We start from the raw sequence: 144,179 nt of genomic DNA, 5'->3' as shown, positions 1-144,179 counted from the left end.
AGAAACAGGTTCGATGACACCACTGTCTTGCAAATGATTAAGTTCAGAAGCTACGGCATCGCGCAGTGCGTGCGGTACCGGGCGTGTGCGCCGGAAAACAGGCATGACGTTGTCTGTAACTACGACATGCGGTGCAAAGTCTGTGGCGCAACCAAGGCCAAAAGAAAAAGAGTTCAGCAAAATCATAACGTAGTGCGGCAACACTGTCTGCATGGTCACTAGCGTTGATGCAAAGTACATTGTCCTCAATGGCGAGGCCAAAAAGTTCAAATACGTCCATGCCAAAAATGTTCGTAGCATCACATGGAAAGACACTGTACACGTCATTGCACCATACGTGGCTTGCAAAGTACACACGCCGAGCACTGGTATCTCCTGTCCAATAAATGCAGTCAGCGTGGAATGCGAACGACGAAGCGGGGGCGAACCAAGCAAGTCCTACGTAGATTTGTTCAGTAAAGAAACTGACGCACAAGTGTCCAGCTGTAAGTGAACTGAAGGTCCACTAATGTTCAAAGTCACAAAAAGTTTCGTCGCATCGCTCTGAATGAGAGAGGAAGTGCCTGGCAAAACTTGATTGACTCGACGAGCTGTTGCATCACGTAAAACGGAAGGTTTTGAATAAATGGCATTAACGTCCATCGGCAGATGTGAACTATGATCATGGTGGTTGCCTTTGCGGTGACGCCCACGCGAGTCCCACGAACGGGAGACAAGTTGTGAATCAGAGTTTCTCTTACTACACACAGCTTGCACATGTCCTTTCTTACTACAGAAATAACACGGTGCTTGACGGGATGATCAACTATCCCGTGGGTGGGCACGAAAGCAGTTCGGACATTATTTCAGTTTCTTAGAGGGTGCCTGGTTTGAACCATGTTTACGTGCACGCGGGCAGCGCGGCATGGCTGGCTTGGATGGCACGTGTTGTGCCATGCTAACAGTACACACTCCCGGGGTCACGTCTAACGCGGAAGTAGCCATGTCTAAAGTATGTTGTCTGTCTCACAAGTCCACGACTTCCTGCAAAGACGGAATTTTATGTGTGAGGATTTGTTCGCGGAAGATCCAACGGAGAGCAGCGCGCTTCGTTACAGCATCATTTAGTAATCGCGAAAGCGTTAAGGAGATGATAGATAAACTCCAGTGGAAAACTCTGCAGGAGAGACGCTCAGTAGCTCGGTACGAGCTTTTGTTGAAGTTTCGAGCACATACCTTCGCCGAAGAATTAAAAAAAAAAAAAAAAATGGTTCAAATGGCTCTGAGCACTATGAGACTCAACTGCTGTGGTCATAAGTCCCCTAGAACTTAGAACTACTTAAACCTAACTAACCTAAGGACATCACACACATCGATGCCCGAGGCAGGATTCGAACCTGCGACCGTAGTGGTCGTGCGGTTCCAGACTGTAGCGCCGTTAACCGCTCGGTCACTCCGGCCGGCTCGCCGAAGAATCAAGCAGTATATTGCTCCCTCCTACGTATATCTCGCGAAGAGACCATGAGGACAAAATCAGAGAGATTAGAGCCCACACAGAAGCATACCGACAATCCTTCTTTCCAAGAACAATACGAGACTGGAATAGAAGGGAGAACCGATAGAGGTACTCAATGTACCCTCCGCCACACACCGTTAGGTGGCTTGCGGAGTATGGATGTAGATGTAGATGCGGTGATCCGCCGCATTCTGCGCAATAGCGTCTCTAATCATGATATTCGCATATGAGCGTCCACATAAGCAATTAAAATCACAATCAGAAGTTAGTCCCTGAAGGTCCACTAACTAAGATTTATTGGACTGAGTAGGGCCACGCCAGAGACAATAGAATTTGTAACTTGCAGCTACCACATTTACACTGTCACAGAAATGGGAGTTCAAAGCATCAATCACTTCGTCGTAAATTTTAGTTCCTGGGCGGGTGGTGGGAAACAATTTCACGAGCACACGGTACAACGCAACGGGCAGCAACTCTTGGATTTCTGTGCCAGTATGGGCTTAGTAATCACAAACTCCTTTTTTAAACATAAGAACATTGACAGGTATACGTGGGAAAGCAGGGGAACCAGATCTGTCATTGACTATATAATAACAGATCAGGAATCCAGGAAGGCTGTGAGGGGGATTCTTTAATGACACTGATCTTTATTTAATCTGCAGTGAAATTGGGATTGCGATGCCGAAAGTGCAGGAGGTCAGGTCCATATGTAGGAGGATAAGAGTGGAGAAACTTCAGGATAAGGAAATCAGGCACAAGTACATAACAGCGATCTCAGAAAGGTACCAGTTAGTTGAATCTAGTCAATTACAGTCATTGGAAAAGGAATGGACAAGGTACAGGGACACAGTACTAGAAGTGGCTAAAGAATGTCTTGGAACAGTAGTGTGTAAAAGTAGGAGGAAGCAAACAGCTTGGTGGAATGACACAGTCAAGGCAGCCTGTAAAAGGAAAAAGAAGGCATATAAAAAATGGCTACATACTAGAACTCAGGTAGACAGAGAAAGATATGTTGAAGAAAGAAACAAAGCCAAACAGATAATTGCAGCATCCAAGAAGAAATCTTGGGAAGACTTTGGAAACAGGTTGGAGACATTGGGTCAAGCTGCTGGAAAACCATTCTGGAGTGTAATTAGCAATCTTCGAAAGGGAGGTAAGAAGGAAATGACAAGTATTTTGGACAGGTCAGGAAAACTGCTGGTGAATCCTGTGGATGCCTTGAGCAGATGGAGGGAATATTTTGAAGAGTTGCTCAATGTAGGTGAAAATACGATCAGTAATGTTTCAGATTTCGAGGTAAAATGGGATAGGAATGATGATGGAAATAGGATCACGTTTGAGGAAGTGGAGAAAATGGTCAATAGATTGCAGTGCAATAAAGCAGCTGGGGTGGATTAAGTCGGAACTCATCAAGTACAGTGGAATGTCAGGTCTTAAATGGCTACACAGGATAATTGAAATGGCCTGGGAGTCGGGACAGGTTCCTTCAGACTGGACAAAAGCAGTAATCACACCAATCTTTAAACATGGAAACAGAAAAGATTGTAACAACTACAGAGATATCTCTTTAATCAGCGTTGTGGGTAAAATCTTCTCAGGTATTGTTGAAAGGAAAGTGCGAGTATTAGTTGAGGAGCTATTGGATGAAAATCAGTGTGGGTTTAGGCCTCTTAGAGGTTGTCAGGACCAGATCTTTAGCTTACGACAAATAATGGAGAAGTGTTATGAGTGGAACAGGGAATAGTATCTAGGCTTTATACACTCCTGGAAATGGAAAAAAGAACACATTGACACCGGTGTGTCAGACCCACCATACTTGCTCCGAACACTGCGAGAGGGCTGTACAAACAATGATCAACGCACGGCACAGCGGACACACCAGGAACCGCGGTGTTGGCCGTCGAATGGCGCTAGCTGCGCAGCATTTGTGCACCGCCACCGTCAGTGTCAGCCAGTTTGCCGTGGCATGCGGAGCTCCATCGCAGTCTTTAACACTGGTAGCATGCCGCGACAGCGTGGACGTGAACCGTATGTGCAGTTGACGGACTTTGAGCGAGGGCGTATAGTGGGCATGCGGGAGGCCGGGTGGACGTACCGTCGAATTGCTCAACACGTGGGGCGTGAGGTCTCCACAGTACATCGATGTTGTCGCCAAGACCGTAGGATCCTACGCAGTGCCGTAGGGGACCGCACCGCCACTTCCCAGCAAATTAGGGACACTGTTGCTAATGGGGTATCGGCGACGACCATTCGCAACCGTCTCCATGAAGCTGGGCTACGGTCCCGCGCACCGTTAGGCCGTCTTCCGCTCACGCCCCAACATCGTGCAGCCCGCCTCCAGTGGTGTCGCGACAGGCGTGAATGGGGGGACGAATGGAGACGTGTCGTCTTCAGCGATGAGAGTCGCTTCTGCCTTGGTGCCAATGATGGTCGTATGCGTGTTTGGCGCCGTGCAGGTGAGTGCCACAATCAGGACTGCATACGACCGAGGCACACAGGGCCAACACCCGGCATCATGGTGCAGGGAGCGATCTCCTACACTGGCCGTACACCACTGGTGATCGTCGAGGGGACACTGAATAGTGCACGGTACATCCAAACCGTCATCGAACCTATCGTTCTACCATTCCTAGACCGGCAAGGGAACTTGCTGTTCCAACAGGACAATGCACGTCCGCATGTATCCCGTACCACCCAACGTGCTCTAGAAGGTGTAATTCAACTACCCTGGCCAGCAAGATCTCCGGATCTGTCCCCCATTGAGCATGTTTGGGACTGGATGAAGCGTCGTCTCACGCGGTCTGCACGTCCAGCACGAACGCTGGTCCAACTGAGGCGCCAGGTGGAAATGGCATGGCAAGCCGTTCCACAGGACTACATCCAGCATCTCTACGATCGTCTCCATGGGAGAATAGCAGCCTGCATTGCTGCGTAAGGTGGATATACACTGTACTAGTGCCGACATTGTGCATGCTCTGTTGCCTGTGTCTATGTACCTGTGGTTCTGTCAGTGTGATCATATGATGTATCTGACCTCAGGAATGTGTCAATAAAGTTTCCCCTTCCTGGGACAATGAATTCACGGTGTTCTTATTTCAATTTCCAGGAGTGTAGATCTAGAAAAGGCTTATGACCGGGTTCCTAGGAGGAAGTTATTGTCTGTTCTACGAGATTATGGAATAGGATGCAAACTTTTGCAAGCAATTAAAGGTCTTTACATGGATAGTCAGGCAGCAGTTAGAGTTGACGGTAAACTTTCATGGTTCAGAGTAGTTTCAGGGGTAAGACAAGGCTGCAACCTGTCTCCACTGTTGTTCGTATTATTTATGGATCATATGTTGAAAACAATAGACTGGCTGGGTGAGATTAAGATATGTGAACACAAAATAAGCAGTCTTGCATATGCGGATGACTTAGTTGTGATGGCAGATTCGATTGAAAGTTTGCAGAGTAATATTTCAGAGCTAGATCAGAAATGTAAGGACTATGGTATGAAGATTAGCATCTCCAAAACGAAAGTAATGTCAGTGGGAAAGAAATATAAACGGATTGAGTGCCAAATAGGAGGAACGAAGTCAGAACAGGTGGACGGTTTCAAGTACTTAGGATGCATATTCTCACAGGATGGCAACATAGTGAAAGAACTGGAAGCGAGGTGTAGCAAGGCTAATGCAGTGAGCGCTCAGCTACGATCTACTCTCTTCTGCAAGAAGGAAGTCAGTACCAAGACTAAGTTATCTGTGCACCGTTCAATCTTTCGACCAACTTTGTTGTATGGGAGCGAAAGCTGGGTGGATTCAGGTTACCTTATCAATAAGGTTGAGGTTACGGATATGAAAGTAGCTAGGATGATTGCAGGTACTAGTAGATGGGAACAATGGCAGGAGGGTGTCCACAATGAGGAAATCAAAGAAAAACTGGGAATGAACTCAATAGATGTAGCAGTCAGGGCGAACAGGCTTAGATGGTGGGGTCATGTTACACGCATGGGAGAAGCAAGGTTACCCAAGAGACTCATGGGTTCAGTAGTAGAGGGTAGGAGGAGTCGGGGCAGACCAAGGAGAAGGTACCTGGATTCGGTTAAGAATGATTTTGAAGTAATAGGTTTAACATCAGAAGAGGCACCAATGTTAGCACTGAATAGGGGATCATGGAGGAATTTTATAAGGGGGGCTATGCTCCAGACTGAACGCTGAAATGCATAATCAGTCTTAAATGATGATGATGATGATGACGATGACGGTACAACGCAAAACCCGCGTTGGCAATGAAAAAAGCAAGCCGCTCGGTACCTGGTAAGTTGTAAGCTGTGAAGTGTGCCTCGAGCTGGCCGATGTATTCTGACCAGCGTTCAACATCAGGATTGAAGGCACGAAGGAACTACGTTGTGGCATTGTAGCTATCGATACCACACGATTTCAGACGAGAAGCAGAGTACGTACGGCAGCGCGCCACCTGGTGTCTATCAGATAACGCTGTCACTGAGACCATTGGCAGCAGTTTTGACGTATGTTGAGAGGTACTTAAGATAGGTAAATTAATTAATGAAATCAATGTGAAGTGAAGTAGAAATTAGAAAATAAATGAAAAACGTAGTTTAGTTTAGAAGAGTTACACACTGGCGAACAGTGGGCAGAGCAGGAGAGGCAATGACCGTGAAGTCAACACGTTCAGGAGAAGCCATCGCCCTCCCCACATAAGCGGATGCTGTCGATTCAGCAGTCAGGGCACCGCCCGACCGGCTCACGTGTATCGCAATTGTCACATGTGATTAAAGGCCCTCGCCTACATTCCAAGACCCAATGACCGACGTTAAGAAGATTCTTCGAGAAGCTTTTCAACATGACAGAAGAGGCAATGACCGTGAAGTCGTTCACCTCCAGTGCACTGAAGTAAATAAATACGCGAGACCCAGTGGGCCCGACAGAGTAGTTTTCAGTTCAGTTTCGGTTCGAATTCAGTTCCAGTACAGTCGGTGCTGAAGACTGTCATGCAGGAAGAGACTACATCGTACACAGAAGCACCAAGTCCGCCGCTGTAATGGAACAGCAAGCAGCAGCCTCGCCGCCAGAAGAGAGAAGCTAGAAGGTATTTGAAGACTGATTTTACGTACCCGGGTGACTCGTGAGGACGGGAAGGAGACGGCCTCACATCAGCAGTCACCTGTGAGTTGGTGATGAAGATCTGTAAGCCGAACACTGGCAAGGTGGAGTCCATTGTTCGAGTCCAGGACACTGGCCTTCCCCCGCCGCGCCGCTCCACTGGCCGACACACAACACACACGGCCGCTTAGAGAAGAGAAACACTGGGACGCCACATCAAAGGTATCACCATCCGATTCACGACTTCGTTCTCAATAATTAATCGAGCCACCTCACGATGCGCGCCTCCAGTCAACTGGGCGAAACAGTGACACGAGATACACACCGCCACGCGTAATCAGACGCCGCCGCTCACGCAAGCAGAAGGCTTCGCAAACGACACGTCTGAGATTTAGCTCCCTTGCTCAAGCGCATCTCAGATCATGCATACCTACTAGATCATGTTCCTTGTAAATATGGAACACGAACTCAATGTCTCAAACGACGCCTGCCTCAGACATCTTGTTACTTGGAAATGTGGAAAAGAAAATTTGATCCTTCTATCCACAAGACAGGACTTGCTGAGTAGTGGTTGCTAATCGACCCCTTTTTGAACTATGGGAGTGGTTTTAACTTGTTGACTCACCATTTTTGGGTATTAAAAAAGCATATTGAAAGTATAATTGATAAGGTTGTTCTAAATTAATTATTCAGCAAACCTGCATCTGACTGCGTCTGTGAACTTGTTTCTTGCACTCCTCCATTTTGCAAGAGATGCAACATGTATTTCACTCAACAAAAAATTTAAGAGAATAATGCCATTTGTGCAATGACATTAAGACGGTACTGGAAAATTAACTTTTGGCCCTGATGTTTACTTGGTTCTTTCATTGTTGGGTAACTTTACTCTATTACTTATTTTCATATTCAATTTAAGCAAAAGGATTTGGATTATGATTCAGGCTGTTAGGTTTAATCACATTGTTGATCTCGATATATATAATGTTAAAATTTTAAGTCATACACAAAACCAACCATTTATAACATTTTTGTAGCACGAAACACTATTACAAAAAATTTTATCAAACGCTTACTGTGCCAAACCTTGGACATACGAATCCTAACTCTAAATATTATCTAAGAAAACCAATTTGAAATCATTATATATCTTCTCTCATTTATGTGCTAAAGTTTGCTCAGGGGCAGCGACCTACATTAACGCTGTCACCACACGTCTGCTTCCTCCGCGCACCTAGCTGCGACTCCTCCGTTAAAGCTGTCTGCACACGTCAGCTTCGTCCGGGCACCTACCTGCGACTTCCGGTTGTTTTACTGCACGCGTCCAGCTCTCTTAACCATCAAAGAGCCTCCTACTCAGAGATATTATACTCGTTCCACCTTGCGGTTAGCAACTACCGACTATATTCTGGAGCTACCCTGATCAGACCTTTGCACATACCTTTCAATTTGACCCAGTATGAGTAGCATGTCATTGTTGTTGCACTGTCAGTGGTGTCCCCATTGCCATAGTCACCATTGTTCAATGTGTTAAATGATTTCTACATTTCTGGGCACAAAATAGAAGTGTGACACACACTGCGTACTATTTTCAGTAGTAAAATTTATATTTTGCTGATGCATTACTTCTTGTAACACAAGAAAACCGCAGTGGTTCTGTTAGCATATTGCAGAATTTGAAGCATCTTGATGAGGGCAGGAACACAGCTTTCACTGAAGGGCTCTCGGCACTGGATAAGTGAGTGCGCCATGCAATACTGAGCACGAGATGTTTCCAAATTTTGAGAGGCAGTACTGCTTTATCTGAAGGGCGGCAAAATATCTGTGACATCAAGATTCTCGACTGTCATTGGTAGTGAACTTAACTTTCTGAGCAGCGGAATGTGTGCACAATGTATCATGGAACAGTAAACAACACGGATACTCAGTAAAATTTTTCAGTGTTTACGATCATGCTGTCAGCATATAGAATTTTCCAAATGTTCCAAATGTCCATTCTCAGTGTATTTTGCTGACTGTGACTGTGACAACGGCCACGGAAGCCTACATCCGAATGGAACATTGATAGATTTCATTTCGAATATATTAATTAGAGCTAATATCATTTCTTTTTCTTTACGTGTACAGAACTCTTTGGATAAAAATGTCAGTTCCTTTTCATAAGCGTCCTCAGTGGAACTATAAGAAATATTGACATTCAGTCTCTCAAATAAGGTAGTTGTGACTTCTTGTTTAATTTGGAATCGTGTTTAGTTTTCACATTCAAAGTGATTCGTGTTGATATTGATCTCAACTCATGTTCAGAAGTGAAGTTGAGAATAATAGAGTCACTTAAGAGGGATTTCCCTACAGATTCGGAATTCTTTTTATTTTTTCAAGTACGAATGTATTTATTACATAGAACTCTTTATGTTTCAGTATGATACAGAGTCTGCCTGTTACATTACGGATTTACTATTCATATTGTACGTAGCTTACTCACAAAACGCAGTTAAGTGTCATTTAGAATTTATTAAGAGAGAGGCAGCTGTTAAAACTCGGTTATCTAAAGGAGTTGTTTTAAATATATTTTGAAAATGGAACAACCTACTGTTTGCAGTAGATGCTACTGTTTAAGAAGTTGTTTATCTTAGAATATTTCCGTTGTGTATTATAATAAGGTGACAAACAATCTGTACTACTAATAAGTTTTAACTGTGATTTACTGTATGATAAGTACAATACTTTTTATAGCATATTTATTTGATTTTTCTCTACTTTAATCGCCTTTAATTATATTTTAATCTTTTCTACATTAAAATAAGTTATATATATATATATATATATATATATATATATATATATATATATATAGAGAGAGAGAGAGAGAGAGAGAGAGAGAGAGAGAGAGAGAAAGAGAGAGAGAGAGAGAGAGAGAGAGAGACAGAGACAGAGGAATTTTACTGTGGTGTAAACAGCAGAGGAATCAAATTAATTGATTATGATGCTGATCATGAGGCAGATGCAGAAAAGCTTATGTATTTTTTTGTTGTTGAGTTCACCTCTGTCAGATGACATTTACTGAATAGGAGGCGCAGTATCGCAGTATCTGCATCTACATCCAAACTCCGCAAGCCACCTGACGGTATGTGGCGGAGGGTACCTCGAATGCCTCTATCCGTTCTCCCTTCTATTCCAGTCTCGTATTGTTTGTGGAAAGAAGGATTGTCGGTATGTCTCTGTGTGGGCTCTAATCACTCTGATTTTATCCTCATGGTCTCTTCGCGAGATATACGTAAGAGGGAGCAATATACTGCTTGACTTCTCGGTGAAGGTATGTCCTCGAAACTTCAACAAAGCTCGTAGCGAGCTACTGAGCGTCTCGCTTGCAGAGTCTTCCACTGGAGTTTATCATTTCCGTAACGCTTTCGCAATTACTAAATAATCCTGTAACAAAGTGCGCTGCTCTCCGTTGGATCTTCTCTATCTTTTCTATAAACACTATCTGGTACAGATCCCACACCGGTGAGCAGTATTCAAGCAGTGGGCGAACAAGTGTACTGAAACCTACTTCCTTTGTTTTCGGACTGCATTTCCTTAGGAATCTTCCAACGAATCTCACCCTGGCATCTGCTTTACCGACGGTTAATTTTATATGGTCATTCCATTTTAAATCACTCCTAATGCCTACTCCCAGATAATTTATGGAATTGACTGCTTCCAGTTGCTGAAATGTGGTATTGTAGCTAATTGATAAAGGATCTTTCTTTGTATGTATTCGCAGCGCATTACACTTATCTACATTGAGATTCAGTTGCCATTCCCTGCACCATACGTAAATTCGTCGCAGATCCTCCTCCATTTCAGTAAAATTTTCTATTGTTACAGTCTCTCGATCTACTACAGCATCATCCGCAAAAAGCCTCAGTGTACTTCCGATGTTATCCACAAGGCCATTTATATAAATTGTGAAAAGCAACGGCGTATTAACAGAAAATGGTTCAAATGGCTCTGAGCACTCTGGGACTGCTGTGGTCATCAGTGCCATAAAACTTAGAACTACTTAAACCTAACGAACATAAGGACATCACACATACCCATGCCCTAGGCAGGATTCGAACCTGCGACCGTAGCGGTCACGCGGTTCCAGACTTTAGCGCCTAGAACCGAACGGCCACTCCGGCCGGCGTATTAACAGACCCAGAACGTTTTGCAGTGTATGTGTGTGTGTGAGTGTGTGTATGTGTGTGTGTGTGTGTGTGTGTGTGTGTGTGTGTGTGCGTTTGTGTGTGTGTGCATGTAAGTGGGTAGGTGGATGGTTGAGTGGGCGTTTGGATGACTGGGTGGATCTGTGCATGCAACGCCGCCAATGTATGGTTTTGGAAGAGACATATCTTCGAATATGAAATCATTTCTATACAGTTCAAAACAAGCTTACGTAATTTACTTCGATATACTTTATGTTTCAACTTCACACTATTTAGACGAAATTCATATGAGGCTTATATCACCTAAAAGTTGCATTGTAGTTAGCTGCCTCATTTTAATAGCCACTAAAATAATGTTCTGGCATTGGCTGTTTAATTTAACGCACACTATACTATACTGTAACTGGCTGCTTCATTTTAATCTACATTAAAATAGTACACTGAGATCAGCTGGAGAGAGGCAGAAGAAGATGAAGGGGGAAGTGGAAGTGGTGGGCCTGGCTTGTCATATGAGGAGCATGTCATTGACATGGGTGATACATCATACATAAGAAACTGATTTCATGTGCAATGAATGGAAGCATACACTGAACACTCTGTAACTGATTTTGATCCAGAGTCACCATAATATTCCTATTACGGAGTAAATTTGACGTAATTAAGTGCATAGAAGGTTGGTGAATACTGCTACTTCGGTTATTTCGAGACTGAACACGCCACTGTTGTCATAACTTGCTGTTCCAAAAAAAGGGCGAAGTGCATACGATCGTACCAATAAGACGGCTAAAATGGTAGCTATTGGTATCTGTGGAGATATCTCATACATGAGATTTTTCTCGAAATATCCTCGACTGAATGCTACATGTGTTGTTCTCTTTGAACCAACCATCAGCCTGAATGACTCCTTCCAGAATCTGGTAGCACTGGTAATAAGTGGAAGAACCTTGTGCAAGAAAAGGGACTGGGCAGATTCTAAAAATCTGGACATGACTCTGGGGCCAAATCAGCAGCGGGGATGTTCAGAAAATTAAAGTGTTTAATCTGAACATTACATCTGAAAATATTGAGAAAATAAACAGAATAGCCTTCACGGTTTCAGCTTTTAGATCATTTTGTAGAGATAATAAACGGCTTTTCTCTCATGTGCACAATCTGCACATCTCAAGACCATACGCTGAGCAACAGCAGAATGATGAATGGTGTTCGACGATTCAAAACCACCACGGAAAGTGTCAGTGTTGTAAGACGAAGTTGGACATACTATCGTTATTCTCGCCAAAATGTGAAAGCAATGCAATCAATATTTAGACAGTAAAGTATCATAGGCTCACATACACTGAGGTGACGAAAGTCATGGATCACCTCACAGTAGTGTTAAGAACATCCCTTTTCCCGATGTAACACCGCTACTCGACTTGGCTATGACTCAACAAGTCGTAGGCAGTCCTCTGCAGAAATATTGAGTCATACTGGCTGTACAGGTGTCCGTAATTGCGAAAATGCTTCCGGTGCAGGATGCTGTGCACAAACTGACCTCCCGATTATGATCCATACCAGAATGTTCTTGAAAATAATCGCAAGCAACTGAGGTCCGTTGACATGATATCGTTGGTTCGTTGATTGGGAACAGAGGCTCCGTGAATGGTTAAAACTGGTCTCCAAATAGCCGAAAATAATCATTTCCACTCAATGATCGGTCTTCTTGGATCAGAGGACCCACTACGTTCAATGTAAACACCACACCATAATGGAGCCACCATCAGCTAACAAAAACGGTTCAAACGGCTCTGAGCACTATGGGACTTAGCATCTGAGGTCATCAGTTCCCTAAAACTTCGAAGTACTTAAACCTAACTAACCTAAGGACATCACACACATCCATCCCCGAGGCAGGTTTCGAACCTGCGACCGTAGCGGTCCCGCTGTTCCGGACTGAAGCACCTACAACCACTCGGCCACAGCGGAGGGCCACACCAGCTACCACAGTGCATTGTTGCAAATTTTGGTCCATTACTTAGTGGGTTCTGCGCCACACTCCAACCCAGAAATCACCTCTTACCACCTGAAATCTGCACTCATATGACCAGGTTATGGTTTCCCAGTCGTCTACGGTCAAACCGATACTGTCGCCAGCCCAGGAGATGCGCTACAGGCGATGTCGTGCTGTTAGCAAGGGTATTCGCGTCGGTTCTCTGCTGCTATAACTCATTAGCGCCAAATTTCGCCACACTGTCGTAACGGATACGTTCGTCGTACGCTCCACATCGATTCATGCGGTTATTTCAAACAGTTTTGCTTATCTTTCAACATTGAGGACTCTACGCGGGCGTCGCTGCTCTCTGGCGTTAAATGAAAGCTGTCGGCCACTGCGCTGTCCATGGTGAGAGGTAATGCCTGAATTTTGGTATTCTCGGTACAGGGCACACTCCTGACACGGTGGATCTTTTAATATTGAAGTCCCTAACGATTACCGTAATGGAATGAGCCATGTGTCTAGCGCAAACTACCATTCTTGGTTCAAAGTCTGTTAATTTCTGTCCCGCGGCCACCTGTATACGTGCAAATCGCTATGCCACGGATTCTTTTTTCACCTCAGCGTATATCATTCCGAATATAAAGTACTTGTTCTTTGTGCTCCTGCACTCTAGTGTTTTGAAAACCTACAACCTGCCATGTACGCCGCTGTTCTTAAAGTGACGCTCTCTGGCCGCTGTTACCGCGACCTGAGGCGAGCAGCGGCCAGAAACAGGCTCTTGTCTTGGCTGACATGGCGTAGTGCGTAACTAGGTCGTAGTATGGGCCTCCTCTTTCGACTGCGGCTACAGCTTTTCTTCACTGTATCGGTGAGGCTTGAAGCCATGTATTTATTGTTGCGGTAGGCTCTCCAACGTGTCGTCATGGGTAGTACGTGTATTGGTTATTATACTACCGAGTAGCTGAAGTTCTTAGAGTATATTGTCCTGTTATTTCTTTATGATTACTCATTCGTCACATGTTGGAGGCATCGGATTGAATTCTCATTTTATACTGTCTGTAGTAGTTCAAATGGTTCAAATGGCTCTGAGCACTATGGGACTTAACGTCTGAGGTCGTTAGTCCCCTAGAACTTAGAACTACTTAAACCTAACTAACCTAAGGACATCACACACATCCATACCCAAGGCAGGATTCGAACCTCCGACCATAGCAGTCTCGCGGTTCCGGACTGAAGCGCCTAGAACCGCTCGGCCACCGCGGCCGGCGTCTGTTGTAGTAATTGTTCATTGTAAGGCGCAGAAAGCTGACGTCCCCGTGGTTTGCAATGAATGTAATTCGTGTTAATCTTCATAGTTCATAATAAAATACTGTCCTGAAACGCTTTGGCTTCACTGGGATTAGTTTATAAAACTGCATGTGATTTGTGATTATAAATACCTGCAGCGCTTGTCTGGTGTGTGAATGGCGCCTAGGAATAATTTTAATTTTGTGTCGGCCTTACGTTTTGCACCAGTGGCCGTGTTTGTTTCTGGCAGGCTTTGGCACCACGCCCAGAGAAATCGTTTTGTCCGCTTTGCAGTTTTTCCAGCGTGGCATGCCATTTATAATGGGATATTTACGTTTGCCATAAGTGCGAAGCGTTAGGTGGCTTACCCCCTCGGAAGTTTATTTCCAGTGCTTGGTACTGTCAGCTGTATATAGAGATTTGAGTTCGCAGTCTGATTGAAATACTGTATTTGATATCCGTCACTGTGGCTGCAGCACTGGTGTAGTGAGTTTGTTCATGTGTAACAAAATCAGCACAATATTAGATCCTATGCAGGATGTTCTTTAAGTAGAAATATTTTTGCAATTTCCTCTCCAGTGTCACATTGCTTGGTAACCTATTTTGAAATGCGAAACTTCTGACTGGCCTTGATCTTGTTCTATTAGCACCAGGTTAGAATTAGTTTCCTACGGCATGCGCCGGAAAACTATTATCGCAGTCGGTTAGTAGTTAGAGTGGTTGGCGTATGTGTTCCCGGTCTACATATCACGTGTTCGGGAATCGGTTATGACTCCATTGTGAGTGGTCCCACTATGATGTGTGATCGGTGATTAACACACATGGAACAAGTGTCTTGATAGTCCTACTAGTTGAAAGATTAGTGGCTTATAGTTTTTGACCGATGTTTTATATTAGTTGTGTTTTGAGGTCCCTGTGGCATCTGCGTGGTGTCTGATTCCGTGTCGCAATAGTATGATACAGATAACACACATTGACCTGTGTTTATTGACGTGTAAATTAGTTTTGCGTGTTACTAGAGAGAAACGGCCAGAAAGTCTCACATGTGTACTGTGTGGTATCTTCGGCCGCTAAATTAAGACTGGGTGCCTTATTGAGCGTAGATGATTACTCTGTGGTGCTGTTCGACGATACGTGGTTTGTGGGAGTCGCTTCCCACGGAGCATAAAATGTAATTGGTAGCGATTTACTAATTTCTCATGACTATGTTGATTGTTCAGTTGTTGGACGAACGTGGTGTGCTTAGCTGCGTCGTCCGATTGGGTTGGTCTGCATTTGTTTTCTCGTCACGATTTTGATATTACTTTTGTGTTGAACATACATCCGTACATTTATGTTAAGGCGATGACGATTACCGATCAGCATGTGGCTTAAGGACTGCAATTGTGTATTTTAGTTGGTTCTAAGGAACGAGGTCCTTTTTGGTTGTGTTATGTGAAAATCTGCTATACTTCTCCGTGCTTCTTATGGACGACATAGAGAATTGTTCTGTTTCTTTGGTCACAAATTAGTCTAGAGCTCTGGTCACTACTAAAGCAAGTGCCGTATGCTGGTATTTACTGTTGGTGTCAATCAGGCTAATGCAGCATTAGTTATCTGATAAGGCTAGTACCTGTTCAGCTATAGAGGGGTTAATTCCCCGTTCTGAACTGAAAACCTATTGGTGTTGTTACTTGACTCGGGATGAAATTGCTTACTCTTATCTGTTTGAGAGTATGAGTGCTTCCGTATCCCGTTCGTCATACGATCGCAGCACTCGATGGGTGGGACCGAGGGTGGTAAGTGGTCAGCACGCTGAACTCTCATTCGTTTAAACAACGGCCGGACATCCAGATTTAGGTTTTCTGTGATTTCTGTAAGTCGCTCCAGACAGATTCCGGGATGGTTGGTTTGGAAGTTCACGCCGATTTTCTCCCCATTCCTTTAAATTTCGCGAGCTTGTGCTCCGTCTCTAATGACCTCGATGGCGGTGGGACGTTAAACCCTAATCTTCTTTCCTTCCTTCCTTCCTTCGAGGTGTGTGCTGCATCGTCGCTACAGGCTCTGAACTGGTCGAGCACATAGGATCTGAAGTTTTTGTTTTTCATTACATTTGAGTTGGAAAATTAAATAAAGCATGGGGAAATGAATGAGTGTCAGCCCAACCAGCCTCAGTCACAAATAACACCAACCATTCCTCAGGCCATTTCTGAACTCATTTGATGTCCTCTTCCTGTCTAACAAGAAGTACTGATAATATATTGAAGATTATGTGGTACATTTACGCATGACTGTTGATCGTAACTGTCTGTAAATGTACTGTTTGTATTATGTTTCAATATTTATGATGAACACGATGGCTTGATGATGAACGTCATGTACGAAACTAGTCAACGCTAATAAAGGATGTTTCTCGTCGCAACCGTTGTCACTGTAAATAAACGCAACAAAAAGTGACAGCTCCTGTAGTCTGGTTCCTCTACTAAGGCCAGAATTCCTATTTCTGGCTGCTAATTATTAGTGTAGCCAGTGTCTCGTACAATTAATGGAATGTACTCTTACCTAGATCTAGAGGAGTTCCACAGGTAGCTCGAAATATTGTAATTGCACTAGCAAGGCAAAACGAAGTATTAAAATAAACGTGCACTAACACCGTGATAATGACCAAGAAAAGGATTAAGTATATATAATTCATGAAGTAATATTTTGGCCTTATTAGAATAAGAGACGTAGTTTTGCAAGACAATACTGTTGAAGTATATGTGCGCGTAAAATGTAAGTATATTCATATTTATCCAAGTACTAAGCATATTGTGTATGTAGTGATATAAACATAAACGTGTTCTGTGTTCCATCTGATGACTGTACATTGAGTGTGGTACTACTACAGTAACAATCCTTCAGACGATTCCTGTCGCCTTTGGCGGTGGTATAATGTTCAGTCTTCTACAGCGTCAATTTATTTAAGGAATACATTTAGAGACATTAAATTTCTTAATAAATAGAAATTTAATGTCTCTAAATTTCTATTTATTAAGAAATTTAATGTCGCTACACAACATAGCTGGCCATATCAGCCGAGACATTTTGTGTTACTGCGAGTTAATTTCCGGCGTTTCCTGTCCTTCGTCTTTCTTTTCTTGGTTTCGATGAAATAGGGAGTGGAATGAATTGTGGCTGCTCCTGTGTTTGCTCGTACTGAATAACAAAACTTTTTTTGTGAAATTAAGACATGAGTTCTGAATGTGTATAGGCTACGCGTGGAATACATTACCGTGACTAATTATTGAACTAATCTACATCTTTAAGGTTTTCTCGGTTGTCGAGATAATAATCTAAGGACTGCAGCTGTTGTTGTGAGAGAAGCAGTGTAGGGTTGACACTACATGCCTGCAAAATAAAATCAAACAAACCTGCTGAATGATAAATGGATACAATGTTACGACAATACTACTGATTTTCAGTCGTGCTGCAAGATTGAAAAAGAGAGCATTTTTGAAACTAATACTTTCTAGTAATATTTGTTACCTTCAATGTTGCTCTATCATTTAGGTTAATTATTATGATACGACATGGAGATTGCTACAGCACTGAAACATTGTATACACAAGACATAAATCAGACTTCACGGATCGTGTTCTTCAATAAATTTGTAGATCGTGTTTCTCATGAGTACGAGTATGGGACAGTGTCCTGTCTCATTATAATACGAATCAAAAGGAACAGCCAGATTACATATATTACAGTTCGTTGTGCTTCTTGCTCCTACGGCCAGGAAGTGATGCAGAGAGCTAGATATGTAGACTTACACTTTTCCTCAATTTTTGTTCCATTACTTTACCAGATTGTGTTTTCTGTTTCTGCTATTTACCCTACATTTAACCCAATCCCGTAGAAGAAATTTGCGTAAGAAACAGTTGATGAGTCTCTTGTGCCTGATGCCGGAATGCTATAATTTTGCGTGTTGCTAACTGGGAAATAGTTTTGCTTGAATAATCTGTCAAATAAAATAATCACACACATAAATAATTTTGAACGCCAGTACTGTGACTGCACTCAAACTATGTATAAGCCATCGCTAACGTAGGACTGTCTTTGGTGTGTTGCCTGATATTCTCTCAAGCAATGAGGAAACTGAAATGTTATTGATTAAACAGTGATTATCAATATATCCGATACCTAAAGCCCTCACCGGAAGAGATTTATGACCAACGTTAGATGTGATTAAACACGAAGTCCCGACAGATCAAACTGTATTGCGCATTTCTGGCTTAGTGTAATTTCAGCATCAAGAAAATCTTTTACTAAACAGACTGTTGTTGTCGCGTTATCAAAAATGATCGTAAGTGTGGGACAGTCACAAGTTTAATTAAAGGATGGAAAAGATCATTCAGAGATGCACTGCGATTAGGGTTTCCATATCTAACTGGCACGTAGTCGGAACACTCTGAGATCGTAGTGTAGAAATGAAGTAAGAAATTTATTAAATGCAATTAGTTTTTATTTAGAACGCATTTAAACGGAACTTTTTGAAACAGAAGTCGTTGATACGCCAGATTTTCGGAAGATTTCATCCTTATCAGCAAGTCTGTTTTTCCCCTTTTTGTATTAATGAAACTTCGTGTTGGTAAACTTGAAATTAAACTGGCACTGTAAGATTGATTCCACAGTCCCTGGCACCAGTCGATTTGTTTCATCACTCCACTGAGGTGACATAAGCAAAAATACTTAATCCGTAGTGACGTTGTGTGCAGAATATATAACATTTACTCGCATAATTATAGCAGTTTCCATTTGCGTTAAGTATTTTTGGTTTCCTTAAGAAAGTAAACCCCCTCTCTTCCACGGAGTGTTTTGACTTCCATTCTTCCGAGACACGCTTGATTTCTAAAAAGTCCTTAGATAAATATGTTCCTAAACGTAATTGTCACCTCAAATCTTCATACCATTTTTAATCAGGGATGTAATATTGTTTTCAATCATCACCCAATCTCTGGTTTCACATAGCGTCATCCAATCAAATACTTGATATTTATCGAAAGAAATTGCCCATTAGTCTACGTAGTCAAATGATGTGGTATAGAAAGCCATCGATTCCTGAAATTTTTAAATCAAATTAATTATTTCTTGGTTAGGATTCTCATTCATTAATTTGTTAAAATTCGTCTTGGTTTGCATGCCAATAAACTTGAGAATCTTCCCTTCGTTCATACATCTTTGAGTGTCGATTGATATATTTCTTATTTCAGTAATCAAGAATTTATTCTCCCCACGGATCTTATGTTTATTTTCAGAGTCAGCCAAATTTGACTCCAGAAACAGGAAGTAAATTTCACTGATAGGATTACTGAAAAAATCTGAAATTATTTAGGTGGCCTCTCTTCGGAATCCAAAAATTATTTTATTGGAATGCAAATAGTAAGAATTCTGTCAACTGGGGACCTTAACAAAAGCCATCTTGTTCTTGAGTGAGACATAATAGTGTGATGACTGATATCAACGTATTAGCAAAAGTTTTTCAGCTTCTCTGTCCTTCCGGTGTATATTGGAAAATAACGGAATATTTTCATGACGATGATATCAGTGTTTACAATTAAGTCCCTAGCAGCGCTTATACAGTATTGTGGATAATATGGACAGGCATCCTATTCCTTCTACTTTGTTCCTAGTTTTTCTTTAATTTGGTGAATTACATTCCGCTGTCCGCGTCGATGTAGCCCTCCGAAGTTGATAATGATACTGTCTCCACAAAAAACGATTATTTCATCCAATTGAATTTCCAATTGTCTTAAAGTGTCTAGATAAAACTTTGCAATTGTCTCCGACGTTTCGTTATTCAGCGAATCAAATTTCAGCAAATTCTGTTGGATTTTGTCTGATTCAGTTGAGTATTAAACAACTAAAGGATACATATTTTCAGACTTGCTGTTTGATGCATCGGTAGCTATGCCATAAAAAAACTTCTTGCAGTTGTTTTATGCATTTGAACACGAAGTGTGATGCGAGAGTATTTTTAACTATTGCTCTGGCTCTTGTCCTAGCTGTAGACTGCTTTGAATGGACGTTAGACTCCGGATACACTGCGGCATACAGTTTCACGGCGCAGTCAAGAGAACTGAGGGATTGATGATCCTTGACAACTTTATAAACTGTTGTTAATTCTTCACCAGCTGTGAGGAATTCTTCTTGGGTATCTACTTTAATCATGAATATAGAAACAAACTTGCTGCCGAAGCTACCACGAATCTATTTGTGTGATTCTTTGCAGATATGTAGTGCCTGAAATTTTCGTTACGTCTGTGAGTTGCTGACAGGAAAAAGCTACAACTCTCACACAATGCTTCTTAAGGTGTACGTCATTCCATGACAGTAGACAGCTCTTTTGAGTAATCATCCGAAAAGTAAGACTTTCACTTTCCAACCTTAGGCATTTTCGTAAATTACGATATGTTAACTCTATTAGACGATAAATAATCGACAGTAACTCTTTATCAGGTTGCCTTTCATTCAGAAAGCTGTTGCACGCAGCGACTGTAGTATTGACTTGTAAATAATAGATTTCAGCTATCAGTCGTCCTTTTTAAATTTTATTGGCAGATCTAGATTTCAGCTAGAAACTAGCCATTCTGAATGCTAAGAATACAAGAGGTACATAGTTAACTGATGTCATAAAAAGGTTGCAATTAATGGCTTAACTCATATGGCTTGTATATTACATACCACTAAAAATGATAGTGGTATGTAATACACAAACCATATGCGTTAAGCCATTAATTGCAACTTCTTATGACATCAGCTAACTATGTACCTCTTGCATTCATAGCATTGAGAATGGCTAGTTTCTAGCTGCAATCTAGATCGGCCAATAAAATTTAAAAAGGATGACTGATAGCTGAAATCTACTATTTACAACTCAAATAACACTTTATTTATCGAAGTACACGTCACTATACACTTCACGCTCTATCTACCCGTATAAACACTTAAAATAATACGAACTAGCACTCGTTCGCATTATAATTCGAAACATTCTTCTTATCAGAATGCTGTCCAGATGGAAACTGCTCGACCCTTCTGCGTAGCGCTGCTTTAATAGCTCTAGCCCCGTACTACTGGAGAAATGATCGCGCTAGATCTAGAAGGTACTAGCATCGTCGATACAGGATACGCAGCATGCCTATTGTGAAACGACCTTGTTAACATAAATTTGACTATATTAATAAAACAAAATGACGCTCTAACAGACGGCGTTATTCAGTACTTGAGGCAATCTCGTAACGCTATTTTACAAAATCGGGACGAAATGGCGGAATGTCGTGATATGAAGATCCATAACGACAACTCTCCCGATAAGTCAGGACGGTTGGCCACCCTAATGGCGATATTTGTGACGCCTATTTTGTCAGTTACAGAAACGCTAAGAAAAACACAATGAGAGACGTCACTAGGTCATATTCTTCATTGCTGAAACGCTTTGTCCGAAAGAGGTTGGCAGGAGGAGAACAGGTGCTGCCCATTGTCAAACATGACGATGCCATTACGATGATGAAGAAGATTCTGTTCTGTAGCGTTTCACGATCAGTTTGGACTACTGCTATGAGCGAAATTTTTAATTAAATGAAAGTGCAAGTGTGGCTATAAAATAACGTGCCTGTTACTGTAAAAAAAAACATAATTTAAAAGCGTATTATGATGTCTCTAAATAATATTACTGTCAATGGGAAATTTTTAAAATTATTATTGGTTATTACTTTTGTTTGTTATTTAGCATTTCAAGTTTGCCCTACTTAAAGCTCATAAACAGAAATTATGGCTGATGTATTTTCGTTGAGTTCACGCAGTTGTCACGGTTCGCGCGGCTCGCCCCGACGGAGGTTCGAGTCCTCCCTTGGGTTTGGGTGTGTGTGTGTGTGTTGTCCTTAGTTTAAGTTAGGTTAGATAGTGTGTAAGCTTAGGGACTGATGACCTCAGCAGTTTGGTCCCATAAGATCTTACCACAAATTTCAAAAAATTCCGTTCCATTCGCGACTATATAGGTAATGCCCCGTTTACTATATTGCCACACTATTATTTCCGTGAGTATTGTGATGAATTATTGCACTTAATAAGTAAGTTAGTTTAAGTTAGGTTAGGTAGAGTGTCAGGTTAGGGACTGATGACCTCAGCTGTTTGGTCCCATAAGAACTAACCACAAATTACCAAAAACTCTGTTCCATTCGCACCTCTATAGATAATGCCCCGTTTGCTAAATTGCCAGACGATTATTTCAGTGAGTATTGTGATGAATTATTGCACTTAATAATACAGCTCCTCGCTGTTCTCATTTCTACTACTTCACATTACCCTCGTCTTTCGTCGATTTACTCTCACTCCATACTTTGAACTCATTAGAAGTTCATTCCATTCAGCAGATCCTTTAATTCTTCTTCACTTTCACTCAAGATAGCAACGTCTCCAGCTAATCGTATCATTGATATCCTTTCACCTTGAACTTTAATTCCACTCCTGAACCTTTTTTTTATTTCAATCATTGCTTCCTCGATATACAGAATGGACAGCAGGGGTGAAAGGCTATATTAACTTGTCTTACGCCCTTTTTAATACGAGCACTTCTTTCATGGTCTTACACTCTTATTATTCACTCTTGGCTGATGTACGTACTGTACATGACCCATCTCTTCCTATAGCTTACCCCTACTTTTTCCATAATTTCGAACGTATTGCACCATTTTATAGTGTCGAACGCTTTACCCAGGTCGACATATCCTATGAAAGTGTATTGATTTTTCTTTAGTCTTGCTTCCATTATTAACTGCAACGTCAAAATTGCCTCTCTCGTGCCTTTACCTTCCCAAAACCCAAACTGATTGTCATCTAGCGCATCTTCAATTTTTTTCCATTGTGTGTATTATTTTTGTAAGTAACTTGGATGCACGAGTTGTTAATCTGATTGTGCGATAATTCTCGCCGTTGTCAGCTCTTACTGTGTTCGTAATTGTGTGGATGATGCTTTTCTAAAAGTCAGATGGTATGTCGCAAGATCATACATTATACACACCAACGTGAATAGTCGTTTTGTTGACAGTCCCCCCCACAATTTTAGAAATTTTTCTGCCTTATTTGATCGTAAGTCCTCCAAAACTCTTTTATATTCTGATTCTAATACTGGATCCTATTTCTCTTCTAAATCGACTCCTGCCTCTTCTTCTATCACATTAGACAATTTTCCCCCTCATATAGGCTTTCAGTGTATTCTTTAGACCCATCCGCTCTCTCCTCTGCATTTAACAGTGGAATTCCCGTTGCACTCTTAATGTTATCAACTTTGCTTTTAATATCACCGAAGGTTGTTTTGACTTCCCTGTATGCTGAGTCTGTCCATCCGACAGTCATATCCTTTTCGAACGCTTCACTTTTTTCCGTCTTAGCTACCCTGCACTTCCTATTTCTTTCATTCCTCAACGCTATGTACTTCTATTTTCCTGAGTTTCCCGGAACATTTTTGTACTTCTTCCTTTCATCGATTTCATCTGTTACCCATGGTTTCTTCGCAATTACCTTTTTCGACCAATGTTTTCCTCCCCAACTTCTCTGATGGCCCTTTTTAGAGATGTCCATTCCTCTTCAACTGTACTGCTTACTGAGCTATTCCTTATTGCTGTATCTATCACCTTAGAGAACTTCTACCGTATTTCGTCATTCCTTGGTACTACCGTATCTCACTTATTTGCCTATTGATTCTTCCTACCTTATGTCTTAAACTTCAGCCTACTCTTCATCACTACTATATTGTGATCTGAGTCTGTATATGCTCCTGGGTCCCCCTTACAGACCCGTATCTGATTTCGTAATCTCTGTCAGACCATGATGTAATATAACTGAAATCTTCCCGTATCATCCGGCCTTTTCCAAGTATACCTCCTCTTCTTGTGATTCTCGAACAGAGTATTCGCTGTTACTAGCTGAAACTTGTTACAGAACTCAGTTACCCTTTCTCCCCTCTCACTCCTTGTCCCAAGCCCATATCCTCCTGTAACATTTTGTTCTACTCCTTCCTCTGCAACTGCATTCCAGTGTCCCATGACTATTAGATTTTCATCCTCATTTCCAGACTGCATTACCCTTTCAATATCCTCATATACGTTCTCTTTCTCTTCATCTTCAGCTTGAAACGTCGGTATGTATACCTGAACTATCGTGGTCGGTGTTGGTTTTCTGGCGATTCTGATAAGAACAACCCTGTCACTGAACTGTTCACAGTAACACACTCTCTGCCCTACCTTCCTATTCATAACGAATCCTACTCCCGTTAGACCATTTTCTGCTGCTGTTGATATTACTCTATACTCATCTGACGAGAAATCCTTGTCTTCTTCCCACTTACACTTCAGTTCACTGACCCCTACTATATCTAGATTGTGCCTTTGCGTTTCCCTTTTCAGATTATTTAGTTTCCCTACAAGCATCTGACATTCCACGTCACGACTCGTGGAACGTTATCCTTTTGTTGATTATTCAGTTTCTTTCTCCTGGTAACCTTCCACTACGCAGTCCCCTCCCGGAGATCAGAATGAGGGACTATTCCGCAATCTTTGGCTAACGGAGAGATCATCATGACACTTCTTCATTTACAGGCCACATGTCCTGTGGATACACGTTACGTGTGTTTAATGCAGTGGTTTCCATTGCCTTCTGCATCCTCATGGCGTTGATCATTGCTGATTCTTCCGTCTTTAGGAGCAGTTTCCCATCCCTAGGACAAGAGGCTGCCCTGAATTTCTGGCCGCTCCCCACCCTCTTTGACAAGGCCCGCAGAAGGACGGTGACTTCTTACGCCGGAAGTCTTCGGCCGATAATGCTATGTATTAATCAAAATTTAAGAAGCGTAGATGGTCGAACCGGGGAACTAAAACGTTCTGATTATGAATCAAAGACGCTACCCCTTTTTAATTATTTTTATTTTTATGGAGACCTGACACTGTGTCCCAGTCTCCTGCAGGATAAGGGAGAGCCATCGGGAAGAAAGCATTGTAGAAGTATGTAATTTATCTTAATTTTTTATTTATTTTATTTTAATGTCCCAGAAAAAAATCACATATGAAAAAGAAAGGAAAGAAATTTAAGGCCGGAGTGAAATCCTCTTCACTTCACTGGGAGTAATATCCTATCTCGCGAAACTGCGTTTACCTGGGACTCCCCACCCTTTGGGGGGGGGGGGGGGGGTCATGAAACATGCTTCCTAGAAAGTTCGTCCTTAGGATAATTTAGGTTAAGTAGTGTTTAAGCTTAGGGACTGATGACCTTAGCAGTTAAGTCCCATAAGATTTCACACAGATTTGAACATTTTGAAACTTCGCAAAGAGCGTTTTGTACTGTGAGTGACGTTGGATGAAGTCGTGTTGTTCTAGTAGACAATGCCAATAATCCATGACCGATATCACGTTCCCGAAAGCACGTAGTGCGATGCATGTCCTCCAATCCAGCGGATTGCCGGCGATTTCTGTGAGGGGAAAAAGACAGCGTCTGAAAAAAATAAAGCGTCCGTCGTGATCGTCGATTCGTCGGTGCGTCGGAGTAGCGCTATGATGCGTTGCAACAGCCACCAAACATCCTTTGCCTCACCACACTGCAGGAAATGTTAGTCGGTGTCCTGCATGCCACATATAAGGCAAAGCGGAAGTCTACCATGTGAATGTCATACAATTGTTGACGGTTGACTGTGTTGCGGTTGATTAATGTATATAGTCCGGAACCGCGCAACTGCCACGGTCGCAGGTTCGAATCCTGCCTCGGGCATGGATGTGCGTGATGTCCTTAGGTTAGTTAGGTTTAAGTAGTTCAAAGTTCTAGGGGACTGATGACCACAGATGTTAAGTCTCATAGTGCTCAGAGCCATTTGATTGATGTATACGAAAACGATCTCGCTGCCAAGGTGAGGAAAGGCGTATGGACAGCTCGCCAAATCTGTCGCCAAACCCTCGTTGGGTATTTAAGTTTGACAACATTGATGTCATGATGACTCCTAAAGTATCGATACATCTCACGGGTAGTGGGGTTACTTGTAGAAGGTATCTCTAACTCAACATAACTAAAATAAATAAAGAATCGCGCGACGCGAGAAAAAGAAGGCGATATTGTGCCTACCTCCACCGGCGGTCCAAAGAACGGGGGAAGAAGCACATCCAGGATCGCCGAGGTAGTAGCGTGTTGCCGTTGGTTCCATGTCCGCAGCGTCGCTCGCATGTATAGAGCTAGAGCCTTGTTCCCCACATTCGTGAGATTAAGTCCTCCAGAATGGTGTGGGAGAATTAAAGTCTTGTATTTGACTTTAAACAACATCCCTTGGCTCACATAATGTCCAAAGGCCGCCATTAACCTGTCAGCAATACCTTGTGGCATTGGCAGTACCTGTGCCTAATGCGGTAGTCACGAGGCCAGGTGAACATTAGTTTATTTTACCCTTTGGAGCAGGTCGTGGGTTCGGAGTGAATTGTTGCGTATGTGCACTCGGACGCGGTGGAGCAGACGTCGGCAACTCGCCGCCGCTGATTGCCGTAGCGATCTGGTGAACAATACTCCTAAGAATTGCAAGATGTTCACCGTCGTAAACGGACTGTGCAGAGCGTCCAGCCCTCGTCCGACGTGCATAACCTTGGTTTTATTCATGTTGATTCTGCTACCCGCCGTTACTCCGTACGTATTAAGAAGGACAACCTCCTTAAGAACTTCGTCCTCCGGCCGGACGACTATCATGAAGTTGTCGGCGTATGCACGAAGCGTGAAGGAACTCGCACGGAGTCGGACGCCTGTAACAGCCCGCCATTGACTCTCACCGTCGAAGGAGCTTCGCGAAGGAGGCGTATGAGGACGGTAATAAAATCCTGAGCTATCGCCACGCGTCGCATGGTCAAGTCGAGGAAATCATGGTTGATCCTGTCAAAGGCACGTTCAAAATCCACTGATACGAACGCCGCTGGCATGCGACAAGCTTCTGTCAGAGAAATTACGTCACGGTTTTCGCCAAGGATAGACTGGATGTAGCTCCGAACCCCTAGACAGGCCTGGTCTGGTGGTAATGTCTTGGATATTACAGTCTTGAGCCTTGCCGCCAACATTCGCGCAAAGGTCTTATAGTCAGTATTGAGCATTGTGAGCGGTCTAAATTGATGGGCGCTGACACTCCCTCGCGATTGCCATGAATTGCGACGGAAAGTCCGTGTCAGGACTCAATAACTCATTGTACGTCAACAACAATTGGGACATCATTACATCTGCAAATTCGCGATTAAATTCAAGTGTCAATCCACCCTTCGTGAGTGCCATCCATATCTCATCTTCCGTGAGGGGCTCCAATAACGCCTCTGCATCCGGACCATCCACCTCCGTTTGCATCTGTCGCAAAATTTCTTCTCCTATCCGATTTTCTGTCGGCTTCCCAGTGAAAAGGAGGCGGTAATGCTCCAGAAACACAGCAGCAATGTCCCGTTGTGACGTCAAGAGCCTACCATTACCATCATGGAGCGCTATGATCAGGGATAGGCGATTACCCGCATGTCCCTTAGACTCATGATGCATGCTAATACCGTCTCCATCAACGTTGTCCAAGCACTGAGCAAGGATCGGAAGTCCCTCCGGTCGACGTCTCGGGATCGATAAAATGCACGCCTGAATGCGATGGATTTCCGCTTGACGCTCGGCCGATGGGGCCCTGGAGGACAAGTCACCGAGCACCATGTAGTAATAATCCAGTGTATCTCGGAACCATGTCGCTTTTTCCTTGCCATACGTTATGAGAGCTATTCGTGTCTCCGTTCTGTACATTGCAGCCACTATGAAAGAACCGTACGGTGCATCGGCAGACGGCGAGTACATGTCGCCATGTTTCTTCGATCCGCTTGAGACATTCGGGATACACTAATAAAGATGAATTAACTGAAGTTAATTGAAGTTACAATCTTCTCGGTAATTAGGCCGCGTCATATTTCTACTAAAATGATCGACGTTTCGACCCGTCTGCTGGGATCTTTCTCAGGATTTTATGGTGTCCACTCCTGCTTGAACACTGAATTACATAGAGATGAATTAAGTTTGCACGAACTACGGCTGCGCTAGACCCTCTGCTGGGGGAGGGTTAATGTGCATAAATATGCAAGGTGATTAGTAAAAGCTGTGGGCCAACGTTCAGAAGCCAACACGTGATCTCCTAATCCGTCAGAAACATAAATGCGATCCAGCCTGCTCGCCGACTGCCTAGTAAAAAACGTGTAGCCCTCTCGCTGCCCATGGATTTTTTCGCACGTGTCCATGAGTGCCATGTCCCGGCAGATCCTGTGCAATGCAAAGCAGGAACTGATATTAGGGGCATGATCCTTCCTTGTGAGAACACAGTTAAAATGCCCTCCTACCCTTGGAATAGGGGCGCAATCTCCTCCGAGTACAATCGCGCACGCGCCCATCGATTGTCTGATCCGGAGGGTGCATAGATGTTGACAATACGAATACCGTTCACGGTCCTCGCCAAACACCGAGCCGAAGGGGGGGTAAACGAGGTCAAACATCGGAAACCCTTCTCGAACTAGTATCGCTGTGCAAACGTCTTCTGTCTAAAGTCGGCGCTAGGTAAGTGTTGTAAACAAGCACGTCGGGAAAGGCAGCATTCCATATTTCATGCACCAGCAAAATATCCACGTCTGTGGCGTTAATCAAATCCCGGATAAATTGCATCTTTTCAAACGAACGTGCGGTATTAGTGTTCACTGTTCCCACCTGATAAGCTTGGTCCGTTGTCGTTGTCATGCTCGTTTTATGTCATAGCGAACTCCAACGGTTTTACTCCACTATTCGTGCTCAGAGGGGTGCCCGCCAACGGGCTGCCCTCCGTTGTTTTCGTTTTGTGGTGTTCGTCCTATGAGTCGACACCTATTGGGGGTGCCAATTCCTGACCTCTTCGATTGGTTCTGCAGTCGCAGTGGTCTTCGATTACAGAAACGTCCTCCGATGCATTTAGATGTGGCTGCCGGGACACTGTCCCTGACTCCTCCGTCGGCAGTACCGGGGCAGTCGTTATCAATGAAGAGGGACCGTCTGAAAAGCAGGACATACGGTCACCATCTGAACGAATCCTGTCGGCGTCCTCTAAAGGCACGTGTTCCGTGTCAGACATTTCTTCGGCTCGAGTAACTTCCGTATCCCTTAGGCTAGGGAAGGATGTGTCAACCGAACTGTGGCGTCGCTTTTTGCGACGGTTCGGCTATCGTTGTTTGCCCGTCCTACCCTCTGCCGCCGTATTCGACTCCTCACTGTGTTCGTCGAGCGTTTATTGGCCCGTTGCTGCCGCCACTGTCTCGACCACCACTTCCACGCCGCGAGCTACATGTCAGGGTGCGGGAAGTTGCTCCCTCATCTGACCTGACGTGGGTGTAGGGGCATTCTTCGTGTCACCTCCATGCTCCCACAGCTCGGTCTGCTCTTGCAGCAACGCATCCTTGTCACGCTCCGAACTCGGCAACACCTCCCGGCGGGCCACCGACATGTATGTCATCGGCAGTTGCGTGAGAACTTCTCGCTGTGACGCTCCTCCATGTGGAGTTGCATTACGCGGCGTTGTATGCACTCCGAACGGATATGTCCTTCTCCAGCTAGAACATGTGCGTGGCTGGCCATCGTAAATCACAATAGCTCGACATCCTCCATTATACAGGGTGAGTCACCTAACATTACCGCTGGATATATTTCGTAAACCACATCAAATGCTGACGAATCGATTCCACAGACCGAACGTGAGGATGAGGAGAGGGGCTAGTGTAATTGGTGAATACAAACCATAAAAAAATGCACGGAAATATGTTTTTTAACACAAACCTACGTTTTTTATAAATGGAACCCCGTTAGATTTGTTAGCACATCTGAACATACAAACAAATACGTAATCAGTGCCGTTTGTTGCATTGTAAAATGTTAATTACATCCGGAGGTATTGTAACCTAAATTTGACGCTTGAGTACCACTCCTCCGCTGTTCGAACGTGTGTATCGGAGAGCACCGAATTACGTAGGGATCCAAAGGGAACGGTGATGGACCTTAGGTACAGAAGAGACTGGAACAGCACATTACGTCCACATGCTAACACCTTATAATAGGTCTTTTTCACTGACGCACATGTACATTACCATGAGGGGTGAGGTACACGTACACACGTGGTTTCCGTTTTCAATTACGGAGTGGAACAGAGTGTGTCCCGACATGTCAGGCCAATAGATGTTCAATGTGCTGGCCATCATTTGCTGCACACAATTGCAATCTCTGGCGTAATGAATGTCGTACACGCCGACGTGTAATGTCACCGCAGGCTGCCACAATACGTTGTTTCATATCCTCTGGGGTTGTAGGCACATCACGGTACACATTCTGCTTTAACGTACCCCACAGAAAGAAGTCCAGAGGTGTAAGATCAGGAGAACGGGCTGGCCAATTTATGCGTCCTCCACGTCCTATGAAACGCCCGTCGAACATCCTGTCAAGGGTCAGTCAAGTGTAAATTGCGGAATGTGCAGGTGCACCATCATGCCGATACCACATACGTCGACACGTTTCCAGTGGGACATTTTCGAGCAACGTTGGCAGATCATTCTGTAGAAACGCGATGTATGTTGCAGCTGTTTGGGCCCCTGCAATGAAGTGAGCACCAATGAGGTGGTCGCCAATGATTCCGCACCATACATTTACAGTCCAAGGTCGCTGTCGCTTTACCTGTCTGAGCCAGCGAGGATTGTCCACGGACCAGTAATGCATGTTCCGTAGATTCACTGCCTCGTGGTTTGTAAAACCCGCTTCATCGGTAAACAGGTAGAACTGCAACGCATTCTCTGTTAATGCCTATTGATAGATTTGCACTCGATGATTAAAGTCATCACCATGTAATTGCTGATGTAGCGACACATCAAACGGGTGAAAGCGGTGACGATGCAGTATGCGCATGACACTATTTTGACTCAGTCCACCGCCTCTCGCAATGTCGCGTGTACTCATGTGTGGGTTCATGGCAACAGCAGCTAACACACCAACTGCGCCCACTTCTCCTGTGACGGGCCTGTTACGGACCCGTTTGCGTGCTACGACCATACCTGTTGCATACAGTTGGCGGTAGATGTTTTGCAATGTGCGGCACGTTGGATGCTCTCTGTCCGGGTACCGTTCTGCATACACCCTGCAGGCTTCAGCTGCAATTCGTCGACACTCGCCGTAGATGAGTATCATCTCCGCCTTTTCAGAGTTCGAATACACCATGGTGACAGTTCCTACAACACTACACAATCACAGGCGGCTGGTAATACGGTTTACTACAGTTGGTCTGCGTGCGGATTCGAATGCAGAATAACAATAGCAGGAAGCGCTACATGCGGACACTGCGACAGCTAGACCAAATCACAACAGCGCACTACAGCCACACTCGTAAACACGGTCGTCATCGTAAACATGTCTCTGCAGATGCTGCTCGCCGACCGTGGCCTGTGTTTGTTACAACACGCAACTGAACGTCCGAGGTTTCAAGCGTCAACTTTAGGTTACAATATCTCCGGATGTATTTAACATTTCACAATGCAACAAACGTCACTGATTACGTATTTGTTTATATTTTCAGATGTGCTAACAAAACTAACGTGGTCCCATTTAAAAAAACGAAGGTTTGTGTTAAAAAACATACTTCTGTGCATTTTTGTACGGTTTGTATTAAAAAATTACACTATCCCCTCACCTCACGTTCGGTCTGTGGAATCGGTTCGTCAGTATTTGATGTGGTTTACGAAATATATCCAGCGGTAACGTTAGGTGACTCACCCTGTATAAGTGAGAAGAGATACGTTTGTTAAGGACGATCCGCACCTGTTGGACGCGGTTTGGCACGGGATAGGTGCTGAAACTCGCCCAGCGTTCTGGCACATGACTGAGTACTGTTCTATATGGTCGCAGCGATTCAATAACCCTCGATTCAGGTACTTCAAACGCTAATTCAAAGATCCGAGTAACCCTCACACCCAAGCCTGAAGGAGCTACTGTTGCATCGCTGATATGGCCATCAGAGCGTCAAAATTAAAAATCATCTTTGAGCAGCGGCGAGAGTTCTTTCACACGCAGCTTCATCTGTCATCTTGACGTACATTGTACTGCTTACAAAGGATAGGTGTATTCCAATTAGGTCTGTAGCAAGTAAACGAACTTCTTCCCTCAAAAAACGCTCTATTTCAAATGCCTTGGGACTTGCATATTCGTTGTCAAACATAAATTGGAGCGTAGTGTTTCTAAAATTGTGTGCCATGGCGATCTAGTCAGACAACAGCACGCACGAGTACCGACGGTGTAAACACTGCCTCGTCCACGCGCGCCCGAGGCCGGGACAACAGGTCAGTGTTGCGCCACGGCCTAAAGCAGACTCGCCATCTTCCTTCTACCTTTGCTAGCATAAGAGCGTGATTATAAAATCAGGGGATGCCATCTGTGGATAGTCCTAACACAATACGTCGTAAACGGACATAATAACACAAAATTCCATGTGAAATCTCTCACCAACATTACATACCAAACAGTGTGGATTATCTTCAGTTCTCATTTAGCTGCTCACCTACTCTTTAACTGAGAAAACAATTGTGAAGGCTCTTCGTTTCACGTAGCTAGGACAGAAACAGCAAGGATTATTTGAAGGCCATGCACTTGAAAAATATATATAAAACATAGGCTGCGCCACGTTCGCTTAGTCCTGTGAAACAAAGTTTTAGCATTTGTCTCCCTGATATGAGCGGTGCTGGAAAGGAAAAGGTTTACATTCAATTTTGCCGCTTAATGGGGGCGATCTTGTCGATCAGGTACTGCTGGATTATTTTGTGGTGGGCTTGCTATGAATGCCAAATATTGTAGAAATTTGTCACAAGGCACACAAAGCTGTGGAATACAAGTATAAAAATAGCCAGTTTTAAACAACAATCTATTTTAACGGTCGATTCATTTCACATACTGTTACAAACTTGATATGGGTACTTGAGCTGTTATCACATCTACGAGGACCAGAGAACACGAGAAATGGGATTGTACACTGTTTCCTCTATATATTGAAAAATCGTAGATAGTAATTCTCTCTATTACAATCACAATTATGTTCTATACGACGCTTATCGTCTGTGATCCAGTTTATTAATGAGTTTTACAAAATTAATTACATTTGATCTTAGGTTTGTTCATCTGTGCGTATGACGTGTTCCGCTAATATTACACCGTGTCAAATATATCTCGCTGAATCGCGTTTTGTGACAACGTATGGAGACGGCGTAAAGTCCCCTAGAATGACCATGCACATGAACTGATTGAGTTTGTAGTGGTCACACTATTGGGGTTCCTAAACAGTTTCACTATTGGTTTCTTGATACGTATTACTCTTCTTCACACTGACATTATTTATAAATGTTCATGTACAAGATATGTGCAATTAGGTTCATTTACTGTTATTCTGTTCAATAAAACTGTTTATCCTTAAGTCATTTATTTTGAAAGTTCAGATTTTTTATTCGTGTTGGTTATCAACATTACCTGCGGTTTACTTTGTACAGTTCCTGCAGCTGAATTCCTTAACCATTAATAGATATTACTCGATATTGTTACTAACATATTCTACTGACATGTGAGTATGAAGATATGATGACGTAGGTCATATCTGTTATGGTCCTCCTATTCGGATGCGGTTCAAGAGAAAATACGACATACCTTCATCCCAGTAAATGTTCTGTTTCATTAAGTTCTCGAAAAGTCTATTACCTTAAGAGAAAGATAATTATAAGGTTTAAAATGAGTGTACGTATTAGCACATGTGCAGAAGTCTCCTTTGATTACGATTAAGTTAATGTCCTTGGCTTGAAAAATATTTACCAAGTTTCTCCGTAGAGATTGATTAGAAATTATTCAATACAAATTTTGTTTCTTTGCATTGACCTTGTCCGTCTTTGGAGTCTGCTCCGACGAGATTGAAGGTGTGACGCTGCATCGTAGGTCCTCCGCCGAGATGCTGCGTAGCGCCCTACCGGAACAGAAGGTCGATGTCCGGATCCTGCACGGACTACAGCTTGGCTGTAGCTGCTCGTGTGCCGATGTCTTGTACTCTGTCCCGCTACTGCTATTTTGCGCATTTCCGGCGTCCGTTTTCATAAAAGCATTCAAACAAGCCATCAGACCGAGTTTAGTACAGATGTTACATGTTCGGTAGGAAATGCACGGAGATAGGTTGTCTGTTATTGTTCACTCAGGACGAATACTCTAGAATATTTGTCTTGCCGTTACTTTTCATACATCTTCTATGTCGTCACGACACATCGTCATATGCGCTACGTGAAATTCATTATTCGTAAACGCAGAATGTTTTGGTACGTAGAATTCAGTTTTCGTAAACGCGTAATGTTTTGGTAAAATTGGTCACGTTTGACAGTTCACAGCTAGCTCGGGCTCTCTGCTATACCGTAACTCAAATACATTCGGCGTTAGGATCGTGGGCTGTCTCCGCTGCGCTGATGGCAGTCACGGAAGTATACCGATTGTCTTGGTTGGTTTGTGGGGGTTAAAGGAACCAGACTGCTACGGTCATCGGTCCCTTTTTCCAAAAAACTAAAATCACCCACAGAGAATAAAAAACGAGCAACAGAAAAGACGGCAGACGACACAGGACAAGAAAGACTCAGACAGAGATCAGACAAAACAAATTAAAATAACACAGAGTGTGGACGTGGTTGGCCGAAGATACAGAAAAAGAAGGAAAAGCCATTCACCAAGAAACATACTAAAAACTCAGTCTAAAACCGTAGGCCAAAGTCCAGAATCAACACAAAAGAACGTACAAACACTCAGATTAAATGATAAAAAAACCCTGCCCGAATAAAACGCAAAACTAAGCCTGCCATGACAGTGTCATCAGTTAAAATGGCAGGGAGTATATCAAGCAGCGCAAACGTCTGCCTGAGCATAGTCAAAAGTGGACAGGCCAACAAAATGTGGACCACCGTCAAAGCCGACCTGCATCGACAGAGAGGCGGGTCCTCATGCCGCAGTAAATGGCTGTGTGTCAAGCGGGTGTGGCCAATGGGGAGCCGAGAAAGGACATAGGACTACCGAGTCCCTGAAAGTGGCTCACAAGGATGACTGCCACACAGTCGTCGTCTCCTTGATAGAACGGAGTTTGTTTGGCATGGTCAGGTTGCGCCATTCAGTGCCCCAAAACTCGAAAATTTTGCCGCTGAAAATCGCTCGCAAATCAGGTGCCAGGGGGCCAATGTCCAGAGATGGTTTACTGGTGGTCTCTTTCGCCAGCCGGTCAATATTTTCATTGCCAGGTATCCCAACATGGCCTGGGGTCCACACAAAGACCACAGAGCGGCTGCAATGGGCAAGGGTATGCAGGGACTCCTACATAGCCATCACCAGACGAGAACAAGGGAACCACTGGCCGGTAGCTTGTAAACCGCTCAGGGAGTCGCTACAGATAACGAAGGACTCACCTGAGCAGGAGCTGATATACTCTAGGACACAAAAGATGGTGACCAGCTCAGCAGTGAAACCGCTGCAGCCAACTGGCAATGGCCGTTGTTCATAGCGGTCCCCTAGAGTTAGAGCATAACCAACACAACCAGCAACCATCGAAACGTCAGTGTAAACAACGCCAGAGCCCTGATACGTGGCTATGATGGAATAAAAGCGGTGGCGGTAGGCCTCCGCAGGGACTGAGTCCTTTGGCCCCTGTTCCAATTCGAGCCGAAGGCAAGGGTGGGCCCAAACCATTAGGGTGTATGCAGAGGGGCCCGAAAAGGAGTCGAAAGAGGGAAAACCGCAAGCCTGGAGAGAAGCTCTCTGACACAGACGACAATCGTACAACCCGACCGGGGCCGACGATCTGGGAGACGGACGACCGACGGCGGGAACAGGAGACGATAATTAGGATGCCCGGGAAAGCTACAAACATGCGTAGCATAAGCAGCCAGTAAACGTTGGCGCCGTAACCACAGTGGAGGGACACCTGCTTCCACAAGTATGCTGTCCACAGGGCTGGTCCGGAAAGCACCAGTGGCAAGTCGGATCCCGCTGTGACGGATGGGGTCCAGCACCCGCAATGCAGAAGGGGATGCTGAACCTTAAGCCAGGCTCCCATAATCCAGACGGGACTGGATTAACGCCTGGTAGAGCTGTAAGATGGTAGATCGGTCGGCGCCCAGCTGGTGTGGCACACGCATTGCAGAGCATTTAGATGCTGCCAAGACATCTGTTTAAGCTGCCGAATATAAGGCAGCCAAGTCAACCGGGCATCAGAAACCACTCCCAAAAATCTATGTGACCTCACCACAGCAAGAAGTTCGCCAGCAAGATAAAGCCGCGGCTCTGGGTGAACAGTGCGGCGCCGGCAGAAATGCATAACGCAGGTCTTGGCTGCCGAAAACTGGAAGCCATGTTCTACAGCCCAAGCCTGCGCCTTGCGGATAACGCCCTGCAGCTGACGTTCAGCAGCTGCAATGCCAATAGAGCTATAGTAAAGGCAGAAGTCATCAGCATACAAGTACGCTGAGACAGACGTTCCCCCCACCACAGCGAGCCCATTAATTGCTATTAAAAACACACAAACACTTAAAACAGAACCCTGTAGCACCCGGTTCTCCTGAACTCGGGAGGAACTATGGGAGGCCGAGACTTGAACGCGACAGAAAGTTTCGGATGAAAATCGGCAGAGGACCCCGAAGATCCCAACCACGAAGCGTAGAGAGGATGTGATGACGCCATGTCGTATCGTACCCTTTCCGCATGTCGAAAATGATAGCGACCAAGTGCTGACGGCAGGCCAAGTCTGTATGGATGGCTGACTCCAGGCTCACCAGATAGTCGGTGGCAGAGCGGCCTTCACGGAATCCACCCTGAGACGGAGCCGGAGGGCCCCGAGACTCGAGTACCCAACTCAACTGCCAGCTCACCATCCATTCAAGCAACTTGCAAAGAACGTTGGTGAGGCTAATGGGGCAGTAGCTGTCCACCTCCAAAGGGTTCTTGCCAGGTTTCAAAACGGGGATAACAATGCTTTCCCGCCACTGCGATGGAAACTCACCCTCGACCCAAATACGGTTGTAAAGGTTGAGGAGGCGTCGCTGGCAGTCCACTGAAAGGTGTTTCAGCATCTGACAGTGGATGCCATCTGGCCCAGGAGCTCTATGAGGGAAAGCAGCTAGGGCACTGTGAAATTCCCACTCACTGAATGGAACATTGTAGGATTCAGCATGATGGGTGCAAAATGAAAGGCTCCGATGTTCCATCCGCTCTTTAATGGAGCGGAAGGCCAGTAGGTACTTCACAGAAGCGGTACTCAGAGCAAAATGCTCTGCCAAGCGGTTTGCAATTACGTCGGAGTCAGTACAAACTGCTCCATTCAGTGAGAGCGCAGGGACGCTGACAGGGGTCGATAGCCATAGAGGCGTCTAATCTTAGCCCTGACCTGCGATGGAGAGACATGGAGGCCAATGGTGGTCACATACCACTCCCAGCACTCCTGCTTGCGTTGGTGGATAGGGTGGCGGGCCTGCGCACGCAGCTGTTGTAAGGCGATGAGGTGCTCTGTGGAGGGTTGTCGCTTGTGACGCTGGAGCGCCCGCCGGCGATCTTTAATCGCTTCAGCGATCTCAGGCGACCACCAAGGCACAGTCCTCCGCCGAGGGGACCCAGAAGAACGGGTAATGGCAGATTCTGCGGCACTAACGTTGCTGGTGGTGACTGAGTGAACCACCGTATCAATGGATTCATGAGAAACAGGGTCAATAGCGGCACTGGAGGAAAACAAGTCCCAATCAGCCTTATTCGTAGGCCATCTGCAAGGGCGCCGCGCCCAGAAGAGTGACGCTGTGGCAGTGACAGAAAGATCAGAAAGTGGTGACTACCACACAGGTCGTCATTCACATTCGGTTGGACAGAAGGTAAGAGGCTAGGGCTGCAGATCTAAGGGTCGATGGCGGAGTACGTGCCATGTGCCACACTGAAATGTGTGAAGGCACCATCATTTAAAATCGAAAGGTCTAGCTGTGTCAATACATTCTCAACGGTGGCGCCTCGACCTGTTGCCACTGACCCACCCCACAGAGGGTTATGAGCGTTGAAGTCACCCAGTAACAGGAAAGGCGAAGGCAGTTCCGCTATCAGCCCAGCCAGGACATGCTGCGGGACATCACCATCCAGTGTAACATAAAGACTGCAGACAGTTACAGCCTGTGGCGTCCACACCCGAACAGCGACAGCCTCTAAAGGTGTTTGCAGAGGGACAGACTCGCTGTGAAGGGAGTGAAGGGAGTGAAGAACATAGATGCAGATGCCACCAGATACCCTTCCATAAGCGGCCCAGTTCATATAATAACCCCAATAGCCATGGAGGGCGGGGATTCGCATTGCCGGAAATCAAGTTTCTTGTAGAGCAATACACAGGAAAGGGTGAAGGCTGATAAGTTGTCGGAGCTCAGCTAGATGGTGGAAGAAACCGCTGCAGTTCCACTGGAGGATGATATTGTCCATGCTTGAGAAAAGCGTGAAGGAACTGGGGAGGCAGATTACGCCTCCTGGGCCCCTGCTGCCACCGATTCACTACCTGTGCAACAGCTATCCATCGCGTCTGAGGGTCCGGCGAGATCCAGGTCCTCAGGGACGCCAGAATCTCCACCTCAAACCCAGACGCTGAGTTGGAAGGCGCGGTGGGGAAGGTGCCACCGCATTGTCAGGATGCTTGGGAGCCTTTTTCTTTGACTGCTTTGCATGATGTGCCTTTGGTGGGTCTGGCTGGGAGGGCCTCACTGGGTCAGTCTCAGGGACGGACGACGACTGTGAGGTCCTATGACCAGCGACCAGTGGTTGCTTCAAGAATTTGCGGGTATCCACTTCGGAACTGGGCAAAGCCTGGGATGGGAGGGCCCCAAGGGACCCCTTCCTGGCGACAGTAAGTGAAGAAGTCTCACACTTCTCCAGCTGGAAAGTGGGAACTTATGTACCCGATGGTTGGGGTGGTGTTGCTCCTGAAGTAGATGGAGCAGGAGCAACAGGGAGTGAAGTGCCCCCCACAATCAAGGGGGACGGCGAATTCTGACATAGCTGAGAGCCAACTGTATGTGAGGACATGGTAGAGGATCGAACTGGTGTTGCAGCAGCGGCATAGGTTGATGTCATTGGCACAGGATGTAGCCACTCATATTTCCGCCTTGCCTCGGTGTAGGTAAGCCGGTCCAGGGTCTTATATTCTATATTCTTCCTTTCTTTCTGGAATATCCTACAGTCCGGTGAGCAGGGGGAATTGTGTTCTCCACAGTTAGCACAGATAGGAGGCGGGGCACATGTAGTATTGGGATGAGAAGGACGTCCACAATCTCGACACGTGATGCTGGAAGTACAGCGGGATGACATGTGCCCGAACTTCCAGCATTTAAAACACTGCATCGGAGGAGGGATATATGGCTTCACAGCACAACGTTAAACCATCACCTTAACTTTTTCGGGCAAGACATCATCACCCTCAAAGGCCAAGATGAAGGCACCAGTGTCTACCTGAGTATCCCTCGGACCCTGATGGACGCGCCAGATGAAGTGAACACCTCGTCGTTCTAGGTTGGCACGTAGTTCATCGTCGGACTGCAGAAGAAGATCCCTGTGGAATATAATACCCTGGTCCATGTTGAGACTCTTATGGGGTGTGATGCTAACTGAAACACCCCCCAACTTGTCATAAGTGAGGAACCTCCGTGACTGGGCAGAGGATGCTGTTTTGATGAGCACTGAACCATAGCGCATTTTGGACAAGCCCTCCACCTCCCCGAACTTGCCCTCTAAATGCTTCACAAATAACTGGGGCTTGGTTGACATAAATGATTCACCATCAATGCGCATACACACGCGGTACTGTGGTGAATAATCTCCACTGCCTTCTTTAGTCATACGTTCCTCCAATGGAGTGGTCATGGAGGGAAATGATCTTGGTTCGTATTTCTTGCTGTTAAGGTTAGACCTCGATTGCTTAGAGACTGCTGGATGAGGCCCACCAGCGATAGATTATGTACCACGCTTCATTTCAGATCATCCGCCCTGATACCACCCACTCTGACCAGGGGCTCTCCCCTCAGGCGCCACCCAGCCACAGCAAAGACCACCTGGCAGGATGGCCTTTGCCGGGTGTCACGATGCCTCAGAGGGATAGGCATCTACTCCTCGGCATATGTGGGGAGGTAGCAGATCAGGCATCAGCAGTGCGATCCCTGTGTAGTCAGGGGGCTACCACCAAGAGGGTACACGACGACCCCACCACAACGGACTGGCTACTGTGCTGGTTGTTGGGTGTCGAATATCCATTAATAAAGGGAGCAAAGTTGGAAGTGCATAATGGAGGGAATGTAGGCTACCCAGAACACACTGCAGCCGATGTGGCCGGAAGCTCAGTGTAAGTCCAAGTCCATGACAATAACGAATATGTCAGATCTTAGGGCATGATGGATATAGAATGCACCACATAAGGCGTCCTTCCTCAAATGGTACCCACGAACGGAAAAATTTTGAAATGGAGTGGTCAAACCCTTTAGGTGACCATCACATTAAAGGCCAAAACAGTTGAGACTCCTTTTAGTCGTCTCTTACGACAGGCAGGAATACCGTGGGCCTATTCTTACCCCTGAACCCGCAGAGGGATGCGATTGTCTTCCTCGAATATTTCCACAATGCCACAATCCCTTACATACGTCTCCAATGTCTCAAAGTATTCACTGTCATTGAACAGAGGTTACGTACTCTTGATTTTCACGTTGCAGCCTGGTTTTACGAATAAACAGTCTAATTTTGTCGTTTCCTGAAACAATGTCCAACATTTGCTCTGTCCTCTGCCGAGATGTGTATCCTGTTTACTTATACATTCATTACTTCACAGTTTAGTCACATTGATACACTTAACTAAAAGTTCTTATTAGTACACAAGCTGCGTATACATTTTTGTCTATACTGATTTTTGTTTGTATTCGTCTTATAGGCAGTAACACTTTTTTCTACCCACTTTTTATATATAGGTCTGTACCTTGCCCTAAGTATTCATGATCTATTCGTATCTTCGTATACCTGTGCCAAATATCGGCATGTATACATCTGATGTATTACAACAGTGAAAGGAAGCTGCGACCACTGGAGACTGTGCCACAAGTTCCTTCTAAAATCGTAACACAAAACTCACATATGTCATACTAGAAATGTAAATCCGTCTGATGATGGAGATTCAAAACTTTGAAACGCGTCGTGGAGATAAATAAACAGTGACTAGTAACAGTAAACTTGTTTTTGCTTCATTCGATGCCTATAACAATCAAGGCAAAACCTAACATAGGGTGTTCGAATTTAAAACTCATAGTCTCATATATATTTCATCGATTCGCATTTGATGACATTATATATATATATATATATATATATACACACTCCTGGAAATTGAAATAAGAACACCGTGAATTCATTGTCCCAGGAAGGGGAAACTTTATTGACACATTCCTGGGGTCAGATACATCACATGATCACACTGACAGAGCCACAGGCACATAGACACAGGCAACAGAGCATGCACAATGTCGGCACTAGTACAGTGTACATCCACCGTTTGCAGCAATGCAGGCTGCTATTCTCCCATGGAGACGATCGTAGAGATGCTGGATGTAGTCCAGTGGAACGGCTTGCCATTCCATTTCCACCTGGCGCCTCAGTTGGACCAGCGTTCGTGCTGGACGTGCAGACCGCGTGAGACGACCTTCATCCAGTCCCAAACATGCTCAATGGGGGACAGATCGGGAGATCTTGCTGGCCAGGGTAGTTGACTTACACCTTCTAGAGCACGTTGGGTGGCACGGGATACATGCGGACGTGCATTGTCCTGTTGGAACAGCAAGTTCCCTTGCTGGTCTAGGAATGGTAGAACGATGGGTTCGATGACGGTTTGGATGTACCGTGCACTATTCAGTGTCCCCTCGACGATCACCAGTGGTGTACGGCCAGTGTAGGAGATCGCTCCGGGTGTTGGCCCTGTGTGCCTCGGTCGTATGCAGTCCTGATTGTGGCGCTCACCTGCACGGCGCCAAACACGCATTCGACCATCATTGGCACCAAGGCAGAAGCGACTCTCATCGCTGAAGACGACACGTCTTCATTCGTCCCTCCATTCACGCCTGTCGCGACACCACTGGAGGCGGGCTGCACGATGTTGGGGCGTGAGCGGAAGACGGCCTAACGGTGTGCGGGACCGTAGCCCAGCTTCATGGAGACGGTTGCGAATGGTCCTCGCCGATACCCCAGGAGCAACAGTGTCCCTAATTTGCTGGGAAGTGGCGGTGCGTTCTCCTACAGCACTGCGTAGGATCCTACGGACTTGGCGTGCATCCGTGCGTGGCTGCGGTCCGGTCCCAGGTCGACGAGCACGTGCACCTTCCGCCGACCACTGGCGACAACATTGATGTACTGTGGAGACCTCACGCCCCACGTGTTGAGCAACTCGGCGGTACGTCCACCCGGCCTCCCGCATGCCCACTATACGCCCTCGCTCAAAGTCCGTCAGCTGCACATACGGTTCACGTCCACGCTGTCGCGGCATGCTACCAGTGTTAAAGATTGCGATGGAGCTCCGTATGCCACGGCCAACTGGCTGACACTGACGGCGGCGGTGCACAAATGCTGCGCAGCTAGTGCCATTCGACGGCCAACACCGCGGTTCCTGGTGTGTCCGCTGTGCCGTGTGTGTGATCATTGCTTGTACAGCCCTCTCGCAGTGTCCGGAGCAAGTATGGTGGGTCTGACACATCGGTGTCAATGTGTTCTTTTTTCCATTTCCAGGAGAGTATATATATATATATATATATATATATATATATATATATATATATATATATATATATATTTAACGAATTGAAATATTGTTCCTCTGAATGCAGATTTGATCTTGGGGAATAGATAAAATTCCCTTGGCCCGAAAAACCAGGCGAATGAGTTGAGTGGTCTAACACAGAGACGCTGTACTTCGCCAGAAATCTCTCAAGAGACAGTGCAATATGAGCTGCTGCATTGTCATGATACATAATCCGTCACTTGTTCTTCCACAATTCAGGTCGTTTTTTTCTTTTTTTCTCCAGACTTGAGTAACAACCTCAAAGTAGTAATATTGATTTAAAAAATTGACCTTCAGAAATCCAGTGAATGTACAGAATTCCATGAATATTTAAAAACCAGACATCATTGCTTCGAATCTTGATTTGCTGATTCGAGCTTTTTTCGCTCTCGGTGAAGTTAGGCTCCTGTAGTGCATGAACGAGGCCACCGTTTCTGGATCATAGATGAAAAATCCAGATTTAACAAAGCTTATTTCTCTTTCCAACAAAGTATGATCATTTGCAATGGTATTGAAAGTGTCAGTACGAATATTTACAAAAGCTTCTCTTTGTTCGATGGTGATCATTTACGTCACCAGTTTCCCATACTTTCTTCCACGTTAAATTGGTTATGTGAAATTTGCCTTAAGCGTTATTTATCAATTCCAGAAATCGAACAAATACTCAGCCAATATTCAGATCACTTCATATTACCAACTTTGTTGATATTTTCATCCGTTTTAGAAGTTGAATGGTGTCCCTAGCATAAGTCATCCTCTATGTCTTCTCAGACAACTTGGACATGTTTGAACCACTCAGAAACTCCCTTACGTGTAAACAGTGTTTGCCAAACACTTCTGTCAGTAAGAGATGGGTTTAAGCAACATTTTTTTCCCGAGATTCATGTGGAACCTCTCGACAATTAATTGCTCTGTTATCACACTTATCATTCTTCTGGCAAACTAAAATAATGGCACCTACACAAACGAAGGTCACGGTCACGCAGATTAATCTACAGACATCACACATCCTGTATTCGACTGGGAAGACTTCATGCCTCGTAGCACAAACATACATTACCAGACTGGTAAAGATGTAGCTTTTACTGAAGCCTGGCGTTTGGTATGGTAAGGCGGCGGGGTCAGGAAGTTTGTGTGTTGTACTGACACGATTTTCTGAAACGGAATGATGTTGTAAGCTTTACAAGGTGGTATAAGGAATTTCTGGAGTTGAGCAAATATTTGTGTACAAGCTGTGTTTAACATTTCATTGTACAATAGTGTTATGAGAAGAGCATCAAGTTACATGTATACGCATTTAAAGCAAACTGTAGTTTTCGTACGAACACTCTAATGAACAAAGACCCTTGTTATCAACGACAAATAGCACTTCTGTTTACAGAAGCACTTTCATAACAAGCTTACTGTTCCAAGGAAAGCTGATCAAAGATGATCAGAACTGGTTAAAATCGTAATATTACGCTAGATCTGTTAGTACTGGTTATGAAGCCCCCTAAAATAAACATAAACTCTTTAAATACTACGGGTATTTCTGATAACACAACCAGTAATGTAATTATTTTGGCTTACAAACGGCACAAAAGTAAAAAAAAAAACCCTTACGATGTCTCTAGTTATTTTTGCACTGAGACATGTTCCTTTAACCGCGTCCTCCGTCTGCTGTACGAAAAATTATAGCTAAACGTGAAACATATATTCAGCATTATGACAATACTATAAAGGTAACGTTATTTCCTAACCACACTCCATATTTTAAAGGCGAGAACATGGCGACGTAAACTCACAGTTTTGGGCTGAGCCACAGTACCATAGAGGGGAATTTTCCATGTCATTAAAAGCTACAATATTGTGAACCCTGTACCATCAGAGATACAGGTGCCAAAAAAAAAGGAAAGAAAGAAATCAGCCTTTTATCCGTGCAAGAACGCTCTCTGCGGATTTCAAATGGACCATTTCACGGAGGAACAACTTTTTAAAGTTCCCACTACATTCTGATAAACATCTGAACTGATTTATTGATGAGCTCCTACCGCTATCATCGATTTGGGAAGTCATCATCACGGTAGACAATCCCTTCTGCATTAACACGAGACTAACGCAGTTTCCGAGTGCATCCAGTTCAGATTGCTACCATATAGGTTTCGGTAACAGGCAATATAGACAGTGCTGCGTTGGTTCCGTTAAATGCATGACTTCATCAGACAAGATCTCATTTTCCTGTATTTGGTTGACACAGAACAGCTGAAGTGCCGCGTGACACTGATTGTATCCCGGCGGTATTTTCGAATGTCTTTCTTTGACGTGATACGTGATGCAGCTTGTTATCTTCATCTGCAGGGGGAGGTGGGTGGGGGAGGGGTCGTCCGCCCTCTCATCGCGCAACATGACAGGAACGGGGGCCGTAAACTGGGTGGCCAATCAGGCGGTGCGCCGAAAGGCGGCGGCTAATTGGAAAACGTGATTGCCCATTACCGGGGCGTGCTGCTCGCTTTCAAATTCATTGCTCAGCAGCCGACAATTGGGTACTGAAAACACTGAGTGAAGTGAAAAAAAACGCACAGCGAGTTATTTGCCATTTCAGGAACTGGAAGAGTGTAAATTCCGTTAAGCGCTGCTGTAAAACATACTGTGCCTTTTGATAGGTGATATGTTGACTTATATGACCCTCTTACCAAGGAGCGGTGCTATAAAGATACGTAATCTTCTAACAATCGGTTGTAATAATTACCCTTTCAAAGTGAATCCTCCCTAGAGCTGTCAAAGATAGTAAACTAATTAGCATACTGTCGGTTACAAGAAACGAGTGTAGCATTATATCAACTGTTTACTGATCTTGTGGCTTCTCCATCACCTTCTGTGATGTACGTTAATCACAGATGTCACTTTGTAAGAAATGAAAGTTTTTAGTGAAACGCAACTTTGAGACAAGAGCTGAAAAGTATTGAAAACAGCCGAAACATAACCAACACGGAGATCTTACTATGTTAACGTACTACGCCCTTAATAACTCGTTTTTCCCCATCTGGTCTTCAAATTTACCTGTTACGACATTTAAAAAACAACACTATTTGAGTTGTATTGACGTTGATTTCCTACAATATACTGAAACGACGCTTTGGAGCAGCATGGTGCTGTCAGGTGCCTAACTCACACTTACACACAATTGTTATCAACAGATCTATTCATACTTCACAGGAATCTCTAATTAACAACTAATGTGTAAGTGATAGTTGTTAATTACAGATTCATTGAAGTGCGTACATCGGTTGTTAACAACTGCTGTATAAATGCCAGTTAGGCACATAATGATATCATGCAGCTGACATCCTTCGTACAAATTAATAATCGATAGTATATGCAATTGAAACTCAAAAAGTGATATTTTAGCTTCCTTACTTTTACATGTATAATACTCTTTAGTAAGCATAATTCAAATCTGACATCTACAGCAGTGCAACCAAGAGGATGATATCCCATCACACAGAAAAAGGAGCGTCTCCCTAGTATGAGGATTTACTAGTGTGCTATCTGCTTGAGGTAGAATATGTGCTAGTAAGGCGTGACAGTGGAAGTAGACCATTATAATGAGCGCTCTGGTGTTGTCGGATACAGGCGCTACCGCCTTGCCATTGACCTGCCGTAGTATATCCCACGAATGGAGGTTAATGGACTCATTCTCCAAGTGGTAAGCTGAGGAAGTAACAGCGATATGAGAAGAGTTGAGAGCCCTGGCATGGCCGACAACCTATGAAGACACTTCTGTAGGTAGGGATAAATTTTGATGGATGTTCAGTACTATAAAATGGTGTATATAGCAAGAACGGAGTGAATTTAATCGAAACTTCCAAATCATTTTATGTCGGCAGAGAAATGAGAATATTATTTAAAGGTCTGTTTACATTGGTAATGAACAGCTGTAACAGGGAAATTATTAATTACGAAACTAACAACACAGCTGATATTTTGATCGCTCCTTGAAAAACATCTGATGTAGTGCTGAATTTGTTTCCTTAGAACTTTGTAACTACTAATATAAACTGTCCTGTTTTAAGTACAGTCAGTAAATTGGGAATTCCGTTCCTTTAACCAGTTCTCTATTTTAGGTATACTTTAATCGGAAATGAGTTTGAGCAAATTGAAAATGTAGCGTTCCATTTTCGCAATTTGTGGGGTGAACAGAAACAGTAAACGTAAACTTTATCACCTACAACACCAAGAAATTGATGGAATTGAAGTACGACTTGGTCCTATTAACAATCCAGGAGATTATGATGTGAAAAAGTAGATCGAAATAGTAAGCAGTCATTTAAATAGCGTACAATTTTTTTATTTAATAGCAAAGATTATATTTACATTATTTGAGAAAATGACTCCAATTAAACGTTTATATTAACAGATGAGCAGTCATTTTTAGCCAGGGAGATGATGTTCAAAAGCTTCTCAACGTGTAGACTTGTGTAAACAAAGAAACCGGTAGTATGCCTTGGGGACTCTAGCGCAGACAACATAAGCTAATGTAATCATAATCTCGGTTATCATCCCTCCAATTTTTGGTCTGCAAAAGTGTAGTTGTCTCTAACATCAAAGTACAGTCTCTCAAACCAAAAATCTTCTCATCCCACGTTCGACAGTAACCATGTGATTAAAATTAAGACATATCAAATGGTAAAAATTGAAAGGGGACCTCCCATGGGGTCCCCTTTAATAATAATGTAAGGAATGAAAAATTAAGGAACTTGAAAATTCGAGTCTAGTTTTCCAAATCGATAACATTTTAAAAATAATCAATAATTTGTTTTTACCTCCATACATAAAGTTAAAACCAACAAGATTCCCTAGTTTATCTTCATCACCCAATTAGCTTTTAGCATAACTTTCTGGAAGCATAATTTTATATTGATCATTTAGAGCTAATGTAGCTTTCTGACAATATTTAGCTGATAAAAATTCAGCTTTTAAAATATAATAAGATTAATTTTCTTGAATTCTATGTAGAGTCTTTATTGAAACTCCTTAGCTCATTTAATACTGAATAAATATTATAGCTCATGGTTCCTTTTTGTTTTATTTCTGTGTAGATAAATTATTTAAATTGTTTAAAATTAAAAATTGTCAAGTGATTGAAACTTCGATACTTCAGTGTTGGGTGAAATCCAACATCAAAAATATACATCGAAGTTTAGAACTAAGTAACAATTTTTATTTGTAAAAAATCCCATCAACCATCATTTAGAGGAAAGTCTAAAAAAGATTAAAAATAAATTCACTCCCAAAACATGCAATACCTTGGCATCAGTAGAAACCAAGTGATGTTCTGTTGGTACTCTCTTTATTTCATGTTTCCCCACCAGGTTTTTCATCACTTATAGTCTGTGACTTACGTTGCTATCTCCATCTACCCATCTCCTTGTTCGCTGCTTCTCAGCATCTACATCTTGGCGTAAATGGAACAGATCTTGACGGTTGGTGTCCTCAGTGGGCTGCAGTGCCAAATGGATAGCACATGCAGTAGAATTGCCTAGCCAGTCCAGTTGCTATTGCGTTCAGCTTTGTCCCTCAGGGCAAGAAAATGACGTTCACCAGTTGTATATGTAGGTGGTAACTGGGTGAGAAAGATGATTGGAGAACAAAAATTTGTACATGTGGCATTATCTCTGAGTGGTTTTCTGAACCAGCTCCTGCTGGTAAAGATATCCAGGAAAACTGGTTTGGTAGAGCAGCATGACCAGAAAGTTGCACTCAGTGGATTTTTGGTGTGGCAGATACCGATAAAACTTCAAGCACCCACGAGGCACATAAGAAATAGGAGCTGTGCTGAGCTGATTAGATCAATTTTCGCAAATTTCTCAGCCAAATATTAACTAATTTTAAAAATTCGAATTGCTAGTATAATCTACATGAAAAGGGCTACCCAGAAAAATTATAAAGAATAGATTTGAATATCATTAGATATGATTAAAAACTCTAATTTTATATTCTCTGTTGTACATAATAGGTAAATTCTATTTAACATACAAAATTATGAAAGAAAGCATGTTATTAGGAATGTTATCATTAAAGTGGCACACAATTTCATAACAGTTTTTGCATAGGAAATTCATTGATTCTCATAGACATATTTATAATAATAATACGATAATTCTCTATAAAATAGAGTAGATTTACATTGATATTTATATTTAATTCTGTGCCCCATTTAAAATCTCAGAAATCATCAGAAGTCTTCAAAAAGTACGTTGGTGGGTCTAGAAACGACATTTCTTGAGGAAAAGTTTGATTTATACCATTCTTTATATAGATATTCAGAAATTTAACAAGATAGAGTAAACAACAATCAATCACCTCATTATTACTTTGATGTGTCTGGAAAAAAACAGAAACAAATTAAGGCACATCAAATTATGTCATTTTATAGTAATTGGTGAATTAATTATTTATTTTCTCACTTAATGCAGCAATATCAATAGTTGATGATTCAAAAAAAGGTATGGGATCTCTTGGATATTTTACTCTCTCTTCCTGCAGCTCCTGTGAAAACTCTGGATCATATCTGACCACAAAAACACGAACTTCTATTAATTACACAACAATGTTACCTTCATAGGAATCGAATTCTTTATTTCAGCTCCAAGTAGACTATGCTTGGACAATTGAATAATGGCATCGTTAGCAGTAGAATAGCAGGTAAATACTGCAGTTAGGTGTCCTTCCCACATAGCTTTCTTGTAGGCTTTAAAGAACCCACTGATCAAATCTAATGGAAAGAGAACTTCATTTTTCTTACTTTTTATTTTTCCATGTTTGAGGATATGGCTTTCCATAGTTAACTCGTTGGCTATAGAAAAAGTCAGCTGCATAAAGGGAGTCAGATGAAGAAATGCAGGGTACTCAATCCTAGACAAAATATTGTTCCCTTTCTTAATGGTGATAACACCGAACAACATTGCTACATCATTATGAATCAATCTTTTCTATTAAATTTTCCATTTTAAATGTTGGATCATATGCACCATCAGCTCCAATAATGCGAAAGCTCAGGTACAGATGAGCATGGTTAGAATGAACCCAACCACTGTAATATGCATATTAATTTCCATCTCCTTATTGGGAGGTTTAAGGTTGCTTTTAGTCTTCTTCTCATTCAGAGAGAATGAGTAAAACTGATAAAACTTATTCATATTCATTTAACCATTAACCACAGTCATGAGTACTTCTTACGCAACTACAGTCATGCAGTCCTGTAAACTGCACTCAGGAGGTTGGAAAAATACATAAAAACCAGCATCTAGCGCTACATTTTGCATTTAGTACTGCATATTTGTTGTTGAGTTATACATAAACAGTAATATATATTGAAAATATTGTTCCAGTGGTGTGGAAAAGATTTTTTCATATTGCACCCGAAATTCTCAGCGAAAGTTACAGTGAAGGACATATATTGAAATATATATGTCTAGTTGTTTACTTGAAACTTGGTTGCTGCAGGTTAAGGTTTAACACATATAGTCAGTGTTAAAATTAATGAGTATTCTTGACAGAAAACTACACAGAAAAAACCTGCACAATTGAAAGCGTCTACATTTCATGTCACCCTACACCCACTGGGACACACCTTAGTTGAGCATTGCAAACAAAAGAGGACCTTGTGCTTGCGACATAAATAGCTTATCTTCCTCTTATTTGCTTCCTCTTATTACTCCTAGGCAGTTCATCCTCTTTTTCCAGGTTTTTATGGAGACATATGTCAGCTTCTATAACTTAATCAATAGAAAATTCTCGTGAAAGGTGTTATTTCATATATCTTTTGCGCAATAAGGATTCGTTAAAGTTTTGTGCCAGAACTTTCATGAAGTTGATCCTGGTAAACATAGTTCTTTCCCTGAGTGTCTGTTGAACTTTATACGCTTTGGTAACACTCATCTTAAGACGACGAAAACATGGCCATGTGGCAACTTTGTCTATGGCAACGTGAAAAACTTTTAGCACTCTTTTCATCTGCAGTTTCAACACGACCGTTTGTTATATTATGGAGGACAATAATTGCAGGTTTTTCTTTTTCCACATCATCTTCTATGGGCTGATGCATTGCTGATATAACATTTACCCTTCTTTTGTTCTAAGGCCAATGAGAAATCAGTGTAGCATATTTGGAAAATGCATACAGCGTTGATCCAACTTCATTTCCATGGGAAGACGAGAAAGATGCTGGAATTTCCTTTTGGTTCTATTCCACTGCTGCCATTATGGTCAAACCTTTTTTTGCAGCATGTCTACAAGTTTAATTGACACATACCAGTTAGCAGCGGAAATTGTTAGGTTACTATTTGCTATTGACTTGCACAATCTGAGGACAGCCTGAGTGAGAGTCGCATATTTATTTGGGCCTGGGGAACCTCCTGCTGCATCGGTACCTCTTCCAAAGTAGAGATGTATGTTGATGACATAAATACTCCTGGCATCAGCATGGCAATGGTACCTCAGGCCCTGCTTCGACAGTTCAGATGGAATATACATTTTTATCTTACAGCATCCTCTAGAGCTGATTAGCATTTCATAAACTGCAACATTAGCCCCAACACCACTGTAAATATTCATTGAATTTATGTAGAATCTTTGATATAGTAACAATGTAGTCAAACTTCAAGCAGTTGAGAATTAAAGCAAATCTTGCTGATGACTTAGTGGTATGGAAAATACCATGGCCAACACCATCAGCACAAAAGAGAGAATGTATGTTCTTGTTATTCGATTTGAATATAGCAGGCCTATAAAACTCTTCATTCCACACACTGTATAGGGTCTGTCTTCTGTGCTCTCTGTATTCGTGTATTTTCCGCTAAATTTTTCCAGCTTTTCGTTTGTCCATTTGGTGTATTTCGTTCAACATGTCATCACTGAAAAGATATGTAGCTTGAAGTGGTGAGTGGGTAGACCTGTGTTTGTCTTCCGAGATCATGTCGAAGAACTGGCTTTTTCAGTACATTATGACCTGCAATTCTGACAGTCCTGTTTGGTTATAATGCCGGCCATTGTTTCTGCCATAGAAGTATTTCCTAACACATTCCTCATTTTCTTCACTATCTGATTGTCCTTCAGCCCTTTCCTCACCATTTTGACTCTTGCTAGGACCACGAATTCCATATCATATTTGCTGTGCAGAAAATCACTGTTCTCCATGACAGTAAAATCAGAGTGGGATGTGTCGCTCCCCAATTCATCGATAATATTCTTTAAAGCATTTCTTCTAAATATGAATCATCTGGGCTCACATAACATTTTCTAGGGTTAACTTGCATAGTTACGGATCTATTGTCACCAACACATGCGAAGAACAAGAGAATCAAATACAACAAACACAACAAACAAACAAAAAACACTCTGTCACTTACTTTAGCTAACAAAGTTGTGCGGTCCACAGGACGTCATTTCAACAAAACGAAAGCAAACAGAACACTTTCAACAGTCGCTACCATGGCGACAAGTAGCAGACTGTGAATATATAAGCTACGAGGAAGCCCAGCTCCCCAACATCAACAGCATTTCCAGAAATGAGGGTGTGTAAAGCAGCAGTCCCATGGACTTCATAACTAATAATAAGGGTTAGTAAGGATAAAAATGGTTAAAACATTTCTAAAACAACTGTCACAAAAACATCATCAAAGTAAATGAAATTTTCTTTCTTGTCAGTTACAGTTATTTTTAAATTCTGCATAGTATCAAAAACTGGAATATATAAAGGATCTCTATATTGAACAAGAAGTGAATGAAACAAAAGAAAAATTCGGAGTAGGTATTATAATCCATGGAGAAGAAATAAAAACTTTGAGGTTCGCCGATGACGTTGTAATTCTATCAGAGACAGCAAAGGACTTGGAATAGCAGTTGAACAGAGTGGACAGTGTCTTGAAAGGAGGATATAAGATAAACATCAACGATATCAAAACGAGGATAATGGAATGTAGTCTAATTAAGTCGGGTGATGCTGAAGGAATTAGATTAGGAAATGAGATGCTTAAAGTAGTACATGAGTTTTGCTATTTGGGGAGCAAAATAACTGATGATGATCGAAGTAGAGAGGATATAAAATGTAGACTGTAAATGGCAAGGAAAGCGCTTCTGAAGAAGAGGAATATGTTAACAACGAGTATAGATTTAAGTGTGAGGAAGTCGTTTCTGAAGGTATTTGTATGGAGTGTAGCCACGTATGGAAGTGAAAAATGGACCATAAATAGTTTGGACAAGAAGAGAATAGAAGCTTTCGAAATGTGGTGCTACAGAAGAATGCTGAAGATTAGATGGGTAGATATCATAACTAATGATGAAGTATTGAATAGAATTGGGGAGAAGAGGAGCTTGTGGCACAACTTGACAAAAAGAAGGGATCGGTTAGTAGGACATGTTCTGAGGCATCAAGGGATCACAAATTTAGCATTGGAGGGCAGCGTGGAGGGTAAAAATCGTAGAGGGAGACCAAGAGATGGATACAAGAAGCAGATTCAGAGGGATGTAGGTTGAAGTAGGAACTGGAAGATGAAGAAGCTTGCACAGCATAGAGTAGCATGGAGAGCTGCATCAAACAAGTCTCGAGACCAAAGACCACAACAACAACAACAATGTGGCTCATGAATTAACAGTGTGCCAAATACCACATATATTCCACCAGCCAAACTGAAATTTATTTTGATTAATTCGAATGCAATAAAAGTAGGTACATTATTTGCAATAGTTTTTTTATTCGCTGGAATAATATGATTATTAAATGCTAATTCACTCCCTATGGTATCTTCTATTTCCATATATAATCTAAGACTTCAATCGATAATAACTCTATTTCAGATTTCATCTGCTGTAATGTGAATATTAAACTGTTTTGTGTGAGCACATTTTTTTAAATTTTCCAACCTACATTGTCCAATAGGAATTTCTATCGTTTCTCCATCAAAATACACTATATTACTTTTTGATATGGATATTTGACATTAGAAATGTATGAAAACCAGCTGGTGATACATCATAATTGCTATGTCTCACATGCACTCTCAATCTCTTTTCACGAATAAATGACTTACCACTGAATGAAAATAGATTACTCATTTATACACTCCTGGAAATGGAAAAAAGAACACATTGACACCGGTGTGTCAGACCCACCATACTTGCTCCGGACACTGCGAGAGGGCTGTACAAGCAATGATCACACGCACGGCACAGCGGTCACACCAGGACCCCGGTGTTGGCCGTCGAATGGTGCTAGCTGCGCAGCATTTGTGCACCGCCGCCGTCAGTGTCAGCCAATTTGCCCTGGCATACGGAGCTCCATCGCAGTCTTTAACACTGGTAGCATGCCGCGACAGCGTGGACGTGAACCGTATGTGCAGTTGACGGACTTTGAGCGAGGGCGTATAGTGGGCATGCGGGAGGCCGGGTGGACGTACCGCCGAATTGCTCAACATGTGGGGCGTGAGGTCTCCACAATACATCGATGTTGTCGCCAGCGGTCGGCGGAAGGTGCATGTGCCCGTCGACCTGGGACCGGACAGCAGCGACGCACGGATGCACGCCAAGACCGTAGGATCCTACGCAGTGCCATAGGGGACCGCACCGCCACTTCCCAGCAAATTAGGGACACTGTTGCTCCTGGGGTATCGGCGAGGACCATTGGCAACCGTCTCCATGAAGCTGGGCTACGGTCCCGCACACTGTTAGGCCGTCTTCCGCTCACGCCCCAACATCGTGCAGCCCACCTCCAGTGGTGTCGCGACAGGCGTGAATGGAGGGACGAATGGAGACGTGTCGTCTTCAGCGATGAGAGTCGCTTCTGCCTTGGTGCCAATGAAGGTCGTATGCGTGTTTGGCGCCGTGCAGGTGAGCGCCACAATCAGGACTGCATACGACCGAGGCACACAGGGCCAACACCCGGCATCATGGTGTGGGGAGCGATCTCCTACACTGGCCGTACACCACTGGTGATGGTCGAGGGGACACTGAATAGTGCACGGTACATCCAAACCGTCATCGAACCCATCGTTCTACCATTCCTAGACCGGCAAGGGAACTTGCTGTTCCAACAGGACAATGCACGTCCGCATGTATCCCGTGCCACCCAACGTGCTCTAGAAGGTGTAAGTCAACTACCCTGGCCAGCAAGATCTCCAGATCTGTCCCCCATTGAGCATGTTTTGGACTGGATGAAGCGTCGTCTCACGCGGTCTGCACGTCCAGCACGAACGCTGGTCCAACTGAGGCGCCAGGTGGAAATGGCATGGCAAGCCGTTCCACAGGACTACATCCAGCATCTCTACGATCGTCTCCATGGGAGAATAGCAGCCTGCATTGCTGCGAAAGGTGGATATACACTGTACTAGTGCCGACATTGTGCATGCTCTGTTGCCTGTGTCTATGTGCCTGTGGTTCTGTCAGTGTGATCATGTGATGTGTCTGACCCCAGGAATGTGTCAATAAAGTTTCCCCTTCCTGGGGCAATGAATTCACGGTGTTCTTATTTCTATTTCCAGGAGTGTATTAATAAGGAGTTACATAATTAAATGATTATAATTGGTTAGGATGTAAAAAGAACCATTCCAGAGAAGAGAACGAAGAATAATTAGTGCAAGATATTGCCTAGCTCTATTCAGAGTGCAATAACAGGACCAATGGATGTTGAAGAGAAACATTAATCATTGATGATTACATTTCAGTGCCATTGGTATAAAATAAATCGTTTCTATGTTAATTCTAAAAGCTGTGATCACCCAAACACTTGGAATTTATAAAAATGTGTAAAAAGTGGAAGAGGAATGTAATGACATTATTACTATATTTATGAAAAATAATATGGAATTATATCAGTAGATGAATGTCAAGGTAATTTAGTTCTATCATTCTATCATTTTAAGCTTGAAAATCAGGATATGGTTACAGAATATTTTATTAGAGTAAGATATAGATAAAGGACTGTTTTTATTTAGCTCACATAAAGATCCTACACCAGTTAGTAAGTCATAAGTTTTTTTGAAGTTTTAGGCAAGAAGACATATATTAAAATTCTATTTATCAAGAATTTGTCAGTGACGATTTTAAATCTGATAATTGTAAAGAAATGTGCAGTATATTCTGGAATGATGATATATTAGGTTTCATATCAATAGATATGACTATCGAAGTTAGGGACATTAAGTATAGAGATAGGATCCTGTCTTTCTAAAAACATAAATTCAAAAATTAACATAAAAGATTCTTGGAACACTACACATTAAACATTAAAAACAAACATAAAAGACAAATGTTAAACATAAGACTTTGAACATCAAAGATAATTGTTAAACATAAAATTATAAACATTAAACGTAAAACGCTAAACATAATTGTTAAACAATAAAACTAAGTAATAACACTTATTTAATATTTGCAACATATGATCAATCAAAAAAGGTGAGTGCACATTCAGTGTATGACATATGGGTTGCTAAAAAGGCTAAAATAAATTAAAAGTTAAGAGAATAATCAAAAGGGGAATTTAAAAAATGGTAGTAACAACCCAGAGAAGACTACAAAATATATAAAACGGAGCAGAACCTGTTAATGATGCATATGAAAAAGTAAGACAAGTAATTGAAGGTTGGGGAGATAGAAGAGAAACAGAAAACGAAAAGCAGATTGTTCCAGTTCATCATAAATGTTTACATGGAGCTGAATATATACAAGAATAACTAAATCCAAAGTACAATTGTGGTCATTATCATATTAATAAATATGGATACATGTTAAATGAATCAGAAATACATGATTTATTTACAAAATATCATGAAGGGGTTAAAGATACCGAAAACATAGATCAAGCTCATATGGCTGTTAAAAAAGTAAAGGATGGTGGTGTTAGGAAGTTAAATGTTAACAAAAGAATGTTAAAGTATATGAAACATAGTGTATATGATGTTTGATTTGTATGACACTCAAGTGCATAGTCATCTGCACCCGTGCACATTCCCAGTCTGTACCCAGTCCAGTCAAGCCACTTTCAGGAATGATGATGAAATGATGAGGACAACACAAACACACAGTACCCAGCAGAGACATCAACCATAGTGAAGATCATATTTTGGATTTTGGATTAATGCCTGTTGGTAAATTTAAATATGTTGGTAAATCACCAATAACATTTGAGGGAGATAAATTAACTATTCATGAAAAGATTATGTAGATACAGATGGAATAATGAACCTGTTAACTAAAGATCATGTTACTATGGATGATATGAGTGAAAATTTGGTGGTGTTGATTTATCATATTATGTAGATATGCTTTACACAACAGGAGCACTATATTCAAATATAAATACAATCAAAATAATGTTGTGTAAAGGAGAAATGATATAAAAGTTCGATAAACATATTGCTGAAGATCATTTCCCAGATTTAAGACATTAATAACGCAGTGAAAAATCGATTGAATATGTCTGGATGAGTGCAATTATTGCAGTTATTCATGGAAAAGAATTGGCAGGAAATAAAAGTTAACATAATGAAAAAGTTCGAGTAACAGGTATTTCAATGAATAAACTTAGCGATTTCTTTGTCAACAATCCAAAAGAAATATAATGTCTAGTTAGATTACAACACACATTTTGTAAAAATGAAAAATATCGAAAAGGATTAGTCAATACTTAAATCATAAATTTCTATTCGAGATTCATCTCACAGGCTATAATTATTGCAATGCAAAAAGAAAAGTAGAAGAAAGTTTAGCTAGATCTGATCAGGGAATAAACCAACCATATGAGGCTTCCAATAAGGATGATATTGGATATAGTTAACAGAATAGTTACAAAAAGACTTGAAGCAGATAATTAACTTGATCTAGCTTCAAAATAAGGAATGCAAGCTAAAGATGCAAAACTGGAAAAAAATAAGTTGCTACTCCAGTCAGAGGACGAATGTATGGAAAGAGAAAATTAGTTATGGGTTTAGATGTTGACACTAATAGTTGGGAACTTTAAAAATAAAAATAATATTGATAAAATTTATGTGTATAAATGAACAACTTCAGCACTGATATACTTTGCTACTATAGTTCAATTCTTTTATCTTGGCGGCTCGCGCATGCCCGCCCAGACGCGGGAGATTGCTGCATTGCCAGTTGCACACGACGCACGCGCCGATAGAAGCAGCGCCATAGTATAGCATAGTTCGCAAGCTTACATGTAGGGGGGAGCGCGCAGTTCATGAAGTAAAGCCACCATGGCCGGATTAACCCTTTCGCTGCTACAAAGACGTGCTCCCTGCATTCCGCACTGTGCGCGAATTTGTCACTGCACTGCTCGCCTGTGCAGACACATCGTGTTCCGACTGCTTTGACACTTTTATCAATCGATTCCACGAAATCTATTTGGCCCAAAAATTTGATTTTTACACAACTTCTTGACTGATACCTTCCCCCCATTAATGACTTAATTTTGTTCGATGTTCAATGCAGTTATTATGCAGCATTAAATATAGTAAACCATTGCACGAAATTTTGAAGAGTTTGCAGAGGTAAAAGTCCATAGAGTATACTTTCCGTATGGTCGATTTTAGTTGCCACAATGTTGAGAATGAAATGTGGACAAGATACCTAAATTTCATATAAAATTTACTGTATAACAATAGCTCATTTAAGTACCACATAGGTGTCATGTGTAATATTGAGAAGTATTCCGTCTTTCGCGACTAGAACAAATGTTTTATTTACACTGAGCACGTTTGTCTTTATTTTAAAGCACTTCAATCAATCAAGGAAGTAGACAAAATACATTAAACAAAACTGAGGACTTACAAAAACATTAGGACTTGAATATACTGTCTATCAGTGAAGTGCTCTGAGCTCTGTCACATATAATTTTTGTGTATGGCACACACAAACATCATTTATTTGCTAAAACACTGATCTGCCAACACAAACGTTGAATATTGTGTTACCGCAGTACAAAACTACGAAAGTTGACTTGGCAATGGAGGAGACAAAATAACTGTCCACTGAAGATGCTTCAAAAGAGAGAAACACCTCTGGTCTAAATAAGTAGCTTATTACAGTTGCAGAAGAGGAATATATTTCAGTACCATTGGTAAAACTACGACTGTGGAATAAAAACAAGAAAGAGAACATGAGTACCTATCCCTGATTGAAGCGCTTTAAAATAAAGCCAAACGTGTCCGATGTAAATAATACTTTTATTACAGTTGCAAAAGATGGAATATTTCTCAATATTACATACAACACCTATGTCATACTTAAATTAAATGAGATATTGTTATACAGTAAATTTTATATGAAATTTAGGTATCTTGTCCACATTTCATTCTCAACATTGTGACAACTAAAATCGACCATATGGAAAGTATACGCTATGGACGTCTACCTCTGCAAACTCTTTTAAATTTCGTGCAATGGATTACTACATTTAATGCTGCATAATAACTGCGTTGAACATCGAAACTAAATTAAGTCATTTATGGGGGGAAGGTATCAGTCAAGAAGACGTGTAAAAATCGAATTTTTGGGAAATATAGTTTTTGTGAAATCGAATGATAAGTGTGTCAAAGCAGTGGGAACACCATGTGTCTGCACAGGCAAGCAGTGCAGTGATGACAAAATCGGGCACAGCGCAGAATGTGGGGAGCACGTGTCTGCGGGTTAATGAAGAGACAAAGCACTAGAAATTTCAAAAAAATTGCAGTCAAACGAATATAATCCGTGAAGTAAAGCACTGCGATATTGTTTTTAAATAATGAAAATAATAAGCACTGCATAAGGTTTGAACTCAAACCTTTCGCGTAGCAGCCCAATACCTTAACCATTATGCTAACGCACCTTGTCCAACTACATAACGCCATGAGGACTATAACACGTTACGCAAAATACTGACAAACACTGTTGGTATGACTATGAATTACTCACGCTTCGTCGTAGTACAATAGGAAATAAACAATTACTGCTTTTCTTTATTACGAAAAAGCGGTTCGTGAGAGTGATACAAACACCATTCCCTGCTATCGCCTGAATTAGGAGTCTTATTGCTTGTTTGGTTTAATTAATTAATAGAATTTGAAGCAATTGGTATAAAGAATTCCTTTTCCAAACTTTCTATAAAAGAATGTCTGCTTTCAAGGCATTGCTTTTGTTCTATTACTTTATTTATGACTGAACGTTTCTAAAACTGAAGACACTCGTCCATGCTCTGCACTGCAGTCGAGATGTGGCAACGTCGTTCTCTGTTCATTAGTTGACTGTTTTGTGACGTCAGATGCGCAGAACGAACCTAAACTCGCCCGCCAACATAAATGACGTGCACTTTAGTGGCAGGACTAAACTAAAAGCAACTACAATTAAACTGAGAAGTGACAATTAAATTCCCATATTGGTAATTTTTTGACTAATGCCAGGTAGAAATCTGCATATAGCAGTAGGTGTACAAGCTATGAAAAAACAATTGAATACCTAACAAAAAATGATAGCTGTGGATTAACAAATCATGAAGGTAGATTTCTTACATGACTTTGGCGGCATTTCCATATTTAGCTACTCCTGTTACTGTAGTTGGGGCAGGAGCTCGTTTAGCAAAAACATTAATAGAAAAAAACAGAGAGATCAAAAGTTAGTAGATTAAAAAGACATGATTTAGCAATCAGGAAAACCGTCTGCCCTGGAGAGAAATAAAACTAAAAGTCTAAAAAATAATAAGTATTTTAATTATTTGAATAATTTTGTTATTGATAATCTTGTTAAGAAATTAAAAATCAAACACTCTTTCAGTATTTTCATCATTGATGAATCATATAATCATTCTACAGAATATGAATCTGTAATAGTAAATTTAGGTATTTCTGTTTATGTACAAACCTAATGGGTATTTTCATATAATAGTGATAGAAAATAATGTGTTTAATATCAAGGAAGTATCCCCAAAGAACTGGTTAAATATCTTGGCTCAGGTGAGCTGTATTATAATGGGCAACAAAATCGAAAATTCTATATAGCGTCATTTGTGTCTATTTGTGCAATAGCTATTGCCAGGTAATTATAAATTTAATGAAATTCTGAATGCAAATAATGAATATTTGTGGAAATTTGCTGCACCCTAAAGGACATCAAATGACTTTCCATTTATATGACTATAAAGAAAATTATTAAACCACTTAAGAACGAATTAATTAAAATTGTCCCAGCGACCAAAAGTATTATGAATTTTCAAATGAAAAGACTGATAAGCATTTAAAATATTCAGTAACTGTTTATTACATTGTTACTAAACAGTTGATAGAGGATCAGATAAATGGTCTTTCCACAGAGGCTGAATATATGAGCATTAGAACTCAATTCAATAATTATATCATCAAACAAGATATTTTGTCAGATAGCCTGTAACATAATAATTTCATTTCAAAACTAAGAAATAGAAGATAAATTAACAAATTTAAGTAAATATATTACATTGCAATTAAAAAATATCCAGCATATACAACCAGTTGACTGTTCATTTATTAAAGGAGATGAATAAAAATGTATCATTTGAAGTATGATTTTATTCTTATCAAAGCTCTTGAGATTGTTCAAAATATAAATGAAAAGTTATCTTTAAACGATTTTAATGTTAAATTAAGTATACAAAGAACATCTAATCTTATCACTTATCTTGACCATAAAATTAAAAACATTGTTTTAAATCTTACCAATGGATATAACATTCATTATATTTAATGATATAATATAAAATTTAACAAAGGTTTTATCTGTATCAATGGGATATAACATGTGGTGCATTAAATGTAGTAATTTGCTGATACACATCACTCTCAAAAAGTCACCAATAAAAATGGAAGACAATGGACTGAAGGACTCAGCACTGCATGGAAAACTAAAAAGAGTAAATTTGTTAAATATTTTGTAGGCAAGGTTCTAAATATTTGTAAAGTTATTATTAATGTGTTACATAGACAATGAGTAGTAATTTTAAGGTAAGAAATGATTTATGACAAACAGATCAAGTAGAAATGGATTCTAGAAAATTGAAAGTAATTTAAAAATAAGTAAACCATATAAATATACGTTGACTGTAATCGATGTCTTCTCAAATATTATTGGTTGTTCTAGTTATGGATAAAAGAAGTAAAAATGTGGCTGATTCTTTTCAAAAACATTTAATGCGAAAACGTTGAAAAATTGTGCACAGATAATGGAAAAGTATTTTATAATAAAAAAGATTTTTAAGAACTTAGGAAACAATGGAACATTATTCACTGCTCTACTTTTACTGAACTAAAAGTATCTGTTATAGAAGGATGCAGTAAGACATTAAATGTAAATATGTAAAAGAGATTTTCTCTTCAAGAAAATTGTAAATGAATAGATAAAATACCAACATTAATTGTTGAATACAGTAATACAAAGCATTCAACAATAAATACAAAGCCATTAGAAGTTAATGCCATAAATTATAAGTCACTTGTTCTCGAATCTAACAATTAGCCTAAATTTTAAGTTGGCAGTAAAGTTAGAATTAGTAAACTTGAAGGAATTTTTCAAAAATATTATACAGCTAACTGGTCGGAAGAAAGTTTTGAAACTGAAAGCGTTATTTATTCTAATCCAGTCACATATTAACGGAATTCTTTAGATGGAGCAGAAGTAAAAGGAAATTTTTATGAACAAAAACTGCAGAAGACAAAATATCCATATGGATATCTAGTTGAGAAAGATTTGAGATAGACAGAACATAAAGTATATGCTAAATTGTTGGGATTCGATAGTTCTGATTGTAGTTGGTTGGATAAACATAAAATTATTGAATGAAATTTTATATGTGTAAATGGATGTCATCACTGATAATTTAAATCTGTATGGCTTTGATTAGTACATTAACATTGCAAATTTATTTATTATAGAAGGTATACAGTATTTTGAAATTAAAATAAAAGTTAATATGAATGATAGATGGTCGATATTATATCATAATTTTAGATATAACTTGGCTGAATGAAATGTGTTTAGTCTGTTTTGTTTATTGGAGATATATGAAACATCTTTATGACTGTTATATAAATTTTTATTATGAAAAAGATAGATGAATTTTCCCTTTCATTAAATTGTTCTTACTGTCATGGCCCTAATAACTGCAGACCGTTTTTAACCTTGTCAAATATCCTCTTCCACAGTATTCCATCTTTGGCATCCTCTTTCCTTGCTCCTAGTACCTGGAGATCCTTCGCAACCAGTTCTCTCCATTTCACTTTCAGTCTGCCTAGAGATCTTTGGTTTTTCTAAGTATTCTCTCACTTTCCTTGATGAAGCGAAATAATATCGTCAGTCAATTGTTTTCGTGATGAGTTATTTAAACTATTGACATAAATGCCATGAATAACAATACTAAATCTTTCTTTAATTCTTGGATTTAATTTTTGAATTAGGATCATGATTAAATCTTAAAATTATCAATTTGGATGTATGTTTTCAATAGTGTTTATTAGGTTTTGAAATGTTAGCTTGTGTTTAACTAAACTCGCAATTATAAATAAAACTGTAATCAAATAACTTTAAAAGGATAAATCTTAATCTTGACAGCAAGATCTGTGTTGGTAGAGCAGGTTCTTGATTCCTTAAATTTAAAGCTGTTCTTAAAATATTAACAGTGTTAGCTAAATGTTTAATTGATATATTATTACTTCTATATAAATTTTCTCAATGATTTACTTCATTTTTATAATGTTCTATTTCTTTTTTTCATTTTTATGCACCTGCCATATTTACAAATCGAAGGTAAATCTTCTTCATGAAACGAATCTTGGAAATGTTTAGTATAATTCATTTTATTAGATGGCAGAATTTTATTGCTGGTATAATTTTATGTTTTACAATATTTTACTTAAGTTTTGTATCATCTGGAGAATGTCTATATCCTTAAACATCATCAACCTGATTTATATAAAAACAAGGTTTAGTTTCTTCATCAATAATTATTAAAAACATTTATCATTATACTTAAACAGGTTGTTCATAAAGTCTATACATGAGAACATGAGTGCAATAAAAGTGATTATGCCATTTGGCAAAGAATAAAAATATATTAATATAGAGATTAAAATAAAATAAATTAAGCATCAAACATGGGTTGTATTCATAGCATAAAAAGTCTAACAAATCTAAAATAATTGCTTGGTAAAATTTAAATAATTTCTTGGTAAACATGAAGGAGCAAGAAAGGTTCTAAATTTTGGCTGTTTCTATTAGATGTGGTTTCATGAGGTCATAAGCCAGGTTCTTCAGAACTACTCTTCTTGCAACCTTTCAAATTTGTCCATTTGCGTAAAAAAGGATCTGGGAATTGATAACAGAAATGTCCATTAGAGCAAAAGAGATTACCAAAGGCCTCCTTCTCGTTATACGAGCCACAGGATATGTGCTACAGATCTTGTTGACTGCATCATTGCCACCCTTAGTGACATTGTCATCTAGCACAATCTCTGGTTTTGAGAATCTTCATCGATAGTACAAGATTCATGCATAGTCGTCAACAACAAAACTGCCTTGTTCTTCTTCGATACATATGAAACGAGCATCAAATAGTTTTTATATCTGAAGAGGGATGAACAAGATACTCCATTTCTCTTAGGCTAGAATTCGAAGGGAATCTCTCATTTACCGTTTCTGAGTGTCACAATACACATAAGCCTTTTACCTAAAAGCGACATAGCCAAGGGGCAACTTGTATACCAACTGTCCATAGTTAACATTCCTGTTGGATAGCTCTACATGACTGAGAAGTCTGTGAACTATTTCTGATGCTGAATTTGATACTGCATACGGTCCTCTTCTCCTGTCATCTCTTGTGCTTTTCTCGTCGAAACAAATACAGTTCAACAAGAATAGAAACCGCTTATAACTCATCACAGATCTTTAAATTTAAATTTCTGATCCATAAGTATTCCATAGGTCCATTACATTCATACGGTAAAGAAATGTCATGCGACTAGGACCTCACATCAGTTAGGTCGTTCGCTGGGTGACAGTCTTCCGATTGGACGCCACTTCGGCGACTTGCGGATGAAATGATGATGATTAGGACAACACAACAAAGAGTCCCTGAGTGGAGAAAAATCTCCGACCCAGCTGGGAATCGCACCCAGGCCCTTACGACTGACATTCTGATGCACTGACCACTCACCTACCAGGGGTAGTTTTCTTCATTCTGATGAGAATAAGTAACCCAAAAAGTGTCAGTACTTCACTTCTCGTCGTTTCTTTTTTTTGTCCCATTCACTCCAATAATCAGAAAATTCTGGTTTGAGCTGAATATACCTGTTTCCATATTTCACAATAGTATCAGTCCTTCCATGTTAATTCTCTTATCAATCTCAGTTGTTACATCCCTGGCAATAGTCTTGTGTCCATGGTGCTTTGCTTGTGGCAGAGCTAGTACTTTTCCTTCATTTAGAAGTGTTATCTCTTCCCAATCACCAATTGAACCTAGTTAAAAATTATTCTCTTCATTTTCGTCTGACTCATACTCTTATTCACTTTCAGTGTTACGACCACTACGAGTAATTACCAACTTTTCCTCATCATTATCATTGTCTGATATAGTGTCTACATCTTTTTCGTAAAATCTGGATCCTCATTCAAGAGCCATTCGAGTTCCGAATTAGTTAAATGCTTCCTTTCCGTAAAATAAAAATTTAAATTGAACACAGGACACAGGAACATTGTAAGTAAAATACCACTATGATTGAGGATGTAAAAAACACTTAAATGACCAGTCGCGTGCTGCACTGAGCACACCAGAAGTGACAAGTGGTACTCTAAAATCTCCATTTAAGAAATTTCTTAACACCAACGATTACTGCACTGCACATAATAGTCGTCTGAGCCATGAAAGAGTACGTAGAGTTTCAAGTGTCTCTATTGCTGCCGACACGTTGGATGCGCTGAGTATATTAGTTGGGCACACCCAGTGCACCAGTTCACCTGCTAAAGGTTTAATTTAATCGTCTCAACATTTTTTATAATCTTTGAAAGTAATTTCACACTTTTTCACAGACTTTTAATCCATTTAGGGTTTCTATATTCCTTAACCCCTTTGATGTCTTGTGTGTTTTATCTTCTCCTCTATAAAATATAAATTCTGGAATTTAATAACATGTTGTAACATTTAGTTATCCAGTCACATCTTTCAATTTTCTTAAGACTTCTTTTCTACTCATGGTTACCCACTAATATTAATTTTATCCTAAAAACTACTATCAATTTCGTTTTCTATTCATTTCATATTGCTACAAAAATCCTCAGTTCTTAGTTCACATATATTGTTGAATCAATATCTATATTACATAAACATATATCTTCTCCATATTTTGGTATCATACAAATATAGATTCTTATTTTAGAAAAATTTAAAATTAAGTATATGGGTTTATGAATTTTAATTTTTCCTTTGTCATGAGGATTGCTACAATAATATCTGAAAATAATGTTGTATGTTTCTCATTTCTTTTGTACATAATTTGGTTTTCAGATATATTGGATATACCTTTTGGCATGTGATAATATATTAATGTATTGCCTATTTCTAATATTATACATCATTTTACCAAAAATTAAGTTTTAAATATCTTTACAGAATCACTAGTTGAAGTTTTTCTCAAATCAGTATTAAAATAAAAATTTTTTAAACAATCAAATTAGCTCATTATTTATGATTCTATAATTATTTGTTAATTTTTCCCAAACTGTATTCACTGCTTATAACTGCTATAATGTCAAATATATTTTTCTTTTGTATTTAAAGCTACTATTAATTTATTTCATCCTTATGGCGATAAGGATAAATCCTTATTGAAATTATTCAATATTTTAGGATATTCTGAATCGACTTTTATAATTCATCAGTATTTATAATTGTCTTGTTTTTTGTGTTTTACTTTTCAATTGAATTATTTTATATCCAACCACTGGAACCAATTATCAAATGTCACATTAGGGTTTGTCTTAGAAATGGGTTGCACCAGCCAATTCACCACATCAAATGGTTTATTACTCAGTGAAAATGGTCCCTCTAGGTGCTTCCCAGCACATATTTTGAGACTGAAGATATAGAAATTCTTTATGAAGGCAAATATTTTTTTGCCATATTTGGCCAGTTTTGATGGAATGCATAGTCTAAATCTGCATCTTCCTCTGAATGCAATCAGTATTTCATCATTGGTTGTGTATTCTCCTAGCACATAGACTTTCTTGCAATTCTCAACGAATATTTCAAATATGTGACATATTGGTGAAAGTCGTCCAGCTGTTTTCTTTCTTCACATGTGAATTTATCGTCACAACGAAGACAACTTCGAATAAAATGAAAAATTTGCCATGTCACTGTTAGCCGAAATATTTCATTGGCAGTTCTGCCACAAGCCCAAAGGTCTATGGTGTTCTTCATTCTAGACTGGTAAAATCCAGCGATGTATAACAAGCCTATACAAGCCTTCAGCTCGCTCATGATCTTTTCCTTCGTAAAGTAGTGATTTGCACCTATTTCACAAGCTGCTTTCTTTTCGACAATTGCTAGTTTGTGTACTTCAAGATAATACTAAGCATGTTTTCACTGCCAAACAGACTCCCACATTCAAGCTCTGTCTATGATAACCTTGCCACTACACTCACGCCTGGTACTACCTGTTGATATTTTCGGAACTGCTCACAACTTTCTGTGTAGGTGGATCAATTTTTGACCAAATACAATCAACTGCGTACCTGATTTTCCGATCCTTCGCCTCATAGTGGTAATGCAGAATTGTGGGCAGTGTTTAGTACCTCATTTAGTGGTATATTATCTTCTTTGTAGCTGTCTTCACTTGCTTCTTGCTCAGTAGCACTACTGCCATTGTGCTCATTTACACAATCTACAATTTCATCGCCATCTGTTGTAAAGCTGTTTTCACTGTCTGATAATTCCGCCAGCCAACGAAGTACATGCTCAGCCTCCCTTTCTTCATTGTCCATTTTGACTAAAAACACCAAATACCATGAAACACTCATGAAAAAATTAAAATTAAAAATTGCTCCCAAATACTACTTCACAGTTGTGAAAGGTTCAAAAATACCCTCTCACCATCTGTGCTCACTTATCTCCTTTCACGGATGGCACCCCAGTGAGTGTGTTCATGCATTAGGGAGGGGAGTTCAATAATTACAGCTATTGAGAACTTCGACAATGGGCAGCTGGGCAACAAAGAACTGTCAACAAAACAAAATGACAAAGGTCAAATTGAACATACCACATCCTCGCTGGCTTAAAATTATCACCTTTTACTGTGAAGTGAAAACAGTTCCAACTCACCACCATTTTTCCATGTGCTGTATGTAACTTGATTCGCCAGAAAGTGTGTCGCCATGACCAGCTCGGACACTGGGCTCATTCTCACTCTAAATATCATCTTCAGCACCACTTTTGCCTAATTACCTGTGGCGTCTAGTGAATAGTACTTTCACATCTGATCTGTGGTTAATACTGCTCACCATTAGCCTCGTGGTATTCTTCAAGCTCTTTCTCAAATTAGTCAATTGGTTAATAAGCAACATCAGAGTAATTGATGGCCTGTTGACAATAGTCTTTGATCATTTCTTTATTCAACATGTTTACTAAGCTGAGATTTTTGGATAGTCATGACTGATACAAAATTAAAAAATTAAAACATACAAATGCAATGATCCATTGTTTATTTTATAATCTAAAACAGTATTTTTGTAGTAGCTATTAAGTAGTGGGGATTTGAGCTTGCTATTACAGACCTTACAACACTTTATGCACAGGACGATTGTTCATTAATGGCCTAACAACAAAATATTAACACACATTATTTTACAGAATTTGATGGTTCCTCATGATAATTATTATATGCTTTTCACTTTAAAAAAGTTAGCCTCAGGCTGCAAGTATGTTTATTACTTTCTTTAATGCATGACCTACTTAGAAACTGCTGGCCCCATTTTCGGCTACACTTGTTCAGATATGCATATGCAAGATGGCAGCATTTCTGGTTTCTGTATGTACAAGTCGTTGAACTTACCATCCAGTTTGATGAGATGGCAAATGGTCCTTATAGGGAATATACATGAATATGCAAAGTGAGGAGGAGTGCATAACATTTGAGGATCTGGAGGTACTTGTAGAACTTATGGAACTCTGGTGGGGCAGATATTCGTGCAGCTTTTTCATAGATAAGAATGAGTGAGATCAGGATCTTGTAGGTGGGAGGATAGTGGAGTGGTGGAATCCCAACATTGGCCAGTCAGTAGTTTTAGCATTTTTAGCTTATTGTGGGCCTTCTGTTGGGTAGTTAGTACGTGAGTATTCCCTGTTAATTGTTAGTGGATGGTTAGTCCCAGGTACTTTAGTGTATTTATCAACTGGGTAGGACTGTTGTAAATGGTGTGGTAGAAGTCATGGAAGTGGAAGTTTGGGTGATTCACCTTACAATTATTGCCTGGGATATATTTGAGTGTTGACTATCAGAAGACATTTATTACACTGGGAGATAAGATGATTGGAATGTATTCAGAGGGATCATTATGATTTTGGGAGTGTAGGGTAGAAGGTGAGAAAAGCTGTGACATAAAAAGCTAAAGGAAGCGGTCCAGAGGAGTTTGTTTGGAAATATCGGCAGTTTGGAGGAGATAAAGAATGGGAGGGAAGACAGAGCCTTGGGGCACTTTTACAGTGGGATGGGAGGTGTGGGAACTGGTAATGTTAATAGTAACAAAGGGGGGCAGAAAAATTGTGATGAGGCATACATAGTTAACTGGAAGTTGGCATGTTTTGAGTTTGAAAGGAAACCTGCATGCCAGACGTTGTCGTAGGTTTACTCTAGGTTGAAGCAGATGAAGTGGCGGGTTAAGAGATGGGTGAAGTGCAGGACCTATTCTTCAGAGGAGAAATTGGGTTGGAAGACACACGTTAAAGGAAAAGACAGCGTCAGAAGATAATTTCCATGATCTCTCTAAATATTGAGGTGAGGCAGATGGGATGGTTGAAGGAGATATCAGTAAGAGGGTTTTGCAGTTGGAGGAAATATAGGATTTTGGGGGATTTCCATAAATCAGGTTACGGATACAGTGTATATATTGAAGAGATACCGTTTTAGAAAACGGATGTGTTCCATAATTATCCAACATCAGGTAACATAAATGCTCAAAAGTAATACCACAACAACTACTAAGACCCAAATTGATATTTGGTATCCTGCTGATAATTTATAATAACTAAGTTAGTTAACTACAATAATATTGTCTTATCTTGTCGCTCATGGTACCATGAGTCTCCCTCTTTTGACCAGCACTCGACTACAAGAAACCTTCTCTATATACAAGACAGCGTGCAACATTGAAACACATATTTAATCGATATTTTATTTTATCAGGATCACTGCCTGGCTGACATCAGTGATCAGCAAACGTGGGGAGCGCAAGTTAAGTTGATCCCACAGAAACTGAAAAACAGTAGTCACAGACTCACATCCACAACTTCATGCAAGACAACACACCAGACTGCATACACTGTACCAAAGATGCCAACAGAGCATCCAAAGATATACCCACCAAATGTGAAACGTTACTTCTTTGGTAGTACATAGACAACTAAAATTGTAGTAACATAATCTTATGTGACACATTTAGGTACAACATTTAACAAATACATTGAAACCCGTGATTTAAGATCTATTAGCAAAATAAAAAGATAATGGTCAAAGTTTCTTACAGAATGGAATATGTACTAATTGACTGTGTAGCCATCAGTTTTATGGGCATATCTTTTTACCGACTCAGAGTTATCTGTAGTTCTACAGATATGTCATTTAAGTGCCATGTACAGTTATTGTAGTTTATAGTATGATGGAATCAATATTTTGTTCAAAGCATTTGTAAAATGGTTTGAGTGGTATAAGTATCTTGTTGGTACATGTATATAATTTCTCTGTCCATATGGTTCATAAAACCTGCGGTGTCACCTCCAGACACCACACTTGCCGCAGTCCGTTAGTATACGTCGGACCCGCGTGTCGCCACTATAAGTCATTGCAGACCGAGCGCCGCCACATGGCAGGTCTAGTCTAGAGAGACTCTCTAGCACTCGCCCCAGTTGTACAGCCGACTTTGCTAGCGATGGTTCGCTTTCTACATACGCTCTCATTTGTAGAGGCGACATTTTAGCATAGCCTTCAGCTACGTCATTTGCTACGACCTACCAAGGCGCCATATTGAGTTACTGATTGTATTCTGAACAGATAATATTGTGAATCATGTACCGTCAAGAGCGACGTTCATCATTAATGGATTAAAGTTAAGTATCAAACTAATTCCGTCCGCTTCCTGAATTCTAATTCCTTGTCATGTTCCAGACCTCACGTCAGTATAGTTCTTCCCTCCTCCCGCCATCCTGCGTGAGCTAAAACGGGTGCCTTTCGGCCTCCAGTAGTAACACGGTGTTGGCTCTTCTGCCAACACAACAACACCGACCATATGATGTGGTCTAAGTGCACATAGAAAAGACTATGCTGGAAAGTAAAAATACAATAATTATAATTATCAGAGTGATAGAATCAATACTTTGTTAGAAGTGTTTGAAAATGTACTTCAGTCTCTCAGTGAAATTCAGCATGGATCTTGTACAGTTAAACAATATAGCATTGTTCTGTACGTGCATTATGTTATCTACTGGGATATTTATGTTCAGGTGCTTCGATTTTCAACTTCTGAAGGCATATTAACTGAAGAACCTAATAAAGATGAAAGCGGAGAGGAACCTTTCACTCGTTGTTATCTATTTAACATGCACGTGGCGCTGTTTCAGTACTCATTTTCCCATTAAGACTTTTTGCTGAGGATTAATCTTTGAGTATGAGTCGTTTCTAATCACATAAATGTTCCTAAACGCATATAATTTGCTGACAACCATGTAAATAGTCTTTAGTGAACATGAAGAGCGATTAAAATGCGTTTACCTCAAATAATAGCATTTCAGAGCGGGATGACGATGGAAAGGATGCACACTTTTGCGGAAATGACGCATTATTGCGGAGCACAAATTAACGGCTTGACAGGTTAGCGTCAATCAGCATTTGAGGTAAAGGACAATTCATGCCTTCTGTGGGACAGTGGTGTGACCGACATGCACTGCGTTTCGTATGACTCGTACCGTATGCAAGTTACATAATCTAATGTCCGTGAATTAGTGCTGCTGAGAGGCAGCGATACGAAGTGGAGACCATTAAATTATCTGGTGGGTTTTTGCTTACTATTAAGTCTGTAATTAATGGAACAGGCATACCATTTGTCATATTGGAACCTTATCTGCTTTACGCAATTGTGTGTTTGGCCTTGAACTGTTTCAATATGCTACAAACTAGCGTCGAGTTTAACTATGTCAGGTATGCACATGTGACTGAAACCTTACATTTCATTACAATAGTTGTTTGCTTCCCACTGATATCTCGCTAGTTAACATGAGCTACTTGTGTTTTATAGTAGTAAAAGTAAATGGTGAGTGGGTTGGTGTCCCAAGCGGTGCACTTATTTTTTTGTGACATTTTAGTATATACTACTTACTATCTCATTATCCCATGAAAAACACATGAAGAGTAGAAACGTTGAACGTTCAGAGTGCCATTTTTTCACAAAATGCGTTTCAGAGCTATAGTGTCCTCAGTACTTTGTTCTCCCTAGACTTGTTACAAGCAGCCAGTGCTGGAGAATATGTTTCGAACGTTCGTTACTAGAAGACTTTATGTCAAGCAGTGTTTCCCTGGGAGTTCCCAGTGCAATTCCAATGCATACAACTGATTTCTATTATTTTGAAGATTCTGCTGAAATATTTCTGTACCATCTCAAAAAAAGCAGCTACTGAGAATTTTCACTCTGAATCAGAAGAATGAAAAAAATATTAATGTCTTCAAAAGAGGTAAGACCATGGCAGATATACACATCCCACATTTCATGTGTAAGACCAGCCGTGTTTATCTGCCTCAAAACAGAGATACTGTTGACAGTGTTGCCACTTCTTCAACAGCAATGGGGCTCTACAGTAAACTTGGCAACGCCTGATCCCAATAGTGAAGTTCTGTAAGAAACAAAAGTCAACACTGAGACACTTTTTCAACTGAATTTAAAGTTGTTATAATTTCGCAAAAGAAACTTAAGAGAAATGAGAAATTATTTTTGTTGACTACTGTGCTACTAGTTAAAATATTTCTGCTGTATGCTTGTATTTGTATCGTCACAAATGAAACGTAGTGTCTCTGCCATGTTTCTTGATTTCAGGAATCCATTTGACTCCGTCCCGCACTGCCGTTTAGTGAAACAAAAGACCATGTTATCGAGTATCGGAGCAAATATGCGGTTGGATTCAAGACTTTCTTGCAGACAGAACTCAAGAGGTCGCTCTGAATGTAACAAAATTAGGAGATGTAAAGGTAGTTTCCGGAGTACCCCAAAAAGGACATTTACTGTTTACAATATGTGTAAATGATATAGTAGAAAGAGTGTGATGCTCTGTAAGACTATTCGCAGATGATTCGGATGTATATAACAAAGCAACAACGCCAGAAGGTAGTAACGATCTGCAGAATGACCTCCAGAGAACTGATGATTTGTGCAGGCCATGGCAGTTGACCCTGAACGTAAAAATATGTAACATATGGCGCCCACATAGGAAAATAGATCCGTATGAATAGCTATGTTATTGATGACAAACTGCTGGAAATAATAACTTCTGTAAAATATCTAGGAGTAACTGTCCAGAGCTATCTTAAGCGGGATCACCATATAAAATAAATAACTGGAAAAGCAGATGACAGAGTCGGATTCATAGGAAGTTTCTTAAGAAAATGTAACTCATCCACGAAGGAAGTGGTTTATAAGGGGCTTGTTCGACCGATTCATCAGTACTGTTCATCTCGATCTGGAACCCCTACCAAATAGGGCTGATAGAAGAGATAGACAAGATGCAACGAAGAGCGGCACGTTTCGTAACAGGATCGTGTAGTCGGCACCAGAGCGTCACGGATATGCACAACATACTCCATTGGCCGACATTACAGGAGAGGGATTGTGCACTACGGAGAGATTGCTACTGGAATTTCGAGAGAGCACTTTCTGGGAACATTCGCGCAACATATTTCTTGCCTCCGATATACGTCTCGTGTAATGACCTTGAGGAGAAAATTCGGTAAATTATAGCCTATACAGAGACTTACCGACCATCATTCTTCCCACGCGCTATTCGCGATTGGAACGGGATTGGAGGGCTGAATTAGCGGTACAGAAAGTACCCTTCGCACACACCGTTAGATGGCTTGCGGAGTGTGATGTAGATATAGATGCATTAATGGCGTCTGGCACAAACACATTCGTATCGGTACCGAGAAAGAGTCAGTTACCTATTATGGCACTTAAAGATTTATTAGGAAATTGTTTATTTCATAATTGGGCTCATTAGTATTTGCAGTAATGATTTTGGTTGAATAGTTCTGTGATACCAGAGTAGCTTCTTGATATTTAGGATGAAAATAAGTTATACACCATAGAGAGATAGTTATTTGACCGTGCCGAAAGTATCGAGATTTGACACTCAGAACGTTTTCCACTTCCACTATCTATTTGACACAGTAACTGTTTAATCTTTGTGGAGAGGAATTTCCATAATTTAGTCTCCCACGGTTACTTTCGCAAGCGTTTCGCCAGTGAATTATTTCTTATTCCGTATATTTTTTCTTTCACATGGTATCAAGCCGACCTCTGAAACCAGATTCAACACTGTATACTTTATTGTGATTTAACGAGAAAGAGCATCCGACGCTTTCTACTAGATTATTGTATTTTACTTACTATGTTCGTCACAAGTAATTTGTGTCTTGATTGTATTTTGATTATCCAAGCTTTGTCACAGGATGTACTTGGACATTTTACTAAACCGACTAGAGAATGCATCGCTGTAACGCAAAGAAGTCATAACATAATAGTGGCCCAGCCAATGCGAGCCCCCTAATGTCGAATAACTTTCATGTGTGCGTTTGAAGTGATCCAAAGGTTTAACTTCGAAAAACAATAACTACTCGCGGAACTTGATATATACTGCAGGATCCACCTTAGGAGTTAGGCTCATTGATACATGTACTAGGATTTAGGCTAGTTTCAATATTCGTCGGGATATTAGTTTCTCCAAGATTAAAGTCTTATTAAGTGTATAGCTAAAATTTTGAACAGTACATAAATACACTCCTGGAAATTGAAATAAGAACACCGTGAATTCATTGTCCCAGGAAGGGGAAACTTTATTGACACATTCCTGGGGTCAGATACATCACATGATCACACTGACAGAACCACAGGCACATAGACACAGGCAACAGAGCATGCACAATGTCGGCACTAGTACAGTGTATATCCACTTTTCGCAGCAATGCAGGCTGCTATTCTCCCATGGAGACGATCGTAGAGATGCTGGATGTAGTCCTGTGGAACGGCTTGCCATGCCATTTCCACCTGGCGCCTCAGTTGGACCAGCGTTCGTGCTGGACGTGCAGACCGCGTGAGACGACGCTTCATCCAGTCCCAAACATGCTCAATGGGGGACAGATCCGGAGATCTTGCTGGCCAGGGTAGTTGACTTATACCTTCTAGAGCACGTTGGGTGGCACGGGATACATGCGGACGTGCATTGTCCTGTTGGAACAGCAAGTTCCCTTGCCGGTCTAGGAATGGTAGAACGATGGGTTCGATGACGGTTTGGATGTACCGTGCACTATTCAGTGTCCCCTCGACGATCACCAGTGGTGTACAGCCAGTGTAGGAGATCGCTCCCCACACCATGATGCCGGGTGTTGGCCCTGTGTGCCTCGGTCGTATGCAGTCCTGATTATGGCGCTCACCTGCACGGCGCCAAACACGCATACGGCCATCATTGGCACCAAGGCAGAAGCGACTCTCATCGCTGAAGACGACACGTCTCCATTCGTCCCTCCATTCACGCCTGTCGCGACACCACTGGAGGCGGGCTGCACGATGTTGGGGCGTGAGCGGAAGACGGCCTAACGGTGTGCGGGACCGTAGCCCAGCTTCATGGAGACGGTTGCGAATGGTCCTCGCCGATACCCCAGGAGCAACAGTGTCCCTAATTTGCTGGGAAGTGGCGGTGCGGTCCCCTACGGCACTGCGTAGGATCCTACGGTCTTGGCGTGCATCCGTGCGTCGCTGCGGTCCGGTCCCAGGTCGACGGGCACGTGCACCTTCCGCCGACCACTGGCGACAACATCGATGTACTGTGGAGACCTCACGCCCCACGTGTTGAGCAATTCGGCGGTACGTCCACCCGGCCTCCCGCATGCCCACTATACGCCCTCGCTCAAAGTCCGTCAACTGCACATACGGTTCACGTCCACGCTGTCGCGGCATGCTACCAGTGTTAAAGACTGCGATGGAGCTCCGTATGCCACGGCAATCTGGCTGACACTGACGGCGGCGGTGCACAAATGCTGCGCAGCTAGCGCCATTCGACGGCCAACACCGCGGTTCCTGGTGTGTCCGCTGTGCCGTGCGTGTGATCATTGCTTGTACAGCCCTCTCGCAGTGTCCGGAGCAAGTATGGTGGGTCTGACACACCGGTGTCAATGTGTTCTTTTCTCCATTTCCAGGAGTGTATATGTGACAGCACTCGCATTCCCTTTAGTAACCTCACTTAGGTAATACTTACGTTGTCTAGGCATATCATCGAAAAATATTAAAGGTGAGACTACAACTGTTAGTGTAGAGCAGATGCCAGAGTCAGGAATAAACCTCGATGATAGCTCAGTGCTTATTTCTTCCATGATAACAGTGCTGACAACGGTAAGGTTTTTGCATCACGATACTGCTACGAAGAGGTACAGTTTTGTGATCGAACTAGAGGAGCAGAAACAGACGGAGCTAGAGATTACGTTAAAAGCTGAGTTAGTAGTAAGGACGTGACTAGAAAAGTTGGAGGGAAGGTATACATTTATTTACTTTATCTCTTTAAATATTCCATGAGAACATGTGAGAGACAGCCACTTTGGCATGGAATGAGTCAGTACATGGTATATGGAAGGATATTTAGAATATTTGCAGAGAGAAAAGCCGAAGAATTAATGAAACAAGAAAGAAGTGTGATAGAGTAGATAAATAAGTGCTGCATGATGAAGAAAAGTTCTTAACAAGTGCCAGGAACTCTGTAGAGAGTATGGATGTACCATGAGGAAATCTTTCAACATAGATCTCAAAACGTGGGGTTTATCACTCAACTTTTTCGCTCCTAGTGGAAGACTAATGAAAATCAAACTTGCTGAATGGTGGGTAATTTTGCATACAATGCTTAAAAAATGTTATGTAAGTGTAAATTCTTCTTTGATTAAGTATTCGCTCAACTGAGTCAGTTCATTCAGAATGAGTCGCCGTTGCCAACAGAAAATCCCCTAAGGAGCATATTATGTGCAAGGATGGCAGAGTGAGAGTTCTGCGACACTTGAACAACAGTCGATCATATGCTCGAATGTGTCCTTGGCTTGACGCAAATGGAGGGAACCGTAGCCGACTGAATAATTTTACGTCTCTGTTTCCAGTCCCGTTCAGCACCCAGCCCGCACATTCGCTACACGTCAGCACGTTCATAGAGCCACACAGCACTAGCGACGTACGTAATGGGTCGTACCGATAAAGCGAAATGCCAGGTCCATCGTTCGCTAAAAGGTTGAACACATTCACAGGACCGTCGATTTCCTGTCGCTGTCACGTCAGAACGAGTGAGTTACGTGATCGAAGAATTACGGTGATATGTTTTTGGCAAATGCATTTATGACTAGCCGTCTTACCCTTCACTTTTGTGTGCTGAGTTTTTGGTGTATTAATTTACTGTTCGTCATATTTCTGGACTCATACTTTCACTTAGCTGTCAATTTACTAATTGGCATCTGGGTCAATGTTTCTATCCAACTATTCCAGAAATACAGAAAAAAATTATCCCCAACGGGGGTTCCTGAGCAAATAACATGTATACCTTATAGAAGGGAAGTGTATTATACCGCTAAAGTAAAAATGGACTTATGAATCGAGAACTGAAAGCTACCTATACCTACAAGCAAACTTTCAAGGGGAAGGTATACCCTAGAACAACACAATGGAAGCTCTCATTCATCCCGGTTTAATTTAGTTAAGGCTTTCTGCATCAGAGCACTGACGATTTGCCCTCATCTGTGAGAAACTTCTGGAGAGTTACCAATATATTTCTGAGGAAAATTCTCCTGCTGAAGAGTAAGCAGTTTCAAATATCGAATACGCCTTTAAAACGCGGAAGCTTTATGTGAAGAAATCCCCACAGCAAAGATAAGTTAATGATAGTGTGCTACAACACTGTTGGTAAACCCGTTGCGCATACTTATTCTCTTCCTCTCTTTGAGCACATAGAAGAACTTTGCTAACAGCAGACCAGAAGTTTTTCAAGTTCTAGCATAGGCGCATTTCTCCTTATGTATCAGTTAAATAGAAAACGTTTGACTGTTCGTTTTAACATTAACCATAAATTACGAAGAAAAGGAGAATGTATATTCAAATGGAAAATTTTAAGGGCGGAAAGTATAATAGAGTTTTGATAATAACAAGACTTATTATTATGGTGTTTAGTAATAAGTAAAAGGAATGGCTGTCATTAATTCAAGACATGACATTAATTTACTTTCGAAACTACAGACTTCTGTTGATTTTGACATGGTACTGTACCATTAAACATGGCATTAATAACTGTCTCATAATAAAAATATAAATATTTTATACTTATTCATGTGACAAACAACGGATAGTGAAACTTCTGCTTTGTTTACTTATGAGAAACATACACTTCATGCAGCACTTTGTTATTTCTTAAGGAATTCTGTGTTTATAGGATACCAGTTTAAAAATTGTTAGTAGATGCTAGTCAATTTTCCTTTCATCGTGAGTATTCCTTCTACAGTAGGTAGAAACAGTCTTAGGAATTTGGACTACTAAAAATTTTACAACCACTCACAGTATTGGTAACGAAACGGTCTGTTATGTCCTTTCATTATGTAATGCATATAAATAGTAATTAGTTCCTTACCCCATACCAAAATATAACTCCACACTTAATAGGTGCCATATATTTTGAGGTTATTACTTCACTACGATTATGTCTGCTTCAGGATGTTATTTTTCCCTCCTTCACATGTTTGTGAAAATTGTGGAATAATAATCATTCCAAAGAAAGAGATTCCAGCTTACATACAGTACTATACGATGTACACTAGTATAGGTCATTATAGGATCATTCAAGATCTCTTGAGGCATCTTGTGTTTAATTACGTGTGTGGCAGTGCCAAGAGTACAGCTTCAAAATTTAGTCTGTTTCTCGAGTTGCGTATAAATGCCGACTAGAACAAGAAACAGTAATAGTGTGTATTTCGCAGATACTGAATGTGAAGCGGTTGTAGATAATCACTGTGGTCCGAGACGAACAACTTTTCATGCCTTGCAGTTATGGCAACACAGTGTGAATGTCGCAAAATCTTTCTGGTCTCTGAGTAGGACATTATTAACTGGCGTAACGATATTTATCTGAAACAATCACCACTGGGGATTAGAAAAAAATCCACATATCACCTGAAATTGAATAATTCAGTCTGATACAAAGATCTCCTTGCAGCATCCTCTTCAGTGTCTCCCAAATGTTTGATAGCAGTAGAATAGTAGCATGGTGATCTTTAGTACTACATTAGTGAACTGCAAAGTTTTATGATTTGTCAACCATTATGCTTAGCTAAGTAATGTATCCATTAAGTCGCTTTATGCCTTCATTTATGACGTTTTTCTGTCTCTGCCGCTTTTATTGTTTCCATTACACACAGAAGAGATATCATTGTTACGATGTTTAGAAATTATGACGTGGCTTGGAATTGTTCCTCAACTGAGGTCGTCCATTACTCAGCGTTGAAACCCCATTGACTTATTTGGCAATGTTGTTTTGAGGATAGGGTCGAAGTCAACGTCGAAAATTGCTAGCAAAGGAGAGAGTGTTCCAACTTGTTAGCTTATATTGTTGTTTCGGGGTACTGTTTTTGACTGCTAACTCTAAGATTCTTGCACGCAAGTTGGATCCCTGCCACTATCATGAGAAAAGTCCTCAGAAGAACTAACCGAAGACTTCCGGTGTAAGAATTCACCCTGACTCTGCCAGTGATCTTGTCAAAAGAGGTGGAGTGGCAGAGAGACATTCTGAAAGCCGTTAGGGTGTGAAACAGTCTTTAAAGGCAACAGAATCAGTATTGATTAAGGGCATGAGGGCGCAAAAGGCTATGAAACAGCTGCATTAACACATGAAATGTACTTGTTAGCTATGCATTTATCTGCCAGTCTCCTGATGAAGGATTCCTATGTGAAATTTCCGGAGATAAGCTACACCTCCGTTCGGATCTCCAGGTGAGAACTGATCAGTAGGTGGTTCTCTTGAGAAATGAGAATACGATCAACTTTCCATGAACCATACCCAAGTGAAGATATAGTGTTAAACGATTTCTTAACGGTGATCAACAGGAAGCTGAAATGTAATGCGATAAAGAAAATTAATATGATGAAATGCAGCCCAGGAATGTAGGACACAACGGGCTAAGCGAAATCGCCTCAAACTGTGACGGATAGATAAGTAAAATCACAGAGAAATAATTCTTAGAAGAGAATATAACGGGTAAGGAGGTATACAAACAACAACATATATATTGCAAAGCAGAGGAGATGAACGTTTTATGGCTAACACTGATAAATTCGAGCTTCAGAATATATGAATGTTGTAACTGAATGATAAGCGTGAAGAAGGGAGGCAGCAGCATTGGTTGCTTAAGAATGAAATTAAAAGAAAGTGGAGACATGGTGAATGAGAATGGAGGAAAGCTATATGACAGTATTCGGAAATATTCATAATAACTGGTACAGTACCTAGTAAGGTTAAAAATTACTTAGGAGAAATTAAAGGGGTCAGCCTATGGTTGCAGGCGAAAAGCCTCTATTAAAAGGAGAGTTAAAGAGAGAACCAATATGGGTTTCCTCTGACATAGTTGTTATTAATGTGAAAAATAGACTTGACATGTTACAGAGGTCAGAAGTAGATGAGTCTCTCGTGGCTGTAGAAACAACTTCGAAAATCAATTTGAAGAAGAAGACAGTAGAAAGCTCTATAAAGAGAAAGGAAGGTTTTGTTTAAGTAGTTCCCATGGAATAAAATTGGTCAATTTCTGTAGGATGATCTAGGTCCTGGGTACCATCTCACAAACTCTTTAATAACTACTTTCCAGATGACGATATAGTATCATTATACAAGGACTTAAGGAAGGAAGGTACCGTGGCCAAAGAGGGAGGACCAGTCAATAGTATTGTATAGTGTATATATGGTGAACGTTTTGAGATTTAAATTAGCTTCTTATTTCTGCAGACCATATATGGTGGGCGAAGGAACTGCCTGTAAAATAAAGTGTCAGCAACGAAGTAGACCACTGAGTGATAAATGTCTATTATTATCGATCTCATCGAACTCCTCAATCAGAAATGATAATAAGGCATATGTAGGGTGTCACACTGGCTTCATTTCTGTAGCTGCTGCCAGTAAGCGGGATTGTGATAAAGGATCACTATATAAAGATTTTAGGTTCTAAATATCCGGCAGGGAAAAGGGAAGGGAAAATATTTTTGAACTAATAGCAGATAACTTTAGGAGGAGGAGGACAGGGCACTGTCATAAGCGGCACTATTTAGGATGAAGAAAAAGAAAACTATTTTTAAGAGAGATTATGGTCGAAAGAAATATTCAGTCTGAGAAAATAGTTGAAGATCAAAAAGATCTGTGCAAACAGCTCATAACAAAAAATCTTTGTCCAGCCAGCTGTAACTCTATCAGTATACAAAGTCAGTTATCCTTATTACACCAGAACATCCGTGGACTGAAAAGCAAAACTGATAAATTCATTTGTGTTGATGAATCAAATAACCAACCTACTGAACCCGCCCTTCTGAATGTCATGTGAACACTGCTATAGATATGGTGATCGTTTTGGGATTTAAATTAGCTTCTTACTTCTGCAGAGCAACAACTGTCATATGTATTAGAAACTACCTTAAATTGAAGAATATTACATTAATTGATCCAGATGTTCTTCCTTAGTAGCAGTAGGTGACCATTCAGATTTGACATAAATTGCGATTACGGAAAAGATATGACCGCACAATTCTTTATTAAATGTTAGGTGTTTCGAAAAATTATAGTTAGACCGAAGCTGAGGTACAATGTAAAGAAATCATGAAAACTATGCAAGACAGACAAGTATAATGCATGATCGTGATGAAGACTGCGTGTACAGTTATTTCAGTACTTACATATAGATGTAGTTCTAGGCTCACCAAATGGAGCACATGGGTCGTTTAAAGTAATTCAAAAATTGTATGAGAATTAGTTTCATTTCATAAAAGCTGTGTATGGTAGTACATCTGTCATTTCAATGAAAGAACCAGTGTCTTTTCCTATCAATTGGAACCTTCCGTTCCTCTAGAGACTTGCGGTACACGGCTGTTAGAAGGGGGGCAAGTTCTTTCGCGTACTCTGTGTAGAATCGAAATGGTATCTCATCAGGTCCTGTAGACTTTCCTCTGTTGAGTGATTTCAGTTGCTTTTCTATTCCTTGGACACCTATTTCGATGTCGGCCATTTCTTCGTTCTTGCGAGGATTTACAGAAGGAACTGCAGTGCGGCATTCCTCTGTGAAACAGCTTTGGAAAAAGGTGTTTAGTATTTCAGCTTTATGTGTGCCATCCTCTATTTCAATGCCATTATCATCCCAGAGTGTTTGGATATGATGTTTCGATCCACTTCCTAATTTAACGTATGACCAGAACTTCCTAGGATTTTCTGTCAAGTCGGTACATAGAATTTTACTTTCGAATTCACTGAACGCTTTACGCATAGTCCTCCTTACGCTAACTTTGACATCGTTTAGCTTCTGTTTCTCTGAGAGGTTTTGGCTGCGTTTAAATTTTCAGTGAAGCTCTCTTTGGTTTCACAGTAGTTTCATAACTTTGTTGTTGAACCACTGCGGGTTTTTCCCGCCCCTCACAGTTTTATTCGGCACAACACTGTCAGTTTCGGGACAGACATTTTCGTTTTGATCTGTTAGGTAGTCTGAAATCTGCCTCCTATTAGTCTTGCTAAACAGATAAACCTTCCTCCCTTTTTTTATATTCCTATTTACTTCCATATTTAGGGATGCTGCAACGGCCTTATGATCACTGATTCCCTGTTCTGCGCTTACAGAGTCGAAAAGTTCGGGTCTGTTTGTTATCAGTAGGTCCAAGATGTTATCTCCACGAGTCGGTTCTCTGTTTCATTGCTCGAGGTAATTTTCGGATAGTGCACTCAGTATAATTTCACTGGATGATCTGTCCTTACCCCCCGTCCAGCTGTGACTTCTTGCTGAATCGACAGAGTAATCCAAGTTGCACTTCAATGGTGGATTGACTTCACGCAAATTCCAACACACAAATTGATACCTCCTGTGATGTTCGCGTCATGATGCTACAAACAACAGCCCAGCTGTTTCAAAAGTTTAAACCTTCGTCTATCCAGTGAAGAGCACGATACGTTTCTATCTTCTATAGTTTGTAATAAATAAATGAAATCTGTCCTTTCTTTCTGAAACACTCAGCGTCACCTCTGTTCCGTTATTGTACAACTTAAGTAATTTTCCGAAGATGCCTGACGTAGCTTGTGTACGAACGATCTAAGGAAAAAATACCCAACACGTCGTAGAACACAAGGGTCGTCGAGCAGATGCGCAAAACTATAGGCCTATATCTCTGACATCGATCTGAATTTTAGAACATATTTTTTTGCCCGCCTATCATTTCGTCTCTGGAAGCCAAGAATCTACTCTGCAGGAATCAACATGGATTCCGGAAACAGCGATCGTGTGAAACCCAACTCACTTTATTTGTTCATGAGACCCAGAAAATATTAGATACAGGCTCCCAGGTAGATGCCAGTTACCTTGACTTCTGGAAGGCATTCGATACAGTTCCGCACTGTCGCCTGATAAACAAAGTAAGAGCCTACGGAATATCAGACCAGCTGTGTGGCTGGATTGAAGAGTTTTCAGCAAACAGAACACAGCATGTTGTTCTCTATGGAGAGACGTCTACAGACGTTAAAGTAACCTCTGGCGTGCCACAGGGGAGTGTTATGGGACCATTGCTTTTCACAATACATATAAATGACCGAGTAGATAGTATCGGAAGTTCCATGCGGCTTTTCGCGGATGGTGCTGTAGTATAAAGAGAAATTGCAGCATTAGAAAATAGCAGCGTAATGCAGGAAGATTTTTCAGCGGATAGGCCCTTGGTGCAGGGAGTGGCAACTGACCCTTAACATAGAACAAGTGTAATTTATTGCGAATACATAGAAAGAAGGATCCTTTCTTGTATGATTATATGATCGCTCTTCCCGCGAAATATACGCGACTGGAACAGGAAAGGGCGTAATGACAGTGGCACGTGAAGTGCCCTCCGCCACACACCGTTGGGTGGCTTGCGGAGTACAAATGCAGATGTGTGTTGATGTGCACAAGCAAATTTATGATTGCCATAAAAAATTCTGAGAATCTGGTTCCTTATGCAAAGGAAATGGCACTGGTCGACTACGCACGTGTGGTGATAATGTCGAGCGTATCCGCGATGTTTTCAAGCGGAGCCAAAGGATGTTCACAGGATGAGGATGCCAAGAACTTGAGCTTCCTCAAACAACTGCGTGTTATGTTCTGATGTGATGCCTATACATCAGTTGGAGTTACTGCAGCAACTGTGTGCTGGCGCCCATAACAGAATGTCCGAATCTTGCATTTCGACTCTCCAGGATATTATGGAGGACACTTTCTTAGAACGATTCGTCTTTTCGGATGAATCGACGTTTCATCTATTGGGTAAAGTAAACCGTCAATGTAAGAATTTGAGGGTCACAGAAGTCTGGCGTCGTCATCGAGCATGAATGAGACTCACCGAAACTGAATGAGTTTTGTGCCGTTTTCGGACATAAGATGTATAGACTCTTCTTCTTTGGGGAGAAAAGGGTGACAGAAATGTATTCTGGGACACGCAGCGAAGGTGGCTGTTTCCTTGATTTCAGTAAGATTACAATGATTTCATTTTTATGCAAGACGCCGCCCCGTCTCACTTTCAACTTGACGTGCTGCGTTGTCTTAACGACACCATCTCACAGTGTTGGATTTGTAGAGGTAGACAACAACATCTTGTTCATTGGCTTTGCCCTTCCAGGTCGCCAGACCTCACACTCTGTTGTATTCCATCTGTGGGGGTACATAGAGGGGTCTGTGTCCCACCTATGGCAGCTACCTTTCAGCATCTGAGAAACCGAATTTTTGATGCTGTCGATTCAGTACAAGGGAAGTGTCGATCTGTGTGAGAAATGAAATGGACTGCCATTTCGATATTTCTCGAATGACATGTGCTGCCCATGTCAAGTGTATGGTACAGTGTGTATGTGAACAGAAACGTTTGAACGTTCCTCTATCCAGCGACATGTAAAATGTATTTGCATCTTTCAGATTGTCTCAAATAAACAGCTGAAATCTGTTCATTCTTTGGAATCATGTAAGTTGACGAAGCAATTTCCATTACATAACATTTTAAGTGATAATGTCACCATTAGTACATTACTGGCTTTGTAAGGGAAAAAAAACATCACGGATAAGGTATAGAGGTTCCATTTACTCCTTTAAAGCTATTGTCTGCTGTGTTCGTATCTATATATGTTTGTTAACTACTAAACGTTAGTGTTGTTTCACTTCCCAGCACTTCACCAAACAGAACTAATCAAGGACATACGGTATGAAGCTTGCTTTGGCCATTAATAAGAATTTGTTTTTGTTATTGCCTAAGTTCCGACACTCAGATGGTGACTCATGACGTTACTTTCGCTGTTCGGTTCTGGACTAAGCGAAATGGCGAGGCCGACGTTGCAAATGCCGGCTGACATAACGGTGCCGTAAGGTACTGTCCGTACGTTTGGCTCTTCAAAGCTAAGAGCCCAGTTTACTCCAGGTATCAAATGCAAAATGTTATTGGGCCTACAAAACGCCTATATCACATCAACAGCACCTAAGAAAGGAATCTGACAATACTAGCGATACACTGTCACTCAAACTTTATACAGTACATTACGGACAAAGGTACCTAGTCCCCAGATCACGTAACTACATGGGAAATGTATGCGGACAAAGCAACGTCAAATCTACATATCTGAATACTCACTCCAGAGATATTTCTGCTCTGTGAATAACCAAAGACTAAAGAAAATAATATCACAAGATTGCTTTTTAGGTAGTTGGGTCTATTATCTTTAGTTAGCAACTTAGTACATGCGATATTTTCGAAGTTATTAGACAGAGAAAAAAACGTACACTTTGGATAGTAAATGAATATTTATATTAATGATGTAGGGGTTTGTCAACCAGGTAGCAGTTACTATTTGATTGTTAGGCGAAATTTACACGGCACCTTAGCATAAGTTCAGAGTTGACATGGACGTGGATTTAGGCGTACCACACTGGTTAGGTGGTACGGGATGCTTTGTGTGTCTGTTATCCACTTCCAGACCATCCACTAGATCAGGAAATGACGAAGATACATCATCAAGATTCCACGCGTTCAGTGGAACCTGTGGTCAGCGCCACTGCAGAGCAAAGGTAGTGAATATCATCCTCGTCGACATCATGTGTCTCATAACAGTCAAGCAACCGAGACAGAAATCCACTGAACTCCCCATCGTACAAGAAGAAAGACACGAAGACGTTCCTACCTTTCCATCTCCTGAACTGCAGACTGTAAGCAGCGAGACAGCACTTCATCGAAATATTATTGACGCCGTTTAAGTTAGTTCACAGCCGCCCACTTCCGAGACAAATGTTCCAAAGCGTAATGAGAACTTGAGCAAGAGGAATAAATATTCGGATATTGATGAAGGACTTAACTATGCGCTTCTAGAAAGTGTTATTTCGGGGCGACTTCATCCTGTGGCCCTTGGAAATCTTCTAACACAGGAAGAAATAGAACTAAAGTGGATAGGTGTTTAGGGCCTGATGCAGGTTGTTTATTGTGTCTACGGCTTTTCCCAGAAAATAACAAGGAGGCTGACGTCTCCCGTTTCATGACTATAAAGCAAGGAGCCATTGACGTCTCAGTAACAGACGAACAAATCAAACGGGAAGTTACTTGTGAAGAAGAAGTCTTGATGAATGTTAAAAAGGTAACATTAATGACTGAGAGCAGATTTTCCGACAACCCGTGTGTTCTTTAACATTTAACTCTAGGAGGATCGCATGATGGCTGCTACCTATAACGACCACCAGGCCGAATTAGCCCCATGTTTTTTTAATTGCTTATACGGTCAGACCATGACAGTTAATACAATGTAACATACATAACAACTTTTTTATTGTTATTTACATGTCTTTGTGTTGAATATGGATTACACTTACTTAAATTTCTGGTCTTTTAATTAACTTTCAACTTTTTTGTTCATAATCTTAATCATATATGGTCTTTTCGATCTGAATATCTAAATGCTGAATAAGATCTCTCGTAAATCCAATATTAAGGAAGTAATTATATATTTCACATGAAATTATTATACACATATATTCTCCACCCTTTTTCATTGCTGTTTGTTGCTGCACTTGTCACACGACACTCGTCTTCTCACATTTGTAACATAATGGCTTAATCACAAACTAAACAAACAGTAGCAGTATGATTTCCCGTACATGATGTACGAATTTTAAACTTTTCTCTCTTCGTTGCCCTCTGTAGTCCACTTTTAGTGTCTCCATGATGTTGGTCCGCCTCTTTATTTCTTGCTGCCATATACTGAGCTCGAAGCTCTTCGCAAAATTCAAAAATAAACTCTCACTCACAAAGTCACTTACCAGTCACCTCCTTATACAACAAACAGGAATTTGTGACAGTTGAATCAAAGATGTTTCGAATTACATCCATTGGCGAACGTCTTGTGCCAGCTATTGTGGAGTACTTTCTCGCCATTTGATGCACAACGACGACCATAAATTTTGGTTCGTTGTACAACTGCACAGTTTCAGGAATTTTCTTCTGACGTTCAAATGCAGATACATGAGAGTGAGGTGAACACAACAACAAAATATCTTATTTGGCTCCCATTGATAAACCGTCAGGTTTGTGCCATCTTTAGACAAAATAGTCGAGTGAAGTGACTTTTTCCTGGTCTCTGCTGTAAGAGACACCAACCTTCGATTACGGTTGAAAGAACCTACTAAATTTCTGGGTACTGCCGTCTGACGGTTCCAAAGTAGCTATCACTAGCAAAATACATACTTTTGCCTAGATATGCTTCCATATGCCTAAGAGTCACATTTTAACCAACGCCTCGGTCAGCTGGTCTAAGGGAGTCAAAACCATTGTACGGAAATCCATTCAGTATGTATTTACTGGAAACACGTACAGTTAATCAGAATTTTTATGCAAAACTTGTCTGGCTAGCGTAATATATTTTATGAATGGGCATCTTGTTATAGACGGAAAAAGTTTTTCATTAATTGTAAGGTAAGGTTCTGCTTTATAGCATGACACATTGTTGTCTGTAACAGGTTTCCAGATACCTGCGACAAGAGCAAATTTGTCAGTTATGAGGCGTACATGTGTAGCGGACTTGGATTCAAACCTAACCTATTTTATTATTTCCTTAACTGTTGTCCATAGGCTTTTGAAAGAAAAATTCTGTGCCTCATACATTCCTCCTGCATACACTATGACGACCAAGTATCCAATTCTTCAATATATACCGTCCAAGAGTAGTCTCACGTCCAACGACGATCATCAGTTTAAGTGCAGTGCTCGATGTGGAAGCATTGAAAATTAGCTCCCAAACACTAAGAGGCTATCCATTCTAAATTTTCCTTTTAGAATATTACATTGATCCTGAACTCTCTCACAAAATGTTATGATTTTGCAAATCATCTGAAAATATATGAAGGAATGACTATATTTTTTATAACATGTAATGTGCTAGGATTATACGAATGTATTAGTTCTTATATTGTATGATATTATTACGCTGTTACATGCTAAGTTGATATTACTATTATTTGTTATAGAACTTTTGTATTGTATTCATCTTTATTATATTTTCACAAACTATAATTCTACACAAAGAACAGATATGTTATTGATCAGCGTTAGAGCCCACAAGCACAATTTTCCACAAACTCCCATCTTTTGCTGTTTCAGTTTTCTCAGTAGTTTTGTTGCCCAGTACCAATTTTTGGTTGACTTCCAGGGGAAGCAGTTCTTTTCCGTGTTGTTGATCTTACAGAGTTAGAACCTGGAACATAAGACGGTATTCTGGATGCAAGAGCATCATTTTCCTCTCATCTTCTCGAGAAACTGTCGTGGGTTAGGTATGTGTTACCACTTTCATTGCATGAATCCTTTTCTTCATCCACAGAGACTCTAACTTCTGTGCTTTCTTCATTGTCCTAATCACTCTCAGAAAATTCAGATTCTTCACCTGAGCTTTCATATTTAATTTTTCTGAGTTCTTATAGTATTTCTGGATCTGTTACATATTTTCTTCGTGTTTAAATTTATGGGGACAACTGTCAGATAGTATCATAACAGAAATCCTTGCTTCAGTCAACCAAAAATCAGTGCTAGAATGAATGGCTTTGTTGTCGCATAAGTGAACAACAAAAGGATTATAGTAGGTTTGAGTTTTTTACCCAATATAGCAAGAAGTATCCTGAAAGTACAGGAAAGTGTTACGAGGTGCCGAAGAGGTCCTGCAGTCCCTCTAGGTAGTAACCTTCATATTTCACAACCTAGTGAAAATAGGATACTCCAAGGAAAGGTAGTTAATATTTCATATAACTCATGAAAATTCACCATATTTGAACTCAATCCCTTTTATGGTTTGTTCAGAACACAAACGCAAAATTTGTAAAGGGGCCAGTTTGGCCCATCAGTTCTTCTAGTGTTAAACAACAGACAATTCCACAATATGACTATTTATATGGAGTCCAATGTCAAGTGAAACCACCCGTTCCTCCTCAGGTTCAGTGCTTCATTGTTGTAATTCATTTATAGAAACACACAACATTATTGTCAGTGTAAATGCGCTAAGTGTTCTCACCAACACCCACTTATTCAGTGTACTTCATAGAACGAATAATGCTGCTTATTCTTTCAAGGCAAACACTTTTCAATGGGCATAATATTCAGAGAACATCAACGTCTCAGTTTACCAGGCGAAGAATGTTTACCTGGGTCGTGCGCCTCAGACGCCTTGTACTTCAGGACCGCGCGGCCTAACTGTGTGGCCCGCAAGCGCCTGTAGCAAGCAAGTGAGCGCCTAATATGTTTCGCGAACGTTGGGGAAGTTGCCAAGCATTGCCGATGCTAATGACAGCTGCGTGAGCGAATGTACATGTAGCTGCCACATCCGCGTGAACCCCGCGGTTTTCACGCACCTGCATTCACTTCCACACAGGCTGCGAAATTACAGTGTGTGCTTAAGCGATGTACTTCACTTAGCACCAGACATGGGCGAAGTTTATGCAAATGACGAACAGCGAATACCTAGATAAATTACTATTCGTTGTTCATAAAGAACCATATTATTCAAAACATTATTCACTTACACAAATTTTCATAATCTGTGAATAAAAAGTGTCCAAGGAAATAGCTAAATTCTGAAAGTAGTTCAATTCATAGCTCCAATTATTTGTCGTTTATTAAACAACTAAACTTTCCGTTTCTTTTAAATTTGTTTTCAAAACAACTCTTTTTTTAAGATTCCCATCAGGAACCTTATTTCATTTACGGAGATTTACTGTTCTAACACTAAAGAAAACATGTTAAACACTTGCAATACAGTCCTGAAATCTTTTTTACTCATGCCTTCGATGTATGACTTCCAACTCATAATACTCTTCAGCAAATATTGAACAGTTATTAACTCTGCTGTTGTTTTTGGCAAATAATTCGTTGTGACTACACTTTAACTTCAATTCTCAAATCAAGCTCCTAATAAAATCTTCTTTTCACGCCGAAATGTCATTCTAAACTCGTGATCAGATTTTTTCGACATTTGTTTGGATGTTATAAGTCGCACGTTTGTTGTAAGCGTCCCTTGGTCGTGGACAGCAATAGAAATTAACAATGTGTTTATACATCGTGGGTAAAACTTTGCTGCACTATTTGCAGCTGATATAGAAAGGCGAAGAATCTGTTTCACGATACACAAGTTGCAAGTGTGCTGCAATATTATGAACTCTTTTATACACTCGAACCTAGTGTCTTTTCCGAATTTTTTCTATCTCAAAGCCTTACGTAGCTCAATACAAGTATATCGCATCGAAAAAACTAATCTAATAAAGATTTCTAAGATTGAGAATTTTTGTCGTCTGCATTCTCATCACTGGCTGCTTAAGAAGAGTTCTTGGACAACGCTAGCTGTGGGAGGGGTAACAGTATTGGCACGTGTAGAGACACGTGAAGGGGGCCTTGTCAGTAGTGTAGTATGGTTGTAACGCACTAGGCAGGCCGCCTACGGCAGACAATGAAGAAATGAAGCGCATTGAAGCCCGCGCACTTTGCCGCTGTGGCACCTAGCTGGCTCCGTGCTGCCCGTTGTGAACAGTCTGTCTCATGGAGAACGTACGTGGCTGGCCTTGCGCTTGTCGAAGCAGCCAGAGCCGGCAGTGGTAGCCGAACGGTTCTAGGCGAATCAGTCCGGAACCGCGCTGCTGCTACGGTCGCAGGTTCGAATCCTGCCGCGGGCATGGATGTGTGTGATGTCTTTAGGTTAGTTAGGTTTAAGTAGTGCTAAGTCTAGGGGACTGATGACCTCAGATGTTAAGTCCCATAGTGCTCAGAGCTATTTGAACCATTTTTGAAGCAGCCAGACCTTCATTGTAACCTGAAACAAATTTCATGATAAATTTCGACAACTTGTAGGACTTTGGGGAATTTACAGCCCTGGAGGGACATACAATATGTCTTCAAATTTATAGCTTTCTCTATCAGGCGCATTATGATCTAAAACACAGCATGTATTTATTATGGCAATTGCAAATTCATGGTGAAGAAAATTTCTCCGTTCTTCATTTATTTGGCAGAGTGGATTGTGTAAACAGCCTAATCCGAGGCAGTCAGTTTTTCAAGGTTATTTTATTGTTTGTTGAACTCCTTCCTCAGCAAGAACGCCTTAAATTTTCAGATATCCCAAATGCATAGTCTCAAACAATGACGCACGGCATCGGTACTGCCTTGTTTACTATGGGGCTCTAATATTTACGTATTTTTGCGAACGAGAATTTAGTGAAAAACTGACTGCATGAAAACAGGTGAGTCATTATACTTTCTGTATACTCCATCATCTATCTAAGTGAGCTTATAATCCGCACGTAAAACGACGGAAAAATAATTTGTATAATTACAGTAAGTTTGACATGAAAAAAAAGCATTAAATATTCCACGTACATCTCGCGCGGCTGATCGATCAATTGGCTGAATAAATTGGCTGCTTTACATTGGGGTTACCTGCCTTCAACCGCATTTAAGTTTCATTTGTTATGCTGTAAATCAAGTTAAGCGGTGCCAACATTAAGGATGGTTTCTGCACTGCAGTGATTTGCTAGGCGTAGTTGTATGCCCGTGACTTTTTTCCTACTCTGAACGAATACCGCAAGTTAGAGGGTATCTACATCTTGACTTGGCGTCATTGGCATCATTATAGGAAAGAAGCGATAAGAACAGAGAAATTCATAGACCAACTGGGGATAGTACCCTAAGCTTAATTTTTGTAGTCTCGAACTTAAGCCACTAAGCAACAAAGGCACATTTCTGGACAAACAATTAATAAGTTATTTATAAAACGGAAACTGCAGTGCGCCAAGAGAACAAGTACTAATTTTGTACAAGAAGTAAGCAAAGAAAATAAAGTTGTATTAAATATGATTCGTTATTTAATTTACAGATAATTTACTAGCGAATAAATTTGTTTCAGTGGTCTATTAATTCGTATGATTATCCAGATAGAAATCTATCTGGATAGTAACTTTCTCTTTCTACGACAACACCTTACTCTTTCTTTTTCTTTCTGTTCATGTTATCAGATGTTACGAGTCCTACTAGTTCCCTTGCTCGATTTACTCATGAAAGCCGACAGCATAGCTGCATCGAAGATTTTTTGTTAATCACAATCTAAGCTGACCGTTATAGTCTGCTGTCACACGCTCAACGTTAATCTTTTTTAATTTGTTCAGTTCAAAAAATATTTCACCATTCAAAGTGGGGGTCAGAAGAGCCATACAACAGCAAGACACCAAATAAATAGTGTGCGTCGGCCAAAGGACTACCGCAATCGAACATACACTCAACAAAACAAAATTCCTAACGTACAGCAAAGTCAACCGATTTGTTTCAACAAACACCACTCCAGCTTCTGTGTTTACGGCCAGCCTCCCAGCCTATCTAGTACTGCAACATGTGACCCATATTCATCGAAGACATCATAATGTCTACAATCCACGTCCAGTATAGCAGAAGGAATCGACGTCCCATGTAACAACGACACATCAAATCACAACTCCAATTCGACTGTCGACAAGCTTGTCAAAATCATTTATTTTTATTTATTTATTGTTCCGTGGGACCAAATGAAAGAGAAGTCTCCATGGTCATGGAACGAGTCAATACATGGAGTTATAACATGATAGTAGAAACAGATAAAATGAAATATAAGTAACATATTCAGGCGACAATTCGTAAGTTTAAATAAAGAAAACCAACAATGTAACACTGGAATTTGCTGGAATTTTTTAGCTCTTCCAGGAGCTCCTCGACAGAATAGAAGGAGTGAGCCATGAGGAAACTCTTCAGTTTAGACTTAAAAGCTTAGCTACTGCTAAGATTTTTAGTTCTTGTGGTAGCTTATTGAAAATGGTTGCAGCAGAGTATTGCACTCCTTTCTGCACAAGAGTCAAGGAAGTGCATTCCACATGCAGATTTGATTTCTGCCTAGTATTAACTGAGTGAAAGCTGCTAACTCTTGGGAATAAGCTAATATTGCTAGCAACAAACGACATTAGAGAAAATATATACTGTGAGGGCAATGTCAGAATTCCCAGACTATTGAATAGGGGTCGACAAGAGGTTGTCGAACTTACACCACACATAGCTCGAACAGCTCGTTTTCGAGCCAAAAATTCCCTTTCTGAATCAGAAGAATTACCCCAAAAAATAATACCTTATGACATAAGCGTATGAAAATATACGAAGTAGACTACTTTTCGTATTGAACTATCACTTATTTCAGATACTGTTCTACTGGTAAAGTGGTCGATCAAACAAAAGTAGGAGCACCAACCAACCTGCCAGATATCTAGCATATGCTACACAACTTGATGAATGTTGACAGTTGCTATTGTAGTCATTCGCAGGCCACTTGACTAATCATTAGGTTGTACTTTATATGAAGCTACAATGGCTAGTACAGTTCCGAAGTGGAACGCTGGCTCTGTTCTATCTAATCGAGAAGCTTTCTGAAAATAACTTTCTCGAAATAGTTATTTTGCAGCTGCGCTGAGTGAAATGTGGCTTATATCCAATGTTAATATCGACTTCCAAGGTTATGAACTAGTGTGATAGAACGGACAATATAAAAAAACGTGGTGTCTGTTTTAATAAGGTGCACGCTTCATTTCCAGGGAGTACCTATAAATGTACTTTTGTCAGACATCCAGGCAATAGCGAATAATATCAAGATTCCTACTTGTGAACGCTGCATTGCCTTGGTGTACAGTCCCCCTCATTACACAGACCAAACCAGTACTTGCGGCAATTTATTTGCGCAGCTTCCACCTCTGTATATAGTCTGTGGAGATTTTATCGCTCACCATCAAGCTTGGGGATGTGTCACAGCGAATGCGAATGGCAAAGAATTACTGCAGGATATAAAGCATAAGAGCCTAGTTATTCTAAATAGCCGGTCTCCTACAATGGTCCCAGCACCATACTGATACAGGTCTGCAGTTGAAAAACACCCTTCGTTCCTGTGACTTCAGATTTTTCAACAAATGGTGCGCCAAAACGGACTCGCTTCGTCCGAACCCTTCCCAATTGAGACAACTTTCACAAGTCATCTAAACTACACCCATATGTATAAACGTAGGCTTCCGCGGCCGTTGTCATAGTCAATAAAATTGTTCTGCGTTTGTGACACCATTGTCAATGTGTAAAACTACCGACGTTACGGTCACTGTTGCAAGCCATCATTTTCACGGTGTTTTTGTTTACATTTTGACAATGTGGTCACAAACTCAGAAAACATTTACTGACTCCACCCATATGGCTTACCGTTCCTCCCCACTGAGCACAGGACTGGCATCCCGGGCTCTTTACTCGTCGATACTAGAAGAATTCGTCCAACACGTCAGCTGCTCTTTAGCCAACAAGATGCTGCTTGATACCGTTAACGACACAGCACACGCTCCCATTCCCTGGTAGAAACAATGTATTCTTGTTAGGAATCATCTTACCCTTTGGTGGACTCTTACCTGCTCTCACGCAGTAGCACGACGCCGCCTTGTATTAAAGGCTAACCGCAAGCAACAAACTCTCGATAATTTCCTGAAACAAAAAGAAATTAACGCACATGTTAGGAGAGTTATTAAGATCTAAAATAACAGATAGGATAAACTTCTTCTCTACATTAACTAAAGAAAGTAGCGTCACACAATTCTGACACAAAATTAATAAATTCTGGAACAAGTGCTCTCGCTACACTCCTGCAATGGAATCACCTTGGTTATAAGAATTTGCTGATCGAATCTGTCCTCCTTCGGTGCCTTCTCGACCCTTCACATTTTTAGTAGGCCACCGCCATGGTAATATCTGCCTTGTCTCTTCCATTACGGTAGTAAAACGGGAGAGGGCCATTCACTCAGCCACAGACAGCTCTCCATGCATCCATAACATTCACTGTGCTATAATATGCTCATCCTGCGTATATAAGTCAATTTTGGGGTATGAAGACTTTGCCTACGATTGAACAACACACATAATTGTCCCAGTGTTCAAAAGAGGCGTAGGTAGTTGTCAGTGAGCCTCGTACCGTCCCATTGCTTTTTAACTCTTGAGCTGAGAAAACACTGGAACAATGAAAAGACCACAGCTATGTTTCTGGAGATGGAAGGAGCATAATTAGACGATCTTGATGCAGGTCTTCTGCTCCACAAACTGAGAGCTCTAGGTATCCTGGGAAGTATGGTTTATGGACTGCGATGCTTGATTTCGAAAGGAAGGTTTTCATTAAGTTCCATGGTTAACTGATGGGGCCCTGTATTATGTCCACTCGCCTTCCCAAGAGGCAATTCTCAGTCCTCTGTTTAATGCTGTGTACACTACGGATGTGAAAGCAACTCTCCCCGTGTCTAGTAAAATACTTCAGTATGTTGATGACGTTTGTTTTTATACCCAACTTCGTTTGCGGAACGTAAAGCGGCTCTTTCCTTTGCCATATCCCGTGTGAAAAACTGGCTCCGAGTGCACGGGACGGAAGCTTCGGCTGGTAAGTCAGATCTCGTCGTATTTTCCTAATGTTCCTCTCCGGAGATTCCCTACAGAATGACCCTAGATTCAGAATGTTACCCAGTGTCATCGAACGCTCGATTGTTGGCGTCGTCTTTGATTCCCGGTTGCGTGGATCCTCACACTAATGACGTAATTATTGACTATGAAAGGGCTATAAATATTACCCAATCAGTCTCTCGAATTTCATGAGGCTCTCATCCCACCGATTTACTGACTTCGTACAAAGCCTTGATTCAATGAAGACTTGAATACGGTAGTTATGTGTTCCATTCCGGGTGACAGGACATCCCGAGGAAATCGGACAATTTTTAGTTTAGATCTCTCCGACAATAGGATGTCTTCTCTTAAATCATCCATTTCATTCGAAACGGGAGGCCCTCGACTTAATTTAGCGGAACAGGGCATCCGCCCTCTCCTTCCTCCTCCCACCCCCCCCACCACCACCCCCTGCTCTAGTGATTAGCCATAGACATAGGGTCACGTGACAAAAAAATAATCCTTAGCATAAGTTTTCTCACTATTTATATGCACAATTATTCAGTGCTCTCCGATGAGGGGCATTTACATTTAACGATTTAAGTATTGAAATTTTTAGGGAAAGCTTGCTACAGACTAGGGTGAGGTGAACAGGAGCCTTATGCCAGTTTAAAATTTAACCTTTGTGAGTATATCTGAAAATAGTTTCCGTAAGAAAACAGTGAAATATAATTCTAAGAAACCATCTAAAAAGCCATGGCTCACTAAAGAGATAACAATATATTGTAAACACAAAAGGGTAGTATATCTTATAGCTAGAGGGAGTAATGATCCCCACACAGTGAAAAATTATAAAAACTAATGCACTGTATGAATAAAAGTTATTAAAAGTCAAGAAGTATATGCATTATGTCTGAGACTAGAACATCTGATAAAAAAATTAAAACAATTTGGAATATTGTTAAAAGGGAAACATGGCAATGGAAAGAGCTGTAAGACCATGTTTTTATCACACTCAAAGAAAAGTTTGGTAACAAAATGTCAGATGTAGAAAACCTTTTAATACTAATTTTTAGGGATTGTAGATACAATAGGATCGAGCTATTCATTAGAAAATGCAAGGCAGTATATGGAAGAGGAAACACCTACGCAATTTGATAAAATTGAAATTCGACCCACCTCTTTTAATGCTTTTGACGGCGATTTAAAGCGTGAAGTAGACGAACGAGTTTCTCACTTCTTTTATACGAGGTGACTTACCTGAGATTTGCAACCGATCTTCTTTGCTGGCTAGCAGGCTCCTGGAAAACTCTCTTGCCTTCGTCTCCGTAGAATAATGCTAGGTACGGTAATATTTAAGCCTCTCTCTCTACTTGTGAAATAAGTAGATAGCCAAACTTTACCTTTCGTTAGTCAACGGTATATTTGAACTCCATACAAAATAAAATTCTTACATTTCCGATACATACATGACTTCCAGTAAGTCATTCGCTCCATCCAACGTCAGAAACAAATTTAATTACATTTATAAAAGAGTTGGCTTAGAAACCATGACTCTACTTCACATGAATCGTAAAATAGTTCTTGCCTCTAACAAGGATGGATTAAGAGTTTTGAAGATCACTTTTTCAACTGTTCTTCTTTCACGTAACAGTAATCAATGACACAATAGGCACAGAGCTGCATGAAAACTCAATGGTTCTTCCTCTAAAACATCTATGGATTGCCCAACAAGTGCTTGTCGGTGCCGTTCGACCACCGTGTCTTCTTTCTTCCCGCGACTGATTTTAAACCTGGGCACACAAACGTGTGATGCGCAGTAGGTAGGATTTTACCATCCCAAACTCGTATCTAGAATATCGTGTGATCGTGTATTCGACACGGTAGAAGGCTGAGTGGTTCTAGCATTTACACTGAAATTCTCGAATAACTACAAAATTCCCCCACCCCCTCCTCAAATCGAACACGCGATATTTTCTACATTATCATTATGCAAGTAATATCATTTATAATAACATATCATATCTTAACATACATATCTCTCCATCTCTCCTTTCTATAACAACAATCATTCTCTTATTGTTTCTCTATTCTTTTCGTATTTCACTTTAAGATTAAGACATGAGCATTCACCCGAGGTTTTTGTTAGCTTTTCTCATATTTAGCATCCGTGAGGACTTTTTCTATTGTCTTTATTTTCATTTTCAATCGAAAACTTCAGGTGTTTATGACGCATGAGTAATCTATTTTCCATTCTTAACTACTTAATCTACCTTTTTCCTAGTATGTACTGTTTCCATTAGTTGTAGCTTGGAGGAACTCTGCGCGAAATAAAACTGTTCGTTTGCCACTCATTTATTTCTACAAAAGATAATAATGCTAGTCGTTCACAGAATTCATACTTTCCACTGTAATTCCCATACAATTTGTGACATTTGTCACGATACGGTCCCCTTCTCCTAAGATCAGCACCTACTCATTACTTGTGGGTTGCCCTTATGAGAGCACTTCCTCTTTCCATTCTGGTAGGTACGCTCCTTATTAAACATCCCTATTTTTTAGGCCATAGGTAGTCCTATCTCAATGAAGGTGCTCAAAACTGTTGTACACAGAGCTCACACCATCCCCGACAGGGACAGTCTCCAACAAGATTTGGACCATCTGAAGACCGTGTTTCGGAGGAACGGTTACAAGGTAGGGCAAATTAGGAAGGCTCTACATCCCACACCTGCAGCACCGGCGGAAACTGAGGATGAACCTGAGGAGGAGGCAGCGTTGGCTATTATTCCGTTTCGTGGGGCCTTATCTGGAAAAAATTGGACGCATTTTACGTAAACACCAAGTGAAAACTTTCTTCCGTCCTCCAAGCAAAACCAAGAGCCTTCTTGGCAGTGTCAACGACAACCTTGGTCTACGTAAATCAGGGGTTTATCAGATACCTTGCCAATGCCGTGGTGTATACATAGGGCAGACCATTCGTACCATTGAGGACCGATGTCGAGAACATCAACGGCACGCTAGACTGCAACAGCCCAGTAAGTCGGCAATCGCTTAGAATTGCCTGTCGGAACTCCACAGCATGGATTACGACGAAACCAAAGTCCTGACACAGACTTACAAATACTGGGACTGTGTCATCAAAGGAACCATAGAGATCAGAGTAAGGGAGCCACAACTAAATCGTTACAGCGGTTACATCCTTAGCAAGGCGTGGGAACCCGCGATCACCCGGATTAAGAAGAAAAGGTTATTTCCCAGAGTGTACCGTCTTAGGGAGAGGAGGGAAGAATGAGAGCGGTGCCGGCAGACCCCCCTGAACGAGAAGAAGACGGCGGGAGAACGGACACTGCACGTGAATCGCGCACGTGGAGCGGACAGCACCGACTCATAGGAAGCGCCTGAGGGAGGAGCGGGAGGGGGATTTTCCTTTATAAACATGGCGCCGTCCCACCGCTGGTCAGCACATCTGCGCACCTGATTATGGCAACGTGGTCGATTGGCGAAATATTGTGTCCTATGCATACTCATACCAGGCTGTTCGACCGAGATTTATTTGGTCATAAAATACGCCTGGAGAAACTGAAGAATCACGAACTGAAATCTTCCAGTATCACCCGGCCTTTTCCTAGTATACCTCTTCCTCTTGTGATCCTTGAACAGAGTATTAGCTATTAGTAGCTGAAACTTGTTACAGAACTCAATTAGTCTTTCTCCTCTCACAATCTTTGTCCCAAGCCAATATTCTCCTTTAACTTTTTCAGCTACTCCTTCCAATACAACTGCTTTCCATTCCCTCATTATTATTAGATTTTCTTACTTCTCTACATGCTGTATTGCCCTTTCAGTATCTTCAAACACTTTCTCTATCTCCTCATCTTCAGCTTGAAACGTCGGCATGTATACCTCAACTATCATTGTTGGAGTTGGCCTGCTGTTGTTTCTGATAAGAAGAACCCTGTCACTGAACTGTTCACAGTAACAAAATCTCTTCCCAACCTTCCTATTCACAACGAACCCTACTCCCATTATACCAATTTTCGCTGCTGTAGATATTACCCCATACTCATCTGTCCAGAAATCCTGATATTATTTCCACTTCACTTCACTGTCCCCTACTGTATCTAGATGGGGCCTTTGCATTTCCCTTTCCAGATTTTTTAGTTTCACTATGACATTTCACACCCCGACTCGTAGAACGTTATCCATTCATTGATTATTCAATCTTCTTCTCATGGTAACCTCCCCCTTCACAGTCCTCTCCCACATTCCGAATGGGGGACTTCTCTGGAATCTTTTGCCAATGGAGAAATTATCACGACATTTCTTCAATGACAGGCCACGTGTCCTGTGGATGCACGTTACGTGTCTCTATTGCAATGGTTTCCATTGCCTTCTGCATCCTCATGCCGTTTATCATTGCTACTTCATCCGCCTTTAGGGGCAGTTTCCCACCCCTCGGACAGGAAAGTGCGCTGAACCTTTGTCCGCTCCTCCACCTTCTTTGTCTAGGCCGTTGGCAGAAAGAGGGTGACTTCTTACGCCGGAAGTCTTCGACCAAAAACGCTGATTATTAACCAAAATTAAAGCTGCGGCGGGATTTGTACCCGGGACCATAGACCTATTAATCATGACTAAAAGACGCTACCCGTAGACTGAGTGAGATAGGGGATCAGTCCCTTCTCAACCACAGCTTCCCTTTCAGGCCCCTCAGCTCTTACTACTGGCGTATCGTTCCTGTACACATTGAAAATAATCTCTCGTTCTCTGTATTTTAGCCCTGATACCTTCAGAATTCGATAGGGGGTCTTCCAGTTAAAGTTGTCAAAAGCTTCCTCTAAGTCTTTATATGTCATAAATGTAGGTTTGCCCTCTCATGACCTACAAGTCGTCCAGCATGTTCCTACATTCCTTCAGAACCCAAAAAGACCATCTCCAACATCAGCTTCTATTAGTATTTCCAGTCTTCTTTAAATAATTCGTGGTAGTATTTTGCAACCATTACCTAATAAACTGATAGATTGGTAATTTCCACATCTGTCAGCACCTGCTTTCTTTGGAATAGGGATTACTGCATCCTTCTTGAAGTCTGAGTGTATTTCGCCTGTCTCATACATCTTGCATACCAGATGGAAGGGTTTGGTCATGACTGACGCTCCCAGGCCCATCGTCTACTTCCAGGGCCTTGATTCGATTTAAACATTTCAGAGATCTGTCAAATTCTTCTCTCAGTACCGTGTCCCACATCTCATCTCCATTTTCGTCGACTTCCGTTTCTGTAATATATTCTCAAGTTTATATCTGTTGTGCAGACACTCTACATACTTCCTACACCTTTCAACTTTCTCTTCTTTTGCTTAGGACTGGTTTCAAATCTGAGCTCTTGCTATTGATACAGCCGCTCCTCTTTTCACCAAAAATCTCTTTAATTTTCCTGTAAGTGATACCTGTCTTTCCCCTTACGAACTATCCTTCTAAGTCCTTAAATTAGTCTTCTAGCAAATCCTATAGAGGCATTTGGCACTTCCTGTCAATCTCATTTTTAAGCGCTTGTATTCACTTTCACTCTCTTAATTTTTATATTTTCTCCTTTCATCAATAAAAATTCAATATCACTTGTATCATCCAAGGATTTCTACTAGTCTAGTTTTCTTTACCAATTTCATCCCTTGCTGCCGTATTTCCTTTCCTAAAGCTACCAATTGGTCCTCTACTCTATTCCTTTCCCCTGTTCTAGTCAACCATTGCCTGATACGTCCTTTGAAACTCTCAGCAACCTGTGGCTCTTTCAACTCATTCAGGTCCCGTCGTATTAATTTCCTACCTGTATCCAGTTTCTTCAGTTTTAATCTACACTTAAGAATCAATAAACTGTGGTCTAAGTCCACATCTCTCCCTGGAAAACTCTACAGGCGTCAAATACAGGGAACGTCGAAGGTACAGATCTTCTGAGTCCAAACCAACTATCTGGAAACAATTTGTGAAGACATGCAGTAGTACATCGTGCACTATGGGCTGCCCAGTCACGTTGTCGGCACCACAGGTTCCTCCTAGTCTGCAGAGGAACGTCTTCCAGAATCCATAGAAGATGGTCTGTTAGGGGGCTGCAACATCTGTAAGCGTTGTCTTCTGTCCTTGAAAAACGGGCCTATGAGCTGATGGTTGACTATGCCACACCACATGTTCACACTCCATGAACACTGACGTTCAACCCGACGAAGACACCGGTGACTGTCAACAGACCAAAAGTGCGTGTTTTGGCGTTTTACCTGCCCATGATAGGTAAATGTGACTTCGTCACTAAGTAGGGTACATGATACATCGAAATATCCTGTCTTAATGCCAATGTACAGAAGTTAACAGGATTCTCGTAATCGTTTCCACGCAGCTCTTGTGGGAGAGAGATTCGATAGGGATGGATGGAGAGTGCATAGGTCACTTGTCTTATTCATGCCTCTTCCTCGTGCGGCAGCGAGGTAAATAACGTGCGGATCAATTACAACAGCCACAAGAACAATACTATCTCCCTCTTCTGTCGTCATACGTTTCCCTTTGTTACGCTGTCTGCGTGTTACTCTGGAACTTTCATGTAACTCGTTGAAGAGATTGATAAATAATTATCGAGATAATTGATGTCTACTGGGATATCTTATCGCATACACCGTACAAGAACATACTGTATTCTTCCTACACTCTCCATACACCATAAGCATGTGGCTTTATCTGCACAATGAAATCCCGTCGTCTAATCACGATCTACCGCTTGGACTGCCACACACTAATTGACCAACCAAGTCGCAATGCACTCAAGAAACACACATGCACTCTGCAAGTAAACATGACAACATTGTACCCAGCAACTGAGCAGGTGGAACAGCGCAAAAAGGTATCGGTATGGAAACTTTTCAAAATACAATATGTCGTAAACTACTCGCAGTAGAATCCTACAATAAACATCACCTACATTCTAATTTACCCTCCTTTTTATTTGTTAATGTCAAAAGGCTCTGTTCCATTTAAAATGTGTACGCTTACACAAAAAAAAACTTTTTAAGTGTTATTACAATCCGTTTGTGGACTAACAATATGAGCCCCTTACTACCAATCCAATCTGTGAAAACCACACATCAGTAGCACTTTCCATTTCCGCAATATTTGTAGTGTAATTTTTAAGTGATTCTCCCTACATGTGTCCGAAAACTATATTCTGGTATACGAGAGACATTATATCACATAAAAACTGTGTTTTCTATTATGACATGCCGCATTACATTAGATTACTACTTGTTCCATAGATCATGAATACGACATTTAGTAATGATGTGGAACGTGTCAGTTTAACATAAGTTTTCTTTACGTCATATAATTAATTTTTTACAGTTACTATATCATATCTAAAAATTCAACTACTGAGTAGAAGGAGCTGTCATTCAGAAATTCTTTTAATTTGCTTTTAAGTGTCGCTTAACTATCTGTCAGATTTTTAATGCTGCTTGGCAAATGGCCAAAGATTTCTGTGGCAGCATAATTCACCCCTTACTCCGCCAAAGTCAGATTTAACCCAGAATAGTTAAGATCATCCTTTCTTCTATATGTTGTAGCAATGCACTTATTTTTGAATTGGGATGGATTACTAATAATAAATTTCATAAATAAATAAAAATACTGCGAAGGTACTGTGAATATCCCGAGCTCCTTAAATTTGATAACACTTTAAAGCAGTGATTGAAAATAGGCATAGTAGTTTAATTTACTGGTATGTTGATCACAAAAATTTTCAATAACCCTAACATCATAATCGTTTCAGCAGATCATCAATATGTTTCTTCAGTTCAATTTCTCATCAACGGACACACCCATAAATTTTGAATTTCTACCTTTGCAACAGACTTTCCTTGAAAGTCTGCGTTTATTAATCGTGTTATGCTTTTTTACTGTACAAAAGCGTATACACTATGTTTCCTCTGAATTTGGTGGGTGTCCATTTGCAGACAACCACATAATAATTTTCTGGAAGACATTAGTCACAATTTCCTCAACTTATTCTTCTTCGTTGGGTGAAATTACTATACTTGTATCATCAGCAACAAGAGCTAGCTTTACATATTCATGAATATAGAGCGGCAAGGCATTAATATGTATATTAAGAACAAGAAAGTACGCAAGAATGAACCCTGTGAGACAACATTCTTGATACTTACCCAGTTAGAGGACTATGCTGATATTTGAAAACTGCCTGTACTGTTAATTTCAACCTTCTGCATCCGTCCAATGAAATATTAATTAAACCATTTGTGCACTGTCCACTCATAGTACATCACTGAAGCTCATTTAGAAGAATTTAATAATTCACTCAGACAAAATCTTTTGAGAGATGACAAATAATCCAAATGGGTGATATATGGTTATTCAAAGAATATAATATTTGAAAGCTAATATACTACTGTCTGATGAAAAGCCTTTCTGATAAAGAAACTGACATTTGGTTAGTACTTCATTTTTACAAATATGTGATGCTATTAATAATTGTGGACAAAACAGTCAGAAATGATATTGGATAGTAGTTTTTAAAACCAGAGCTATCTCCTTTTCTAACAATGGGTTAACAATATCGTATTTCTGTCTATCTGCTAATATGCTCCGTTTCAATGATCTACTACATATGTGGCTGAGAATACCACTTATCTATTGGAGACAAGCTTTCAATACTCTGTTGGAAATGCCATCAAGTCCATGTGAGCTTTTACTTTTGAGTGAATTTATTATTTCTCTTAATTTCAGTAGGAGAGTGTAGTGATTGGAGAATTTCTATGTATATTCTACAACCACTCAACTTTCTACAGTCTCAAACACACGATATTCTAGATACGAGTGTGGGATGGTAAAATCCTACCTACTGCGCGTCACATGTTTAGGTGTTCAGGCTTAAAATCAGTCGCGGGAAGAAAGTAGATGCGGCTGTCGAACGGCACCGACCACTACTTGTCGGACAATCCAGAGATGTTTTAGATGAAGAACCATTGAGTTTCTATGCAGCACTGTGCTTATTGTATCACTGATTATTCTTATGAGAAAGAAGAACAGTTGAAAAAGTAATCTTGAAAACTCGTAATCCACGCTAGTTAGAGGCAAGAACTATTTTATGGTTCATGTGAAGTAGAGTCATGGTTTCTAAGCCAACTCCTTTATAAACGTAATCAAACTAGTTTCTGACGTTGGACGGAGCGAGTGACTTACTGGAAGTCATATATGTATGTGAAAAGTAAGAATTTTATTTTGTATGGAGTTTGGATATACCGTTGGTTAACGAAAAGTAAAGTTCGCATATATAATTATTTCACAAGTAGAGAGAGAGACTTGAGTATTCCTGTACCTAGCATCATTCTACGGAGACGAAGTCAAGAGAGCTTTCCAGGACCCAGCTAGCCAGCAAAGAAGATCGGCTGCGAATCTCAAGTATGTCACCTCCAATAAAAGAAGTGGGAAGTTTGTAAGTCTGCTTCACGCCTTAAATCGCAGTCTAAAACGCTACAATGTGGCGATCAATGTGAAAGGACCCGAGAAAACGGGAAATTTAACTCAAGAATTAGAGATGAAGGTGTTACGTGTTGCTCTAGCAGCCAAAGATAACATGACAAGGAATTTACTCTGAGACATTGGAATATGTTCAAGTATCCTATGAAGCAAAATTTGAATTACAAATGATGAGGACATGGAAAATTCTCAACTATAAAACAGCAAAGGAGATTTCGATGCATTTGCCTAGGAATAAATACACGTAGAACACTTCAACCAAGAAGATCCAGTGCGGGGATTATACCACTCTCATACACATCGCAGGGACGCAGATGAGGAAACCAACATACATCCGACGCCGCCGGCACCAGCTGCTGTTCACCGGTGCTGACATGCCACCACGTCTGCTCACCTACACAACGAGACTTCTACGAACGATGAGCGTGATACAGAACTTGACAATGTGATGTATTAAATTTTCCCGGCGTACTGTTTGTTCCTTGAAAACACGGGAGAACTGCCGTAAGTCAGTAACATCTTGCCGCGACATTTTGGCACAAAGTGTTTTGGCCATCTTCAGGTGAGTACAGCTGGAGAAGTACTGGCGAATACGCGCAGAGCTCTGCTATTTAAGGCCAAAGGGGCTGCATTGCGCATGCGCTGCGCACGTACTGTTTAGCGTGCACGTTCACAACTCCGTGCGCTGCGCCTGGCGCCCTCCGCGGTGAAAACTTGGCATTTCGATATCAGATCGATCTTCATCTTTATACCGATAACTACGTTGACCACGAAGTTTCTCTACAATGGGATTCCAAGCGGAATTTAACTGGTAACTGCTCTCTCGATTGATAAGAGTCTCGCTGTCTGACAATTTTATTTCTATGTATTCATTTATAATTGAACTCCAGAAATTTGATGTTTGAGGCACAATTTTTGTATCATTGTAATTCATAGAATGGCCAGTAGAAATGCAATGCCCAGCGATTGCGGACTTGGTGGGTTGGAGAAGGCGAGTATGCCGCGGGTGTTCCACAATACGTTCCTGCACCGTTCTTGTTGTCTGCCCTATATATGACTTGCCGCCATCACATGAAATCTTTTAGACACCTGATTTACGTAGGCCCAGGTCATCCTTAACGGATCCCACCAGTGATGATATTGTAGGAGGAGGGCGTAAGATGACACTAACTTGATGCTTCCTCAATATTCTAACTATCTGTGACGAGATGTTCCCAATAAAAGGTAGATAAGCCGTTGACCTGAAGACCTCTTCTTCTTCCTTGTTGCGTCGTTTGTACGACTGCATAGCTCTGTTCACTTGCTTAGTTGAAAATCTATTCATCAGGAATACATTTTGCAGGTGTTTCAGTTCCGCTTCAAGACTGTCGACGTCAGAAATAGTATGGGCACGGTGGAGTAAAGTTTTAAGGACACCCATTCATTGTGGCGGATGGTGGCAACTGGTAGCTTGCACATACAAATCTGTATGGGTCGGTTTCCTATACAACGAATGACCAAGTGTGCCATCATTCTTGCGTCGTACCAGAACATCTAAAAATGGCAAACAGCCATCTTTTTCAGTTTCCATAGTGAACTTAATATTTTCATCGATGGAATTCATATGACGTAAAAATTACTGGAGACGGTTCACGCCATGAGGCCATACAATAAAGGTGTCATCCACGTAACGCCAAAACACTGTCGGTTTAAAAGTGGCTGAGTTGAGAGCTCTCTCTTCAAAATCTTCCATAAAAAGATTTTGCCACTAGGGGAGACAAAGGACTCCCCAAGGCGACGCCGTCGGATTATTCATAAAATTCACTGATGAATGTAAAATATGTAGAAGTAAGAGAGTGCTCGAACAATGTTGTTATATCTGCGTCAAACATATTACCGATCAGGTGTAATGAATCTACAAGAGGCACCTTGGTAAAGAGAGAAACTACGTCCAGGCTGACCAGCAAGTCGTTATTACGCAGCTATAAAGACTGAATACGGCTGCCAACATCACTAGAGCTTTTTATGTGATGAGGGCATTTATGTGATGAGGGCATTTGATATTACAACGTTGATCGAGCACTCTCACTCTTCTACATATTTTACACTCAACAACGAATTTTATGAACAATCCGACGGTGTCGCCATGGGGAGTCCTTTGTCTCCCCGGGTGGCAAATCTTTTTATGGAAGATTTTGAAGAGAGAGCTCTCATCTCTGCCACTTTTAAAGCGACATTGTTTTGGTGTTACGTGGATGACACCTTTATTGCATGGCCTCATGGCGTGGACCGTGTCCAGGAATTTTTACATCATATGAATTCCATCGATGAAAATATTAAGTTCACTATGGAAACTGAAAAAGATGGCTGTTTGCCATTTTTAGATGTTCTGGTACGACGCAAGAATGATGGCACACTTGGTCATTCGTTGTATAGGAAACCGACCTATACAGGTTTGTATGTGCAAGCTACCAGTTGCCACCATCCGCCACAATGAATGGGTGTCCTTAAAACTTTACTCCACCGTGCCCATACTATTTCTGACGTCGACAGTCTTGAAGCGGAACTGAAACACCTGCAAAATGTATTCCTGATGAATGACTTTTCAACTAAGCAAGTGAACAGAGCTATGCAGTCGTACAAACGACGCAACAAGGAAGAAGAAGAGGTCTTCAGGTCAACGGCTTATCTACCTTTTATTGGGAACATCTCGTCACAGATAGTTAGAATATTGAGGAAGCATCAAGTTAGTGTCATCTTACGCCCTCCTCCTACAATATCATCACTGGTGGGATCCGTTAAGGATGACCTGGGCCTACGTAAATCAGGTGTCTAAAAGATTTCATGTGATTGCGGCAAGTCATATATAGGGCAGACAGCAAGAACGGTGCAGGAACGTGTTGTGGAACACCCGCGGCATTCTCGCCTTCTCCAACCCACCAAGTCCGCAATCGCTGAGCATTGCATTTCTACTGGCCATTCTATGAATTACAATGGTACAAAAATTGTGCCTCAAACATCAAATTCCTGGAGTTCAATTATAAATGAATACATAGAAATAAAATTGTCAGACAGCGAGACTCTTTTCAATCGAGATAGCGGTTACCAGTTAAATTCCGCTTGGAATCCCATTGTAGAGAAACTTCGTGGTCAACGTAGTTACCAGTATAAAGATGAAGATCGATCTGATATCGAAATGCCAAGTTTTCACCGCGGAGGGCGATAGGCGCAGCGCACGGAGTTGGGAACGTGCACGCTAAACAGTACGTGCGCAGCGCATGCGCAATGCAGCGCCTTTGGCCTTAAATAGCAGAGCTCTGCGCGTATTCGCCAGTACTTCACCAGCTGTACTCACCTGAAGATGGCCAAAAGACTTTGTGCCGAAATGTCGTGGCAAGATGTTACTGACTTACGGCAGTTCTCCCTTGTTTCTATGGAACAGAACTTTATTACTTTAGTACGAAATGGTACATCCTGTTAAGGGAACTTTTATTCTGTAATTATAGTATTTAATGTTAGTTTTAAATTACTACTAAGGCTAGAACATATAAAAGCATGGACAATAAACAAAGAGTTGAGGACACTCAAGAACCAGCTATGTCTATGAGAGTTAGCAAAGAAACACCTGACTGGGCTCAATTGGTAAATTTAATCAAAGCTCAGTGTGGGACCCCATGTTTGGTTAATTCTCAATTAAATTTTCAGAGTCTTAAGTTAAACTCATTAGATTCACAATTAAATACCTAGAAATAAGTTTTGGTTGCCCTGAATGAAACTGTAAATAATCAAGCGACAAATCTAGGTTTGCTGAATGCCGAAGTCGACTTACAAAGCAAAGAAGTTAGTAATTTATGCGAAAGCATGGGTGCTCCTAAGACTGAATTTGACGCCTTAAATAGTACAGAAAACAATTTGAAATTAGATTAAAGGAAAGAATTGAATACTTCCTTGACAATTCATGTAAGTCAAATGATTATTGAACTTAGACAGAAACAGAACGGCAATATCCAAGATTTATCAAAAACGTATCTTGTTTAACATTGTGGAGAGATGTAATAATGTGGAACTCGAAATTAATGAAAAGCTACGATCATTACAAAAATGTGTGCAATTGTAAGTTTAATGCTGAAAAGCAGGGACTGAGTACTTCAATTGCAAGTGTAGGCAAGAATAAAGAATTAATACCGATTATTCAATCGCAAATTATAGATGTCATAATATGACAAGATAATGTGGGAAGAGATTTCAGACAGAGGATAACGACCTCAGATACCATAAATGGAAGTAGTAGAAATATGCAGAAATTGTGGATCAAAAAGTTACCGAGAGAACACCCTCCGGAAGCGAATAGCATATTCTGTAGTACGAACTTAGTGATACCAGGATGGGTTAGGACGACTTGTGTACCATCTGCATGCAATACAGATTATGCAACTAGCAGTTAACTGATAAAAGGTCATTGAAGTACACAATGCTAAGCAGTGGCCCTAACATAAGCGTTTGAGCGACACTACACGTAGCAGCCTTCAAACGTGAAGATAATTCATAGCTTCATTCACTGGTATCTCGTGCTGTTTCATGTTCACGGGGTTTTAGTGGAACCATTTTGCAAATGTATTAGACTCTCTTGTGTTCGAAATTACATAAAAGGACATTGTGATTAAGGAAGCCAAATGCATTTGACAAATCACAGGTAATGCCCACTGCTTGTAATTTATTCTCTAATAAATGAAGTATTTTCTCACTGTACTAGTAAACAGCCTTCTCAAAATAGACATCCTGCAGAAATTCATACTTAGTGTTAGAGTGTATTTTATTCGTGGTCAGATGGTTAAGACGCCAGCTACACATTGCTGTTTACAAAATTTTCGAAAACGCGGGCAAAGTGAGATTAATCTGTAATCTGACATCATTTCATTGCCTCTTTCTAGAAGGCATATGTTTATATCAGCAAATTTCATCTCATCCGGAAGTGCTTCAAATGTAAAGCACTTCCTGGAAATGTAACTGAAGTGCTTACTAAACTGGTAAGAAAACTCTTTCAATAAATTTGTTGGTATTTCGTAAAAACCACTAGAATGTTGAGATTTGAAGGATTTTATAAGGAAATTATTTATTTTAGTGAAGAGAGTTCCATATTCATGCAGCTGACATTACTGGTAAAGGATAGTCTCACAATCAGGTGTCATGGAGCATTATCTACTGGTCCTGACGATCCCAGTCTATCAGCAACAGGAACAATGTACTGGTCAGAGAGTTATGCACGCTACACCCATCTGTTAGCAACGTAAAAAGACCATCTGCACTTTTCCCTTACACCTTCTACCAGAATTCTTGATAATTAGATTCCATATTGTTATTATTTTGATGGTGCTAATTTCATATATTTTCTCATAGTGCATTAGCTTAATGTCTGCATTGCTTTCCTTCATATTTTGCATTATTCTTCGACTGAGCTAAATAATCAACATTCGATCTGTTCCTGGACGTTAGTCAGATTAATGTTCCATGGAATTAATGTTCCATGGATCATTTGTCTGATCAATCTTAATGATGTGCTCCGAGTCCTTTCCTACATAATACACATTCATTTGTAAATATGGCTATATGCTGACTATTTAAAAGGTTTTATCCATTTTTTTAAAACAAATTTGAGTTAGCAATTCATACTCACCAACATTTAGGAATTAAAATAATAAACATTCTTGTATGGAACAGAATCAATTTTTAAGCAGAAACAGATTTATTTTGTCGTCAAATGTAATTTTAGTGTCTGTCAAAGATTTTATATCACTGAGGAAGTAATTAAAGAATTTTATTGCAAAATTTGGAACCTTTACTGTGCTGTTGTAACGTCAATGTGAAAAGATGAATATGTCATTGTTCCTCATGGTACTGTAAGTAAACACGTTATTGTTCCTTTTGAATTTCAATGGAACATTTACAACAAAGTTTATGGGGGTGTAAATATGTTGCGAAGCAGTAGTCAAAATTCCTAGCTCCTTAAACAAATGTCGATAATATGATCGTAGTAGAACAACACATATTATTCTTGCAGCATGTTTTTATAGAAATATGTTCTTATTTCCTGATGGATGATTCACCTTAGGACATTACTGCATATGACATTTCTGAATGAAAATATTTACAATAGACGATTTGTCTCTCCCAATGATTTGCAATGACTATAAATAGAAATGTAGCTTAACTGAGTCGTTTTAAGAGCACCAAAATGTTTTTCCTCCGTCTTTAATTCTCACCAGTATGGAATATATTTAAGATTCCATACTAGTTATCTTTTCCTCGCCATGTGTTACACTTACCAGTGGTGTGGTATGTCTGAATGCTCATAACTGAATACATTGTGTCTTTTTTAAACTACGAGTGACATTAATCACAGATAGCCATTCAATAATTCTTTAAATAATATTTATCATTTCTTCTGTTGTTGTACGTTTGTTTGGATTGGCTAGAATACTAGTTTCACCTGAAAAAGTACTTTTCCTGCTGTTAGTAGATTCCATAGAAAATCTTTTACAAATGTCATAATCAACAGTAGACTTAAAATAGAAATTTGGGGTACCTAATAAGATATTTTTCCTTTGTGCCTGAAAAAATATGTGCACGGTTTCGCTGTGGGCTTCTGCTTTCTCTGCTTACTTTTGCAGGATAACAGATTTGAAGCAAGGTGATGACTCTGTTACGGAAAGTGTTGCATTTTCATTCACATAAAAATTCTACAGCTTATATCTTTAAGCAGTTTACTAAAAAACTCGGTTTTTGTGAAATTAAGTTCGTTGTGGTAATTAAATCTAGTGTACTTCCTCACTTTCTCTGTATTTACACTTAGAACTAGGAGCTGTGTACAATGGTCTCATAGGCTGTCGAATATTATTCAGTGATACGATTTAGTTCTATTTTAATTTGCCTGTAAAGGTATTTTCAATGACTGTCTTAGAGCATTTAACTTTCGTAGTTGCAAAATCTACTGCTGAAATTAGGCTGAATGGCAATTTACTCAATTTGATAAGAGTTTAGTATAAAGGTTTAATAAAAATCTATGTTAGAATCATCAGAACCAAAAGTAATTTACCTGTTACTGCTAAATAGGCCCCTGTAGCTGATAGATGATTTATGAATAGGTTATAATATCCTGCAAGTGCTCGTTATATAGTTATTATTACAAGGGATGTTTTATGGAATACTACTTAGATTGCACGTGTCGACAGACGCTGTACCAGGCCGAATTTGCTATTTCAAATATATTCCACATATCGTAATTATGAGAATGTCTTGATTGAACAATTCTTTATTAAACGTTTCACATTTTGAAATACTGTCGTCATCTGTTGGGCAATGTACAGAAATTATGGAAAATAAATATAAAATGCCAGTAAACTACAGGATTGGGATAATTACTGTAATCACAGCTGTTCCAATACTTACATGTAGATCTAGTTTTGCTCTTAAAGAACTAAACGTGGAAACTATATACTAACAGAATTCTCATTTCATAAACATTGCACATGGTTGTACAGTTGTCAATTCTTAGTTGTAATGTATTAAACTGCCAAAAGAGTAGACTACACCGATAGATGTTGTAAGCATTGACCAAAGATACTTGAAATCAATCAGTAGTAATGTACTATGACTGCTTTCTCTGCAAACGAGTTAAGAAATTTTATGAAAGAAAATATGTCAAAAGCCATCGTTGGATAAAACTTAACTACAGTGAAATGCGCATCGAAATATATCAATGACACAGGTAAAACTTGAATGTCAGTGTAATGTATATTGAAATATAACAATATAACAGTTGGTAAAAACTATTTGATCACACGAGATTCATATACACAGGATGTCATTTATAAAACATGGTGCTGTACCAGTAAGCCAAATAACACACAAATGTACGAAATGTAGTGATAAATTGTGTTACAAGTGCCATAAAATGAGAGATGCACATACAAGACTCTATTCGTCAACAAACACACTTGCTAATACGTATTTCTCTCATGTTGTATGACATACGACACAATTTATCACATATGTTTTGTACCTTCAAGTATTACTTGACTTATTGGTGCAGCAACATATGTTATAGGTGACATCCCATTTATATGAATATTACATAATTAAATAGTTTTTACCTAACGTGTTACTGCTATATTTCAATGTACATTTCATTGTCATTCAAGTTTTACCTGTGTCATTTTTATATTTTGACGCACATTTTACTGTCGTTAATTTTTATCCAATTATGGCTTTTATAAATCTTCTTCCCTAGTTTGCGGCGAAAGCAATCCTGTACTTAATTTTTTACTATTAACCTCTGGCATCTAATGTCTATTTAGCCATCTAAACGTTAAATAAGGGACGTTTAGTACAACCCATTCACTAATGACATAACAGTGTCACAAATGTTACAACACTAACGATTAACACCACCATTTAATACAAAACATGATAAAGAGGAGCGCTTGTAATAGAAATGTTCAAAGCTTGTCTTGAAATAACTATACACATAAAACACATGTTAACAGAACATTTAACATAGTTGCGGTACTGGGTTATTATTACAAATATGTCTTGGCACCTTGTAAAACCTACACGAGCTCCTTGCTTTACTTAAGGAAAGTAGAATGTTGGCACTCGCGAGTTTTTCTAATTTCAGCCGACATAACTCTTGTAAAAAGATTATCTGAGCAACTTGCATTTGGCACATGCAAAAAAGTTGTGTGTGATGTCATCTTCTGTAATGTTATAAACTAATTTCAGCAGTAGATTTTGCAACTGCGATAATTAAATGCTCTAAACAGTCATTGAAAATACCTTTACAGGCAAATTAAAAAAGAACTAAATCGTATCACAGAATAATATTCGACAGCCTATGAGACCATTGTATACAGCTCCCTGTTCTAAGTGTAAATACAGAGAAAGTGAGGAAGTACACTAGATCTAATTACACCAGGGTACTTAACCGAGTTTTTTAGTAAACTGCTTAAAGATATAAACTGTAGAATTTTTATGTGAATGAAAATGCAACACTTTCCGTAACAGAGTCATCACCTTGCTTCAAATCTGTTATCCTGCAAAAGTAAGCAGAGAAAGCAGAAGCCCACAGCGAAACCGTGCACGTATTTGTTCAGGCACAAAGGAAAACATATCTTATTGGGTACCACAAACTTCTATATTAAGTCTACTGTTGATTATGACATTTGTAAAAGATTTTCTATGGAATCTACTAACAGCAGGAAAAGTACTTTTTCACGTGAAACTAGTATTCTAGCCAATCCAAACAAACATACAACAACAGAAGAAATGATAAATATTATTTAAAGAATTATTGAGTGGCTATCTGTTATTAATGTCACTCGTAGTTTAAAAAAGACACAACGTATTCAGTTATGAGCATTTAGACATACCACACCACTGATAAGTGTAACACATGGCGAGGAAAAAATAATAACTAGTATGGAATATTCACTATATTCCATACTGGTGAGAATTAAAGACGGAGAAAAAACATTTTGGTGCTCTTAAAACGACTCAGTTAAGCTACATTTCTATTTATAGTCATTGCAAATCCTGGGGAGAGGCAAATCGTCTATTGTAAATATTTTCATTCGGAAATGTCATATGCAATAATGTCCTAAGGTGAATCATCCATCAGGAAATAAGAACATATTTCTAGAAAAACATGCTGCAAGAATAATATGTGTTGTTCACCTACGATCATACTATAGACATTTGTTTAAGGAGCTAGGAATTTTGACTACTGCTTCGCAACATATTTACACCCCCATAAACATTGTTGTAAGTGTTCCATTGAAATTCAAAAGGAACAATAACGTGTTTACTTACAGTACCATGAGGAACAATGACATATTCATCATTTCACATTGACGTTACAACAGCACAGTAAAGGTTCCAAAATTTTGCAATAAAATTCTTTAATTACTTCCTCAGTGATATAACATCTTTGACAGACACTAAAATTACATTTGGCGACAAAATAAATCTGTTTCTGCTTAAAAATTGATTCTGTTCCATACAAGAATGTTTATTATTTTAATTCCTAAATGTTGGTGAGTAGGAATTGCTAACTCACATTTGTTTTAAAAAATAGATAAAAACTTTTAAATAGTCAGCATATAGCCATATTTACAAATGAATGTGTATTATGTAGGAAAGGACTCGGAGCACATCATTAAGATTGATCAGACAAATGATCCATGGAACATTAATTCCATGGAACATTAATCTGACTAACGTCCAGGAAAAGATCGAATGTTGATTATTTAGCTCAGTCGAAGAATAATGCAAAATATGAAGGAAAGCAATGCAGACATTAAGCTAATGCACTATGAGAAAATATATGAAATTAGCACCATCAAAATAATAACAATATGGAATCTAATTATCAAGATTTCCGGTAGAAGGTGAAAGGGAAAAGTGCAGATGGTCTTTTTACGTTGCTAACAGATGGGTGTAGCGTGCAAAACTCTCTGACCAGTACATTGTTCCTGTTGCTGATAGACTGGGATCGTCAGGACCAGTAGATAATGCTCCATGACACCTGATTGTGAGACTATCCTTTACCAGTAACGTCAGCTGCATGAATATGGAGCCCTCTTCACTAAAATAAATAATGTCCTTATAAAATCCTTCAAATCTCAACATTCTAGTGGTTTTTACGAAATACCAACAAATTTATTGAAAGAGTTTCCTTACGAGTTTAGTAAGCACTTCAGTTACATTTCCAGGAAGTGCTTACATTTGAAGCACTTCTGGATGAGATGAAATTTGCTGATATAAACATATGCCTTCTAGAAAGGGGCAATGAAATGTTGTCAGATTACAGATTAATCTCACTTTGCCCGCGTTTTCGAAAATTTTGTAAACAGCAGTGTGTAGCTGGCGTCTTAACCATCTGACCACGAATAAAATACACTCTAACACTAAGTATGGATTTCTGTAGGATGTCTATTTTGAGAAGGCTGTTTACTAGTACAGTGAGAAAATACTTCATTTATTTGAGAATAAATTACAAGCAGTGGGCATTACCTGTGATTTGTCAAATGCATTTGGCTTCCTTAATCACAATGTCCTTTTATGTAATTTCGAACACAAGAGAGTCTAATACATTTGCAAAATGGTTCCAGTAAAACCCCGTGAACATGAAACAGCACGAGATACCAGTGAATTAAGCTATGAATTATCTTCACATTTGAAGGCTGCTACGTGTAGTGTCGCTCAAACGCTTATGTTAGGGCCACTGCTTAGCATTGTGTACTTCAATGATCTTTTATCAGTTAACTGCCACTTGCATAAATGGTATTGCATGCAGATGATACAAATATTGCAGTAAACAGCAAGTCATAGAAAGCTGTAGAAACGGATGCTACTGATACTTTCATGATCATTAATAAACTCTGTATGATCTGTTCACTAACATTACATTTTGAAAAGATTCCCTACGTGCAGTTCACAATATTTTTCCACCTAGATAATGCAGGAAGTTGAGGAAGTGCAGACAGTATACGGTGACATCGGAAATAAACATTCATAATAATTTCAGTTGGAATTAATATACCACGGAACTGCAGAACGCCTAAATGAATCTTCCTCTGCAGTGCGAATGTTATCCGCCAAAGGTGATATAAAACTAAGGATACTGACATATGTTGCTAATTTCCGTTCCAAACACGTTATGGAATATAATTTTTTTCGGTAACTCTTCAAGTCAAGCATAGAGTTTAAGAGTGCAAAATTGATTATTTGTGGTTCGAAATTACGAACATGCTGTAGAAATCTGTTACGGTATCTGGGTATACCAAGAGATGCTTCTCAGTATTTCTATTCTCTGAGGAAATTCGTAATAAATATTAGTCCTATCATAAAGCAGCTCAAATCACAAAATCAATACTAGGAACTTTAACAATCTACCCAAATGACTCAAAGTCTCTTGCTTTTGTCCAAAAAGTGGTCCAGTGTTCAGGAACACTCATTTTCAATAACATGCCAACAAAGACAAGGAGTTTAGTTGCATCTACATCTACATGGATACTTCGCAAATCACATTTAAGCGCCTGGCAGAGGGTTCATCGAACCACCTTCACAATTCTCTATTATTCCAATCTCGTATAGCGCGCGGAAAGAATGAACACCTGCATCTTTCCGGACGAGATCTGGTTTCCCTTATTGTATCGTGGCGACCGTTCTTCCCTATGTAGGTCGGTGTCAACAAAATAGTTTCGCATTCGGAGGAGAAAGTTGGTGATTGGAATTTCGTGAGAAGATTCCGCCGAAACGATAAACGCCTTTCTTTTAATGATGTCCAGCTAAAGTCCTGCATCATTTCTGTGACACTCTCACCCATATTCCACGATAATACAAAACGTGCTGCCTTTCTTTGAACTTTTTCGATGTACTCCGTCTGTCCTATCTGGTAAGGGTATCACACCGCGCAGCAGTATTCTAAAAGAGGACGGACAAGCGTAATGTAGGCAGTCTCCATAGTAGGCCTGTTACATTTTCTAAGTGTCCTGCCAATAAAACGCAGTCTTTTGTTAGCCTTCCCCACAACATTTTTTATGTGTTGCTTCCAATTTAAGTTGTTCGTAATTGTAATACCTAGGTACTTGGTTGAATTCACGGCCTTTAGATTAGTCTGATTTATCATGCAACCGAAGTTTAAAGAGTTCCTTTTAGCACTCATGAGGATGACCTCACACTTTTCTTTATTTAGATCAACTGCCACTTTTTGCACCATTCAGATATTTCTTCTAAATAGTTTTGCAATTTTTTTTTGATCTTTTGATGACTTTATTAGTCGATAAACTACAGCGTCAACTGCAAACAGCCGAAGACGGCTGCTCAGATTGTCTCTCGTATCGTTTATATAGATAAGGAACAGCTAAGGGCCTATAACACTACCTTGGGGAACGCCAGAAATCACTTCTGCTTTACTCGATGACTTTCCGTCAATTACTACAAACTGAGACCCCTCTGAAAGTGAATCACAAATCCAGTCACATAACTGAGACGATATTCCATAAGCACGCCATTTCACTACGAGCCACTTGCGTGGTACAGTGTCAAAAGCCATCGCGAAATCCAGAAATACGGAATCGATCTGAAACCCCTTGTCAATAGCACTCAACACTTCACGTGAATAAATAGATAGTTATGTTTCACAGGAACGATGTTTCTAAACTCATGTTGACCGTGTGTCAATAGACCCTTTTCTTCGAGGTAATTCATTATGTTGGAACACAATATATGTTCTAAATTCCTACTGCAAATCGACGTTAAGATATGGGCCTGTAATTCAGTGGATTACTGCTACTACCTTTCTTGAATACTGTTGTGACCTGTGCAACTTTCCTGTGTGTGGGTACGGATCTTTTGTCGAGCGAACGGTTGTATATGATTGTTAAGTATGGAGCTAATGCATCAGCATTCTCCGAAAGGAACCTAATTGGTATACAGTCTGGACCAGAAGACTTGCTTTTATTAAGTGATTTAAGTTGCTTCACTACCACGAGGATATTTACTTCTACGTTACTCATGTTGGCAGCTGTTCTCGATTCGAATTCTGGAATATTTACTTCGTCTTCTTTCGTAAAGGCATTTGGGAAGTATAAAATTCAGGTTAAGAGGAGTCTCATCGACTAACTCGCGGCCAACTCCTTTTCCTCCACTGACAAGTTTCTGAAACGAACCAGTTGATGTACTGCAGACATGATTACCATTTTTGTATTTTTTATTAATATCATATAATGTGAAAAGGAGTGTGACATGTTGCACATCCACAGGGATTCCCACCATACAGATCCATTGGACGCAGAACTGATCTAATCCAAACTAACGTACTCAGAAGAATGTCAGAAAATATAAAGAATGCATTGACTGCATGTACATCAAAGGAGCACTGTAACAAAATGTTATAAACGAGGAAGAGGACTCTGTTGACGCAGAAGGTATAGTAATGAGGTCAGAGTTAGCAGTTATCTAATGCTCTGAGTTCAAAGTAGTCAGTAGAATTCACTGCTGTACTTTCACAACATGTGGGAGATTTAGAAAGTGAAAGGTTCTACGAGTTACTGTCAAAAAGTATAAAACAGTCGTCTTACCATCATCTTTCCGGGGGAATGTTACCGTCACATTTTCACAGAAAGTGTGTACGGCCACGTATAAATACTATCAGACGATTAATCTCACAAATACTGCTCGTGACCTATTGCTCATAATAATACATAGAAGAAGAAAAAGAGGCATTGATGACGTAACGGACGAAAGTCACTGTGGTTTCAGGAAAGGAAAAGGTACCAGAGAAGGAATACCGGTGTTGTACTTGATAATGGAAGTCATATTGAAGAAATGTCTGGATATCACCTCATGACATAACAAATATCACAGAGTGAGGCTTAAGTATGGGCAGTACAAAGACAGTCGCGATGTATAGTGTTAGAAAGGAGAACTACGATTTAAATCAATGTAGTGAATGACACAGTAGGCGACGAGTTGAGAGAATACTTCTACTTAGTACGTAACATAACAAGGGATGGGTGAAACAAGGAAATTATCCGAAAAATTTTGGCACACGTAAAGGACGCTTCCCGCAATAAAAGAGCACTAACGGGATCAGATGTTGGGTGGCACTGAGCAAAGAGCTCCTTTGGGATTACGTATTGTTGTTGACGATGGATTGGTGTTTGGGATGGGGGCTGTGCAGACGTGGATTTCAATTTATTAAACATAAAAATACATCCTGATAACAGAAGAGTAATATAATTTCAATGAAAGAAAATATATTCTTTTGTAGCCCTTTAAGATCCTCAATTGCAGCGATGACACCAGATCCGGGCCGCACAGTCTTGCTAGAGCAGCGCCGCGTGCTGTGACGTAGCGGTGGAATGTCCCTACTTCGGCCGCGCGTGTCTGGCGGCGCCCGGCTGGGCGGCGGCTCTCCTGCGGACAGCAAGCTGATGCGCGTGGATGGCTCTGGGTTGGAGTCCCGGCGCTGTCAGCACGAGAAGCGTTCTCGTACTGCGGAGTGTACTCTATCCCACCCCGTCTTCTTCCCTGCTCCTCCTGGTGGCTCGTCCGCGGTAGACGGGCGGAACGGGCAGCATTCGCCCAGCGTCGTCGGCTCACCGATGTCAGCATTGCCGGCGAGTGAGTCTGCCGTGGTGTCTGCTAATCCTGGGTTGATGATTGACAGCGGCAGCAGAGAGGACCAGAGCTGGTACTGTCCCCTCACGTCTGCTGCTGGATGAGCCGCCCTTACTGCAACATCTCCTTAAAAAAGATTAAAATGTCGATCACCGAACTGGGCGCTACGCAGCGACCCAGTACACATCTAACTGCAAGTCTAACTGTGAGTGCGAGTGCGAGTCCCTAGTTGCTATCAAAGCTGGCGTATTTAAAGGAAGCACGAGCGACGTCCTGACGTCATGCTCGTTTGTACGACCGGATTCATTCCACTTACACTGCTGATTCATCTGTCGTACTCACCCCTTAGGTGTTCTTGCGACATAGTTACGTGTTGTTGCGGCAGACTTACGCGACGTTGTGAAATGCAGTACAGCTGACGCTATACCTCTGTCTTGCACTCTACGAAAGTCTCCGTCTAACACAAACCCGCGTGTTAAGCAGTTATCTCTCGCCTGTTGTGTTTAACCAGGCCAATGTCCCTGCGCGACGACATATTCCATACATGTGCAATCCTCTTAGCTCTTGCCTAACCTACTGCCTCTGGCTCTCGGCATAGGCAACGAAACTTTGACAATATTCCACGTTTCCAACTCTTTACTATTCCGTGACACTATACAATTAAGGCTCAAAATAAATCACTACAACAAAATATATTCCATACAATAAGCCGATTAAAATCGAACTTTCCCTCTAGTATACATAACAGGTCAATAACACGAATAATCTACATTGCATGGCACTAACCTATGATAACGTGTACTACTAGTGGAACTAAAAGGCAGATGCCGAAACAACTGTTAGACTTAGCTTGGAACGTTTACATAACGCTTTATTACACATCGATCTACTGCTACTGCAGTCACCATATAGCTACCATAGAGGCTACATCTACATCTACATTTATACTCCGCAAGCCAGCCAACGGTGTGTGGCGGAGGGCACTTTACGTCCCACAGACATTACCTCCCTTTCTTGTTCCAGTCGCGAATGGTTCGTGGGAAGAACGACTCTGTGCACACTCGAATCTCTCTAATTTTTGATTCGTGATCTCCTCGGAAGGTACAAGTAGGGGGAAGCAATATATTCGATACCTCATCCAGAAACGCACCCTCTTGAAACCTGGACAGCAGGTTACACAGCGATGCAGAGTGCCTCTCTTGCAGAGCCTACCGCTTGGGTTTGCTAAAAATTTCCGTAACGCTATCACGCTTAACAAATAACCCTTTGATCCCCCCCCCCCCCGCTACGGGTTCGGGGGTTAGAATAGGCCTGCGGTATTCCTGCCTGTCGTAAGAGTCTCAAACGTTTCGGCCCTTATGTGATGGTCCCCTGTCGGGTTTGACCTCCATATTTCAAAATTATTCCCAACAGCGAGCCGATTGGGGATGGGCGCTTTACTTAGTGCATTGTGTCCATCGTGAGATGAGACCTTTCGCCAGCTTATTCGTAATTGCATTGCAGTCCTGAACGCTCTCCATCTCTTGGGCACGGATACGTTTCTGTGTGCACTTTCCGCCATGCAATGTGCAGTGCCGTTGTCTGCACTAACGTCGACCGTGGACTAATTGTGGCCTCATATCAAACACGGTAGCCAGTCCATAGTGGTGGAGCCACCATGTACCCTGTTGGTTGTAGCCCCCTGTCAACACAGGGATCGCTCTACTAATGCCTGCGCCCGTTCACTCACCACGTATGCCAAGGAGTAAATGCCCATCTCCCTGGGGCATGCTTTCGAGGGCTCACTTCAAAGCTAACATGTATGACCACAAAGCGTTCCCCTGCCTGGCCGCACCATGGGAGGAGCGTAAGGATGTAAATGACAGTGAAACGTATTCGCCCCGGTATCTCGTCTGTACCATAGCTGATGGGGAATCCTTTGTGTCCATGAAGCCTCAGTTCTTTGTAAAGATGGAGGGCTTGTCTAAAATGTGATCCGGGTCAGTCTTGATAAAAACAGCATCCTCTTCCCAGTCATGAGCCTTGCTCGCTTGTAAGAAGCTGGGGGATGTTTCAGTTACTATCACGCCCCATAGAAGCTTAAATATGGTTCAGGGCATTATTTTCCACAGGGATCTTCTTTTACAGTCTGATGACGAGCTGCTCACCAACTTAGAGCGACGAGGTGTCCATTTCGTCCAGCGCATCCACTGAGGTCCGAGGGATCATCAAGTTGCCACCGGTGCCTTCATCTTGGTCTTCAATGGTAACACATTAACTGAGAAAGTCAAGGTGATGGTCTACCGCTGTGATGTAATGCCATATATGTCTCCCCCGATGCGGTTCTTCAAGTGTTGGAAATTTGGCCATATGTCTTCCTGCTGTGCTTCCAGCCTTACATGTCGCGATTGTGGTCATCCAACCCATCCTGATACTCCATGTGCCCCACCTCCCCTCAGTATAAACTGCGGAGTGTACCATCCCCCTTGCTCGCTGGACTGTAAGATTCTACAGAAGGAATGGAAAATAATGGAATACAAGACTCTGGACTGACTGACCTACGCTGAGGCTAAGCGGAAATTTGAACAGCTTCATCCCGTGCACAAGGCATCATCTTATGCTACCACTGTCACTAATGCTACAGTTCCATCAGCTACACCACATACAGTCAGCTCTCAGAGTCAAAGGACCACACCTGCGCCCTTGATGGTTGGGGGAACTTCCCTCCCTGTTGCTCCCAAACCACCTACCTCAGGGGCAGCACAGCCTCACCCACTGGGGACACTAGTCCCCACTTCTAAGCTGGAGAAGCGTAAGACTTCTTCGGCTTCTCCCACAAAGAAGGGATCGCTTGGGACACTCCCTTCGCAGCGTCCTGCCAGCAGCACAGCAGACACCCACCAGTCGCTGAAGAAGCCACAGGTCGGTGGTCGTCGAGCTTCGCGATCGTCTTCCATCCTGGAGACTGACTCCAAGAAGCCCTCCCAGCAAGGACGACCAAGGGAACAGCGGAAGAAAGCGAAACTGAAGACCCCTAAGACCAAGGAACCTGTGGTGGTACCCACTCCACTGCTACCTACAAGCTCTGCATCTGAGGATGAGGTGGAGATTCTTGCGTCCTTTGAGGAACTTTATCTCGCCAGTCCCTTGGATTTGATGGATGTTGCTCCTCTTGATACTCAATCGGTGGCGGCAGGTAACCCAACAGCGTACTTCCTGGAGATGTAACTGAAGTGCTTACTAAACTCGGTCCCGTCACGCCTTTCTCGGCCGTGTAGAATGTCATCCTCCAATGGAACTGCAGTGGTTTCTTCTACCATCTTGCTGAGCCCTGAAAACCTCTCAGCCTTCACCCATTCCTCTCTGTTATACTTCAAGAAACTTGGCTCCCAGCACTGTGAACCCCCGACCTCTCTGGCTATCGGGGTTATTATAGGAACGGGGCAGCTTATGAAAGGGTATTTGGTGGCGTCTGCATCTACGTCCTTCACTCCTTTCACAGCGAGTCCATCCCACTACAAACATCTTTAGAGGCTGTCGCTGATCGGGTGTGGACGCCTCAGGCTGTTTCTGTCTGTAGTCTGTATCATCCACTAGATTGTGATGTCCCACAGCATGTCCTGGCTGCACTGATAGCCCAATTGCCGCCAACTACTCTGTTCAACTTCAACGCCCATAACCCTCTGTGGGGTGGATCAGTGGCAACAGGCCAAGGCAGCATCGTTGTGGTTGCTCCAGCGTCACAAGCAGCATCCCTCATTGGACCACCTCAACGGCTTTAAACGGCTCTGTGTGCGTACCTGCCGCATCATTCGCCAACAAAAGCAGGAGTTCTGGGAAAGATATGTCTCCACCAATGCCTCCGTATCTCTCCATTGCAGGTTTGGGCCAAGATTAGGCGACTCTATGGCTATCGGACCCCCGTCAGCGTCCCTGCGCTTTCACTGAAAGGAGCAGTTTGTACTGACCCGGAAACAATTGCAAACCACTTAGCAGAGCATTTTGCTCAGAGTTCCGCTTCTGCGAATTACCCACTGACCTTACGCTCCATTAAAGAGCATTTGGAATGTCGGAGCTTTTCATTTCACATGCTCCACCCTGATCCTTCAATGTTCCATTCAGTGAGTGGGATTCTAAAGTGCCCTAGCCGTTTGCCCTGATACGGCACCCAGGACAGATCGCACCCACTGTCAGATGCTCCAACACCTCTTGGTGTACGGCCAGCGCCATCTCCTAGACCTTTACAACCGTATCTGGGATGAGGGTGAGTTCCCGTCTCACTGGTGGGAAAGCATCATAGTCCCCGTTTTGAGAACTGGCAAGAACCCACGGGAGGTGGACAGCTAATACCCCATTAACCTGACCAACGTTCTTTTCAAGTTGCTTGAACGCATGGTGAGCTGGCGGTTGAGTTGGCTCCTTGAGTCTCGGGACCTCCTGGCTCCATCCCAGTGCGGTTTTTGCCAAGGACGCTCCACCATCGACAACTTGGTGTACCTGGAGTCTGCCATTCGGTCAGCCTTTACCTGGCGACAACACTCATCGCCGTCTTTTCCGATCTCATGAAGGCCTATGATACTATTTGGCGACACCACATTCTCGCTACTCTGCATGCATGGGGTCTTCGGGGACCACTCCCGATTTTTATACAGAACCTTTTATCCGACCGCACTTTCTGAGTTCGCGTTGGTGCTTCCAATAGCGCCCCCCCATACGCAAGAGAATGAGGTCCTGCAGGGCTCCATCCTGAGTGTACCACGCTGTCTAAATGACATCGATGGTCTTGCACTCACAGTAAGATCGTCAGTCTCTCCCCTCCTCTATGCTGATGATTTTTGTAATTCTTTCTACTAATCTTCTACTGTTGTAGGTGAATGCCGTCTGCAGGGAGCTATATGGAATGCGCAGTCATGGGCCTTCAATCACGGCTTCCGGTTTTCGGCCACCAAAACTTGTGTGATGCACTTCTGTCGCCGCTGTACCACCCACCCCCATCCCGAACTTTACCTCAATGACCAACTACTAGGTGTAGTGGAGACTTGCTGCTTCCTGGGACTGGTCTTCAATGTCCGCTTAAGTTGGCTTCCCCATATTCATCAGCTTAAATGCTGGTGGCATCTCAATCTCCTTCAGTGCCTGACCGACACCAACTGGGGTGCTGATTGTCGTGCTCTACTGTGGCTGTACAAAGCCATTGTACAGTTTGGTGCTGATTACTGAAGTGTGGTGTATGGTTCAGCCACCCTTTCAGTACTGCATCAACTGGACCCTGTCCACCACTGTGGAGTTTGCCTCACTACGGGAGCCTTTCGATCTAGCCCCATGAACAGCCTACTCGTAGAAGCGGGCGTTCCTCCATTGTGGCTCCGGCAGCAACTATTGCTCGCCAACTATGCCGCACAAGTGCATAGTTCACCTCACCACCCAAATTACCATCTTCTTCTCCCCAACACATTGATCCATCTCCCGCAGTGGTGGCCTAGAATTGGAAATCCCTTCGCTGTCCGTGTCCGGTCACTTCAACATGGCCTTGACGCTTCCCCCCTACCACCTTTCCTGCAGACTCGTTTCCACACCCCTCCACAGTCAATACCTCAGCTGCAGCTCCTGCTGGACTCATTGCTTGGCCCCAAAGGCTCAGTCCTACCTTAGGTCCTCCGCCAGACTTTGTTCTTGGTGAGTTTGGGGGCTCAGACATCATCTACACTGATGGCTCCCCAGTCGATGGTCTTTTTGGGTTTGCATACGCTCACATTGAGCATACAGAACAACGCTCCTTGCTGGTTGGCTGCAGTGTATTCACTGCAGAGCTGGTTGCCATCTGTCACACTCTTTACCATATCTGCTCCTGCTCTGGTGAATCCTACGTCATTTGTAGTGACTCCTTAAGCAGCCTACAAGCCCTCGACCAGTTCTTCCCTAGGCATCCTTTAGTATCGTTCATCCAGGAGTCTCTTTATGCCCTCTACAGGAGTGGACGCTCAGTGACTTTCATATTTACCCCAGGCCATGTTGGGATACTGAGCAATGAACATGTTCACTGCCTAGCCAAACAGGCCACCAGTAAACCGTCTCTGGACGTTGGCCTCCCAGAGACTGATTTGCGAGCAATCTTACACAGCAAAGTTTTAGAGATATGGGAATGGCGCACCCTGACCACACCAAACAAACTCCGTACTATCAAGGAGACGACGAATGTGTGGCAGTCATCCATGTGAGCCACTCGCAGGGACTCAGTTGTCCTCTGTCGGCTCCGCATTGGCCACACCCACTTGACACACAGCTATGTACTGCGCTGTGAGAACCCGACTCTATGACGCTGTGGGTTGGCTTTGACGGTGGTCCACATTTTGTTGCCCTGTCCCCTTTTAACTGTGCTCAGGCAGACGTTTGCGCTGCCTGATATACTCCCTGCCCTTTTAACAGATAATACTGCCATGGCAGACTTAGTTCAGCGTTTTATTCGGGCAGGGGGCTCTTATCACTTAATCTTAGAGTTTGTCATGTTTTGTGTTGAGTCAGACCTTTGGCCTACGCTTTTCGACTGGGTTCTTTAGTGTGCCTCTATGGTCGGCCAACCACTGTCACACTCTGTGTGATTTTAATTCCTTTGGCTGGTGAGTCGTTCTTGTCCTGTGTCGTCTCCATTGTTAGTTTATAATCTGTGTGGGTATTTGAAGTTTTTGGAAAAAGGGACCAATGGCCATAGCAGTCTTGTCACTTCAATCCCACAAACCAACCAACGAACCTAACCCTGTGACGAGAAGCGCTTTGGATCTTCTCTATCTCCCCTGTCAACCCGACCTGGTATGGATACCACACTGATGACAAATACTCAAGTATAGGTCGAACGAGTGTTTTGTAAGCTACCACCTTTGTTGATGGACTACATTTTCTAAGGACTCTCCCAATGAATCTCAACCTGGCACCCGCCTTACCAACAATTAATTTTATATGGTCATTCCACTTCAAATCGTTCCGTATGCATACTCCTAGATATTTTACAGAAGTAACTGCTACCAGCGTTTGTTCCGCTATCATATAATCATACAATAAACGATACTTCTTTCTATGTATTCGCAATACATTACATTTTTCTATGTTAAGAGTCAGTCGCCATATTGTGATAAGCACAGGTCCCATAACACTCCCCTGTGGCACGCCAGAGGTTACTTTAACGTCTGTAGACGTTTCTCCATTGAGAACAACATACTGTTTGCTAAAAACTCTTCAATTCAGCCACACAGCTGGTCTGATATTCCGTAGGCTCTTACTTTGTTTATCACGCGGCAGTACGGAACTGTATCGAACACCTTCCGGAAGTCAAGGAAAATGGCATCTACCTGGGAGCCTGTATCTAATATTTTCTGGGTCTCATGAACAAATAAAGCGAGTTGGGTCTCAAACGATCGCTGTTTCCGGAATCCATATTGATTCCTACAGAGTTGATTCTGGGTTTCCAGAAACAACATGATACGCGAGCAAAATATATGTTCTAAAATTCTACAACAGATCGATGTCACAGATATAGGTCTACAGTTTTGCGCATCTGCTCGACGACCCTTCTTGAAGACTGGGACTACCTGTGCTCTTTTCCAATCATTTGGAACCTTGCGTTCCTCTAGAGACTTGCGGTACACGGCTGTTAGAAGGGGGCAAGTTCTTTTGCGTACTCTGTGTAAAATCGAATTGGTATCCCGTCAGGTCCAGTGGACTTTCCTCTGTTGAGTGATTCCAGTTGCTTTTCTATGCCTTGGACACTTATTTCGATGTCAGCCATTTTTTCGTTTGTGCGACGATTTAGAGAAGGAACTGCAGTGTGGTCTTCCTCTGTGAAACAGCTTTGGAAAAAGGTATTTAGTATTTCAGCTTTACGAGTGTCATCCTCTGTTTCAATGTCATCATCATCCCGGAGTGTCTGGATATGCTGTTTCGAGCCACTTACTGATTCAACGTAAGAACAGAACTTCTTAAGATTTTCTGTCAAGTCGGTACATAGAATTTTACTTTAGAATTCACTGAACGCTTCACACATAGCCCTCCTTACGCTAAATTTGACATCGTTTAGCTTCTGTTTGTCTCAGAGGTTTTGGCTGCGTTTAAATTTGCAGTGAAGCTCTCTTTGCTTTCGCAGTTGTTTCCTAACTTTATTGTTGATCCACGGTGGGTTTATCCCGACCATCACAGCCTTACTCGGCACGTACCTGTCTATAACGCCTTTTACGATTGCCTTGAACTATTTCCATAAACATCCAACATTGTCAGTGTCGGAACAGAAATTTTCGTTTTCATCTGTTAGGTAATCTGAAATCTGCCTCCTATTACTCTTGCTAAACAGATAAACCTTCCTCCCTTTTTTATATTCCTATTTACGTCTATATGGAGGGTTGCTGCAACGGCCTTCCCTGTTCTGCGCTTACAGAGTCGAAACGTTCGGGTCTGTTTGTTATCAGTAGTTCCTAGATGTTATCTCGTTTCTCGGATTAATTGGTCGACGTAATTTTCGGATAGTGCACTCAGTATTATGTCACTCGATGCTCTGCCCCACCACGCATCCTAAACATCTGTGTCCCAGTCCATATGTGGTAAATTGAAATCTCCACCTGAGACTATAACAAGCTAAGGCAATTTATGTGAAATATATTCCAGATTTTCTCTCAGTTGTTCTGCCACTAATTCTGCTGAGTCGGGAGGTCGTTAAAAGGAGCCAATTATTAACTTAGCCTGGTTGTTTAGTATAAGCTCCATCCATAATAACTCACAGGAACTATCCACTTCTCTTTCACTACAGGATAAACTACTACTAACAGCGACAAACACGCCGCCACCGGTTGCATGCTATCTATCCTTTCTAAACACCGCCCGTGGCTTTGTAAAAATTTATCTCTGGCTTCAGCCTGCTTTCCCTACCTATAACTATTTCAGCTTTTGTGCTTTCTATCATCGCCTGAAGTTTCGGTACTTTACCAACCCAGCTTCGACAGTTTACAATTACAATACCGATTGCTGCTTGGTCCCCGCATGTCCTGACTTTGCTCCGCTCCCTTTGAGGCTGTTGCCCTTTCTGTACTACCCACAATGCTCTCCCAAACTACTTACGCGTTAATTTGACTGAATGATAAATTTCTAGACGTTAATTTAAATGTTAACATTATGGGCCCAACTGCCTTTTGTTCGCTTGATAGACAAATGTTTCCATTTATGAGGTAGGTGACCATTCAGAACTAGTACTTAAAGAATTTTGAAAATTCTTGGTCGCAGTTTATCATTTTCGACATATCATCATCGGAACACTGCTGTGTTAAAAGGAGAAGAAGGTTTTACTATATGAAATGTCACAGAACAATTGTGTGAGCAATGGCCAGCTGTGGCATACATACATACAAACAAATATAAGAACAAGGCATGCAGCAGTGGGCAAGTAAGGTACTGAAGATTGCTCATACATACATGAAGCCTGGTACCAAACTGAATGAGTATAGAGAGCAGTGGTGGTAAAGAAACCAACTGCCATCACCAGATGGCAAAGGCAGCTTGCGAGCTCTCAAAATAATAAATGATGGTGTTAGTGGCCCTCAACTACGCACCCACTGACTCAGAGATTTAATATTAAAGTTTTGGCTGGTTTTGTTGTCTAGGGGCTGGGATACGTAGTTGATCATTACAGGCCAAATACTGCTGAGTCTACAGTATATGATCAGAATACACTCATTAATCGAATGGTCGAAGGTTTCTATCACTCGGAAATTGCGAATTATGTAAGTAACATATAAATTTATAAATGAAAGTTTGCAATGAAATAAAATCTGCAGGTACTATGTTAACGACTTTAAATGATGAGTATGATAGTAGAAGTTCTTTTGAGAATGTGGTATACTTCGGCAAAACACATATTCTTGTCGATGGTCCAGCAATTAAATAAAATATAAGCTGAATAAGAGGGAAACAATAGATTCCTGCTGCACGTAATTAGTTATGAACAACCACAAAGCTCGCGAGGTACTCACTTCTTACCGCACACTACGTCTTCATTGCAGAAGCCACGGAAATCACACAAGAGTACAGGTCGGCACTCCGAAATATTTCTGTGCTCTGCGACCATGTGCAAACTGCTCCACTGTCCAAGTCCTTTGCGTCGACCGTCGCGTTCAACACCTCCCCTGTCCTGTGTCATGTTGTCCAACCCTGCTGCATGGCCAGCACCCCCTCGTGTCCTGTCCTAAACGATGCTCCTCTGCCACTTCCATCCAGTCTCCCCATTCACTAGCGCTGTGATTGGCTAGACCGCTCGCGCCATGTCTTCAGGCCAATGCACCCACACAAACATAACGAAAACCTTTCAAAATACTGGATTTATATTTAAATAACTTGAAATTAAGCAATTATTCCTACAGCTGGACGATAAACACGCTCTAACACACATTATTAGATACATAAACAAATTAAATAAACATATATCAAATGAATAGAACAAAAGGTAGGCCAGCAGCCTAATGACTCTGTTGTTTCAAAAACGTAGTAAATACTTAACCAATTTCATCATGAGTAGTATATATCGGATATAAAGAAAGATATAGACGAATAAATATATTAATAAACATGCTGCTAACGTCTTTTCGTGTATCTGTGGAGTACTTATGGCCTGATGCAATCGACAGTAATTGGTCATTTTGACCTCCAATAACTCATGTACTATTAAAGTTATATGCCTGTAATTCATACCAATTTAGGTTTACACTAATACCTTTCTAAAGACATGGCGATCGACTAAATCGGATGAAGCACTTATATTTTGGAAATTCGTTGCTGAGTGTTACTTGTATGATTTGCCATCAGATTCTAAACTTTGAACTGATAAAGATATTGAAAATCTGATTACACCATCAGAATCGTCGTGCAAATAATAGTAATGTATGTGTTTCTTTTTGAGGTAACATGATTCATCTGGCTACAGTTAATTAATATATGAACTGCCAAATGTCTGCCATTAAGGTTTCACAAAGTCCACCATCATTGGCACTCCAGCATGTCTCCTTTATCAACACAGCGTCAACATGGACTCCCAGCCACTTGGCTGGACCGGCCGTTGTGTGGCATCACGCGCCTGCTAAGCTATCGCTCAGCACCACGTGTGTAGTGAGGCACAGTAGCTTTGACGGGCGTCCTGTGCGGCCATCCCAACTCCGAACATATATTTCCAGGGCGCCACAACTCGCCCGTTACCTCACAAGCTAATACTGTGCATAAGTGAGTACTGAAATATGTAACTAACAGATCATACAGTGAATATCGAGAATCTGAAACACAATTTGAAAACCATAGGAGCCACGCAGGAAAAGTCTTTAAAAATATGTAATGTACAGAAAATAAAAAAGCACTCCAAAAAATGTACAGATTTCATGAGGAATTGTACCTGCTGCAACTATGTACCCCAGAGCAGAAAGAATTAAGAATTAATTCTACATCTCCATCTACATGACTGCTCTGCAATTCACATTCAAGTGCTTGGCGGAGGGTTCATCGAACCACAATCGTTCTCCCTACCATTTCACTCCCGAACAGCGCGCGGAAAAACGAACACCTAAACCTTACTGTTCGAGCTCTGATTTCTCTTATTTCATTTTGATGATCATTCCTAATTATGTAGGTTGGGCTCAACAAAATATTTTCGCATTCGGAAGAGAAAGTTGGTGACTGAAATTTCGTAAATAGATCTCGCCGCAATGAAAAACGTCTTTGCTTTAATGACTTCCATCCCACCTCGCGTACAATATCTGCCACACTCTCTCCCCTATTACGTGATAATAGAAAATGAGCTGCCTTTTTCTGCACCCTTTCGATGTCCTCAGTCAATCCCACCTGGTATGGATCCCACACCGCGCAGCAATATTTTAACAGAGGACGAACGAGTGTAGTGTAAGCTGTCTCTTTAGTGGACTTGTTGCATCTTCTAAGTGCCCTGTCAATGAAACGCTACCTTTGGCTCGCCTTCCCCACAATATCATCAATGTGGTCTTTCCTACTTGTAAGACAATACAGAAATAATATGATTTATATTTATAAATCTTTACTATGTGAGGGTAGAGTGTGACAGTGCTTCTTACAAGTTACAGTGTGGACAGAGAAATAAAACAGATTCAAACCCCATTACCCCGCAGTCGAAAGAAGCATAGACGAATTTCAGTTTCACTCAGTTATAATATATTTAAAGCTGTAAAATCTGCCTCTCGGTGTTTTGACTCTTTTGAAAATTAATATTACAAGCATTGGTGTTATTCGTATATTGTGCTAACTGTTGCTAGATTGATTTGACATTAATCATTGCGTTATTGTCTCGCAGTAAGAGTATTTACGTGTGTTCATAACATTAGGATGCGTTCTTTTACTGAGCGATATCAGCCCGGTGTATTAGAAATCGCCTTGTTCATCTCCGACGGCCGGGGTGGCCGAGCGGTTCTAGGCGTTACAGTCTTGAACCGCGCGACCGCTACAGTCGCAGGTTCGAATCTTGCCTCGTGATGTCCTTAGGTTAGTTAGGTTTAAGTAGTTATACGTTCTATGCGACTGATGACCTCAGAAGTCCCATAGTGCTCAGAGCCATTTGTTCATACGTGCCTCGACACAGACATCATAATTCCTATGACGTTTTGGTTTTTACTATTAATTTGTATTCGGATGCAATCATAGGACGCCACGATAATTACTGTTGATGTTAAGTGCATTTTAATTGCTGATTTTATCGTCGGCATGACATGAAGTCATTTCATGGCACTATGGCGTTATTGATTACATGACACGTGTTTTTTAATAAATATCGTCTTAAAATAGAAACAAAACAACTAGACTTGTCTTAGAAATTAAATTTTTACATGAAAGCTCGTAGTTTAGTCTACTTTTCTACATAGCTCCCACTAATATTAAGATACTTAATATGTGGTTCAACCAGTTTTGAACACCATCTTCTTAAAAACCTTTTGCTTGTGCTTAATTTTCGATAATTTTAACGTCCTGCAAAAATGGGATAAAACACACTTCTTGACGCATAAGAGCGATGGCATGTTATGGAAATGGGTGAAACCTTCAAAGATAGCTGTATGAATGTATATCATGAGGAATGAGATGGACTACTTTCAGACCTTAAGGAAAAGGTGCACAAAGTTGACGGAAAAATGAGTGAGAGCAGACGTTTTACGACATCGGCGTTACGTGGTAAGTTTCCTCAGCTCTTAAGAACTGTTTTTTATGTAACCGTTTCGGAACGTTGACATTATCGAAAGCTATGCTCAAGCGGCAGATTTCTATAACGATGGTATAAAAAGATGGTTGTGTGATACGGCAGTTAACTTTATATTGGTGTGAATTACGAAGAAAATTAGATTTAACAATAGATCTCCATGTGAAAATAAATTTTCTAAGAGAAGTCTACGTGTTGTATTTATTTATTTATTTTCAATACGGTACTTACTAAAAACAAACTCTTAGTAATTGGGCCTGATCATTACTGATGTACAACATTTCCTGCTTCAGAGCTGGGTTCAGCATGGCATCATATTAATTATTTTATTACAGCGTGGCTGTTTCAACAAATTTTCTTTTTCTTTCTTTTATATCGTTTTATGTTTTAACGTATGAGTCGCTATATGCATTAATGATGTGTACGAGGCTGTTCTTGCTTTGACTTCTTTGACGTAATTGAGAAAGGGAAGAATTTGAAGCCTAGTCTACGCTACTGTCGTCTGCATGGTAAGTGGTACTGAAACTTTTTCACTTCTATGCCTACTTTGAAATTGGCGTGAAGGTATATCTGATTTTACTCTTACACTGTAAAGAATTATGAACATATGTAATATTATTTCCGACTTTTGCAGCTTGCAAGTTGTTAATTCACCTTTTAATTGCTACCGGCTCTTTTGTATGTAAATGTTGCCGTTACCATTCCATAAGAAATCTGTATATTTTTTTAGAGCGTTTATTTTATTGTGTACATTACATAACCTGTTGAAATACTATCTCTCCGTGGCTCCTGCGGTTTTCAGACTATAGCAGACTATCGATGTTAAGTGTATAGGTGGACTACAAAGTCTATGGCGACGGAGTCCTTGCATAAAAATTTCTTCGTTTACTTGCCACTTCAAATTTGGATAAAATCCCAAGCTTTCGATGACTACCTCCATCATCTTCACTGTCGTGGACCGGTGAGGCTTCCACTTTTATAAGCAGTGGACTGCTTCTCATTGGCTGGTTGACGTCACAGTGAAAACGCAGCGTACAGAGGTGGCAGCCTCTATGTCCATAGATTTTGTTTGCGCGCTTTATCCAGCGTTGCTTGCAGCGCCATCCATCGCAAGCTTGTGATTTTATCTAAATTTGATGCGGCAAGTAAACCGAGAACTTTTTATGCAAGTGTATGGGTTCTTGGTTACATTTTGGATAGTCAGTGACTTGCTGTATTAGTTGCCAACGCCATGTGGTGGTGGCAGTTCTTCTCTCCAGTATTACTGGTCTCTATGCGTGGTCAGTTAAGCACAAACCTCCACATATGTATCAGCTGTCTTCAGTACCTTATTTATTCACTGCTCGGTGGTTGTACGGCTCATTGTCGTATTCCTTTGTATGCATTGATGCAACGGCTGATTTGTCTGCATATAGTGGTTCAATGGCATCTCGTTTTATAACGTTCTCTTGTTAGTTCTAACAGTTTTAACACTGCTATGTTCTGATGATGATCTATCGAGACTCATCAATAAATGAATTTGTGAGCAAGACTTTCCACAATTCATTAGTGTCAAGTCCAGCTGCATTAACAATTCCTAAGGGGTACATATTGTTGTTCTATGGTCGAGATTAGCCTCCTGGATTTTTCTTTTGTGCAGTTTGACATGTGATTGCACCACTGGTATTTGTGAGTTCATAATAAAAAAAATGTTTGCATTCAGTATCATTAATTATTAATTAGAAATTTTAATCCTACTTTTCAGTTAATTTAGAAATTTCTATGTAGGATCGTTTTTCTTAGCTTTGAAGCAGTCATTTGCAAAAAACTTTATTTTATGTCGAAATACCTGTAATTAATATAGCTATGAAAAGATTCTGTCCGTCCATCAGCCAGAAATTTCTCGCATTTCATGTGCTTGGAAACATAATTACGATGTGTTAAGGGGACATTGTACCTTCATAGGGGGACAAAACATAAAAAGATTTTTTGCTCATAAACATTCCTTGTCACTATTTTACTAGAGAAATATGTTTTCTAAGGGCATTTTAGCCATCAAAGGCTTTAAATATTCATTAACTTCAAGGATAGCACATGTTGACACGTCCCCCTCTGGCCTTCTGTCAACTTCTGAAACCTAATCTCCTGATTTGTCAAAATATTGCGTGCTCACAATTGGCTGCTACATTCACTTGTTCTTTGTCCTGCCAGAACCAAAGTCATTCGTTTAACATTGTCATATGGTCTATAATTCCTAAAATAGTATTTGTAGATAAAGTTACATTGAATTTTGGTGTTTATGATGCAGTTCTTTCATTTAATGATGGAAATGTAGGGAGAGTCAGGCCACTTCAAAAGTTAGGCATTCAACCTGGGGAAAATATGGTGATTGCATATTCCGAATTCGATGCTGTCCATGATAAGAAAGTAGATTGTGAAGTGACTATTATAGCTAGGAAGGCAAGAATGCACTCAAGGAATGCTAAAAGAGCAAGGGAGGATGAAGAAAATGCTAAGAACCCAAGATATGGTGCAGGGATATTCTAAGGTCAGTAACAAACTATGCTCATTTTGAAAACCAGATTCCTGAAGTTTCATTTTTTTTTAATGATTAGGTACATTCTTTCGGGAAATTACCATCACAAATTAGTGAAACTTACACAAGCTACAGACACTGGGCTGAACTTCACTGAGGCATTTTTAAAAGAAGTTCAGTTTAATATTGTAGAAATAATGAATTAATAAAGCTTAAATATGTGGAAAAAATTTTACAACATGTAAAAAATTCTCTAAAAAATAAGCTATGCAAGCGACTTATCTACAAAAATAGGTCAATGAAGGGAGACTTCTTCCACCAGCCATTACAATTTTACAGCATCATCATGAACCGTTCACGAGATAAATGTACCTAAATTGACTAATTTAACATTTTAACTATATAACGTACAATCTCGACTTAAGCTGTTGCGGATATATTTAAAGTTTACAGCTCAGTTGAATCATTCTTTAAGCTCTCTGTTACAGAGCAGCGCATTGCCTGAGCAACGCTCAAGTGTCAATGTTATATCGACGCATTGACTGATACAGAGTTAAGTTACGTTCGTAATGCTATATGGCTTGTCATCAGTCTTCGAATAGGTTGATACGACCCGCCACAACTTCATTCTACGCTAACCATTTCAAGGTAGCACCTGTACCAAATATTATCAAGTGTTTGTTACACATATTTCAATCCACGTCGTCTCCAATATGATATGGCCTCTGTTACCATAGATGTTACTCCCAGATGCTTTTCTGGGGAGAAACACAACATTTCGAGGCTATTTCTTAATTTTTTGCATCCGTAGGTAACGCTATGTCTCAAACGCTTTACCTCTCTTGTTTCTGTTTTCGTCATTGTTCGTGATTCAGTTACACTTAATATGTTCACCTGACGTGAATTCTAAAAAATTTTAAAATAAAGCTTTCAAATAAGGGCACTCATGTCTAAGACCAGTTTTAGTTAGTGAAGAATGCCTTCTTTCCCGCGGTTTTCTGCTTCTCATACATTATATTCCTTATTTTGGCTTTCATGTGATATTTTGCTTCCAAGGCAGCGGATTTGTTTGAGTTCTTCTACTACTTCGCCCCATTTTTTAAATTAAGTTAACCGGTAATTCATTTCTGCTACTCCCCATATCTTTTTTTTTCTTTTGTTTTTTTCAGTAAATATGATGTGGTAATTCATTGTATTAGAAAGATTTTGCAACTGAGCCTTCGTTTCAATGAGGTTAACAATGTTTTCACTGAATCTTATCACCCTGAATTTGAATCTACTTTTAAAATTTTATTTTATTTTCGCAACTGAGTTTTCGAGTTTCATGTTGAAAAGTACTGGAGAAGTAGTTATGCCATTTTAATCAGGGAAATGCTCATGTAGTATTTTATTGACCTTTATCCATAGTTTATAATGACTATCCTGGGATATCCAAATCTATAGCACCACTTCACGTTCGAACACGTTTTGTAGGTGGATATTCCTTCCATTTGTTCCTTACATCTTCCTTCCATTATCTGTTGGAGAATCAGAAGTGTCTTTCCAGGGTCTTCCCCTTCCCTGAAGTCAATCTGATCGTCATGTGACACATTCTCAAAATTATTTTAATTTCCTCAGCATATTGTTGTTATTACTGTCTTTGACAAGTACGTTGACGAACTAATTGGGCGAGAGCTCGTGCAAATTTATGCATTTGTTTCGTTAGGAATATGATTATATTCTTTTTTTTTGTTTCCCGTTCTATACATTCTACACATCAACTTGTATAATTCATACAGCATTTGAAATAGAGCAAATGTAATTAATAAAACGTCTAACTGTGTTGCTATATCACGGGAATTGTAATAGACACTTGTGATCGAACAGCCTAGTTAGTAAAAGAAAGAGGTTAAAGTTTCATCAACAACCAACCATGTTATTTACGCATATGAAACCGAACTGGTACAATTTACAATCAATAACTACATTTCCGCTTTTATATATGCTAAACATTAAATTGGAATTGCAATTATTGAAGTGGGAACAGTACCAGTTCTCTTACATAGGAGTAGAAGCCCTGATCGACAATTCATGAAATTCGCACTCTTTTTATTTACTACTAACCGAGCAGTTCGCTCTCACGTGTTTATTATAATTCCCGAGATATAACAACACAGTTAGACCCTTTATTGATTAATTGTACCCTATTTCAGATGTTGTATTAACTACTGAGGTTCGAGTGTAGAATGTATGGGACGAGAAACATAGATTCCGAAGATAACAAAGGTTGGCATTAGCACGATCTCTCACATTAAACTCATACATCAAAGATAGTAATAATAATAATAATAATATGCTGCACAAATGAAAAGCAATATTGAGACTCCGCTGTATGAAAACCAACTAGAGCAGGATCCAACTCGTTTGCTAAAGAAACGAGAAATATGAATGAGTAAGTTTTGGTAACGGTTTTTTTTTAATTTGTGACTCATGTTGAATAATCTGAAATACACTGCTTTTCATTAGCTGCTAACTGGGGAAGCTCAGAGGAACACTTTGTACTTTCGGTAACGATGACGTATGAAGTAGAGAATTACAGCACAAGTTTATAAGAAAAGCACCAAACAGTTAATTTGTCCGTCAACAGCTTTTAACAGTGAAGATGATGATAACGATCATGAAGATGATTAAAGTTTGAGCACGCTAAACACTGACGTCATCAGCGTCGTAGCAGTAGAAAAGCTGTTTTGTGATATTAACTTACGACGTTCGGATGGTTACTCACAAACTTGTTGACTGTGTATTTGAGACGGAGATAATTTCATGTAAATGGGGAGGAACACATCAGAGGGTACCGTGAATGACACCTGCTAACAATCTCTATGTCCTACTTGGACATACGAGAGCTGCTGGAGACGAACGCTGCAGAGACTGAATGAGGTCACATGTCAGTTATCGATTCTTGCATATATGACGTCGACATTTGGTGCAACATGAGCAGAGTGCCTAGCTGTTCACTGAAACAGTGGATATTACATGTGGGGAACGGTAATTACCCGAGTGTCAGAGCTCCTGTGGTAACAGACAGTAGGTTTCCATAGCATTCCTCCTCTCTTTCATTTTCCTTTTCTAAAAAAGATTTACAGCTAGAAGATCAGTTTTAAACTGCTGTAAGGTCACAAGCAGATCTTTACAATTGCCTCTGTGGAGACTTCCGCTCCTTAACCACTTCGACATCTCTGTGTGATTCTACTGCAGGGCTACCAGACACTCCGTTTTTAAGTGATTCTTCTGCTTTTTCTCCCTAATTTTCTTCTTCCCTCAATTTCATGCACTAGGCACGAATAAGTCTTCATTTCTGTATTTAAGTCTATTACGAATTACATATTATGTAGTAAATATAATGTTAAACTTATGTTATTGAAAAATTATATTGTTATATTTTCTTTCGTTAAGAGTTATCTGGAAATGGTAGCTACGTCAGTTGATAGGTCTAATTGAACATACAAATAAGACTTTTCAGTTCTAAAATTCAGCAGAGAAGGAAAGACTGTTTCTGCTAGCAAAACAAAAGAACTGCTAAATGGGTTGTCTTTTCCGTTTCAGAGAAAATTAAACGAACGCCTTTACGGCCTTTACGGCATTATACTTTAGTATCTGTAAAAAAGGAATGCTTTGAAAGATGACAGCACTTATGCATCCCCTGCAGCACTTTCTCTACGGGAATGGATGGGGCTCAAAGGTTTTCAAAAGACTGTAAGGCTGCTTTATGTAATTGAAAATATTAGCATAGATGACTTGGAGTTCAGCAGCAGTCATCGAGATAAACTTAGCAAACATTGTGAACAAAGATGATGTTTATATTGCAAACTGGTTTAAATTCTTTTCTACAGTACGTGAGCAAGGTGTATCAAATATATCCAAAGTGTTGGCATTTTTTTCACCATTCCTGACTGAATTTCATTGTGGAGTGAATAATTTTATTTGTGAAAAATTAATTTCGTGGCACAAGAAAGAGATTTTCAACAGATGAAATCAAGACAGAACTCCAGGTGACAGGTAACTATGGAAGCATACCCTATTCAGAAATGTTTAAACTTGCAAAGAGTGGTATTCAGTTATGAAAAAGTGCCGGAGGTTCAGTAAAATACAAATGGAGTAAATCTGATTGAGTAGATCTTGAAAATGTTAAATATATAGTCCTCCTTTCCTTTAGATGTGTGCTTCGGCACTATTAACGTTTTGCGCATTTTAATTAATATATGGAAGGGCTGGTATAATGTATAAACGTAACTTAGCTTCGAAAATATTGTTATAAACAAATAACTAGTCATCACTGTGTTCTTTATTTTACAAAATCTGGCATCTATTTATAATGTAACAGTTCTGTCATTAACGGCTTTCATGACACCCATCACACCTCATTGCCATTAAGATGTGTATCGTTGAGCTGTTGAAGAGGCTACGAGGACATCCAGCTTGTCTCGTGACTAGAAACTTTATCGGACTCTTTCTACTATTCTCTGCAGACGATTAATAACCAAGCGAAGTCAATACTTACAAAAACCCGTCCCACATATCATATAAGTGCCGAATCATGCAGCAGTACGTGCACTAGATTGAACTAGCAAAACGATCAGTATGACTGAAATAAGTATTTCAGGTTATGTGTTAATACTATTTACGATTTTACCTATAAAATATATTTTCGTACTTTCAGTACACAAAAGAAACATAAAATATGTTATTTAAGTGCATAATACAATATGATTCTACATTTGTATACTTCACAGTTTCAGACAGAGTAAATAACGTAGGTTGTCGACATATGTTATTCCAATCAGCTGCTCTTTCTAGATCTTACCACACTGTCATAGTTGTTTCAAATAACTGCCTGCCAGAGCTTCAACAAAAGGCCGAAAAATATATAAAACGTATGTACTATCGTGCTAACAATACACTGCCCCATGGAACTGTGAAAATTAACCAACTGCAATCGAAAATTATGCAGCTGACGCGACATTCGACAATGTTAATTTATTTAGCATCTGCGAGGGGTCAACAGCAGATCTTGGAGCTGAGTTTTGACGCTTATTTGTGTTCGTTATCCATTATTTACCTTCCTGTCTAAGCGGTAGATATTTCTGTTCTGCAATGTGCGTTATCGCTACAAAAAAGGACTACAGTCAATTAATAAGAAAATTACTCGTTTGTAATGAACAGTTGACACTTCATTCCATTATATCTTTCACTTAGTCTTTGCAATCTTCACTGTGATGAGTGTACGACGTTACTTAAAAGTAGCTTCTGGCAGTACCAGTTGAGTGTACACAGAATGCCCAAGATGATACTTTCAGTCCCATTGCGTACCAGTGGCAGTGTGTACTACATCGGCACAAGGAAAAGTGTTCACGTTCGTAGGGAAATTTTCCGGTGACACAAGGTAATGGACACAGTTTGCAAATGTGTTAATTTGTCCATTATGCTGTAAGTGGTTGTCGCCAACTGATCGGTACCCGTTTTAGTAAGCAAACGGCTACATTCGTTTCTTCCATTGGTCGCACCGTTTGAGGTAGTGTGTTTTCCCTTCGTGTCGGGGTCTTCGGCCGAAATTTGCTTAATAGCTTTTCTGAAATTTCGCCATGACTGGAATTTATACTCTTATAAATGAAACCAAGTTGGGTGGCCGCCTTCAACCAACAGTGGATGATGAATCTATCTGACGCTACTCTCACATTTCATCACATGCGTGGGAAACCCGATGGCAAACGATCACCCAATCAGTTCACTAAGAACTCGAACGAAACGAGCAGTAGGATGAGCAGCGACAAAATAGGGGTAAGCCCTGGTCTGTGACACCTTGCATAATATTACTTTCAGAGGAGAATGGGTTCCGCGACTGGTCCTGGATGATACTAACCTGACAGTCCACCCGGTATAGACTTTTGCCGCTAGAAGAACAATATATGAAGGAAAATGGTCTGAAGGAAAAGGATTCAAATTGATAACTAAAATAAAAAAGATACAACAGCAAGCAGGTGTAATCCATGGCTTGGTATTATGGCGGCAAAAAGTCTTACCCGGTGCCCTGTCACCTAGATACCAATTGACAGTGGGTGTTTATCTCCACACGTTGGCGTTCATTGAGCGCCTCTTAATCTGCCTTTTATTCATTGTGACATTATGTAAAATTCTGCTCCATTGTTGTTTACTTTTCTTCAAAGGTTTCAACTGAGCGTCCACCACATCTCCTATTACATTTAGAATATACGTCAGTTATGAGAATAACCTATTGCTTGGGCCTGACAGTGACGTTGGATCTTCACGTGCTATGTTATGTATGCCATAACTTGACTCCAATGAGTACTTTTACCATCACAGTTTCATCTTACGTTTGGGATTATTTATTTTTCTACTTGATTGTTTTTCCACTTATATACAAATTTACCCTTTGAAATGCAGTTGTGAGTGCTGCGAAACCTATTGTGTCTAAGAATAAAAATATTTTACACTGAAGCAGTTTTATCTTCACGAAATAATTTATCGTGGCTGTGTTTTCTTCACTATTAACCTGACCTGCATCACCACTGAGCCGATGCAGTAATTCACTCTGTGGAGGCGCCTTACCGCTCACCTCGAAGGTTACCGACCCTCCCTTCCGACTTTGGCTGCAATGGTCTGAGGTACTTCGAAGACTTTGCGTTACCTCTACGTAACTTTTCTTTGTATTATAGGTGCCATTTCCAATTCTTTACATATTCTTAGCAAATGGTCACTTCGGTTTGAAAATTTTATAGGTTGTGACCTTACTCTCTTGTACCTTATTACTTTTCTTGTATTTCCTCCGGTACTTAATCACTTTTACGGTTGATAAAATATTGAATGGTTGCTTATCATTTACATTAAGCTAATTCCAAGTACACTATGGATCTCTCCATATCAATTGCACTCAGAGTCATTTCATGACTGCATTCTACATGTATATACCAATGGGAAACGGCAGCTCGATGGTGTTTTTTTAATCCATACTGCCGCTGAACTGTTCATTTGTACCAATCAGAATATATTTTACCAAT

The sequence above is a fragment of the Schistocerca piceifrons genome, chromosome 3 (genome assembly GCF_021461385.2).
Source record: "Schistocerca piceifrons isolate TAMUIC-IGC-003096 chromosome 3, iqSchPice1.1, whole genome shotgun sequence".
Classification (NCBI taxonomy): Eukaryota; Metazoa; Arthropoda; class Insecta; order Orthoptera; family Acrididae; genus Schistocerca; species Schistocerca piceifrons.
The sequence above is the reverse complement of the archived record's forward strand: the minus strand, read 5'-3'. Positions refer to the sequence as shown.